The sequence below is a fragment of the Drosophila sulfurigaster genome, chromosome 2R (assembly GCF_023558435.1).
Source record: "Drosophila sulfurigaster albostrigata strain 15112-1811.04 chromosome 2R, ASM2355843v2, whole genome shotgun sequence".
Classification (NCBI taxonomy): domain Eukaryota; kingdom Metazoa; phylum Arthropoda; class Insecta; order Diptera; family Drosophilidae; genus Drosophila; species Drosophila sulfurigaster.
The window spans coordinates 3,871,341-3,989,231 of NC_084882.1; the positions used below are offsets into that span (position 1 = coordinate 3,871,341).

Genomic DNA, 117,891 nt, shown 5'->3' on the forward strand with positions numbered 1-117,891 from the left:
AATTAGCTTCTGGCAAGCTACTATGTAAGAATTTTTTGGCGTTAATATTGACTATGGAGGCTCAAATTATATTACATGCTACCCGAATAAATGTAAGAAAGTTATAAATGAGAATATCGTACGGACTTTTTAAAATATTGATTTTTGTGATTTTGGTGAATTTTTGTACCAAAAAGTCTAAATCCATATTCGCGACCTAAACATATCGACATTTCAAGAAAAAATATTGAATATTTGAGTTATGCTGCGTGCGAATATTAAAAACTGTGTTAATTTAAGACCGCCAGAAGATCAATTAACCATTTAATTATTTTTAAAACAATATATGTATATCTGACCCCACCTCGAATTCGGGTAGCAACAATTTTCGTTTTTGTGAGCAACCGATAAGTCATTCACAATCAGTTATTGCCTAAGCTGTCATATTATTGGTAGAAAAGAAAAACATGTAAGAATACTTAAAGGGATGGCATAATAATCTGTTAAATATAATTACTTAAATACTAAAAAAAAGTAGTTGAAATCACCGGAATGAATCCCCTTTTTTTGTAGGAAACAGCTGATTGCCGCTCCACTATTTATTGAAAATGTAAGTTACAAAGCATTATTTGCGAAATATTCAATCTAATCAATAATTCAATATTTATAAATTTGCTTATTTTCGGTTGAAATGCTACTAAAACCTTTGATATTATTGTCCTTCATATTTATTAACTTTTGTACCTGCAAACTGATGTTTAAATTATGAGATTTTTTTGAACACTAACACAATAGAATCGCATTATTCAAGTAGATGCGCTTGGTCTAATGAATGTGGAGATTCAATGAACCGATTATTGTGCTCAAAACGACATTTCAACATTTAAGTTTGAGATGAACCCCATTCTATCGATATATCTTAACAATCGGTTGTTAATGTATTTCTTGAGTTTTTTGTAACATCTCTATTTTTAGCTACATTTTCCAAGCTGAAATGAAAATTGAGGAAGTAGTGTGTTTCGTATAGTAAAAGAAATTTACAATGGTTTCTATGCAATTTGTTTTGCAACCACTTCCAGGAACTGATGAACAATTTATTGATAGGTAAGAATAGTAATAAATTACAAAAATAGTAATAGTATGTATGCAGGGAAATCCATATGTGCCTATGGCTTTTGCACATGTGAAACACATGCACAAGTATGTATGCATGTATGTACATACATACATGGACATGTAAATTTTGTGCAATATTTTAACAATGTACATATGTATGTATATGCCTATATGTCATGTGTTCCATTAATAATAATTTTGTATTTTCATACACGTAAAATACACTTTTTAAAACTTGTAATTATTTTATAAAGATTCCATTATTTAATTCGGTACATTAGTTTTTCATAAATTGTTTTTACATATGTTTGTACTCTGATATACGTATGTACATATGTACATATATACACACATGCCTAAATAAAAGAATGTGTAACGTACGCATATATATAAAAATTATTACGTACATATATGCATAATATTTTGTTTAGAGATTATTGAAATAATCGACGTGTGCCAAAACTTAATTACATCTTATGACAGGTTCATACCATACATGCATTTGCTTTTTGTGATATTCAAGTTGTAGTCAAAATTCTTTATTATTTTCAATACGACAATTCCAAACCAAATGACATTTGTCAACTAAATTTAAGACATTTGGACCATCTTAAATTGGCCTAATATTTGTAGTCCGGATTTTGCAATAAACGACTGATCTATGTACGATCAATTAACCTATGTGTGAACATATGTATAAGTGCATGTGCCCCATGATTTTATTTAGAATCGACTATGATTGTTAAGAAATACTACAAAAAAGCCGGGACTGTGGATTACAGTTGTAATTTGTGTTGGAATTTATCTTTGATTATAATAATAATGCCATATTTTTAGAGTGCGTAATTGAATAAAAAATGTTTTATTCATCAGTGTTACATTTTCTGAAAACAATTAAAAAAATATCTCATAGTTGACCTCTAATTTGATTTCGAAAACACCTAATGACCTGACGAAGCCGATCTTGCTAATATATAATGTCTACGCAGTTTGTTGTTAAAATAACATTGTCTGGTGCGAAAAGTCACTAAATTTTTATGAATTTGTTGGTAACGTTATTACCTCGAATAGTTATGCAATGCTGTTATGTGATGCCAGTAGTTATGTGTTCTTTTATGAAATTATACATATTTTTGAATGGATATTCTTTAAAAATTTTTATATAGAATACGAGAGGTATCTGATAAAGTCAACCGCTTCGGTTCTGGCACTCATCGGATTTTTGAGCAACTGAAAATACCAGTGAAAGAAGTGGTGATTGGTCCCAATCATATTGGAGTTCTTTTGGAAGATGGAAAGGCATTTCGCGTAGCGTTTTCAATAAACTCTGAAAAACTTGATTTGACTAAATCGGATAATAAATGGTGAGTTTCTACATTTAATTTTATCATAACTTTCCTATTCAAATATTTTATAATTAAAAGTGCCGCATCGGGTGGAGTCGCAGCGTCCAATGGACCAAAAGTGCCATCTTCATCACGTCCAATGCCTCGGTCCAGAGCTCGGCTTCTTCGAGCAACAGGAAGGACAGGCTCAAGTGGACAAGGATCAGGATCAAGAAGTACTGGTGTAATAATTGGTGGTAGTTCATCCAGTCGACCACTAGTGACTGTCCCAACCACATATGTGCCTGAAGAACTTATATCTCAAGCAGAAGTTGTCCTTCAAGGAAAAAGTCGAAATCTCATTATAAGAGAACTTCAGGTAACAAACGAACGTATATAAACTTGATATGCACGTCTAATGTTTACCTTTATAGCGCACAAATCTTGATGTGAATTTAGCTGTCAACAATTTACTTTCACGTGACGATGAAGAAGCTGAAGATACTGAAGAAGGAGGGGATAATTATGTTCCTGAAGACCTTATTTCCCTATTAGACAATGGATTTTCAGGCGACAATAGCAGTGTTATAATAGATCCCTCTGACGGTCTTTTCTCAGAAGAAATTTTCAGTAATTATTCCAGTATCAGAAAGTAAGTTATAACATATAAAATTCTAAAGATTTGAATGCATGCATTTATATAATTTCTGTTTCTCATTAATTATAAGAGAAAATTCACATTCCCTTAAGAGAAATTCTGATGGAAATTTTCAGCCACTGATCCTGGAATATTTTCATCTAAAATCAGATTACTCCTATTTCTTTCACTTGTACGTCTTCGTACAGCGTGCATCTCTCTCATAAACCGAAAGTCACAGTTCTTTTGTTGACAGTCTGCAAATAGTGATAACTTTTTGCGTGCTATAGTTCTTAGCAGTTTGACCAACTTTTTCGAGCTTAACTACTTAGGGGTATACCATACCATATTAAGGTATCTAAGTGTTCAATAGGAATTTTTTTTATCCAATATAGCAAAACAATAAATTGATTTGCAATTTTATTTAAAATAAATGCTATTATATAAAACAGAAGATAAATTGTTGATAAGAAAAACGGAAGAATGGTTATTGTGAACAAGTCACAAAAATATATTCAAATGTGTTCAATTGTGACACTCGCTATCAATTTTCAATAAATACACAACAGTGGTGCGGCATTATTAATTAAATATACCAAATACAAAAGCTCTATTTGGTATATCGATTTACTATTGCATTCAAAATCGACCATAAAGTACAAAATATTCAAGATTGTCAACCAAACCAAGCAAGACCTGACTGCACCAACCACATAGCAGGAAAATTGAAAGAAACACGGCGTACTATAGTAAAACACTTTTTTTTTTTGCAAATGTGTTTTCTTTGCTCAACATAGTTCCATTCAAGAGTGATACGCTGATTATAGCGATTATTACCTCCAACTTTTCGGTAGAATTTTTGTAGTACGATATGTTCTTTGCTTCAAAACGCGCATCATTTTTGCTGATCACCTCATTTTTCGACGAAAATTTCTTCCCAGCGAGCATTCTTTTGAGATTTGAAAACAATAAATAGTCGCTGGGGTGAGATCTAGTGAATACAGTGAATGCAGAAGGTAATTCGCAGTCCGAAATAGAGACGTGAGAACCTTGACAGCCGACTGTAGAGTTTTTCCGCGCCTTGGAGCGGGCTCATCGTGTGATGATGAACTGATAAACTAAATTTGATCTGCGTGCAATCACATAGGCTGTCTAAGATATAGGCGTTCTTACGAACAGACTAACAGATAAACATGGCAATGTCATCTTGGTTTTGGTGAACTCAAAAATTATATTTGATCTATGTGGCAGCATTGAAGCATTGGAATTGAAGTCGATTTAGAGCAGAGTCGTTTATCTGTGGCAACGCGCAATTCGAGGGTTGCTATTTATATTTCTGGCCTAGGTCACTGTTAGCCATATTAGGACCAATTGGCTGTTTCCCAAAACAAAGGTTGCAATTTTATTGATAAAAGCTCATGTGTAACCACGTTTGATATCGATAGACGATTAATCACAAAATTATGTCGACAGAAAAAAGAAATTAACTCGTGAACACTTCGAGCAATCATTTTTCGCAACTTTCGATGTGGATTATCACGACAAGAGTGCATCGATGAACTTAAATCTATGTGTGGCGATAAAGTGCTATCCTATAGCACTGTGAAAAACTGGTTTACTGACTTCTATCGTGGCCGATGCTTGCTCGAAGACGAAGGTCGTACAGATGCAGTCGTTATGCCAACGTTGATGCCGTATGTGAACTAATAATGCAAGATCGTCATGTGACATATCGTGAGATAGACGCATCCTTGGATATTTCTTCCACCAGAATACATTCGATGTGGCATGAACACGTGGTCATAAAAAAGGTCTGTTCTAGTTGGATCCCGCACAATTTGACAATTGCCCAAAAAAAGGCTTATGAGGATTCGTTCCAAGAAATTTTTAAATAATACATTCGCGGTGCTTCAAAAGACCATTTATAAACTAAGGTAAAATTGGTTATGTGGCGACTGTTCCGCTTTATCAATGTGGGAATGTGAATTCTGAGGGGTACACCACAATCGAAAAACGAACAAGAAAATTCGCATCATTCTGCACCGTTGTCATGGCTAACTCTCATACATCAGCTCAAACCCGCGCCTCTTTTACCGGCCAAAACGTGGAATTGATGGGTCACTCACCGTACAGCCCTGACTTGGCATCCAATGATTTATTTTTATTCCCGTACAACAAGAATGCGTGGTCAACGATTTTTGACGCCAGAAGATGCTGTTGAAAAAACATGCCAAAACCATGTTTTATAGGTGCCTCAATCGGAGTGGAAAAAGTGCTTCGACAATTGGTTTGAGCGCATGCAAAAGTGTATAAACCTTGCTGGAGAATTCTTTGAAAAACAATAAATCCATTTTTGATAAGTATTTCTGTGGCACTCCTTTATATAACAATTTACATTTTAAAAATGAAACTAACTGATGTAACTAGTATGAAGTATACATATATAGTATAAACAATGAGGCTCGATTTATTATTGTCATTATGTCATAAATTATTAATATGCGTTTTTTATTTCCCAATTCAAAATGAAATTCGTACTTTATGTGCATACCATTTTGATGTTGCTTTCGTTATTTTCAAAATGAGCAAACAGACAAAACTTATTTAGTTCGTTGCCCAATATTTAAAATTATTATTACATGGTATTTTGACCTAGTCTACTCTTCACTAGCGTATATTCTTTATTGGTTAATGGTGTTGTACATGCCTTAATAAATTAGTGACCAGTAATCATCATCAATATATATTATGCTGATGATAAATTTAATTAACATTATAACTTTCGGTGATAAAATGCTTCGTATTTTCAATTTCCTCCGCGCATAGTACTCACAAACGCATAATTTCAACCTGCATTGATGATTTATGCTTTCCCCTGAAAGCAATATATTTTCCTTACCTCTTTTCCCCAAATAAAGGTGCAAAGATGGGGTCAAAAATTAATGTTTAATCTTCTGATGAAATTAACGTCAATAAACCAATGAGTCAACTATTTTTGAGAATTGTCTAAATCGGTACTATTAATTAAATTCTAATTTTAATCTGTAAGAAAAGGCATACCTAATTGGATTTTCGACCATAATCAATGATTATTTACTTTCGTTTTTCCAGTTTGCTTTTCGATCGTATTAGAAGTGAACGGACTAACGCCAACTCATCTGGAGCAGATAACAATCAATCTAATCGCTCATCTTCATCAAGTGGTGTTATAACGGGAAGCGGAAACCTTTCTGGACAAATGTCTTCCGCTAATGCTGATCGAGAAGCGTTTAGCCGTTGGCGGGATCGACAGTATTATGGACCAAGGCGATGGATTAATAAAGATGATTACACATGGGATAAGGAGACAGGTTAATTTTCAATGTGCAAATTTGTTTTTAATTTTTAATTACGAAAACACTTTTGCAGATCAAAAAAAGAAAGAACCTTCAACGATGCCATCACCAATATGGATATCTGAAGAATGGCAGCCATGGCCTGATAAAAACTCAGTTCGTTTTAAAACAATTGGCGCTTTATATTCCGAGTTTATTGCACTTTCGGAAAATGGAGAATTACATCAATGGCGCTGGTCAGATGTGGAACCTTATAAATGTGATGTAAGTAACTGTGCACTAATTTCTGATATGTTGATTATTAACATATATTTTGATCAATGTATCATCATGGTCTCTTACATCAAATTCATATTGAAACAGATCTGATCTACATAAAATTGTTTCACAAATCAGATAAAATATCCAAAGTCATTGACGCCATATTAAGAAATTGAACAGCAATCGGTAGTAGAGAAAATGCCCTACATTCAAACCATTTTATTTATCGATACACGTGGCTTAAAAGAATTTTTAAATATATAAGTATGAATTAGTCATATGAGTAGCCTAAAGATACCCACATCTTACAAAGGGCTTAACAAAAAAAAAATGACCGGAAATTTCTGATCTATACAAAATCTCTTCGATGCTACAGATAGAAATTAAGTTAGGGTAAAAAGTAGCTCAATTCTTAATTTTTTCAGAGTTCCAATAAGTTTCTGAAGCTATTAGTAAATACTGCTGAATATCACTTGAGGTAAAAGTTCGAATTTCCAAGGGTATAGCAGCTAATCTTTTATGAATACGATAACTCATGTTGTTGTTCTCCATACCATGATGTTGGTTTATTTTCGGGTCATATTTGTTTCACCAAGTTTCAACAAAAAGCTTCCTTAAAATTAAACACTTTCCTTTTTAAAGGTCCTGATATTCATTCTCAAGTCACATCAAGTTTTGACGTAACTTTTCTCGCGCACCTTGAAGATTTTTGTTCCCTACAGAAATATGAAGTTTGCGGAATTTCATCTATGAAACCTTCATTTATTTGACTATAACTTTGACTTGCAAAAGTATTACGACATTTTTTATACTTTTGCATTTATTAAATACAAGTCACAAATTTACCAAACTTTCGTTGTGTTCAACGTATTTTTAAAGCATACATACATACAGTAGATTCCGGTTATAGCGACTTTCAAGGGACCGTCGTTATACCCGGAAGACGCACTAACTTGCCATGTTCGTAATAGGGTTTTAAGATAAAACAAATTAATTTTTAAACAAAACAAAAAAAATATATAAATTTCATTTAATATCATCGTTTTTCCATAATAAATCGTATACCTGCATGTTCCTTAGCATTAGCTAGGGCGTCAGCTAATATAAGAGAATATAAGAACCTTCGTGTCGCTCCTACGAACACAAGCAAGAGTGCCGATCACTGATAAATGCGTACATTTCTAACAGCGTTGTTTGATACTTAAATTTGTTGGCATTATTTCGCTGTTTTTTTTTCGTCGCAATATCCGGTTGAATTGTGAAAAATTTCGTCGGTATAAGCGGTTAGTCGCTAAAAGCGGAGACGTTCTAAGCGGAGGCCGTTTCATATAAGGTCGACTTTTCGTCGCAATAACCGGACGGACGCTATAAGCGGAGTCGTTATAACCGGATTCTACTGTATTTACATATGTACATATAAGTTATTCATAAAAATAGACAGCCCTTGTATGTGATTTTCTTGAACATCATGAGTATACATATTTAAAGGAAATGGCTTCTGATCGATGTGTCTTATACAACTTGCATTATAAAGTTATATATATGAACGGTAGAATGCTGAATATTTTACCAAAAATTTATAATGAGATGAGTAATAAAGTTTATATGTATTGATTTCTCAATGTAGGACTCTTATTTATTTGAGTGCAAAGTTGAACAAAATTATTCATTTCCATATGATATTTAGAAAATGCAACGTTAGTTGTTTAATAATTAATACTGATATTCACCTTTGTTTTTATCTTACCTTAGGCGGAAAACATATTTCATCCCAAGTCCATGTCACTTAACATTGTTGAAAAAGTTGAGCTTATATCTGCGAATTTCATAAGATGTTCGATTGTAACTGAAACAAATCGAGTCGCCACTTGGATGGATGAACAACTGGGTTATTTAGGAGCAAAATTAGAGCACACTGCAACAGCTTTTAATGAGTTCAACATCGATCCGATTTCAACAATCCACGTGTGTTCCTTATACACTGCGGTTCGAACCGATAATAACAACATTTATTGGTGGGGAGTACTACCATTTGATCAACGGCGATATTTGTGGGATAAGTTCCGAACAAAAACCAAAAAACCATTCAAAGTGGTTGCAGCTGATATAAACGTAGGCTCACAAGTTATAATGAAGAAGTGTCCCATTTACCAAACTGGATCAATTGGATTCACCTCCACAAATGGTGTTCCAAAAGTTGGGCAGTTATTAAATTCAGTGTGGGATTTCTCAGATGTTTGCCGAATGAAGATTCTAAACATCGGTACAAATTTGGCATCGGATAAAAGTCAGGCAGCAACGGTTATATCCAACACAGATAAGGATACATCAAAGGCAGCTCAGCCTGTGCAATCTACAACTTCCAGCAAGAGTGGACAATTATGTTCATCAAGCAAGGAAACAACAGATCGTATCGATATGCCGCCCCCGCCTTCACCAGCATCTAGTACTTGCAGCGATACAGGTAGTGTCTCATCACACAAGCGAACTAAGCGAATGACGGCTAAGGAGGATAGTACCAATTGTCAAGAAAGCAGAAAGGATGAGGAAATATGGCAACTAAAAGATGTTGTTTTCGTAGAGGACAAAGTGGGCCCGATTGGAAAAGTTCTTAAAGTGGATGGCGAGTATGTAGCAGTCAGATTTCCTCAACTAAATTCCTCCAATAACATGGTGATGGGAACTTCTACAAAGGAAGAAGGAAAAGAGGATGATTGGCAACTATGTCGACTACTACGACGTGAAGACGTGCAAGTGTTTAGGTCAGCAGCATCATCACGTGGTCCAGATTGGCTCCAAAAGCAACCGAAGAAAATTAATATTAGCGCTGATTTATCTAACTCGCAACTGCTCACAATAGCGGTCGATACGCGTGGCATTCATGTCATCAAAAAAGTATTTGGCAAAATTCATTACAGTCTATATAATCTGTATAATAGCAAACAAGAGCAAAACTGTCAATTTCCTACAGACTGCATGTCATTTTTGGGTACATCTGTTAGTAACATTGCAATGTCATGCAATAATGATTGCAATGGCAACAGTAGTACAATAGTGCTCCAAGATGGAAACGGTGCACTTTATCCACTAGCAAAGGACTGCATTGGTTCAATTAAAGATCCTCAATGGTTTGATTTGCCACCTGTTAAAGCTGTTACTATGGCAACTATTTCGTTACCCCCATCACCATCATGCAACAATTTAAAATCAAAAGTTTGCATGACGGCGCTACTTTTTGTAAGCCAAAAATTAATGCCGCATATATTGCGATGTGATGTGAAAAACTGCATAGCTGTGCTAAAACGCCTTGAGCAAGAAGACCGTAAAGAAGCATTATCTGTTGTAGAAGAACATTGCGATGGGAATAGGAACATATTTCATGCATGCGTCATAATGTGTTCACCAACATCCAATAAGGATTCTCAATATTCTTCACAAGATTTCGCCGCTACTAATTCCGAAAAAAAAAGCTTTGGTTCTGGGTCCGGAGCTTCGGTACCACGAACGGGATCATCGTTAGCCTACGGCAGTGCTTTTGCAGGAAATGGAAGTAACTTTAACGAGACTTCCAGTTTTGCGACAGTATCAGCTGGCGGTATTAGCTCACCGTCTACGTCTACGTCTAGGGAAAATCGAATCAGTCTGCGTGACATGATGCAACGTCTCATCAATACTGAACAGCAGTCGGACCAAAACAATCAACATCCGTCAACAAGTGCTGGGGAGGATCATGCCTATATCCCAATGCCCTGGACAGTTGACTCCGGCGGAACTGCCAGCAACCTCAGCACCACAGCAGCACCTCAGAGTATAACTGATATTGGTGATGATGATCTTTCGAAAATCTTACCTTCGTCATCGCAGAGTAAAATGTCAAGTCCAAATTATACATTTGATGTTATACAACGACGCGAATACGCCATCGTCATACTTCAGCATATGTGCTCGAGTGCTGCGATGCGCCCCTATCTCTATCAGATGTTAAGTGCGAAGGATGCTCAGGGTCAAACGGCGTTTATGTTAGCCGTTTCATCTCGCGCGTACGAAGCTGGTATAATTCTTTTGAATACAATTCTGAGTGTTGCGGATCAAGAATCGCAGTTGAAAGATGCCATGATTTTCCCAACTGGCTCTCCCCCAGATCAATCACCGTTACATGTGATATGTTACAACGATACATGTTCTTTCACTTGGACAGGAGCGGATCATATCAATCAAAATATTTTTGAATGTAAAACATGTGGACTAACTGGTTCTCTATGTTGCTGTACTGAATGCGCCCGCGTTTGCCACAAAGGTCATGATTGTAAACTTAAACGCACAGCGCCGACAGCATACTGTGATTGCTGGGAAAAATGCAAATGCAAGGCTCTAATAGCTGGTAATCTTACTAAGCGTTTTGCATTGCTTTGTAAACTGGTTTCTTGCACTGATTTGGTTACCAAATTTAATTCCAAAGGCGAATCGATATTATTATTCCTCATACAGACAGTAGGTCGTCAGATAATAGAGCAACGTCAATATCGTTTTAACGTTAGAGTGCGCAATAATGTTGTTGCTAATAATACTGGAAATGCAAATGCCACCAATACTGTCATAACAAACCGAAAATCTTCATCTCTAGACGTCGATAGTGATATGCCAGACCATGATCTTGAGCCTCCGAAATTCGCAAGAAAAGCGCTAGAGCGGCTATTAATCGATTGGCAAGCTGTGCGCTCTATGATAATGAGTGGAGCCGAAAGAAATGAACCTCCACCTAATTTACAAAATGACAGCACGAACTCCGATTCCTTTAACGTTTTTATGCAGTCTCAGCAAGGATCCACATTACTAGACAAGTTTACACATAACTTGATAGTAAAATGTACCAATGATCATCTAGATACGCTGTTGCTAACTTTAGTGCGCGAACTGCAAAACTATGTTATTGCCGATCGCTGTAAAGACGCCGAGGAAGTTGCACGACGTTTTGTACGATCAGTGGCCAGAGTTTTTGTTATTTTTAATTTAGAAAAACAGCCAAATCCAGAGAAACGCAAAAGTCACACGTCTTGCAATAAATATGTTCAAAGTTGCGTTAAGGTGTTTCAAACGCTCCACAAAATTTCTATTGAAGAATTGTGTGAAGTATCCGAGGCTCTAATTGCACCAGTGAGACTTGGTGTCGTTCGTCCTACTGCCCCATTTGCCATGTCCTCATCTAATCTTGATGTAAGTTATTGTATATTATAGCTATAAATGTTGATTTTTTATACCCGCTACCCATAAGAAAAATGGGTATTAAAACTTTGTACCGGCAGGAATTTTATGTAACGGGCATAACAAGGTATCTCCGACCCTAGAAAGTATTTATATTCTTGATCAGCGTCAACAGCCAACACGATCTAACCATATAGATTTTAGAGACTATAAGAGATAGAGCTATACTTTTTATATCCGCTACTCATAGGGTAGAAGGGTATTATAACTTTGTGTCATGTCCGTCTGTGTGTCTGTCCGTCCGTCCGTATGAAACACTGGATCACTGGAGATAGAGCTATAATTTTCGACAGCATTTGTTATGCTTGCACGCAGATCAAGTTTGTTTCAAATGTTTGCCACGCCCACTTCCGCCTTGGCAAATCAAAATAATCTAATAACAAGCGTAATTTTAAAGCTAGAGTTGCGAATTTGGTATATACAGTAATTACTATAGTAGTTATGATTCCTGAAAATTTGGTTGCGATCAGATAGAAATGGTCGAAGTTATTAAAGAAATACCTTTGTATGGGCAAAAACGCCTACTTACTAGGGGTCTGAGTTGCTTTGGCTGACAATCTGGTATATTGTGCCGTCTATGGTATATTTTGAATCCGGTACTATATCGATATAACGAATATACCATTTGGTATATTCTTAGTATTTTCAGTATTTTCGGTATATTTTGAGAAAAATACCGCAAAATATATTTTTTTTATTCAAAATGGGTAGCGGGTATCTCACAGTCGAGTACACTCGACTGTAGCTTTCTTATTTGTTTCGTCAGTGTTTATGTTTGCACGCAGATTAAGTTTGTTTCAAATTTTTGCCAACCCCACTCCTACCCCATAAATTGACAAAACTCGAATAACAAGCGTAATTTTAAAGCTACAGTCGCGAATATAATATATTTGGTATATATGATACCTATAGTCTTTGTGATTCCTGAAAAGTTGGTTGCGATCAGGTAAAAGTTGTAAAAGTTATTAAAGAACTACTTTTGTATAGGCAAAAATGCATACTTACTAGGGGTCTTAGTTGCTTTGGCTGATAATCTTATATATTTTGCACTCTACAGTATATCTCGAATGTAGTACCAAATGTACCACATGACATATTCTTATAGCATTTTTGCGGTGTATTATTTTGTTTTTATTCAAAATAAGTAGCGTGTATATTACAGTCGAGCACTCTCGACTGTAGCTTTCTTACTTCCTTTAATGTTGGATAGAAAACGACGTCCATATAATCGATTTTTGTTATTTTATTGATTCCTATTTTTATTTCAGTGACACATATCTTTATAAATTTTTATATTCCAACTCAAGTTAATTTTTATATTTTCAGAATTCTGATGATTTATTTACTGTTGAGCCATTAGCTCCCTCTAATATTGAAATTAATTCCGAACAAATTGTGCACGATGCAATCAATGCTCAGAATTCCAATTTTAGTGGGCAACAAAATTACGATATAGTTGCCATTGATAGTAAGTGGATAATTTTTTTTTCTATATATGTATAAATGAAGCTCGTTAATTTACAAAACTGCCTTTAGCCCTTAGAGACCCATCAGAATCGGAAGAAATTCCTAATCGAGAAAACAACTTAAGTAGCCACGACGAAGACTTAATAGAAAGTCAAAGAAATGAAGAAGCTATGCAGGATGATGAAAGCGACAACGATTTTACATTTAATGATGCAGAGACAGAGTCGGACTCCGATGACAACCAGAGCAATCAAGATGCACAAAGAAGTGGTCAAGCTGGTACCACTGTTGGATCAGAAACAGGTAAATTTTAAATTATGCACAGCACTTTACACTAACAATACTAAGTGAGACTTTTATTTTTATGTGTAAAAAAAATGTTTTCACAAAATGTGTTTTTATTTTATTTATTTATTTTTTTTTTTAAATATTTATTATAGATATTGGAGTTCTTTTCTTGGAAGACGAGTCTGGCGATTCCTCAGCTCAAGAAGAAGAAGGGTCAGAAGATGGCGAATCGGATGAACAGTCGGATGAATTTAGTTTCAATGATCAACAGCTCGAACGTCGCAACATAAACTCGAATGCACGCAATGATCTCACCCCACAAACAATGCAATGGGCAATTAGAAGTCGCGAAAATACTCGACCATCAGTTCGCGTTCCAACAGGATCCAATCTCGTATTCATTGATCCTATGGCATTACGACGGACAACGGTGCCAGCCAGTAGTACTACTGTTAATACACCGACAACCGAGTCTCATACAATGGCAACAACGGCAAGCAACTTGGGACGAGCTTTTGGTATTACAATTCGTCAAATTTCCGAACTCTTGGGTATTATGACATTCAATATGATGAATGATATAGAAACTTCACTCAAAATCCACATTGGGGAAGCCATAGCCGTTCAGGTAAGCTTACATGTTTAATAAGAAAGTGTAATGTCTAACTATTTTTGTTATAAAAGGCATTTGTTGAAAAGCGGTTGAAACCAACTTGGGACTGGATGTTTACAGTGATGGACGGTACAGAGGCACAGCTGAAATTCGGAGCCTATTTGGCAAACTACACAGATCCAAATCATCCATTACATCCTCTTAATCTAAGTGCACAAGCCACATCAAACCAATCACCTTCTACTCCAAATACCGCAAGCGTGGGAGTTAATGTAATTGGTGAGGCCATTTAAAACTATTTGTATTGATTGTCTTTACTAAATTATGAATGCTTGTTTTCCTTTCGTAGGATCAAGTTCCCGACGCGATTTCTTTACTTATTGTCTTTCATTAATGCGCGCTCACACTTCAGAGCATAGAGATGCACTTCCCGTTTTAGATATAACCGCATTGCGGCATATTGCTTACGTGCTTGATGCATTTGTCTTTTATATGCGTAACGACACTAGCTTTTATGATAAAAACGATTCTATTTCTGGACGCGTTAACAATTTGGCGAATTCAGTTGAAAATTATGATACTGATGAAGAACTAAGCAATCTAGACGATTCAAATGTTGATAACAGACAATGTCATTCAAATGTAAACACACGAAAGCATGCATTTTTTACCAGATCTGACTCAACTCTCAGCTTGGGTTGCTCGGCTCCTGATGGATTTGATTTACCTCTTGACATGGCAATGCCTCTTGCTGACAAGCCACACTTGTTACAACCAAATTCAAAACGACAAGAGCTGTTTGCTAATCTGCCATTACATGGTCCCGTTACTGGTTCAAAAAGCCATACTAAATGTAACATATCCCATCAGCGTTCCATTGATCAACCACCCACACGTCTGGGATTTTCGAATTTTATGAAAATAGATGCTCAAAATAGAAATAATGTAGAAATGACATCTACTATGTCAGATTTGAGTACAGAAATTACGGGACCAAAGGAGGATAGTTCCTCATCATACATGGATGGTGATACTGCAGATTCAAATATATACATACAGTTAAAGAAAAAACAATGCTTAGACGACTCTAAATCACATGAAGTTAAAGGTAAATCGTTTATATTGCAAATTGTTATGCACGACAATCATTTGTACTCTATTTTATAATGTTCAATATGATAACATATGGTTAATCATCGATTTCTCGTAAAATTAGGCAATAAGTACATTGGTGATTCAGATGGAGGAGATATTCAAATGAGCGATGATACCGCAGGACCCAGTAAATCGGATCTTTTGCTAACAACTCGTCCTGAGGTTATTGTCGCACCTACAAAAGGACAAATTCGTAGTGGAGTTCGAGAGGAAGTCGCACCATTACACAATTCTATGTCAGTATCTGCGGTTCGCAGCGTAATCGTCAGAGCTGGAGCTTCGATTTTAAAATCGGAAACTGATGAAAATAGTGAATCCGAACTTTGTGCATCATCTTCCGAAAATCAAATGGCTCAAAAACACAAATGTGATAATAGTCGTGAGAAGATACAAAAACAAACAGTAATGTTTCCATTTCGTGGATCATTATTTTACAAGAGCAATTCTTCAGAACTGCCATCATGGAACTTTCTGCTGAGCCGTTGGAAGCTAGCACTTGATCTTTTCGGCCGAGTGTTTATGGATGATGTTGGTATGGAACACGGTTCTGTTTTGCCCGAGTTGAGAGGCTTTCCAGTTAAGGAAATGCGATTCCGACGTCATATGGAAAAACTTCGTAATGGGCAACAGCGTGATTTGGTACTCTGTAAGCTCGAACGAAATCGTGAGAATTTAATAGTTCAAACTTTTAAGGAATTAAATGCTCAATTTGGTACACAAAACCGTCGGACTCAGCCACCCATAACATTCAACCGAGTTAAAGTCACATTCAAGGATGAACCAGGTGAAGGATCCGGTGTAGCCCGTAGTTTCTATACGTCTATTTCAGAAGCTTTATTAGCAAGCGCAAAATTGCCAAATTTGGATTCAGTGCAAGTCGGAAGTAGTACGCAAAGTAAATACGGTGTTCCATTTTCAAGTATTCTCCGAAGTCGAACTGTATCGGGGTCTAGCCGTGATCCTCCCTCTTTGCAGCGGCGTGGTACCGGCAGCAAAATATTATGGCGCACTGCACGTGAACGAAAATCTTTAAACATTGATGCTAGGCCATACGTGCCAGCAGGCAACACAGGTAAGTTTCTGATATTTGAAGATTAGTCCTGATTATTAACATTTTACATATTTTAAATCAGATAACACAACTGAAAGCCCAAATGATCATTTGTCCGTACATCTACAACAGTTAGGAGAACGTTTATTTCCCAAGGTAGATATTAAAATACTATTGCAGTTAACGTTTTACTAATATTTTTTTAATTAAAATGTGTATTAGATCCAATCGATAAACTTAACGCATGCATCGAAGGTAACCGGCATGCTTCTAGAAATACCAACTCCCCAACTGCTGTCGGTATTATCTTCAGATGAAACACTAAGGCAAAAAGTCAATGAGGCAGTTGAAATAATTTCGTTCAAGCAGAAGTCGGATATGCATATGCAAAATCAACAAAAAAAATCCCCATCTGCAGGACTTATTGATTCAATTGAAGATGACAATGAGCCACTGTTTTACTCGCCGGGTAAGCGTGGCTTTTATACTCCAAGGCAAGGACTGGCATCTTTTGAACGCATAAACGCATTTAGAAATATCGGCAGGTGAAAATAATAATAATATTATAAATAATCCATACATATTTAATATGTTTTTCCTTTTAGACTTATTGGACTTTGTTTATTGCAAAATGAATTGCTCCCATTGTTTCTTCAAAGACATGTTTTGAAATACGTGTTAGGACGGAAAATCAAATTTCATGACCTGGCATTTTTTGATCCCGCTTTGTATGAATCATTTAGACAAATCATCCAAAACGCATCAACAAGAGAAGGTGAAGAAAATATTAACCGAATGGAGCTTAGTTTTGTGTAAGTGTTCTAGTTTCCTATTTTTTTTTTTCAATTAATGTACTCATATAACTTTTGTATTTCAGAATTGATTTAATGAAGGAGGAAGGTTGTGGCAACCGTGAATTAATCCCAGGAGGTCGCGATGTACCCGTAAGCTCAAGTAATATATTTGACTATGTAAGGCGTTATACAGAGTATAGGCTTATTAAATCACAAGAAAAAGCACTCGAGGTAAAAGATAAAAACATTTTTTAACCCAAACGGTCATTAACCACTAAATTCACAGGCTTTAAAAGACGGTATATTCGATGTTTTGCCAGACAATTGCATGAACAGCTTAACAGCAGAAGATCTTCGATTGCTTTTGAATGGAGTCGGCGATATCAATGTATCAACATTGATTTCTTATACCACTTTTAATGATGAGTCCAGTGAAGGACCTGACAAACTTTTAAAATTTAAAAGATGGTTCTGGAGTATTGTGGAAAAAATGAATACATTGGAGCGTCAAGATTTGGTAAGTCTAAATTGGAAATATGTCTTTTGAAAATCCCTGGTATATAAAAAAACACAATCACCCCAGGTTGCACTGTGAAAAATTACAAAATTATTGCTATTTCTATCGAGGATTTCTTTAAATGTTGTTTTATTCGTTAATTTTTTTTTGAGTTCTTTGGAATCATGCGCAATTTACAAAATTTCACTATATTGACATTAAAGATAACCAGCTTGATGGACTTATGAGCTAATAAGAGGAAACTATTGCGATTTTATCCCAACGTGTTACTATAGAATTTATGAGAAAGGATATATACAAGCAAAACGCATGGTTTTTTTTTAGTTTTTAATATCTAAGAACCAAAAAAAAAAATAGATTTCAAAGTCATTATAAAATGGATTTATGGGCCTGGGCCGCCGTTAATGATTCGGCTATCATATTACAACTTTATTGTTAACATAGAATTTCAAGCAGATATCTATGATTTACTCGTTTCTCTTTTTATTTAATGGACCTATTTTTCTATTTTAGCAAAAAAAATTCAATAAAATTCTGAAAAATGTAATTTAAATCAGTCCGATATGTTGCGTACAAAATGGGTTTTTTTCTATATTTGTATATCCGTCCATAAGAAAATAAAATATATTTTACATATATTTAGACAAGAACTGAATATTTGAAGCTTTTGCAATAAATAATTGGTTGTATTCTTATTTTGTCGCGGTTGTCTATTTCTGGATTACGTTATATATTATATTTACATTAAAAAAATCCCCAGGACAGCCGATTATCTGAATAAAAAAATATTTTTTGTGGCGATATGTGTATGTATACACATGTTTATTTGTAATTAGACAGTAATTATTGTAATAAAAATAATAATGATTTTGTTAATTTAGTCAATTTCTCTGACATTGCAAGTTTTGATGCCATTAGAAAAGTATTTTTAAATAGTGAGACCTTAAAATGTTTTTATTTTTTATATAATTTTCCGTGTCAAATTCAGGAAATTTGTGGGTTTTTATATGAATGAATATCAGAAAATATAGGCTATCTGGAAACAGCGCGAGTCTGACAAATAATATGTAGTTCACAATTTTCATTACTGTAATATTATGTTTATATTAATATGAATATATGATTTTTAGGTATACTTCTGGACTGGGTCCCCGGCACTACCAGCATCTGAAGAAGGGTTCCAACCTTTACCGTCAGTTACTATACGACCCGCAGATGACTCACATCTTCCTACTGCAAATACTTGTATATCTCGACTTTATATACCATTATATTCCAGCAAATCAATATTACGTAGTAAATTGCTGATGGCCATTAAATCTAAAAACTTTGGATTCGTTTGAGCAAATTAACATTTCCCAATTTATGTTGATAATTTGAATATTATGAGTATTTGAAATATGACTATTCCGCATTTGTGACCAATAACTTATGTATGTTCTATATCCATTACCCAATTTTTTCACTTTTTATACAAATTTTATTATTTTTGTTTAAAGATCCCCGTCTATAATGAAAAAAAAATGATCATTCCTGGATACAGTTCGACTGGATACAAATTACTAGGAAAATGTTAAAAATAACAAAGATTAAACTTTAGATGCTAGGGCAAATTTGCTTCTAATTTTACGATCACTTTCATATAGAATGTAACACAATATATAAATATGTATATTAACCAGGGAATAAAACTTAAATGGTAACCATTACCCGAAATATAATACCATTTCTTGTTTATAAGATTTTATCTTTTAACAGGGCCCTGAAAACACTAATTGTTTCACTTCTTTTTAAAGAATGCTATGTAAACGATCTAGTTGGATAAGGTTAGTGTCTTTGAATGCCCCAACATGTATGAAAAATTAGCATCTTCGCTAAAAGTGTTCTAAGTAATTTATATGAATATATAACGTTTTTTTTGTTTTGTCATTATGTGCTATTAAAGTTTAATAATGAATCCTAACCCAAAATGGTAGCACTTAACATATAAGAAAATTCATTATGAGCTTTACAAAAAAAAATTTTAAAAATGTAATTAGTTTCATTTAGTTATAGGCTCATATCTCACACACGATTCATTTCATAAATACAATTTCACTCATATAATGTCTTTCATTTAAAAAGTATAACAGGTACAAAATAACTAAATTATTTTCTTGTGGATTTGAGTTCTGATATTCGCCTTGTTCGTGCTCTAATAATAATTAGCCAATTTACAGGAAAGTAGATAGTGCTTTCTTTCATTATTATTAATCACGACATACAGTACCAACGATTGCCCATACCAAACAATACCAGATACATGTTTGAAGCTATTTATGAAAAATACAAAATAAAATTAAACTAGAGAAATTAAATTTAGCGCAGGAACGGCATAAGCAAAAAATTCATTACCTGAAGCATTCGCATTATTTATTTGATTTTAAATTTTATATGCAGTCCTGCATATCCACAGTTTTAATTAATGATATTTTAAATGCACGAGTAAATGTTTAAATCTTTTTTAATTATTGTCTATTATTTCGTCTGTGAATTTGTTTATTTTGTGAAGGTACGAAAACTTATATGAAGTTAAGCCGAAATAAAGCGATTTAGTTTATCTGGGCATTGTAATAATTTATTGCGGACATTTTTATATGGAGTTCGGTAGAAATAGGGCAAGGTATGGTATTTGGAAGCGCTCAATTTCAACACAAATGTTGTAAGCGCAAGCCGAAAAAGTTTTCGCATAATACTAGTGCTCTTTGTTATTACAAATGCAGTTAAACATCTATCCAAATATATAAGTGCATCTTTGTGATTAACGCCTGCATTCGTATATGTACAAGGTATAGTTTGATTATTTCGTGAGTTTTAGTTTGACTTGCACTGGCAGGGTGCTTGCTGTGGCAAGCTCGTGACCTCTAACAAATGCCATGACGGTATATTGCATGCAACATAATGTGTCCTAGGCCTATGGACTTCTCAGATCGATTGGTTGATTAGATCCGTTTAGCACAAACGGTGTTATCCAGTGTTTCGTGAACAGGGCTGCAGGTCTCACGTAATCTTATCTATTACAACTTAAATATTTTGTTAGTGCTTTATGTATGATTGACTATGTTAATCGGTCGTGTGAGCCTTGCATTCTGTATTAAAAGAAGTTGGAAGAAATTGTGATTAGAACCTTTGCATATTAGAAATTTTAGTTTTATGTTGAGTTACTGTCTGCTGCGTATATTGGCCTTGCATTCTAATATTCTTCTGTTACTAATTTTATTTGTATTTGCAGCAGGCAACAACAATAATGAATGTATCTCCTCTGCTGTGAAATACCAGTTATCACCAACAGTACTAACAGTTCTCGCAATACCACCATGTATTTGCAGAGCCAGCAATCAAAACAACATCTCTATGGTATTTGCAATAGAGAGACCTAAAAGAATAGCTTATTTAATACATTTTACATTTTACATAAAAATTGAGTAAACTATAGAATTCTTTCCATGTAATAATATATTCTAGCATTTACATTTCTCGTATCAACTTAATAGTAGCAAGGACCAGTAAGCATTACTAAGAGGCATAAGGCCTCATGTAACTCCATCTGAAGATTCTGATACGCTAAGAAAGAATGAATTTAACGTTAAAAATGTAATCAATATATTATACAGTGATATAAAGCCGCAACCTTTGTTTAATGTGGAACTTCAATTCGGAACTAAGGCTCTGACTACACGATTCGTCCAGTGTTTCAGATTGCTTCAAGCTTTATTAAAGGTTTATTAAAAAGAGAATTTCCCAGTATGAAAACTGTGTACAGAACTACATACATAGGTTGGTCAGTTTAAAAGAAGATGAAAAGTTTTTTACACCAAATAGTGTGCACAATACAACACAAAATTCTTCTTAACAGCAGCCAGGACTTCGTTTAAGACGAATTTTACTAACAAACCTGTAAGCTATGCAAATGCCTTAAATTTTAATTTTAATTGCCTTAAAGCACTGTCACATGACTCTTTGTGTACACAGAGAGTCTTACGTTTCCCAAAAGCGCTTCACCAAATTTTACAACTCATTATTGCTGATTTTTATACCCGCTACCCATAGGGTAGAAGGGTATTATAACTTTGTGCCGGCAGGAAATGTATGTAACAGGTAGAACGAGGCATCTCCGACCCTATAAAGTATATATATTCTTGATCAGCGTCAACAGCCGAGACGATATAGCCATGTTAGTCTGTGTGTCTGTCCGTATGAACACCTAGATCTCAGAGACTATAAGAGATAGAGCTATAATTTTTATTCGACAGCATTTGTTATGTTTGCACGCAGATCAAGTTTGTTTCAAATTTTTGCCACGCCCACTTCCGCCCCCGCAAATAAAAAAAAATCGAATAACAAGGGTAGTTTTAAAGCTAGAGTTACGAGTTTTGGTACATACTATAATTGCTATAGTAGTTATGATTCCTGAAAATTTGTGGAAGTTATCAAAGAAATACTTTTGCATGGGCAAAAACGCCTACTTACTAGGGGTCTGAGTTGCTTTGGCCGACAATCTGGTACATTGTGCCGTCTATGGTATATTTTGAATGGTGTGCTGTATCGATATACCAAACATACAATTTGGTATATTTTTAGTATTTTTGGTATATTTTGAAAATAATTCCGCAATATTTTGCCCTTATTAAAAAATGGGTAGCGGGTATCTCACAGTCGAGCATACTCCACCGTAACTTTCTTACTTGTTTGCCTTCCTATTGTACCTATCGTAGAAAAACATTTCTGAACTCCATAGGTGTTATTTAATGCCATTTTCCCCCAACTTAAAAAAAAAAGTATTCTTTCTTCTGAATAACTTTTCAGGAATAAGAAAGACTATAAAGATAATAAGTATTATATGTACCAAACTCTAACAAGTAATGTATCTGTCTCTTAAAGTTTCTAAGTTTCATAGGAACGGACGGGCAGACGGACGCGGCTATATAGTCTTGGCTGTTGACGGTTATCAAGAATATATATATAATACTGTGGGCAAAAAGTAGTAAGACTTTGTTCATAATTTTAAAATTCTTTATTTATTCGGCCAAATCTATTTCGTCCCCCTCAAATTAATCCCCCCCCCGGCCACAATACATTTTCGCAAACGATTTTTCCAATCCTCGAAATAGTTTTTATAGTAGATTTCCGGAATAGCCTTCAATGCGCGTAGCGATTCTCGTTTAATGTCTTCAATTGACTCAAAACGGTTTCCCCGGTGCGATCGATTGAGTTTTCTGAACAGCCAGAAGTCACACGGAGCTAAATCAGGCGAATATCGTTATTGGTTGAATTTTTGGCAAAAAACTCACTAAGAATCAATGCAGTATGCGACGGTGCATTATCGTGATGCAAAAACCAACAGTTGTTGATCCATTATTATGGTCTTTTTAGACGAATTGCCTCACGCAAGCGACGCATTATGTTCAAATAATAGTCCTTATTAACAGTTTGGCCGGATGGAAGGAATGCATAGTTCGCAACACCACGAAAATCGAAAAAAACTGTCATCATGACCTTGATTTTTGATCGACTTTGACGAGCTCTTTCTTGACCCTCCTTGAAGTCTTTGTACCACTTAGAAACATTTTTTTGTGACATGGTAGAATCACCGAAGGCCTTTTGCAACGTTTTGAAACATTTCGGCACCCGAAATTTGATTCCGCACACAAAATTTAATGGAACTTCTTTATTGAAAAATTTCACTCATTGTAAAAATCGCCGAATGCACTTTTTGTACTTCAGAAAAACTGGCATATATTAAACACTAATGATTATTTTGATATGATATTTGGCATAGAAGTTACTGACAGTCTTGCCAACCTAGAAACAAAATATTTCGACGAATGGATTTCCGCACGAAATATAAATTAAAAAGTTTTACTACTTTTTGCCCACAGTAGTATGTATTTACTTTATAGGGTCGGAGATGCCTCCTTCTGCCTGTTACATACGAGTACATTGCTTCAATTTACTAAGTTATAATACCCTTCTACCCTATGGATAGCGCTTATAATTAGTCTAATTATTAGACTAATACAAGGAAAAAGAAGAACGTGTGATTCTCAGGCGTGCTGCGGTTTTCACTTTTCGTTTTGGGACCAAAACGTAACTTTCGTTTTTAGGTGCAACGGTTTTGGCAACCTTTTGGTCATCGTTATGCTATCAGAACGTTTCATTTCTTACTGATGAAACAGCTAACTTGTGTTTTGATCAGAAGTAAACATCGCGAGAAGTGCCTTTCGTATTTTCAATTGCCTCGCTCACCAAAACGAAAATTGTTGTTGCCGACCGCAAAATTTTATTGACTTTCATTTTTCCTTTTTGCAAATAAGATCTGATTTAATGTAGAAAAAGGCTCTGCATTACGGGAAGACAAGCTTGCTCGTTTTGTAAATCGAAAGCAACTTTTGAAAGTGAAATCGGGAGCAAACCGAAATGTGAATGTGAAAACCGGAATCCCGCTATTTATGAATTAATCCATTAAACCAGTAGATGATCTCAAACTCAAAGGATTCTAATCATGTCATGGTCGAAAAGGTTAAATTTCGTGTACTGCCAACCAGCAGTAACAGCTCATGTGAAACAAAAACAATTCCCATAGGTATGGGACTGTCCACATCTAAACCAGATGGTGTCTAAGCTTTTTAAGCATTAATAAATAATTCACCACCACCAGATAAAAGACAGAGAAAATATAGTGGTCAACTGAACGAAAACTTAAGATTTTCTTCAAGAAGCCTCGAAGTAGAAAATTCAAATCCGTATATCAAATTATAATTCCCATAACATTATTAAAGACCACAACTTTAATTTTAAACTAGCAGAAAAGTCATTGAATAAAAATAAAAGTTCAATTTATAATAACATAAATATACATACTGGTATATATCGTTATGGTGGGTGCTTTGAGTGAAAATATTAGTCGATTGCAAGATACTTACGATAATTTGTATGAGTTATCGATATATAATAAATTGAAATCGATTATGTGAGAGCTCTGCTCTAGTCCATCAAAAGATACATAAATTTCGGGTTAAATTAAAAAATGGAATCCATAAGTAAGATAGTGATAGATACTGAATTAATGCTAGTAACAGCTAATGTTGGAAGTTTGTTTGAAGATGTAAGTACGTAGAGAATATAGTAAAATTGCAGCTGTAAGGGTCGCTGCATATTATTCATACGCACTACATACGTATGTATGTATGTATATTCATATGTAAATAAATAAAAATTTGAATGTAAATATATTGTATGATTTTGCCTTTGCTGTGCAGCCAAAAAGACTTCTTTCAATATGGTTAGAAGAGTTTATTGCCAAGATTACGGAATTGAAGCCACAATTTTTAGCATTACATCTTCAAGAAGTTGGAGGAAAGACATATGAAAATTCGATGGATCACGTACAGGAGTTTATTAAATACTTAAATGAAACAATGGGATCAATGGATTATACTTACGTTCGCATTTATATGGATGAAGATTACAACTCCGTTGAGAATTTTACTGTGAGTATGTTAAGCGATGGTGTTCTGAGTACAAACGTAATACATTTTTTTTTGTTTTTTATTTACCATTTATTTACTTGAACGCTATATGCATATGTACCTATGCAAATTAATATAATATACGCCTTCGATTCTAAGGCTTCCAGACGTTACTTCATCAGATAGCGTATAAATAGAAGTCGATTTCATGCAATCGCTTTCTTGTCCAGTTTTTAATTTGAATTTACATATCCGTTAGCTTAGTGTTCATAATTCCAAAGGTGCTACTTTGATGAACAAAAAAAAACTATCTCCAGAGTATCACTTATGAACAAATAAAGTCCAATTCAGAAGCCACTAGATATTTTGTTCCAGATACTTTTAAATTGCAGTCAATTAATTTTGAAAAAAAATTGCGAAATAACAGAGGAAACAAAGATGCCGGAACCATTGTTAGACAGTGAATACTAGAATAGGCATGGAAAATTAGAACCAGTGTGAATCTTTCAGAAGTGTAAAATGAAACAGGGCCGTTAATTTCTCACTCCTATAAATTAAAGCTAGCCACTAAAGTTTCGTCTTAAAAAGGCTTTACTAATTGTTTATATACATAATTGTTTATACATATACATATATATAAAAACGATAATAATTAATGAAGAATAGTATTATAGGGAAAACTATACGTAGTTAGAAAAAGTATATTTTCATTAATAATGCAAAATACGTAGATTTTAAGAAAATAATAATATGAAGAAAAAAGCAGGGTTTTTGAATTTTTTGAGTGACCGCATGTTTACAAAATTTTTGGTTGCCATTAGTGAAAGAATTTATGTATGTACAAATTATGACTATAATTTGCATTTTCTATATCGTCTACCATTTTATTCTATTTATTCTAAAGGCTCTTGGCAACATTTACTTCGGACATAAAAATATATGTACCCTAAAGATTTGGAATTTTTTAAAACACGGCTGGGAAGACAAACTTAATGAGAATCAAATATACACTGGTAACATTGAAGCAGTTGCAACCAAGGAGAAGTCAAAGTTTCCTCAACATTTTTTTCCTGAAGCAAGTATAAGTATTTTTTGCCATTAATAAAGTATACGATTTCGAAATCAGCACAATTTGCGGTTATTGCCATATCGGTCTATTTTACCAACCAAACAAATAACTATAATTAAATAAATTCTGATATTTACGGTACGATTTAAGGTAATACTCTTCTGAAAATACGGTTTTGATCGAATACAATACTTTAAAGATCCTCCAAAATATGATTACGATTTCAAGTAAATAATTTGATAAATCTGTCTAAATTTAATTGAAGTAGCGAATTCTAAATTTCATATTTGCATTAAATGTGTTCCAATATTATTGTTAATTAAAGTATGCAACTAGAAATGTATGTTTTTATACCCGCTACCCATAGGGTAGATGGGTATTATAATTTTGTGCCGGCAGGAAATGTATGTAACAATATTATTGATCAGCGTCAACAGTCGATCTAGCCGTGTCCGTCTGTCCGTATGAACACCTACATCTATAAGATCTAGAGCTATAATTTTTGTGTCGTTAGTGTTTGGTAAGTTTGCACGCAGATCAAGATTTCTTCAAATTCATACCACGCCCACAACCGCCGCCACAAAATTGACAAAACTGAAAGAACAAGCGTAAATTTTAAGATAAAAACGCCTGATTACTAGGGGTGTCAGTTGCTTTGGCTGACAATCTAGCATATTTTTCACCAAATATACCATTTGGAATATTTTTAAAGTATTTTTGTGGTATATTATTCAAAATGGGTATCACAGTCGGGCACACGACGGTAGGTTTCTTGTTTAACATTTTATTAAACATAAATTCTTTAAGTTGACATTCTCATAGGCAATGTGACTTAATTAAAGGTGTCTTTTTTAAATTTTATTTTAGTGCAAATGGTCGCGAAAAGGGTTTATGCGAACACGTTGGGAAATTAACGGCACAGTCATTGAGATGGTGAACATACATCTTTTCCACGATGCATCTAATTTAGTAGCTTGTGCAGATTTTCCATCAGTCTACTGTAAAACAAGAAGACGAGCTCTGATACATACAATTGAGAGGTAAATATAAATGCGAACATTTTATTTTGTTAATCAAAAGTTCTATTTGCCAATGTCTATGAGAAATATGCTAATAGTGGTTGTTCATTTATTGTTCATGGTGCTTATTTGTTCATAGAGTACCCTAAGTACCAAACTATCTAAATGAAAACCAACTATACCATATTTCATATTTATACCCGCTACCCATAGGATAGAAGGGTATTATATCTTTGTACCGGCAGGAAATGTATGTAACAGGTAGAAGGAGGCATCTCCGACCCTATAAAGTATATATATTCCTGATCAGCATCAGTAGCCGAGATGATCTAGCAATGTCCGTCTGTTTGCCTTTTATATACTTTTGTATGGGCAAAACCGCCTACTTACTAGGGGTCTTAGTTGCTTTGGACGACAATCTGGTATATTGTGCCGTCTATGGTATATTTTGAACGCGGTACTATATCGATATACCAAATATACAATTTGCTATATTTTTGTAGTATCGGTATATTTTGAAAATAATACCGCAATATTTTGCTTTTACTCAAAATGGGTATCTCACAGTCGAGTACACTCGATTATAGTTTTCTTACTTGTTTTGTTATTATTTGGTGTATATTATCATTTAATTTTCTTGTATTAAAACAGGTTTCACTTGGATGACAAAAATGGATCCGTCCCCTTTTTTTGTTTTGGAGATTTTAATTTTCGATGTGATACTGCAGGCGTTGTAAAAGTAAGTAACTGTCATTAACTCATAATAATGTCAAGACTCTGTTATAATGTTTAATATTTCTGTATATAAATTTTATGATTCAGGAACTGACTGCAAATTTGGTTGCCCATCGCGTACAAAGTATTAAAACGGATAATACTAAAATCCACTATCGCAATTCCATTGGCAATAACATACTTACATTGGGAAAAAAAGAGTTTAGTCACGCTGATCATCAGCTTAAATTTAAAGAATATTGGGTAATGAATGTATATTGTGTTTTTTGTCAAAAATATTTATAGTTGTTGCTTTTGATTTTTAGTTAAAAAATTTTGATAAGGAATTGGAGCCACTCACGGAAATTTTGATTGAATATCCAATAAACTTTATTCCTTCATATCCCTTTGAAGAAGATCCCGAAATGCCCACCGATTATATGTCAACAAGATGCCCATCGTGGTGCGATCGTATTTTGATGACTCCGCAAGTTAACGACATTATTGCATGCAATGAATGGAAATATGATATAATTGGAGAATCTGTCTGCATGGGAGACCACAAGGTAATGTAATGCAAATGCAAATATATATTTTTGTTAGAATATATTAATGGTAATTCTCTGAGAGACATGGAAGGTTTTTAAGGTTTTTTAAATCAGACCAACCGAACCTTATGTATTTAATTTAAATATTCATTCCCAATGTCACAAAACACACAAACATAGCATAAATGACAAATGCTTTTATTTTTTGGGGTTATTTTATTTAAATTAACTCGTTTTTAGAATTCTTTTCTTTTTAGATGGATTTTATAAAAAATGTGGGTTTTTATACCCGCTACCCATAGGGTAGAATGGTATTATAACTTTGTACCGACAGGAAATGTATGTAACAGGTAGAAGTAGGCATCTCCGACCCTATAAAGTATATATATTCATGATCAGTGTCAACAGCCGAGACGATCTAGCCATGTCCGTCTGTCCATATGAAACACTGGATCTCAGAGACTATAAGAGATAGAGCTCTAATTTTTTTCGACAGCATTTGTTATGTTTGCACGCAGATCAAGTTTGTTTCAAATTTTTGACACGCCCACTTCCGCCTCCGCAAATCAAAAAAATCGAATAACAAGCGTAACGCTAGAGTTTCGAATTTTGGTATATACAATAATTACTATAGTTGTTATGATTCCTGAAAATTTGGTTGCGATCAGATAGAAATTGTCGAAGTTATTAAAGAAATACTTTTGTATGGACAAAACGCCTACTTACTAGGGGTTTTAGTTGCTTTGGCTGATAATCTGGTATATTGTACCGTCTATGGTATATTTTGAATCCGGTACTATATCGATATACCAAATATACTATTTGGTATATTTTTAGCATTTTTGCAGTATATTCGGTATTTTTTGAGATAAATACCGCAATGTACATTTCTTTTATTCAAAATGGGTAGCGGGCATCTCACAGTCGAGTACACTCGACTGTAGCTTTCTTACTTGTTAATTTTTCATTTCGTATATGAATATTCATGTAATTCACTCGGGTCAAGCTTATATAATTGGTTTCTTTTATATATAATAATTTAATTTATTATGAAACAATCAAAAGTAGTAATGCAAGATAAATTCGAGATATGTATACACAGCTGCTATCATTAGAGATCATTTGAAAATATTTAAAATCTATTTTAGTTTGATTTAATTTATATTTATTTTGGCAATTTTGAGATATAATATTATATTTCTTTTTCACCAAAAAAAACTAACTTACAATTATATATTAAAGCTTGTGAAGGGCAGTGTATTTTTAAGCCAAACTTCGGAAAATTTGTAATCACGCTCTAAGCGAGTTTGCTCGACTCTATGCTCTTTATTATGTCATCATAATACGATTGACGAACACACAGTGCATACTGTAAGCGTATATATTTCATTGAGTGACTTTCTGAGCACCATTTTTTCAACAAATGGGTTTTACTCTGCTTATCGATCGCTTTGCAATGTAAGAGCACGGATCAGTATATAGTAGACGAATCGGGGTATATATCTTTATTTACTCAATTTGTATGTATTTATTTTTATCAAAACACGATATGCAGATGCAACACTGATTAGTCTAATTCTATTTGTTTTATTTATATCATTAAACATATATAAATCTAATCTCAAATTTGAATGACTTTCAGCTGAATTATTCTTACCACTTCACTTTTTCATCTGAGGATTTGCATTTCTGCTTTCCATTAGTAAAACAGTGCCAACTCTGGTGAGGCATAATTGATGCCCAGCATCAATCGGTGACTTTATAATCTCTATAAAATTGGGGGAGAGAGAATATAAGAAATAGAACTACTATTTTGCCTTACACATTTTTGGATAAATAAACTCGCCGGTTGATTCTGGGCAATACAAAATATATATTTTATGCAAAAAAGCACAAGAAAAGGGAATTATGGTTATGTTAATATTTATAGCTAGGCTTCCTATGTTAGATTTCTACAGTATTAATGTGGATAGTAGTAATGATTTCTGAATACAATTTAATTCTTATATTTGAATGCAGCCAAATTCACAAAAAACGAATAATTACGTTTAGTATTTTTAAACCCTCTACCCATAGGGTAAAAGGCTATTCTAATTTTGTGCCGGCAGGAAATGTATGTAACAGGTAGAAAGAGGTATCTTCGACACTATAAAGTAAATATATTTTTCATCAGCGTTTGCTTTATCTAGTATTGTCTATAGAATAACTGAGATTGTTCCGTTTTTTTTTTGCGATGCTTCTATTTTCTCTTTTTTTCTTTTCACTTTTATAAACTTGTCAAATTTTGTGTCTATTAAAAAATTGTCAGCTTCGTAGTTGACTGACCGACATAAACCTTGCTGATTTTTTAAAATTTTTTATATTTGGTGAAATGTGATCCAGAAAAATTAAAGACAACATAAATTTGTAAGTATTAACATAATTAAAATATTTTAAATACACTCATCCAAAACCATTCAATTATGCTAATTTAGATCAAATGTTTGGATACATATTAGAGGTCTGCATGAATGCACTCAAAATTTTCGGTTATTTGAGTACAATAAGCTTAAGTCGGAAGTCGGCGTGCCAAACCGGTTTCAACAAAGTGAATTGCGCATTGGAAAGGGTTGTTTTCGTTAAATGCATAAATGAGTGAATGCAGAGTAAATGTTTCGAGTATTCGAATGAAATTTTGGCATTCTCGTGGTTCATGGCAGGCAGAGCAGGAGCAAAAATTTAGCGATAAGAATGCAGAGCTTGGACGAAAGCGTAAGAACTTAGTGTTTTGCGTATGTAGTACATAATATACGAATATACATAATATATGTGTAAATAGAATAACACAATAATTATATATATACAATTATAATACATTAATTATTAATATTATTATTATTAATTATATATACATATATATAAATTTATATATGTAAATATAAAAGAATATAAATTTAATTTCAGAAAAACGATGTATTATTGCTATCAATAATTCAGATACAATAAACAAAATTATGTTTCTGCATATAGTCATTGAAAAATAAAATAAATAAATTATACATATATAATAATTAATTCATGTCTTTCTATTTTTCTATGTATGTCTTGTATTGAAAAGCAATACAAAATCAACAAAAACAAACACGCAATAAATTTGACGTCTCCAATGCGGCGCACAACTAACCGAGTACTCGGTCGCGAAACTCATTCGTGTATTGTGTCGCCGTTTGGATAGAGTAAATTTTCTACTCATGCCTTTGCCACATTTGCCAAATCCGTTTTACTCAATGTACCAAAGTACCAAATGCTGCTTTGACTGTATTCATGCAGACTTCTAATACATATTAAGACCAGCGCTATTCCTAAGAGAAGCAATTTTGAAAAAAATTATCTGGCAACTGATTGCAAATGGAAATCAAGTTGAAACATAAAAAAATTGTATCCTAAAAAAATGATTGTAATAAATTTAATAAATTAAATTTTTACAACAAAAAAGTTTTTTTTGAATTATGACTCGAAATAGTACTCAAATATATGTAAGCCTGAATTGTTATTAAAACGAGTCATTCATAATCTCTATTCTGTTAGATAGTCGTATACATATTTACGCCAAAAATAATGGAATTTAGCAATGAAATGAGGGAAAGTTAAAATTAATTGATAAGATATCAAACTGTGAAAGTAAATCATGGGGCTTATATGGTACGCATAACATAATCTGAACTAAATTCAATAAAAGAAAATACTATCGCAGAAATGACATATCAGTACGATGAAATTGAGATTGTCTCAACAATCTTGTGCGTTCCCTCACAATGGTTAGTATGCGAACCATCTCTGACAGGTTGAATCTTCAGATCTTTATCGGTCCTACGACCGTATTGGTTTGATAGTACAGGTTTTGCAGTACGGATGAGAAACACTTATTATTGATTATACAATGGGTTGTTTGCTTTTAGTTTTAGTTGTGTTTATGTCCAAATAATTATATTGTTAGTTCTCTAGTTGTTGGTATGTAGTGGTAATGTTGGTCCTAACCTGCTGCCTCGTGAAACTTAGGTGACAATCGTATAATCATCGGAGTTGAATCTCACTGTAAATTTCATATCGTAGAGATAAGAAATAATATATAATATAATATAATATATATAATATTGTAAGTGTTACTTACCTTGTTTTGCCTCGTACAAAAACTTTTTAACCGAACTCTCTTGAGAGAGATCAAAAAATGTGGTTGTTTTTCGACAGCGTTTCCTATTGTTGATATTTCGCGACTTAATAGTTCTATGCTTTTTGCGAAACTAAAATTAATGTGATTAATTGTCGGGTATAATATTATGTATGTTAAAAGACATTTTTGAGACATTCAGTCTCAGGAAGGAGATTTTTGTTGTTTATAATTTTAGTAATATTATTTAGCATATTAATGGCGAATAAAAAGGTGGCGGAATTTAGCAATTTTTATTATTACTGAAATCTGATCGCGAACAATGTTTTTACAGCAGTACAACTAATATACTTACTACACTCCACATATTCTCCAGCCCTACGTATGTGTACTTTTTGCCGACAAATACTTAAAACAACAATAGGCAATTGTTTAATATAGCTCATTATATGTCTGTGTGATAATTATTATTTATTTTCTTATATTGCTAATATTTTTTCTTCTCTCTTTATCATGTAGCCTATTTACTTAACTGTTCGGCTAAAGCAAAATAAAGGTACTTATAGATCATGTGATTGCAGCTGTTCATACTCTCAAGCAAACAACATCAACAACAATTTGACATCGCCCACTCAGTGCAACTTTTGTCAGTATTCGAATAATCTTTATAAAAAAAATCATAAAAGAAGATCGTTATATAAACCACAATAACGTAACCCCAGACTCTACTTTCTTTTGTGGAAATAATTTAACTGACTACAATCAATCCGCTTACGAGCTACATAAAAAAGTTAAAAGTACATTTGAGTATGAAACCTCTACCTTTCCAAACATTAGCATAAATATAGTTGATACTGACGATCCATATGTGTGCCAATGCACTTCATCATCTATAAGTGAGTCTTTGAATACCCAGTATGCAACTCAAACTACACAAAATATCTGTCCTATCTGCAAAAATATAAAAAAAAAAAAAACATCAAATAATATAACAGAAACTATGCTAGTAAATCGAATAGATTTGCAGCACTTATCAACCATTAATGTGTGTAACGTACATGTCGATCCATACACCCCTGAAAGTTATGAGTCTCGTTCACCATATCCAGAACTGTGCTCTACCACTTCTACCTCAAGCAGTAGTTGTAATGTCGAGCTTATACAATGTGAATTTTGTTTGAACAACAAAATTTGTAATCATAATTCTAAGCAAGTGTGCATGAAGAATCTTTTGTGTTTAAGGACTGAAAAACAATCAAGAACAACTGTAACACCTATTCAATTGCAATCGCGACTAGAAGATTTACAACGAAAGCATAACGGAGATAGGGATAAAAATACAATAAGAGAGGACGATGTTCATCCTGTTGTAGCTGTTTGCTCATCTAAGAAAATTTTAAATAGACAAGATCGTAGCACAAGTAATTTTCATATGTGTTGTAGCATTCACTAATTTAAGTTAAATGTTGTAATTTTTATTGTAAATTTATAAGCTTAAGTTCCTTTGTTCTTAAATTAATATAAAAATGTTATTAAGTATTAATATTGCTTCGACAAATAAATTCCTGTATTTTATTAATGGTTGATATCTCTTTGTATGCATTTAAGCAACGTATGAATCTGTTCGATTGAAATACATACATTTTTATAGAAATTTGTAAACGTTTTCGTTTTAAAAAATCATGTGAGAACTTCATCTTTTAATTGAACTTTATGCTTTTACAATGTCAAAATTAATTTATTTAAATCTAATTGCTCCATTATTATCGATAATGATTAGACATTTTATGAACAGAACCGTGATGTCATTGGTGACGAATTTAATAATTTCTGATTAAAATACTGAAATTATAATTACATGAATGAAAACTTGTTTCCGCGCAGCAAATTTTGACAAACTGGCTTACAGTATTCAAATGATAATTTAGTGGTGTCTCTAAGATTTATTCTTCACGAACTCATTCCCTCACCCAATATTTGGAGATGTAAAATTTATTTTTAAATTATTTACCCATTTTAATTTTTTACTAAGATAATGATAAAAATGCTTAAAACTGTAAATAAATGTAAAATAAAAAATTTAGTTTATGATAATTGATTTTCTGGTCACCCCGAGTTATAAGTCTTTCATAACATATTATATCATTATTTGAATCAATGTTTATTAATGGCATGAATCTTCTGAATATTATCAAATTTGTTCTTTATAATTATATATCAATTTTTGTTATTTCTTTCATTTCTTTTTAATAAAAAACATACGTATTTGAACTAAAGATTTTGTTTTACTTTTATTTTGTGTTCACACCAAAATTTTTTAATATCGTGAATATATCTAATATTAAGTAACTAAGTATAAGTCTTGTAAAGGACCCTTTAAGAAAACTCAGGAAGATGTGGGAAACAATAAGTAAAATCAAAAACTACTTAATCTTCAAATAACTAAAAAGAATTATGATTTTTATTGTAGACAATAGTTACATCAAAAGTTATCTAATGATCGAATAACTCTGTAGTTATTCAAGAAAAAAAAACTTTGCAAATACCGTATTTTATATTTGAAAAGAAATATATCCCTGCAGTTTTTTGTAGATTTTTTGTGTCTTTTTAAATATGGGTTTCTGTCAATCACATATTTAGAGTTTTTATTTTTAATTTGCTAACATTTAATATTCTGTTTCAAAATTTATGAATTATTAATTAATTTATGATTATTTAATATATATATAGAATGTTATGCCTGAATATTGCGTTTCTACATATTTCAGATTACTCGTATAATGCTTTACTATAATAGTTTAGTATTTAATGTGAGATTGCCAATAATTTTACAATATTATTATAGGTTCCATGAGGCCTCGAAAGGCACCGAATTTATTGAAGACTTTAATGGAAAACACAATGGTAGACGATAGTCTTTGGATGGAACAGTCAAATGTGGAGGACGCCAGTACTTCAGCGAAATCGATTTTTAATTCTCAATACATAATGGTAAAGGCTATATCTCCCAACATCAGTAAAGTGGGAAAGGATGAAAGTATTTGCCCTGAAAAGCTAAATACAGATCATTCAGGAGTGCTATTAAAAGAGACAACGGTCTAAACAAGCAGTTCAAAATGTCGCCAATGCCAATACCAGATACAAATTGTTAACCGTGTTTAATACATCTCAATTATTATATAACGTTATAAAATAGCTATTGTGTGTTGATTAAATTAATAGTATACCTCGAAATATGATCACATTTCCACAAATTTTTAATATAACCCAAAGCAATGCAATAAACAAAAAATATTTATTTTAATTTATTGTAAATTGAGTTGGAAAGTTAATTATGAGGCTGATATTCATTTTGAAGCCCAACAGACACTTTTCGTACAGCAATTTAAATTATTCGATAAGTTTTTTGGCTTTAAAATATCTTCTTAGGTACAAAACCTGCCATGTCGCCAATCCAAGTAGACAGCACATACTAAAAATGCTAAAGAATAGCACCCTGCTATTAGTTTTTTCTGAAACATAAACAAGATTTACAATCTTTAGTATATGTTAACTATGAGTGGATGTCATTATGTTATCACCATTAGTATCTCGCATTTCCTCCTCTCGTTTACGCATTAGCGCAAAGTCTCGCACAATTGAATCGGAAAGGTCCTCAAGACGTTTAAGATCAACTTCTAAGGGCTTCAATTTGGAAGCCTCGCCAATCTGCAAAGAGGCAATTTACGTCAATTCATTCAAATCTACAAAACAAATTTAGTATTTATTTTAACCCCACATAAAATGAAGGGATAGAGTCAAAATATAATTATATATATGAATATTGATATGTGGTAGTAAGACTTACTCCTTCATAGCTCTTTGTTTCAACTCCTTTTTTTGTGACAAGAGAGACTTCCTGACCGATTCCACGTTGATCTTTAATAATCATTCAATATTAAATTGAAAATATGTAATATAAAATATGATTATTTATGGTTCACTTACGAGGTGGCACTTTGGAAATAAAGCAAATCTCGTACGTGTCATAAATTTCCGACATAAAACTAAATTTCCCTTTGGTGATGTGTTCTTTTTGGGACAATATATGTCCTTTCGTATCGCGAGCCTTTTTAAATTAGAAATGTTATACATGATGTATGTACGTATGTGTATTTTCTTACAATTTGTACTTACAACATAATCTATAACTTGGCCGGGAACGTCAGAGACTTCGTATTCACCCATTACCAATTGATTTGCCTGTATATCTTCTTTAAGACACTTTTGTGTGTTTGGTGTCAAATGAAACATGACACTCTCGAGTGACCAAAAACAACCCACGATTGTTAAAAAACCAAGCAATACTTTTATCATTTTCCTAATATATTAAATTCACAATGAATGAAAGAAAAATGAAAATTGTAACTGAGATGAGGTGGCTATTAGAGCCTTTACGATACATCAATGTATCGATATTTCAGAAAAACTAAAAAATATTCGATGTTTTCAGTAATATCAACATCAATGCATCGATGTTTTTGGCCAATATCGAAAACTATTCAAAAATGTGTCAAAATATTAATAGCCTATTTCCACTTCACTCAGTTTTTTTTTACGTTTTTTAAAGTCCCATTTCGGGGTTTCCATTGACACGAACCGGAAAATATGGGCAACGGTAAATTTTTCAATATGGCCCCTCTGAAATGTCAGGTGTTCAAATGTAAGCACGAATTGGCGAACAATTCAAAAAACAGCATTTCTAAAATGGAAAAATTTCTTAAATTGCAAGGTTTATATGAGAATTTTAACGAAGTGGAGGAAGTATAGGTCATTGCCAATAGTAAAGGCCCATCTGATTGGGCCTATGTAAGTAGAATTGCTGCCAGCAATGTAATATTTACATAAATACATTCACTTTTTAGCAAGGACATGGGTGTTTTTGGGAACGCGATATTCCTGGAAACAGTGAATTTTTTTTTTAAGATAATTTTCAAATTAATAGGGAGGAGCTTGGCATCCTTGTGGAGCGCCTTCGTGGATTGGCCAAAAAAGACACTACATTTCTCCTCCCATAACTCCAACAACAAAGACTCGTGGATGCCACTCCACGATATTGACGTCTTGCGATTTTTTTGTCTCATCTAAAATATAAAAAATTTGCTTTAAAAAGCAAAATAAAATTTTTATTTTCTATTTTCATACCTTGGCGCACTTAAATGTCAGCTGTTTGTTTAGTGCTGAGCTCTTTTTCGTTGTCATATCGATAAAAATATCGCGTAATAGCCCAAAAAGTGCGTTCGCTATTTCTACGTAGCTCGCGAACGTAGAACACCCGACTTTTTTTCTTATGGGTTTTTACATGGGGCGAACGTAACATTCGGCCTGAACTGAAAAAAACCATATTACTTATGTCCAAGTCCCGTATTCGCGCTTCCACCGCCACGAACCGAAAATAATGAGAAAATGTAAACAAGAGATGGCGAAAAATTTAGAAAACTGTTTGCGTATTTCTGAAATGAAAACCTCAATGTCGTTAAATTTTCCTCACAAAACTCAAACAACATTTCTTTACTTATAACTAAATAATCTAATAGCAAAAAGAAAAAATTAATTTATTTCGCCGCTTTCTATATTCTTCGCCCTGAACAATGCCTTGTAGTTTCTATTTTTATCATCCAACATAGCTCTTTCGTGGTCCTCAAAACTGTAAATATAAATACAAATACAAATATATTTTTAAATTTAAATCAGATTAGAATAGTAGTTTAAAAATATTAACAACTTGATGTTCGAGAAAAGTAGGCGTTAGGGGAAATTACGCGTTGCGCTAAGAGGGCGCGTACACCAGACTCATAGCAAGAAGCTTTCTACAAGAAAAGTCATCTAGCGATCTACTGGACTGTCTTGCAGTCACGGCCTTGGCATGGCATGAAACACAATTGGGGAGTAAGTGCACTTACTAACTATATACTTATATACATAGATACATCAAGTCCTGAAGAAGAAACGTTTTAAATAGTATTTGCAAAAAAAATGACCGGCTATACTTTCACATTTTAATGTAAGCCAAATTTTAAATCATCAAAAATCAAGGCGCAATTAGTTATTAAGTCTGTCACTAAGCTAAATCGCATTTTTAAGCTATGTAAATACATATTCTCGATCGCGAATCAAACTCGCACACCACAATATGTTGGGCTTACAAACAGCAGAAACAACGCAGTTCTTGTGTTCTGCAAAAATTTAAGACACGAGCAATTGCTGTCATCTTTCGAGACTTTCGTCTTGTCTGAACAAAATTGACGTTCGTTAGTTGCTTGTCTGCGCGGCAACTGGGCTTAGCAAAACTTCACATGCAACTACATACATACATTTTAATAAAGGCGAGCATGTAGATACATAAACGCATATATGCAAACGAAAACACAGCGCAACGAAATATGCTCACGCTCATCGTTCCGCAACCGATCTGCAACTGAACTGAGTGTGTGAAGTACTCTGAGCAGTGTTGCCAGGTATTGAGCTCGCAAATATGCTAGATTTTGGGTAAAAATAGGCTAGAATAGGCTAAAATTCAGAAAAATATGCTGAAAAATAAGCTAATAATATTAAAATCCAATAATATCTACCAAATTAAAGTAATTTTCATGTTTTTATTATATTAAACACGTTAACAAACTTTCAATATCGTCGTTCTCCCCGTCATTCAAATATTTGTCTTTTTTTTAATTTGGGCAAGATACTTTTGTGGCAACGAATAGGTATGACAGCATTCATTGTGTCTTCGTAACCCATATCTGTAACATTGAAATATATTATTATTAAAATAAAAATAAGTTTGACACAATTTAAAAACCTTATGCTCAATATTGCATTCAAGCTTTTTAATGCCATTTTATTGCGCAATTTTGACTTCACTATGTTCATTTGGCTGAACACTCGTTCCACCTCTGCATTGGACCATGGCAGGGAAAACAACTGGATGGCAAATAATGCAAGCGCCTTAAAGGGGTTGTTGTTTCCTGCGTCTCTATACGCTAGCACCTCTGCCCAAAATTGCATCGATTCTTCTGTTTTTTCCCATTTTATCAGGTGAATTTCGTCCAATTGTGATTTTAATTCATCGATATCAGTTATCGATCAGAAAGCACGATCATATGAATAAAGTTCACGTAACAATCGGCAAAAAAGAACCAGCAAAACATTGAACACCAAAAATACAATTTTTCGTTGGTCACAAATACATCAAAAAAATATGCTAAATTATTTTTAAAAATAGGCTAGATTTATGGCTAAAGGCTATTTACAAATTTTATTGGCTAGATCATTTCAAAATAGGCTAGATCTAGCCTGAAATAGGCTAAACTGGCAACACTGACTCTGAGCCATGATACAATCATAGAAGGTAGTCTTATGCATGATACAATTATAGAAGGTAGTCTCGTCGGCAAAAGCTTTCGTCAGTACGCATTCGTTTTTTGACGCAAGAGGTTGTCTGCGGACGAATTTTTTTCTGCAATTAACCCTTGTGCAAAATGACATTTTGCAAAAGTATGCCGTAGACACGGATAGAATTAAAACATTTAGAGAATTAGAGAATTCTCATATATATTATTAATATTGTTCATTACCAATTTATATTTTAAAAATATGTCAAGGAGACATTAATATCAGCTTCAAAATATGTAAATATTGATATCATCGTCTAAGGGTTAATGCGCATTTCATTGTCGTCTCGCTTACACTGCTGTGCTGAGACTCTTTCACTCGTACTCATTTGTATGATTATAGAGGTTGTGCTTTTTCCGACGAGACTACCTTGTATTATTGTATCATGGTCTTATGATACAATTATAATAGTCTCGTCGGCAAAAGCTACTAAGCTTTTTCCTAGCTTTCATTATTGTTTATAAAATTTAAGGTTTATTTTCGTGGTACATATGTTTGTATATGTAACCACATGTAATTTTGCCTGTGACTTGAACAATTATCAAGCCTCGACACCGACACGATTTCAATAAGAGTAAGAATACAAGTAAGAAAGCAATTAGTCGGTCGGAATGCCAGCGATCGCGAACAGTGTCAGAGAGCATGCAGTGCTGACGACAGAAGCGACGCTGCTGGCAGACGCTGTCACAGCATTACACTAACATTAGAGCTGTCTGCTTCACCCGACAGGTTGTATGCAAAATGAAAAAAATAAATTTAAACTAATTTAAATGTATATAAAATTTTTATTAATAAATTATTTTTTTTATTTTCCCAACTAGTCGACCATGCTCTATTCGAATCAAATATACATATATTTTGCTTTTTGTTTTATTAAAATACTTAGATCCGTTTTCAACATTTTGACTATTCTGCAAGTATTTAAAGTTCCGCCAAAACCCAAAGTGTGTTATTTAACACTATTGTACTCCGCTTTGAGTCGGCTCTACGGAGCTGGTTCCGCACTAGATCGAGTTACTCGATGCGAAATTAATAGCCTCTTTCCACCTCTCGGTTTTCTTTGGTTTTCTTTGGTTTTTTCACGTTCAGGCCGAATGTTACGTTCGCCCCATGTAAAATCCCATAAGAAAAAAACGTCGGTTTTTCTACGTTCGCGAGCTACGTAGAAATAGCGAACGCACTTTTTGGGTAATTATGCGATATTTTGATCGATATGACAACGAAAAAGAGCTCACCACTAGCTGACATTAAAGTGCGCCAAGGTATGAAAATAGTTTTGATTTTGCTTTTAAAGCAAATTTTTATATTTTAGATGAGCCAAAAAACTCGCAAGCCGTCAATATCGTGGAGTGGCATCCACAAGGCTATGTTGTTCGAGTTATGGGAGGAGAAATGTAGTGCCTTTTTTGGCCAATCCACAAAGGCGCTCCACAAGGATGCCAAATTCCTCCCTATTAATTCGAAAATTATCTTCAAAAAATGATTCGTTGTTTCCAGGAACATCGCGCTCCTAAAAACACCCATGCCGTTGCTAAAAAGTAAATGTATTTATGTAAATATTACATTGCTGCCAGCAATGGCCTATACTCTATACTTCGCTAATTTTCCCTCCACTTCGTTAAAATCCTCATAAAAATTCTGCAATTTAATAAAATTTTCCATTTTCAAATGCGCGTGCTGTTTTTTGAAATGTTCGCCAACTCGTGTTTACATTTGAACAGCTGATATTTCAGAGCGGCCATATTGAGAAATTTACCGTTGCCCATATTTTTCGGTTCGTGCAGATGGAAACCCCGAAACGGGACTTTAAAAAACGTAGAAAAACTGAGTGAGGTGGAAAGAGGCTATAACTTGTTAATTTTTAATTCACGAACACGGATTTAATAGAAGGAGAATCTTATTTTATTGATTCGCATTTAAACTAAATTTAAAGACTAAATATCTGTTAAAAAGGTAAAAATAAAAATGTTTTTGCATCCGATATTTGTGTATCGATAGGTGACGCAGAAGTTGCGGAGCTATCTTGACGCATATAAGTTGCGGAGCTATGTATGTTGAGCATATTTAAGAATTTTCTAAATTTATCGAAAATATTGATTTTACTTTCATCCCTACCACAATATAGACAGCTGAAGGTTTTGAAAAAGCAAACACATTTTTCTATTGAAATAGAAGAGTTCATAGTTAAAATGGCCGAAGTTTCTGAACCACTGACGTTGGCCAGAGGTAAATTTACATTGATCTTCCTTTGTACAGACTATCATTATCAAAATAATTTGCAGATGTAAAAAGATCCATTGAGTTGTTAGAAAAGCTTCAGGCCAGTGGAGATTTTCCGACTACAAAGTTAGCTGCACTGCAAAAGGTCCTCAACTCTGATTTCTTAAATTCTGTTCGTGAAGTCTATGAACACGTTTACGAAACAGTTGATATCCAAGGCTCTCATGATGTTCGTGCATCCGCGACAGCGAAAGCAACCGTAGCCGCTTTTGCTGCTAGTGAAGGACATGCTCATCCACGAGTCGTCGAATTGCCAAAAACTGAAGAAGGTATGTTGAATATAGCTTTTGGAAATCACCTAAAGCTAAAATATGTCCAAACAATGTAAATTTATCGTGGGACACATTTAATTATTGATACAGCAAGTGTGTTCAAGTATTAATTTGTATTTTAATTGCTATTAACAAGTAAAAAAGCTACCTACTAACCGTTTGTTATATATATAACAATATACTCTCAGATCTATATGTTCACAAAGATAGAAAAACCGACGGATATGGCTATACCATCATCTCTGCTTATCAAGAATTTATATATTTTATGGGGTCGGAGATGACTCCTACCTATTGACAAAGTTATAATATCCTTCTATCTGATGGGTAGCGGGTATGATAACTATGGCTTGATTGGTTATCTGGTAAACAAATTAAGTTAACCTGTTAAAAGTTATCAGATAAGGAAGAAGACGAAGTAGACGAGACAGTAGTGAGCAGTTGTCTAATAATGAAGAAGATACGCCGCTTGTTTATGAAATTGCGAATCTGCGGCAGAACTTCGACGGCCTACAATATATTTGACACTTTCCACAAGAACAACCAGGAAGTAATTACTCTAATTGAGATTTTTTTACTTTTGGTTTACAAGTCACTGAAAAAGAAGGCACGGCTAAAATTAATTCTAAAAAAAGTGTAAAATGTTATAAAAATTACATTATATATGTGTGTATATGTAAATGTCATGTTTCGTTGCAGGTCTAGGATTCAATGTTATGGGAGGTAAGGAGCAAAATTCTCCCATATATATATCACGAATTATACCTGGTGGAGTAGCAGATAGACATGGAGGATTAAAAAGGGGAGATCAGTTACTTTCAGTAAATGGCGTGGTATGTTATTTTGTAATTAAAAACAATTTTTTTTTTTAAATTTTCTAATATGTATTCACTAGATTGTTTTATTTTCTTGTTGTGTGTACTGGAATATTTATCTAAACATCGTTTTAAAATTCAAATTAATTTGGTGGAAATAGGTCAAACTGCGTCAAACATTAAAGCAAATAAGGCGGTTGATTTATATATATATATGAGTATATATCAAAATATTTTCAGATAGCAGTCGTTTTCATCCTTTTTTGTTTGGAATTTCCAACATGTACTTTCTTTTGACCATGCAATAATCGTTTTATTAAAAAAGAAATATAAAAACTTGATAAAAATGAAAGAAAGTCCAAAAAATCCTTTTCAACATTTGTCCAATGATGTATTTATTTTCTCTAAATGATTATAAGAATATTTTTCATTTTCCAGAATATATGTTTACACGTATTCACCCGAAATTTTAAGCGCCTTATAATAAGGAAAGGTGTTGTTTAAGGGCCAATTATAATTCTTGTTTTACAACTATTCTTTCAGTCCGTTGAAGGTGAAAATCATGAGAGAGCTGTTGAATTGCTTAAACAAGCAAGTGGATCCGTAAAGCTTGTAGTACGTTATACTCCGAAAGTTCTTGAAGAAATGGAAATGCGGTTTGATAAACAACGTAATACTCGCCGCCGTCAATAAAGTTAGAGCTTGAGTATGGTACTAATAAAATATCATAACTTATTTTGAAAATCAGGCACCAAAAGTACCACAACTAAATTGTTGCATATAAGTAAGGAGAAGGTATTTATAAATATATTTTCGAGTATGTTGAACGACTGCATGTCTACACTAAAACTAAAGTGTATCGCATTAAATAACATACAATTCAAACCTTCTGGTCAATTCAAACCATCACGTCACAGGTGTTTTGCAAAATGGAAGGTACGCGTAATAAGATGAATTGCACACTTATAAGAATATGTAGTAGTAATAAAAAGTGCAGTCAAGTAGACCTTTCATATTCATGAAATATATACTATAACATAAGATATATGCAGTTTATCGGGCTTAGCTTTTAAATTACTTGTTCTTTAACTGTAACTTCAATAAATCGAATATATTAAGCCTACCAGAAATATCCTGCCTGTATCTGTATAGCAGAAGCAAACACAATGTAATTTTTATATTATTTTGTTTGGTGAAAATTTTATTTTTAAGCACGCCCTTGACCTTGCGTATTGTTATATTTAAATGTTAATTTTTTCCAAAAATAATGTAATTTTTAAATGTTCACTGAGCTGTAAGTTTGTAAGAACTTTGATTAGAGGTAAGTCTGGGAAAAGAAGAGAATCAGAGGTAGCACTATCCATGGGGAAAACACACTCGACACTAAAGACCATATTGTTGTTACCCATCCTTCTCAAAAAATTCAGTTTCAACTATTGTTTCTTTCCTAAAACTTAATTCAATAAAAGAAAATCCAATGCCAACTTAATACATTCTGAATTGGGATAGTCAGCACTTTAAATCAAAAACGCCACAGAGGCCGATTTACCTAATCTATCGTGAAGGAAGAAATTACATATTAAGCTATTTTTTCAAATAACCCAAAAAAATAATAAATTTAAAATTGATTTTGTATTTTTAATTTTTTTTGTTATATTCAAATAAACAAGTATGAAAGCTACAGTCGAGTGTTTGACTGTGATGTACCCTCAACACAATTCAATAAAAGCATAATCTAAAAATTTACCAAATGTATTCCGAAAATGGACTGGAAGCTATATTTGGCATATCGTTCTACATTAATAATATAGGTAGGTAGAGCTAGCTGCCCCTGCTGTGGGGGCGCATAGACTTGTAGCTGTGCCGGTGAAAGGTACCTTCGTCGGAAGTCATTGTAGACCACGTGGCTGCATTTGCCCGCCTTTGACAGGAAAATGACTCAAATGACTTTATAAGTCCTTCAAAGAGTAAGAATATGACAATTCTCCGATAGCCATGGAACACTTTTTGGCTTGCGGCATTGCTGGCGATAGTCCATTGAGACCAGGCAACCTGACCTTCGCAAAAGAGTCGATAACTCAATTTATTTTGTTAGCCTAATTAGACCGGCTGGGGGTAACATGACTCTGTTCCAATGCATCCAGGGAAATGGGCTTTGAGCAGCGCCTCAAGAGTTTCAGCACTGCTCTCCGTCCACACTCGGTCGCCCGTCTTGAGCAGACGGCTGTCCTGCTTGGACAGCAGCTTCCTCAGTGTGGAGGTGTCGTTAATGTAGTCCAGATCTGAGCAGAAGGCTCTCCATGAGGTCCTTTTGGATGAGCGGATCATCTGCTTGTAGGGCTTTAGGAGAAACTTATACTCGTCCCAGACATAGACGTTGTCCGTCCTCTTAGCAAGTTGAATAAAACTAGTGACCTCACCACGAATCGATGAGAGATCTGGATGTCACTAGGGTGACTTCGATCTTCTCGCCGGTCTGGAGAGCCTGCAGGATTGGCGAAACGCAGGATGTAGCCTTTCTAAGAGGACTTTTACAGATATTGTCCTGTACCAAGTTGATGTACTCGGCGGACCTGGCGAGTCGGACTGCAGAATTTCAGCCAGTTCGTGATACGGGGGTTTCTGAACAGCTCAGCCGTTGAGACTGTTAAATGGAATATTAAACTGAATATACTTATGATCAAAGAAGGGTCTGTTCTGGACTTTCCACTCTCCTACATGGGTGCAATCAGTCTCAAAACTAAGATCTAGCTCGTTGCGAGAAGTGCAACCTACAAATGTAGATCTCTGTTTGTTAAACACAGTCTCTCCCCTTGGCGTTGGCGTTCGTACCAATAGTTATTTGCTTGTTGGAGGAGCAGACCATATCCACCAATCTCCGCATCTCTTCCCGTGAAGCGGCTCCGTCGTAGGATGCTAGCAGCATACATCCTTCACAGCTCTCCAGTACCCCCACTGTTAGATCGTCAGCGCATTCAACCAAAGCACCATTGGGTCGTACTTGCATATCAGGATCTTGACACCGTTTATCCAGCCCGCACCTTCAAAGATGGGTATTTGGCTGTCTGGCGCATTATCCATCCTGACAACAGTGCGTCGACCAGCCTACTGTGGATCAACCGTCACCGCTCTGCAGATTTTCCCTGGGGACTTTCCATTGAAAATTTAAGTCTTAAATTTTAAGACATAGTACAAAGTATTTGAGGCACTAAGACCCAATTGCATTCGTTTTGTGCCAGTATTTCCTATTCGATTTTTGTGGATTTGCGGGGTGAAAGTGTGTGTGCCAAAAAAATTGATCTGCGGGCAGATAACAAGTGCTGTCGAAAATATATTTCTCTTATGGTTTTTGAGATATAACATAGGTGTTCATAAGGAAAGACAGCTATGTCGTCATCAAGAATATATATATATATATATATATATATATATATATATATATATATATATATATATATATATATATATATATATATATTATATTATTTTATATAAGTATTTCCTGCTGGCATAATGTTATAATATCCTTCTACCCTATGGGTAGTGGGTTAAACGATGACGCAATCTGAAAAAACAAATATTTTTGGAACTAGATAAAATTTTAAGACTAAGGCTGGGCAAACGATGAATATGTATAAGCAAACAGAAATAGTCAAAAAAGATTAACTTTTTTTTGGAAATCTAAAAAAGTAAAAATATTTTTTGTAGTTTGACAAAATTTTGAAACTTTAAGAGGTGGGCAAACGGAAAACACAGTTAATACAGTTTTAAAATTTTTGAAATTTGGCAAAATTTTGAAATTCCAAAGGGTGGCCAAACGATAAAAATGTATGAGCAATCAAAAAAAGTTGAAAATCTTTAGATTTTCCAAAATTTTGAAATTCTGAAATGATTTGCAAAAATTAAAAAAAATTGTTTTTCTTTCAAAGATCTCACCCTGCCTTCTTCTTTGCCTACATCAGTCCAAGGTAATTTTTATTTCCAATGAATTCGGTCAAAAAAACAAGTATTGAAATATTGTGAATAAAAAAATTAGGAAATTCAAAAACAAGTTTATCATTTGAGCTCTGTTATGAAAAAATTAAATGGATACTGAATTAGGTATTTAACTCCATAGGGAATATTGTTTTTAAGTAGTTCGAAGCCCTTAGAATCTATGAAACTAATACCCTAGTTTTTAGCCTATTGTTAGTCACGGTACTTTTCGAATGTGGGCCTCTGAAAAAAGTCAGCGTCACCATTTAATTACGTTCGTAGAAGATTTAAATGTACTTTAATATATTTGGGAAACAATATAATCGGAGTCAATGTTGTCAAACGTAAAACACACTTGACGCCTATCTTTCTTGGATTACAAAAGAATTTGTTTGATGGCATGTCCCTTATTGATGGCGAAGTTCTGAAGTCTGGTACAACTAAACAAACTGATTCCGTCGTGATGACTGATTCTGCTCGAAATAATCTCATGATCACTCTGGTACATTATACCATATGTTAACCAATCGGAAAGCGTTCCCTCTGACCGCACAAAATGAGAGCATTTATGTTTTCAGCTAGGTTTTCAACAAAACCCACAAAAATGTAAATTATTTATGATAATCAATGATCTTTGAGTAAAATTGAGATACTATGTACTTATGTAAAACGATGCATATCAAAGTTAAGAGGACTTGCTGAGGCTAATGTCTGATTCTACCACTAGTCATCATGCAATATATTTTATTGAATAATAGCAGCTACCTATTCATTTGTCTCAAAGAATTTTAGGCATGCGGAATTTAGTTTAATTATGCAGTATTTACATCACTCGGGGTCAGTTCATATAAAATCGCTTCAGATACATTCACATTGTCGCGACATTTATATTGTTCTTAAAAAAAACTAAAATAAAACACGATTTTTTTATATGCCCTCTGATTTTAATAGTTTTAAAACATTTAGAATCATTTGATATCACAATTCAATTTAAGAGGCTATAACTTAAAATTAAAGAACCGGTGCTAAGTCAAAAACTAAAAAAAAAACATTTTACGATGGCTTTAGCGTGTCACAACTAATCTTTTCCAAATCAGATGAAATACATATGCATACTATATGTGTATGTAAAGTGTTTATCCTAGACGTACATAGATGCCATACTTGTGTACATTATTTAAATTAATTTATCAATTATACGTACATATGATTATTATGTTTGATTAGGTTAACAAATTAAATGTACTTGGGTTTTAAGTCGTTGGATATAGCTCTTGAGGTCCAAGTTCTGCAGCACTGGATGCAATGGTAGTAACACTGGATAAACCCTGATCATAACTTGTACTTGCGCTAACTAAACTACTACTGTTTGTAGTTCTATTTCTATTTGAAGTTGTGGACTTAGTTGTAGAGCTCGATTTACTAGCTGCTGAGTTGGAAGAATCGTTATTTCCCGTGGATGAGGGTTCCTCGTCATCAGAACATTCGACGCTAGATATTGAAAAATTATCCTGAAAATAAAATGTGAATATATTTAAATATACAATCAAGCAAACAGCAAATATTTAAATCTTACTGTTTCCCTTTGCGGTTTGTAGCCCAACAACTTTAGCTTGCGTTCTTCTCTCATGCGTGTAAGTCTCATTAAAAGTGTATAATGCTGTTCAACCCGATATAAGCAAGTTTTACAGATTGTTTTTGGTAATGGATCAGTTGGTGATATCTATTAAATTAAAAGTAACACTTGCAATCTGTTTCGTATATATGCATGAATTTATAATTTTATTTACAGTGATTGGCAAGTATCCATTGATTTTCTCAACAAGACATAACCGCTGACCATGATCTCCATAAATGTGAATGACGGTTCTGTGCATTTCTGAGCATAGGCGGCAAAGAAATCCGGAAATGCAAGCCTTCTCAATACTTCCCATAGTAAAATTATTTCACCAATATTTTCGTTAAACTAGAATAAAGATTTTATATTATCTTAACTACTTAATCGTTAATACTTGTAAAGTCAAACGTTTTTAAATCAATAAATAAAGCTACCTAAACAGTACTAATGAAACCGTCTACAATTATGATTAAATATTGTTATTTGCTTTGATATTTTCCTACACACAGATGCTCTGAGCTTGTATTTTCGATCATCTTAAAACATATCGATATACATATACATTTGTTATGTTGGTTAACATTATAACTGTATACACGAAGTGCATCTGCTTGAATAATACAATTCTATGATGCAAATTTTTACACCCAACATTAGAACAGCTGAAAATCAATAGAACAGAAAAGCTTATATAAATAAATTAACCACACATATAAAATATAATTCTTATATCCATTTCCATTTAGTAGTTTATTCTATTGTTTTTTTAAGCGTTGTTCCCAAATAACAAAATTTTTACAGTGTCCGTTGTGACAGCCTCTATGACATTAAATTTGGTAAAAAACAAGAAGTTTTAGATACACCACACAAGCATTTGTCTATTAAAAAATGCAATTAGAAATACACAATTTTTTTTTTTCAATTGCAGTTTTGCGACTTCGCAAATTTAATTAATGCTACGTCTCAGCATGAGAAAATGCCTCACATGCTTCCTCTTCAATTTTTGTTGGAATTATTAATCTCTTGGTTTTGTCGATATGACTGCGGATTAATAGGTCTATATTTTTTTCTGTGGAACAGCTGACTTGACATCCAGTAACGGAGTATCGATACACTTATTTTTTTTGTGCTGCGAACAACGGAACAAAATTACGTCGCGTTTTATTTTCATAGCCATATCAATTTTATATTCAAAAAAATAAAATAAAATTCTATCTTTTTAACAAGATAAATTGGAGTTACCAGTTATTGTGAAAAAAAAAAAACATTTCAAGACTGTGGACGCACATTGCTGGAAAAGGCTTAGCAACAGCAACTTCTAAAACATTGTCGATAGTTTCATTTAATATACATATCTGGTGTTTTGATCTTCTCAATTGTTGTCATTGATGTTGTTTACATTATCGTTGCGAATTTCAGTTAAGATGTCCATCCGCCATTTCAGTAAATCAACATACAGAGTTTATTAAAATTGTAATTGCAATTGTGTGTTCTTTCTAATGCATACAAGAGTTTCTGTTTATTCTAAAAATATCGTTTTACAACAATGTCCTTATATCTATGCATGTGTGTACATATGTACATACATTTGTGTATTTATGCATGTATGGCTGCATTTTCTGCGGCTGAACATCTTGTTTGTACAATATGATGGAATTTTATACTTTAGCATTTGAGCATGTGTAATTGGAAGCTTAATTTGCAAATATATGTATACAAAATGGTAATATAAATCGGTTTTATTAATTAAAGAATTTAATATGCTGTTTCTATTTTAGCGGCACTTACATATGTGCTTCTTATGTATGACAGCACTATTAACGCTCTTTTACATATTCAACGAGGGACCTCGTTGGGATTATTTAGAGCCTTTAAAGCAGACTAATAAAATGTAAGTTCTTGAATTAAAGTTGTGAATGTTAGAAGGAGTGCAGCGACTGTAGTTTACTGCTAATCAAAATTGTTTAACGGTAGTCGCCTAATATCGTTTACTCATTTTTATCTTAAAAATAAATTGTAAACAAAATTTTAAATATTTTAAAAATAATTTATTGCCAACACCACACAAAAACCTACAGTTTTAAACTGTCTTTTATCTATCTGTGGGATCTAGGTGTTCATACTTGCAGACGGATAGACAAAATCGGCACGATTATATGAACGAACCAATATATATCTGTTGCCTGAATATAATGTGATATTAGGCGATACGTTATCATTTTTATTTTTATAACCTCTACCCATAAGGTAGAAGGGTATTATAACTTTCTGCCGGCAGGAAATGTATGTAACGGGTAGAAGGAGGCATGTCCGACCCTATAAAGTATCTATATTCTTGATCAGCATTAACAGCCGAGTCGATCTAGCCATGTCTGTCTGTCCGTATGAAACACTGGCTCTCAGAGACTATAAGAGATAAAGCTATAATTTTTTTTCGGCAGCATTTGTTATGTTTTCACGCAGATCAAGTTTGTTTCAAATTTTTGCCGCGCCTACTTCCGCCCCCGCAGATCAACACAAATCGAATAACAACCGTAGTTTTGAAGCTAGCGTCACGAAATTGTTGATGTTATTAAAGAAATACTTTTGTATGGGCAAAAACGCTGTAGCTTTCTTACTTTTTTTTCACAACAGTTTTACTTAAATTATTTGTTTTAATCAAAGCATTAAAATTAACGTAAAAACATTTCGGAAATTGAATTACATACATACGTAATTAGAATAAATAGTTATTTGATGCAAATCCAGCACCGGCAGCGTCTATCAATGTAATTCATTTGCTTGGTGTGTATGTTAAAATATAAACGAATATATTGATTTTAGTCAGTCCATAAGTAAGTTTAGTCAGGTCAATAAAATATATATTATTAAAAAAAATAATGTTATTATCTTTGTGTGTATTAATAACAAAAATGTCCCTTATCTTTTTTAGAAATAATGAAAAGGGAATAATTCATATTGTGGTTGTTACCTGCGGTCAGCGATCTCAAGAAACTCTAATTATGATAAAGTCAGCTATACTTTTCAATTATTATCAGGAATATCTTAGGTTCATAATTTTCACCGAGGATCCGTTAACTGATACCCTTAAGGAAAAATTGTCAGACTGGAGTGAGATTGTACCACAAACGTTTGACTTCCAGCTTTTACCCTTAAAGTTTCCAAACCAAAGCGAGTCGGAATGGAAAACGCTTTTCAAACCATGTGCTGCTCAACGACTATTTTTGCCGGTAAGCTTAACTTATACAACCAGTAAACTGTTCATTAAAAAGAGCGAAACACTTAAGTGTATATGTACTTTTATCGCAGTCGCAGTCCAGTATCCCAAACAATTAGTTACGTTGTTATTTTTTAATAGTATCTATTGGTTGCGAATATTAAAACGCGAAATTAGAAACCATTCTAAAATTGAAGGAATATATTATATCTTGTCTAAATTTCTATCGAAAGTAGATTAAACTTAGAAAAAAATAATGACAAGCAAACGATCACACATCAATGCGCGAGCTTCACTTCACAACAAAATTTATTAACATGCAGGTATAATGGAACTTGATAGAATTTTGCAAGTTTGGTCAATTTTAGTAACCGACAATTGTCGATGTCTAAAAAACTTTGGGCTGCTTTCGCTATCTTTAGTTGACAATTTTCTTCCTCTAAACAATTGGTTTGAAGTTGACGAAATTGAGACAGAAGTCAGCTGGCAGAAGTTTATTTTTTTCTCCAAGTCACTGTAGCGTTTCTTTTTTATGATTATTATAAATATTTTTGACGATTTCCAAAACGTCAACGAAGATAAATTCTTTATTTGAAAAAATTTTGATCATCGAATTAGTTTTTTACTATCGCTTTAGCTAGACATTGATAAATAGGTTCTTAAATGTGTTATTAATCTTATGGACTTTAAATACTGAAAGCTCGATTTATAACGTTAAATACCATTATCATAAATACATAAATATTAATACCAGTAGTGCGATAGGTAAAGCTGCCCCACACTATTCAATGCATATTAATAAATGTATTAAAAAATATTTATATAAAAGTTTCCGATCAACATTTAGCATGTTAAACATAATATATGATCATTATTTTTGGCCACCACGAATAGCTGTTTGTGTTTTGGATCCCGTGAATTATATATATTTGGTAAATTCAATAAAAACTATTTGATTAAAATTAATTTTATTGTGTTGATGATGCTGTGTTTTTACAATTTAAGGATACGAAATGTGACAATGAACAATATTAATAATATATAATAATACTGATTTTTAAAATAAACCACGGGTATAGAGTTTTTTTATAGAGTTGTCATACTTTCGGAAACGTTATGAAAAGTTTCATTTATGTGCATAATAATAGCTAAAAAAATTTAAAGTTTTAATAAGTATTACCTTCGCCAAATAATGCCTGATGTTTTTGTTGAGGAACGTGCATTTTACCCATGAAATATTTGTCATTATACATAAGTCGTGGTTAAAAAAACTATTCACTAGCTTAATTTATTGAATTATTTTTTCCATAGTTGTTACTGACAGAGGTTGACTCCCTACTATATGTTGATACCGATATTTTATTCTTATCGCCGGTTACTGATATATGGAAATTTTTTGGAAAGTTTAATGAGAGTCAAATTGCTGCACTTGCCCCAGAGCATGAAAATGAAAACATTGGATGGTACAATCGTTTTGCCCGACATCCATTTTATGGTCGACTTGGAGTGAACTCTGGAGTTATGTTAATGAACCTCACAAGAATGCGAAATTTCAATTGGGAACAACATGTCCTGCCTATATATAAAGAGTACAAACTACGTATTACCTGGGGCGACCAAGATATTATTAATATCCTATTTTATTATCATCCTGATAAGCTACATATAATGCCATGTGAATATAACTATCGCCCAGATCACTGTATGTATATGAGTATTTGTAATACTTCTCACTCTGGAATCAAACTATTACATGGTAATAGAGGATATTTTCATTTGAATAAGCAACCATTATTTAAAATAATTTACAGTGCTATTGAAAGTTATCAATTAGGTACTAACGTATACACAAATTTTCTTATGCCTCTACGTGCATCACTGAGCGGCCAAGCTGTTAATGAATCCACTTGTGGGAAAATTGCAAGAGATTCACTTTTGGTGGCCAATTTTATTTTTGAAAATTAATTTTAAATATTTTAATCGTGATTAAATTTATAACAAGTAATAATCTATACACATATAGGAAATTGTTGTCTTGATTTATAATTGGCTTATAATGTACATTTGCTCCCTTTTACCTTGCGTTTGTTGTAGCCAGTGTTTCCTTTTTGCAGACTGCAAACTCAGATGTATAAAAAACTCAATTAGTATATGTAAGTCATATTTATCCGAAGTGCAGTGTGCCGTCCATATTGGTAGATGATAATGCTCTTATTTGTTTTAGGCGCTGCGTAAACAAACTGCTTATTTTCTCATGTTAATCTTAAGATTTTTTTAACTGTAATTAATAAGCAATCAAAATAAAAATGATTTACCTACACCAAAAATAAAACGTGCAAAGCTGTTTTGAATACTTAACGAAAACTTTACATTGTATTTAAATTTCGCTTTAAATTTAAAAATTTTGTGATTTTTCTTATTTTTCTTTCTTTTTTGAGATTTTATGCAAATGCTTAGTTTTCGCCAATTCGACGCAACCACTGCTCGGTGAAATAGTGCGAATAACTAAAATTATCGACTACCATTAGGTAGGTAGGTAGGATAGGCTTCCCCTGTTAGGGGCGAAGCATAGACCAGCGGAGGTCCGTAGCTGTGCCGCTGAAAGGTATCTTCGTCTTAGAATACCGTAGATGAAGATACGGCGAACAAGCAATCAAGAATATGGCGGAAAGAGTTGTTTAAAAAATAGAACAATGTAGCTCGCTTCTCACTTTGCCATCTTCTCGCTTCTCGCGCGCACTCTGACATCAGCCTTCGGCAGGAAAATGACTTTAGAAGAGCCCCTTCAAAGAGTAGGGATATGATACCATGCGAGACACGCCGAATAAATCTACGATAGTCATGGAATAATCGCAGTTTTGGCGACTTGCAGCATGGCTGGCGATAGTCCATCGAGACCGGGCAACCTGACCTTCACAAACGAGGCAATGATCGACTTTATTGTATCAGTTGTAACTTGGAAAGAGCTGCTAATCGCTATTCACTGTTCCACAAAACAGATTTGAGCAGCGGTAACATGACTAGAAGACTATAAAAGAGCTGCCAATTACTATTCTCTGTTTCAATACATCCTGGGAAATGGGCTTTGAGTGGCGCCTCAAGAGTTTTAGCACTGCCCTCCGTCCACACTGGGTCGTCTGCCTTAAGCAGACAGGGGCTAGCAGCCTGCTTGGACAACTGCTTCCTCAGTCTGGAGGTGTCTTTAATGTTGTCCAGATCTGAGCAGAAGGCTCTCCATGAGGTGCTTTTGGATGAGCGGATCATCTTATTGTAGGCCTTTAGAAGAAACTTATATTCGTCCCAGACATAGACGTTGTCCGTCCGTTGAAACATACTAGTGAACTCACCACGAATCGATGAGAGATCTGGATTTCACTAGGGTGACTTCGATCTTCTCGTCGGTCTGGAGAGCCTGCAGGATTGGCGAAATGCAGGATGTAGCCTTTATAAGAGGACTTTTACAGATATTGTCCTGTACTGTATTGTACTCGGCGGATCTGGAGAGTCAGTGACGTGACTGGAGAATTTCAGCCAGTTCGTGTTACAGGGGTTTCTGAACAGCTCAGCCGTTGAGACTCTGTTAAATGGAATATTAAACTGAATGTATGTACTTATGGTCAGAGAAGGAGGGTCTGCTCTCCTACATGGGTGCAATCAGTCTCAAAACTAACATCTAGCACGTTGCGAGAAGTGCGACCTACAAATGTAGAACTCTGTTTGTTAATCACAGTCTCTCCTCTTTCACTAATGTCAGGACTTCCCCAAATGCTATGGTGGGCGTTGACGTTCGTATCAATAATTATTTGCTTGTTGGAAGAGCAGAACATATCCACCAAACTCCGTAGCTCTTTCAGAGAAGAGGGTCCGTCGTGGGCCATGTAGCAGGGTGCTAGCAGCATACATCCTTCATATCTCTCCATTACCACCACGATTAGATTATCAGCGCTAAAATTAGGTAGTAGATGAGCTTGTAACTCCTTCCTCACAAGGATGGCAGTTCTCCATCTACTTACCGTTGTCAGGACGTAAAGATTGATTGGACCAAAGCCGCGTAGGCGGACCCTTCTTCTAGAGTCAGGAGCTCCGCCGAAGCCGTTTTCGATTTATAGAGGTTAAGCTGCAGAGCATTAGAGGCTTACAAACTCGCGGGGTGCCGTCTGCATGGGCAGTTCCTGCCGCACTTCCTCCGTCACGTTCGTCAGGTTGAGGGGCAGGGTGTCGTCGGTCATGCTCTCTAGACTGAGATCTGCCTCTACCTCCCCTGACCTTAATGTGTGAGTTCGGCCGGATGGCTTTTTTTGAGGCGAAGGGGTCTTTTACATTGACAATCGAGGGCTCAGCACAATACCCAAGACGATCGAAGGCGTAAACGCCCGCCACGTAAACGTAGTTCAGGATTAAGATACGACTCGTAGCACGTGTTGGGAAAACGTGTTTCCTTTATACCTTAAAAAAAAAAAAAATTCTAACAATTAATCATATTATGTTATCAAAACGTTGTAGGAAACTCGACAAACGGTGCGCAACGCCGTAAACGTAAACGTCTACCACGAAAACAAGTTACGAAAAAGGATGGGAACGAGACGCAATACGGTTGATAGCCCAATGCTACATTCAAGGTAATCGAAGAAGCCTCCCATTGTTTTTCCAATTATTCATATTTCCAAAATTCATTTGCAAACCGAAATGTGAATATTTGGAAAAGCTTATCAATCCAATTGGAAGAAGAAGGACGAAAACGTATGAGGTTCAAGATGGATCTAAAATGCGAATATTCGCTCATCTCAATAATCAATTTGAATAAACCCGAAATCGTTTAAATATGTTTGAATGCTATAAACAAGACGTGACGAACGTGCAGAAAAGGGCGGTGATGCAGTGCAATGAGGAGGGGAGCACAACGTAACACCAAGGTGAAGAACACCCACCGACAATCGTTCAATGATCAATTTTGCTCGGTTTACATCCGGAAACCTAAAGCCCTTCAAATCACTTCTAGTTTGTGACATACTAAACATTGTTAAACAATATTTAATATTTATAACCAAGGAGCTGATATTAGGATTCCTGGTGTAACGAATCACTATTGTAATATTCGTTTGGTGCTGGTGTTGGGTTTATTAGCGTACGCGCTGGCTTCACCGGGCTTTGCTCAGATAGCATGGGGTTCAAGGAAAGGGCCAACTAATAGGACGCACCACTTATAACAATAATATATTTAAAATTCGCGTACATAAGGGAAGACAGAGAAGAAAGAGAGTAATGGGAAGGTTACATTAAACAATAGTGAAATGGAAGAGACAGGGAAGGAGAGGAAGGTAGGTTAACAAAGAAGACGGAGCCACTCTCTAACGCAACACAGCTGTTATTGTGTGCAGACGCCCACCCTACCATGATCCTGCATTCAAATGCCAAAAACTTAAAGTTGGCAGGATCCCTAAAAGAAGTGGTTCGGCTAACCTACTCCTGCTTGGTTATGCATGGTTCCAAATAAAAAAAAGTAAACAATTTAGCGGACATACTTAATTTATTAACAGATAACAAAAATACTTTGAATATTAACAACATTATGAATTGACAAGAAAAATAAATAAATAAATAGATTAACGGACTAACATAGTAAGTGTTTATGAGGCGGAAATTAATTAAATAAGGCAAAAAGAAAAAGAATAAATAAAGAAAACTAAAAATAATTAACTTATAAATATAAAATATGATCTAGCATAAATATAATATAACTAATTATTTTTGGGTTTAAAAATTACTAATACTTTAAGAATTTTGAAATTTGAAATTTTGAATCATTTTGAATGATGAAAAGCACAATAAATATAAGCAAACATAATCTATCTTTTAAACAGAAAAGCTCTGCACAAGAAATTGTATGAGGATCAGCTGATGGCTGTCACTCAATGCAGGCATGTATATGGCCAGCCCTTCAAGGTCATTGACCGCTGGGACTGCAGTAGCAGCTGTAACAGCGCTATGGTGAGATGCACCAAAAGCTCTAACTCATGTATATATTATCATTTAGTAAGAGTGAAACAGACTTACATACATTCGGCGACTCCCATGCAGAAAGATCTTTCCTTGTGTTAGTGACTGTCTGTGGTGAAGCTGTGGATAAACAATAACAATAAAGCTTTTGCGCATGCGTAAAAGCTGGCTGCTATGAGGTGCTAGTGCAATTCTTTGCAGGCAATACAGAACAAGAAATTTTACAACTAAATACAATTTTTAAAAGATATTTTGCCTATATATGGTGCCTTATATGCATTCTTAAACGATTGCAGTTGTTACTTTATACAGCAATACCGTGGTACTTGCATTATGAGTGCCCAAGAAAAGTTGTTGTTTCAATTTTCTCGCCACATCATAATACACTTACAACAATTATAAACATTCACTTAAAAATGCACATTTTAACTAAACAATTTAAACTAACAATAATCAACAAACAAAAAAAACATAAGCTGCTATCCAGCTGTTCGCCTTCCTCCTTGGGTGACGCCGATACTCGGCCTCGAAGCCACCACCAGTGTAGAGCAAACAATCAATAGAGATCGTAAGGCTGTCGGACGCAAGTGTTTTCGTCAGCAGAAACACCGCCCGCAATTCTCCTGATGCTCAATATGCGTCTGCAGCTAACAACAGCTCATCTGTTTGTTTTATACAGACAGCTGATCTGGCCAGCACAGCTGCGACGTGGAGCTTTGGGTGGTTGGCCGTTAATCAAGCAGTGGAGTATGTTGAATTTTCATTTTAAATTAATTCAAAACTCTACCACTGGGTTTTTATAATTTACCCACTAGGTTTTATATAAATTAGGACTGGGTTATTATAATTTATGTCTGAGTTTTATGTAACTTATAACTGGGTTATTATATAAATTAGGATTGAGTTATTATAATTTATGACGGAGTGCCGAATCTAAAAATAAATAGACAAAACTAAACTTAGAACAACAAAAAAACTAAATATACGTATAACAAATATTTACCCTAATCTGGAAAACGGCACTTGGTTTATTTACGCCAGTTGGCAAATTCCTCTAGTGGACAAACAGCTACAAGTGGACGGCAAGGTGCACTTTTGTAAAGAAAGAAAATGACCAGATTAACGACTCAGTATAACAATTATACAATGAAGTATCTTTGTATACTCACAAGTACGTTTTAAGCATCTGACTACACCAACCACTTCACTGATGTACTTTTCCCTTTTCTTTTATTGTTGTTAAAGCACATGCACTTCTCCACTATTTTTTTTGTTTTAATTAGGTTCTGCACATAACCTGCTAACCATTTTTCTTCCAGCCAAAACCAACAACAAAGACCTTTTTTTTCGAAAATTTGACAATTAATCCTACTCAAAAAGGTAATCGCTTGTCTATTTTGATCTGGACTTAACACGATCAGCTCATCAAGCAATTCATGCTTGCATGTATCGTGGTCCACCAATAGATGGCGCTATTTTGGGAGCTTTCAGTCTCATTTGTAAATAAAGCTCCGCTTCTCAGACAAAACATGACAAGACATTGAGTACCATTTTCTCAGACTACAAATAATTTTATACAACTAAACAAATTAAATAATACAAATTAAATATGACAAGACACATAATAATAAATAATATAATAAAGAATAGATAGAAATAACAGGTCGGCTGATAAGTCCCCGGTCTAACAAAGAAAAACACATTTTTTTGTCAAAATTCGTTTTTATTATTCAACATAGTTCCCTTCAAGAGCGATACAACGATTATAACGACCTTCTAATTTTTTGATACCATTTTGGTAGTACTCCTTCGGTTTTGCCTCAAAATAGGCCTCATTTCGGCGATCACCTCTTCATTGCAGACAAATTTTTTCCCTACGAGCATCCTTTTGAGGTCTGAGAACAAGAAAAAGTCGCTGGGGGCCAGATCTGGAGAATACGGTGGGTGGGAAAGCAATTCGAAGCCCAATTCATGAATTTTTGCCATCGTTCTCAATGACTTGTGGCACGGTGGTTTTTGGTCAAATGTGAGCTCGCGCGGCACCCATTTTGCACAGAGCTTCCGCATATCCAAATGTTGATGAATGATATGACCAACACGTTCCTTTGATATCTTTAAGGTCTCTGCTATCTCGATCAACTTTATTTTACGGTCATTCAAAATCATTTTGTGGATTTTTTTTGATGTTTTTGACGGTAACCACCTCTTTCGCGCGTCCACTGCGTTCACCGTCCTCCGTGCTCATTTCACCACGCTTGAATTTTGCATACCAATCAATTATTGTTGATTTCTCTAAGGGAGACTACGGAAACTTATTATCAAGCCAAGTTTTCGCTTCCACTATATTTTTTCCCTTCAGAAAACAGTATTTTATCAAAACACGAAATTCCTTTTTTTTCCATTTTTTTTCACAATAACAAAAGTTGCTTCACAAAAGACGCTCTATCTCACAAACTAATTGACTGACAGACGTCAAATTTTGACACGAATCATTTGAAAGTTAGTACTATATAAAAATAATATGAATTCAATACTAACGTCGCCATCTATGTGTCAGACCGGGGACTTATCAGCCAACCTGTTATGTAGGTGTTCAGAAAAAGAAGAAAAAAAATGTTGCATACTTTTAGGCTTAGTCAATTTCAAATACGACAAGCGGCCTATTACACATCCCCCCTGGCAAAATCACACTTAGTCGTTGTAACGACAAAGTGGGATACCCGCTTGGAGGTAGCTTAATTGCAATGATGCGAGGATAAGCGATTATTGCTTAAGGTCCTTCGCATGAAGTTTGCCAGTTCTGTTTGTTGCTCCGATGTCAACTCGAGTTGCTGCGAATTATCAAAGGCAATTGAGGCAATGCTGTCAGTGTCAGCCGGGTGCATCAAACATATTGGCAATAGCTTGAAATCTCTCCAAAACTCAATACCCAAATATACGTCTTGCGACAAAGTCGGAACGATATAAAATCGTTGTGGTTGTATCTTGCCCTTAAATTGGACAGGAACACTTAACTTCCCACAAATTCGCTGCCTATTTCCATCAGCAGTTTTCACAGATGACAATAGTTGCGTATATTCGGTGTTGTTTGCTAGTATTTCCTCAGCTAACTTCCCACCAATGCAGTTAATAGTAGCGCCAGTGTCCATTAACCCAGTTATCGTTTTGCCTAGCATCTCGACTTGGGCATAAGGACGAGGATCACCAGTGATGTCCACTATTGACGCTAATACAGATCTCTTTTCCTCCTTATTGCTTATTATGCAATTCCCCTTCCGCTGTTTATTTCGAATACCTGAATTGCAAACATTCTCTACATCAAAACTAAGAGATCTGGCCGGGTTTATTTGAATTTCCGAAACTATGTTGGATAAACTATTATCTTCATTTACTCGGGGTTGGTACCCTTTGAGACTTGTTTGCGTGCACTTGTTAACGGTGCACGCACCTACAGGTTTGGTTGAAATTGCACAATTCGTGCAACTGGGTCGATAAGTGTCACGCTTACCACAACCGTAACAGAATACTTTACGTACGGCTACACAATCTTGGTATCTATGACCACTCTTCCCACAGTTCCAACATGAAAGTGTTAGAGCATCCACCTCCAGATTCTCTGGCTCTTCAACATCATCCTCTTCACCCATTGTGGCTTGTACCGTGACTTCACTTACATGCCGTCTCGGTAAACCTCTTGGAACGGCTGATGGCATTGAAATGATTTTCAAAAAACCTCTCTCGCGTACGAACAGTGTGACGCAACTGCTCAACGCTGAATATTGGCACATACAATAATTCGTGCTGAATATCCGAGAGCAAATTGGCTCGCAAGACTTCCAGCATGGACTGCTCACTCATTGGGCTGTTCAAACGTTCTACTAATGCCACAATGGCTTCGTAGAACTGATCGAACGATTCGTTGGCTTTCTGCTTTCGTTGCGAAATAGCTGCTCGAATCTCCAAATCGGTTCTACCATCCGTAAACTGATTTTTCAATGCCTTGCATAAATCTGCCCAACGAACTTCTGTCACACTTTTGTGGTACCTCCAGAAGAACTCACTCCCTCTACCCTCAAACAAGTTACTCGCATATCTGGCTAGCAACTCAAAGTCTCCGTCCAGAGTTTGTCGAGTCAATGACTCTACTCGATATAGAAAGTCTTCTATCGACATAGACGAATGTCCAGAGTACCTCAGCTTCCAATTAGCAATAATCTGGCTAATTCTGTCGGGTCGCAGACTATTACTCAGCTGAGAACCCATTGGCGAAGAGTTGGCACCAACTTGCGGCGCTCTCGGATTTACCAACGGATTCGTATCGAGCCGATTTGGTAATCCAAACAACTCCTGAAAGCTTTGATGCTGTGGACTTGTTGGAGAAGGTCTAGGAACAGATTGAATTGGTTCAGTATTGGCAGCTAGCTGTTGCTGAACTAATCTCTGAAACCCATTTTCCATCACCTGCGATAGCATCTGCGTCTGCTGAACTAATGCTGCTGACATCGCAGCCGCAATTGCCTGCTGTATCTCTTGAGCCATAGTATTTGCCACTGGCTGAGCTATTGGAGTCTGGACTACAACCGGTTGAGGAGCTTGTGGACTTAGCGTCGGCTGCCTTGGCTGCGAGCTAGATCTTCTACCAATATCAGTAGAATTTTCTACATTGGAATTTGCCGATGCGACCGTCGCCGCGGCTTTCGCTTGCCCTCTAGTTCTCATATTTGCACTTGAACTGGCTGCTTCCAATTCTTCAGCAAGATTCATGGAAGATGTTACTAACACAGTTCGGCACACTGGACACAAATTCCTATTGTCAGTGCGAGTATTAAAGCAGGCGTGGTGAAAGTAATGATTGCACCTTGTAGCTAACAATTGAGCAGGATGTTCGACCTCCTGAGTGCAAGCACAACAAATGGTTTCCCCTTGAATTATTGGACCTGGCATAATATGTAAGACCTACGCGTCAGAATTTACTGAGAAATTCTGCTACGCCAAGCAAATGTATAAATAAATAATGGAAAAATAAATAATATATAAATAAATAAAGAGTTAAATAAATAAGAAAAAAAATGAAATAAATAAATAAGTAAATAAATAGATAAATACCAACAATAACACACAAAAATAACTGAACAAATAAATAGATAAATAAATAATAAAACAAATGCAAATTTCAACAAAACTGATAATTAAACACGATTCATAAGATATTTGGAAACCATGCAAAACTTCACAGAGTGTAAGTTAGCCTCCAGATTTTCCTATTAACCCACCTGAATCGATAGGACTAGTTGCTAGATAAGCATACCTTCAATTAGTATGACGAGAAAGCAGCTCTGAGCCACGATCCGTTTCAAACACTAATTGAAATGTGAATGCCTTAACAGCCACTAAAAAGGAAGGAAAAGAAATTGGGGAAAATATCAGCATTCATAAAGCTCCTTCATGTTAATAATACCAACTTTTGGAGCAATTATTTCAAAACCAAGTATAGCGTAATAGCGCATGCAAACCATACTCGGTCGATAATAGATCGCCTAATTAGTAATATTACATTGTAAACTTTTATGATTGATGAAGACGGACAATAAACAATACTAAACACATTAAGCTGACTTGCGCCACCACGGGACTATGCAACTCCAGTCAATGAATTTAGTTGTCCATTGCTGATTTAATTTTGTAGTACTAATTTATTTCCATCGTTTTCATAAGGTGTTTTGCTTACCGCAAGAGGCAGATCTCTGGTGCCAACTAATATAAATGACAGTAGACAGTTTGACCGTTTGAGTATAAAGCCATTTTGAAGCTATTATTTTCGAAAACGTCAACCACTACCGTCTTGGTTAAGTTCTTTTGTCTTGATTTTACGAGGTATTACTTTCTCGCTAATAAAATAGACACAAAGAGACTAACCTAGTACACAAATGTGTATAAAGACAAACAAAAAGACTTGAATCACTAGCTGTTATTGATTCTAGCGCATATATAATATTTTTAAAGGCCATGTTTAGATTCTATACAAAAACAGGCCACACGATTGGGCGCCAAAATATATTATTAAATTATAATTATATCTGTAACGAATCACTATTGTAATATTCGTTTGGTGCTGGTGTTGGGTTTATTAGCGTGGCGTACGCGCTGGCTTCACCGGGCTTTGCTCAGATAGCATGGGGTTCAAGGAAAGGGCCAACTAATAGGACGCACCACTTATAACAATAATATATTTAAAATTCGCGTACATAAGGGAAGACAGAGAAGAAGGAGAGTAATGGGAAGGTTACATTAAACAATAGTGAAAGGGAAGAGACAGGGAAGGAGAGGAAGGTATGTTAACAAAGAAGACGGAGCCACTCTCTAACGCAACACAGCTGTTATTGTGTGCAGACGCCCACCCTACCATGATCCTGCATTCAAATGCCAAAAACTTAAAGTTGGCAGGATCCCTAAAAGAAGTGGTTCGGCTAACCTACTCCTGCTTGGTTATGCATGGTTCCAAATAAAAAAAAGTAAACAATTAAGCGGACATACTTAATTTATTAACAGATAACAAAAATACTTTGAATATTAACAACATTATGAATTGACAAGAAAAAAAAAATGACAAGAAAAATAAATAAATTAATAGATTAACGGACTAACATAGTAAGTGTTTATGAGGCGGAAATTAATTAAATAAGGCAAAAAGAAAAAGAATAAATAAAGAAAACTAAAAATAATTAACTTATAAATATAAAATATGATCTAGCATAAATATAATATAACTAATTATTTTTGGGTTTGAAAATTACTAATACTTTAAGAATTTTGAAATTTGAAATTTTGAATCATTTTGAATGATGAAAAGCACAATAAATATAAGCAAACATAATCTATCTTTTAAACAGAAAAGCTCTGCACAAGAAATTGTATGAGGATCAGCTGATGGCTGTCACTCAATGCAGGCATGTATATGGCCAGCCCTTCAAGGTCATTGACCGCTGGGACTGCAGTAGCAGCTGTAACAGCGCTATGGTGAGATGCACCAAAAGAAAAGTAGGAGTGAAACAGACTTACATACATTCGGCGACTCCCACGCAGAAAGATCTTTCCTTGTGTTAGTGACTGTCTGTGGTGAAGCTGTGGATAAACACAACAATAAAGCTTTTGCGCATGCGTAAAAGCTGGCTGCTATGAGGTGCTAGTGCAATTCTTTGCAGGCAATACAGAACAAGAAATTTTACAACTAAATACAATTTTTAAAAGATATTTTGCCTATATATGGTGCCTTATATGCATTCTTAAACGATTGCAGTTGTTACTTTATACAGCAATACCGTGGTACTTGCATTATGAGTGCCCAAGAAAAGTTGTTGTTTCAATTTTCTCGCCACATCATAATACACTTACAACAATTATAAACATTCACTTAAAATGCACATTTTAACTAAACAATTTAAACTAACAATAATCAACAAACAAAAAACATAAGCTGCTATCCAGCTGTTCGCCTTCCTCCTGGGTGACGCCGATACTCGGCCTCGAAGCCACCACCAGTGTGGAGCAAACAATCAATAGAGATCGTAAGGCTGTCGGACGCAAGTGTTTTCGTCAGCAGAAACACCGCCCGCAATTCTCCTGATGCTCAATATGCGTCTGCAGCTAACAACAGCTCATCTGTTTGTTTTATACAGACAGCTGATCTGGCCAGCACAGCTGCGACGTGGAGCTTTGGGTGGTTGGCCGTTAATCAAGCAGTGGAGTATGTTGAATTTTCATTTTAAATTAATTCAAAACTCTACCACTGGGTTTTATAATTTACCCACTAGGTTTTATATAAATTAGGACTGGGTTATTATAATTTATGTTTGAGTTTTATGTAACTTATAACTGGGTTATTATATAAATTAGGATTGAGTTATTATAATTTATGACGGAGTGCCGAATCTAAAAATAAATAGACAAAACTAAACTTAGAACAACAAAAAAACTAAATATACGTATAACAAATATTTACCCTAATCTGGAAAACGGCACTTGGTTTATTTACGCCAGTTGGCAAATTCCTCTAGTGGACAAACAGCTACAAGTGGACGGCAAGGTGCACTTTTGTAAAGAAAGAAAATGACCAGATTAACGACTCAGTATAACAATTATACAATGAAGTATCTTTGTATACTCACAAGTACGTTTTAAGCATCTGACTACACCAACCACTTCACTGATGTACTTTTCCCTTTTCTTTTATTGTTGTTAAAGCACATGCACTTCTCCACTATTTTTTTACTTAGGTTCTGCACATAACCTGCTAACCATTTTTCTTCCAGCCAAAACCAACAACAAAGACCTTTTTTTTCGAAAATTTGACAATTAATCCTACTCAAAAAGGTAATCGCTTGTCTATTTTGATCTGGACTTAACACGATCAGCTCATCAAGCAATTCATGCTTGCATGTATCGTGGTCCACCAATAGATGGCGCTATTTTGGGAGCTTTCAGTCTCATTTGTAAATAAAGCTCCGCTTCTCAGACAAAACATGACAAGACATTGAGTACCATTTTCTCAGACTACAAATAAATTTATACAACTAAACAAATTAAATAATACAAATTAAATATGACAAGACACATAATAATAAATAATATAATAAATAATAGATAGAAATATGTAGGTGTGCAGAAAAAGAAGAAAAAAAATGTTGCATACTTTTAGGCTTAGTCAATTTCAAATACGACAAGCGGCCTATTACACTGGTGAATTCCTAAATGATGGCTGGCTTAGCACTGATTCCTCATTTGGAAAGGGTTATGATTTCTCACCTCTCATCAAAATGCAACTTTAAGTTGTTTGCTGAGTATAGCTAGTAAACCAGCATGATACTCAACTAAAAGTAAAATCGTACCAGAGCACAAAGTGTCTAGCTACGATTGGATCCAACTACCTCAACCTTTTCGAATCACATAAAAATGTAATGTGTGGGAGCTCTATGTTTATAAATGTGATCCGATGAAATGCTCTAAGCATTTTGACCTTCCTCTTAAATTAAAAAATAGAATGGCGGTTGTAATGATGTGTTTTGTTTTAAGCGGCAATTATATTGGCCCTCAAACTAATTAATAGATCATACCATTTCAATAGCTTTTATGTTGACAACACATTATCTACAACAACCAAGGTTGACTTTGGAGAATTAACATTTCCGATGGAAATCCGGAAAACCCTCACATCATCTTAAAATCGATAAAGTAATTGTACCGCTTTACTCCGATGGAGTGGAAAAGAGTATCCACATTCATTTACTATATATCGACGGACTATCTGCGCGTATGTCGTCGTAAGTACATTCATTCTATAAACTAGAAAGTATTACATTAATTATTAACATTTTTAATTACAGTCTACTTGCATGACAATTGGGTAAATAGCGAATTAAACAGATGCAGTCGGGTGGTTGCAGAGGAACCTAAGAAAGATGAGATGATTTTCTTTAAAAAACATAACCGCCAGCTGGAGGTTCCTTTCGACGTGTGTGCAGACTTTGAATGCATATTGAAACCAGTAACCTTAGTTGTAAGTGAAAACACAAAAATTATTTATAAGCATGTTTCAGAGGCATTTGCACTACATAAAGTGTGCATTTGACTCAGGCTTAGATAAGTTCGTTTCAATGACAGGAGGTGATGTCGCTGGCACTTTTTCAAAATTTTAAGTAAGTTCATCGACTTATAATCTTGAACCCTCTTATTATTACACAAGTCCAGGATTGTCATGGGATGCTATGCTGAAAACTACAGAGATCCACCTCCAGATACTCAGTGACATTGATTTGATTAGACATATTCAGTGTGGAATTCAGGGTGGGTTGGTACAATGCAGTCATAAATATACAAACCACACATATATAAAAGATTTTGATCCTACTAAGGAATCAGAATATTTAATGCATGTATGTAGTGCGTTCATATGGCTAGACCCGAATCAGGTTAAATGATTTACTCTCGAAAATATTCCAGAAAATAGTAAGTACGGAAATATTCTAGAGGTTGATCTGGAATATACATACTCACTCCACGACGATCACAATGATCTGCCATTCTGTCCAGCTAACAAGCTGCCATCAACCACTTCAAAAACTTCTAAGTTGATAGCCGATAAGAGAATAATATCATATACTACAATTCATTAAAACAGAGTATGAGACATGGCTTAAAATTAAAAAAAATTCACATTCTTCAATTTCGTCAGAAAGCCAAAAATAATGTTGAAAAAAAGATTTTTTCAAATTATTGAATAATTTTGTGTATGGTAAAACCATGGAAAACAGCGAAAAGAGGGTGGATGTGCGTATAATAACGGAGTGGGACTTTCCAATTGAAAATAGGAATGCAGGAGATTTAATATCAAAATCGAATTTTCATAGTGCATCAAAGTTCAGAGAAACTATGTATGCACTTCAAATAAAGAGGTTACGCAACGTTTGTGAGAAACCAATTTATTTAGGATTTGTAGTGTTGGAGTTATCCAAATACAAACCTGGTGCTACTACTACTACTGCTCGGTGTTGGTCGTCGGTGCGATTGGGTATTCTTGGTGGTGATGTAACTGTTTCTGTTTCTGCTGGTGTTGGTGTGTACTGATGACTGAATGATATTTTCCTTCGAGTGGCTGGCTAATTTTATACTTCTCACTTTCCTCTTCCACTGGTGTTTTGTAAGGTATTCATTATGTAAGAATATTTTCTTCGATTGGGTGGTTGACTTTCTACCTGCTGCTTTCATCGTTGGTACTTTAAGTAATGCTTCTCAAGTGCTCAGTTATAACAGAAAATGTTCTCCCACAAATTGAATTAAATCGAAATTATGAGTGTGCTCTCATTAACTTTCACACATACAATTCTATACCAAACGTTGATAGAGGGAGCAATCTATTTCATATTGGAAATAAAGTTGAAGAAAAACCTGTTGGATCAAATGAACTCGGAAGATATTGCAACATATATTATTGATGTTCCTATGATTCGTTAAAAATTGAACAACAATACACTGAAAGATCAAGTTACCAATAGAAAATAAACAGTATTTTTTAATCGCGAACGAAGTATTGGAAAGCTATTTGGATTTGATAAACATATTCTAAAACCGTACAATAATGAAATGTATGTGGGTAATAGACCAAATCACGTGCTTCATGAATTTGGAATCAATGTCCAGAATATAAAATGGGCATTACACCATGAAATTTGATTTATTTACCTATCAACACTAGAGAAATAAGCACGCCCAAAATACGGATAACTGATCAGGAGGGAGAATTAATCAATTTTCGAGGGGAATCTATAACAATTCAGAATGATGATTTATAATAAAAAGCCGGCACATCACCTCACAACTCCCATTATTAAATGTAAAACTGCCGTGAAAAAAATCATCATTATCATCTCAAGGAGCATCATATCCACAACCTGCACTATCATTAACAAATAACGTCATTCCAAATGAATGAAATTTTTTTTCTGTCTGAGAGTTTTCTCCACTTTGAAGGGACACTTAATAAAATAACTAACCAAAATACGGTTACAACTAACGCAAATGATGTTACCGGCTTGCTTAAAAATAATTGCGTGGCCTAATTTTTGGATGAAATAAGATATGAATTGATCGAATGCGAACTGGATATGATACAATTTACCGGTAGGAGTCAACAGGAGGCTCTACTTCATCGTAATGCCGGGCGGAGTGGAGGAGAGGCTATGACTTCCGGAGGACATTTCAGCTTTTCTATACTACTGAAAATGCTAATGGGATTCGCTGAAGATCATAAAAAAGTTATATTAACTTGTAAACATGAACTCATTCTCTTGCTAGCTAACAATACGGACGATATGTTCATAAAAACAGTCGGAGGTGATACAAATAAAATTGATATACAGAGCATTAGTTGGAAAGTACCCTTTCAAGCGACACTACTAAAATTAAATGTTCAAAAGTTCAAAATGTAGTCACAAGTGGTTCTAAACTTCTACTTTAATTTCGCAGCTCGATGGTACAGGGACTCATCATGTATGGAAAGTTATGCTAGCTGAAAATAGAGAACGTCCACGGCTTGCAGACATTAGGTATAGGTATAGGTAGGACCGGCTGCCCCTGTACGGGACAAAGCATAGACAAGTGGAGGTCCGTAGCTGTACCAGTGGAGCGTATCTTCGTCTTAGAAGTCGCACAGTATGGATGCATTTTTGACAAAAGCCAGCAGCATCCTAGGTGGTAGCCGTGAAACGTCACGAAGATCGTTGTGGCACGGCGAATTGAGGTATTTAAGCGGGAGTCGGGATAACGCTGGGCATCTACAGAGAAGATGGACAGCCGACAGACAGTGACCAGTTAAAATGCCTAGCATTAGCCTACAGTCTTTCTTTGAAAGCTGCATGACGAATTTGGTTAGGTTGTTGTTTATTGAAGCACACATCAGCCATTCAGTTTTGCACGAGTTGGCATTGCGCCAGCTCGCGTCCCACTGAAGTCTAGAGCGCACTTCACTTTCCCTGCCTAGAGTTCGCAGGGATATCGGAACATTGCACATGTTACCGACATCGAGCCCCACGTCCTCTTTGGCGAGAGTGTCTGCGATCTTTTTGCCATCGATGCCCTGGTGGCTTAGGATCCAATATATACGCACGACCGCAGATGCGTTCAGCGACTCTATAGCTCTTCTGCTATCCAGGATAATTTTGGACTTGACCACATCAGAGTGCATTGATCTTATTGCAGCCTGGCTGTCAACAAAAATATTAATTGAGTTGTGATTGTGTTGTAAACCCCGAGCCAATTCTGCAGCCTTGCCAATGGCAAAAACTTCCGCCTGGAAGATGCTGCAATGGTCAGGGAGTTTATAGGAGTGTTTGGAGACCGGGTCTGGGCAGTATACGGCCGCACCGACTCCTTCATCCATCTTCGCCCCGTCGGTGAAGAAGTTGAGGGCTTCGGGAATGCATAACTCTTTCCGCCAGCAGTCCAGTTCCAGGAATATCGTGTTTATGTGGTCAGTACTGGTAAGGGGGATAGTACAGTCCAAGTCTGTGCTTGTCTCCCTACCAATGGCGCTGTGACCGTAGCCTAGTAGACTCAGATTGCCTGTTGCAGCAATCCTAAGGGACTATTTTGCGGCTATGGATTGCGCGTATAGGTTCAACGGTTCAACGCCAGCTATTACCTCGAGGGCTTTAGTTGGCGTCGATCTGATAGCGCCTGTGATACACAGTAGCGCTTGACGCTGTGTCCTTTCCATGATGGATAGGTACGTCCTTTTTTCCGTGGCCTGGCACTACACTAGAATACCATAGGTGAGAGCGAATAACTGAGATGTATATCCACCACATAAGATTAGGAGACAGGCCCCAAGTGCAGCTAAGCATCTTTTTCGCCATGTACAAGGCTCCAGTGGCCTTCTTCACCCTTTCTAGCAAGTTGAGCTTCCATGTCCGTTTGCTATCTAGGACCACACCTAGGTATTTTACTGCAACCTATTTTGGGCTTGCAGTCATTTCTATTACATTAAATGGAAATCTAATTACAAGAAAATTGGAAAAATGCAAAGGTGTATTTAAATTCTGAAATCTATCCATATGAAGATTTAAATGTAAAATTCGATGAATATTGGTTTGCTGTCTTGTATAATATGTACATGAGATTCCAAGAAAGTTACTGCAATCGGGAACCTCGTGAACTTTTATCACTACTAAACTTCAAGTCAAATGCTCCTATTGTTTTTGTTGATCTCTCATATCAAAAGGAGTCAGTCAAATCAGGACCAATTAATGTTAAAATTTTATTATACCAAGTGAGTTGAATGCAAAGGTATATTTTCTTCTCATTAACGATCGTCTAGTGGAATATACCCGACTGACTGGATTAGTTCAACTTATCGTTTAATGATTTCTCAAAATATTTTTTCATTCACCTTTTGGAAATCATTACAAGTAGACATCTACGAAACGAAAGAAATTTTAAAATGTTCTTGTCTGATAACAAAACCAACTCCACAACTCATATTGCAATAAAACAACTTATAACCGGAATAAATAATTTTATGGAAATATTTAAGGATACAATTTTTCCTGAACACATGGAATATCTAACAGAATCATTAAAATATTTTAATAATAGGATTCTAATGTCCATGAACTACATTTCACATCCTGCTGTTGGGCTCATAATGATGTGGAGAATGTACTCAATACATGTTCCTGTCATTTCTACACTGTTCGCTCACAAAAATAAAAAAAAAAATTTAAAAATGTTAATTTAGAGAATTGATTCAAAGCAATGTATTTAAACATAATATTATAAATTTATTACAACAAAAAGAAGAATAATATATCTGTCGGGAGCAGCAGACAGCGTATGTTAATGCAATGCTGTGACAGCGTCGAGTTTCCAAACACATTGCATTACTTTCCTTTGTTTTTTTACTGTTTGTTTTATATTTTGAATCTTCTCTTACGAGACTAACAAAATGTGTTTAAATCTTAAAAATACTACAGTATTCTAACAGTTTCTTAAACCGTATTTATGGTAGGCGGTCCTAATATTTGTCGCTGTATGGGACGGTCGTTACGACGAAGGCGGAAACGGCTGCATACTAATGTTAGTGCTCTAGTGAGGTGATTTGGATGGTTCGACAGCTTGATGTAGTAATTTTCCATGTGTTGTGCTATTTCATCTCGGACGGGAAGTATATTCAAGTCTCTCTGAATGTTTTCACTCCGAACGTACCACGGTGCCCCGGTGATAGTTCTCAGGATCTTTGCTTGAGCTCTCTGTACGATCTCTACGTTGCTGTTGCTAGCGCTCCCCACAACTGAGAGCCATAAGTCCAGATTGGTTTCAAAACGGAGTTGTAGAGTACCCCTGCAGTTCTGGAGGTGTCGATTGCCCTGGGTAAGTGCTTACCTCGCCGATCACTACATGGGTACTTACTAAAGTGACCTATAGTAATCGAACGTCGAACCACCTAGTCGACTCGAATTTGCGATTGGCCCTGATAAGTGCTTACCTCGTCGATCACTACCTGGGTACTTACTAGATTAACCCTATAGTAATCGAACGTCGAACCACCTAGTTAATAAATATATGCGCATTAAAGCATAAGTACAAAATAACGGCAAGCATCGCTTTTGTTTTGTTATTTTGTGGAAAAGTATACACAAGTTTAAAGAGAAACTTCGATTATGCTTTACATCGCTGTTTGTTTACGCGTCTTTGTTTTATTTTGTGTTACTCTTTTACTCAAACGCAGCTGTGTTTCCTAGATGATGAAATTATTGCAAGCATTTGAGTTGAGAAGTGCAAAGCGGATCCGCGATCAATTATTAGGTGAGTTACTTAAAAAATAATTTATGTATGCATTATATGTTTAATGTGTAAAATATTAAATAAACAGATAATAAAAGAATATCAAGCAGTTAGTATAATGCATAGTTCTACAGTGGAAAGCGACAATGTGCCTAAAGAAGAGGAAGTGGAAATTATGACAGAAAATCTACGTTATAGAAATAATGACAGGGAATGCGGCCTAAAAAGAAGACAATTTCTTTGGTGTTATGATCGGTGAGTATTTTAAAAGATAATTATTTAAAATCATTATCCACTTTAATCTATTAAGACTTTTAATCCTTTATTTCCAGATTCAATAACTGAGGACCAGTTGAAAAGGCCTTGCAGCTCCAAAAAAACGATATTTTAAAACTCAAGTTGCCTTAAAGTAATAAAAGTATCCGTCTTATTAAAATAAAGAAAAATTAAAATTAAATAAAAACTGTAATTGTAATTGTAAATTTTTTTTTAATTTATAATGGCCGACCCTACATGGGGTCCGATGTAAGCACTTATTTTACTGACCCTTCAATGGGGTCCCATGTAAGCACTTATTTTACCGGCCGTTCCATGGGGTCCCATGTAAGCACTTATTTTACCGGCCGTTCCATGGGGTCTAATGTAAGCACTTATTTTACTGACCCTAATATGTTGCACTATTTCACTAGTTCGTGGTAATCGAGGCGGTGGCGATTGACCCTATTTGCGGACATTTCATACAAAACGGAAATTAAGAAACGCATGGCTAGACGCCACTTTGTAAGTAGTGACTGGCTCCTGGTAAGCGCTTATTTCACCAGCAACGAACTAGCGCTCAGAACTGCAGGGTAGGACCTTGTAATCCAAACTAAGGGGGGAGCGGGAGTTTATAAGCCAATGCAGACTGTTGCCTTCAGCCTTAGGTGAGTTCGTTTAGCTTCAATGTGCGTGCGCCAGGTGAGCCGTCTGTCGAGATGTACGCCAAGATATGTTACTTCATCTGATTGAGGCAGCACGGTGTTGTTAAGTGTAAGGTTGGGGCAATTTCGTCTATTTAAGGTAAAGGTTACGTGTTTACATTTTTGCTCATTTACTTTTATACGCCAGTCTGAGAGCCATTTCTCTACAGCGTCTAGATGGGTCGCAAGTTGCGCTGAAGCTTGTTGTGGAAATTTAGATCGGCTAAGGATCGCGGTATCGTCGGCAAACGTAGACATAGTCAGATGTCTACTCGTAGGGATATCAGAAGTGTAGAGTAGATATAAAGTCGGCCCGAGAACGCATTTTGTGCATTAGGCCGTCAAGCCAAATTTCCGAATTTCTGATGTTATGCGGTTCACCTGTTCGATAGTTCCATGTTTTTCGCGAAAACCGAATTGATGTGCTGGGATACTATTGTGTCTTCTTAAGTATGGTATGATACGGGCTAGAAGGCATTTCTCAAAGAGTTTTGATAGACACGAAAGTAGGCTTATTGGTCTGTATGAGGAGTGTGTGGTCTTTTCCTGGCTTTGGAATCATTATGATGATTGACTTTTTCCACCTCTTCGGGAAGCAGCCGATTCTTGCCATCGCGTTGAAGAGTTGGCATATAGTATCAACAGCACATAGTGGGAGTTCAATAAGCATTTTCGGAGTTATTAAATCGCAGCCCGGAGACTTTCGCGGTTGTAGCTGCTCTTTTATAATTTTTATGACTTCAGATACTCGAAATACAATTGGTTCGGCAATAGGAAAGCCTACTTCTGTTTGCAAACGTATATTAGGCAGGTTTGTTACTGGATTTAGCTGGAAAACATTTTGAAGGTGGGCAGCGAATGTGTCGGCTCGGTCTTTGCCGCTTCGGGCCCAGCAACCTGCAGGGGTCCTTATTGGTGTAACCGTTACTGTTGGTGAGCTCAGTGTTGAGTGAGCTTTCCAAAGTGGGAATTTTGAGCTGGTTGGAGATAGGTGCTATTGGGATCTGGCTTCTTCTTGTCGTAGAGCCTGGGTGAGTCGACTTGAAGCTTCTTTTAACTGTTGCTTTGCAGATGGCGATCGAGATAATTGCCATTCGCGCCGGGAGCGACGCTTTGCCAGAACTAGCTGCTCTATTTCTGCATTCGTGTGCTTTGTGCTATATGTTATATTTTGCCTACGTGGTGTTGCGATACGAGCCGCTGAAGCCAAAACTGTCTCGAGATTGTTTACGGTTCTGTTGATGTCATCTTCGTCGGTTAGCCGTGGTGTAAGTTCAATGTGTGAACTTATGTATTTTTTGAATTTGAGCCAGTTTGTGCTGTTAGAGATTAACATAACAGGGTTGTCATTACTAACTGGCTGTTGGTTTAAGCTAAAGAGTACAGGCGAGTAGTCTGAGGATAGATCCGGGAGAGAACAGACGCTAATCAGATTACGTGGGATGTTTTTTGTAACTGCGATGTCAATCAAGTCTGGCAATTTTCTTGTATCACTAGGCCAGGAGTAGGTGAAGCAGGGGAAACGCAGTCAAGCTTGTTGGTAGGTTTTATAATTGCTTGATGCAGCTGTCTTCCTTTCGGGGACACGAGGCGAGATCCCCAGTGCGAGTGCTTAGCGTTATAGTCTCCCGCTGCTATAAAGTAGTTGCCTAGCGAGTTGAAGTAGTCAATAAATTGGGCTTCGGATATCATAAAGCGAGGAGGACAGTATACCGCGGCTAGTGTTATATTGTGTCAATCCAACTGTATAATGATAGATGGGGCTTGCAGACAGCTAGTTGCAAACGCATTGAGGAAGCGGTGTTTAATGCGGTTTTTATACCCGCTACCCATAGGGTAGAAGGGCTTATCTGCAGACAGCTTTGAGATTATGGCCAAAATTGAGCGATTAACGCGTTCGACTTGGCCGTTTCCTCTTGGGACTCCAGTGGTGCTCCAAATGTGTTCGATTCCATTCTCCTTAACATACGACTCAAATGCAGCTGAAGTAAATGCCGATCCACGATCGCTAATGATTCGGCAAGGATTTCCGAAAACGTCGGACCAATTCCTCAGCTTCTGCAGAACTTCCTCACTGCTCGTGGTTTTAGTTGGATACAACCAGACAAATTTTGTGAAGCCATCCACAATTGCAAAAATGTGTTTATACTGCTTGGTCGTTACATCCATCTTTTTGACAACAACTAGGCGGCTAGCAAAATTAGATGTGGACTGCCGAATTACGCCTGTATCCAGCCACTCATTGATTTGATGTTTTACTGCTTCAGCCTCGCTAACAGCAATTCGACTGGGTGCATGCCGAAAAAGCATAATGTTGGCATCCGGCACGATCTTGAGTTGAATTGGGTACTCAGCTGTTTTCTTCATCGCATTGAAATTGCCAATCATTGTTTCCATTAACTGATTTGATTCTACAGTTTCCTTTTCGCGTGCCTCACGCTCGGCGGTGTCGCGCTCCTGGGCGATCTGCTCTGATATGGCTTTCTCCTCGGCGAGAATCTTGTCGAAGTTCTTCTGCTTCTTTTCTAGTTCGAGCACCTTGGTGCGCTGTGCTTCCATCTCAATGGTCGCATCCTCCAGCTCGGATTGGATCTTCTTTTTGCTCTTGTCCAGGCGATCGTTTTGCGCCATCAGCTCCTTGACCTGTCGCTCCAGCGCCTCAATATCCTTGTTGAGTCACTCCTTGCCCTCTTCGAGTTCCTTGGCCAGTTCGCGTCGCAGTTTCTCGGCCTTGCTGCGCGCCACCTTCTCTGCCTCGAGATCCTCTTGAATCTCGGCCAGCTGCGACTCCAGCTCACGCTGTGCCTTCTGTGCGGTGGCTTTCGTGGCCGACTCCTCGTAGACAACATTCATGTTAGGTGCAGCCTTGCAGTTTCTTGACATGTGCCCGTTTTCGTTGCACTGAAAACACTTAACCTCACTCTGGCAATCTTTTCGAAGGTGATCGTTTGCGCCACAATTAAAACAATGCTGCTTCTTTTCGATTTTCGGCTGTGCGCTGTATATGTTTTTGCTTGGCTGATTTTGTCGCTTCTCTTCTTTCTCATTCGTTTGGTTACTTTCATAGACCTCATACTTTTCTCTCAATTCTTTAAATGTCGAACATCCGTACAAAGTGAATTTAAAGTCGCTTTTGAGATTCAAACCATCTACAACGTACTTTATCACTGACTGTATGTCTATAACTCCACGCTCAGCAATACATTTCATTTGCAGCAGGTAATCATGAAAACTTTCGTCTTTGTGTTTCACACGCTCAGCTAATTTTCTATTAATTTCGGCGCTTGACACATTTCCCTTAGCAAATTCTTCAATCAACTTTGTTCGCAATGTATTATATTCGAACACTGCAGTTGACTCCAGAAATAGTGCCGCTGTACGAGTCATCTTGGCGCGCGCTTGGACATATTTCTGCTTATCACTGAGTCCGTATGCGTCTGCGTTCAACTCAAAGTTTTGGAACCATGCCACCACTTGCATACTATTTCCATCAAACTCGGGTATAATTTTTGCAAAATTTTCCACTACCAGCTTTCCTTCATCTTTTTGTGTTTCGTCAGCTCGGATTTTCAAGGTTAACAACTGTACTAGCTGCTGCAGCATTTCATTATTTTCGGTAATTATACTCATTTCTGCATGTGTGGTTTTGCTCTCTTTCTTCTCAGCTTTATTCTCCATCGTCTTTACGCTTTTTCCAGCTTCTTTTTCTTCTGCTATCCTCTGGCGCGATTGCAACGAGTATTGCTGTCTCGCTTGCACTACTGACGGCTGTTTGGTTTGCTTTTGCTCTGTTTTTTTCGAATTTGTTCCACTCATATACATACATACAGCTCTAACGGTGCTTTTTTCAAGAATTTCACAACCGCTTGCAATTCACTATGTTGTTTTTTTTTGACGAGCCTTCTAATTCTGCTGCTGCTGCTTTGGACGATTCTGTTGTTGTTGTTTTTTGGACGAGCCTGTTAATTCTGTTGTTGTTTTTGGACGAGCCTTTTAATTCTGCTGCTGTTGTTTTTTGGACGAGCCTTTTAATTCTGCTGCTGTTGTTTTTTTGACGAGCCCCCAAATATAAGGCTAGTTGCCTTAGTTTTATTGTAATATAGTAAGTTATAAGTATAATATAAGTTTAAGCTAATTGATTATTGATAATTTTAACACTGCTGAACACTACGACACGCACGGCTGTTCTGCTTTTCTGCTGATCACGGTTCTGCTCGTACTCGTACTGCTCTCGTACTCCTGCTGTTCTGGTACTACTGCTCTACTCGTACTGCCGCCTGTTTTCCTACTGCTGCTTGTTCCTTCTGTCGACTCCGATTTCTACTCACGCCGGCTACTCGATACTTTTACGTCGACCAATCGATATCTGCTCACACCGATTCATCGCCCTTTCCATCTTACATATATATTCTTGACCAGCGTGAACAGCCGAGACGATCTAGCCATGACCGTCTGTCCGTCTGTGTGTCTGTCCGTCTGTCCGTATGAACACCTAGATCTCAGAGACTATAAGAGGTAGAGCTATAATTTTTTATAATTTTTCGATAGCATTTGTTATGTTTGCACGCAGATCAAGTTCGTTTCAAATTTTTGCCACGCCCACTTCCGCCCCCGCAAATCAAAAAAATCGAATAACAAGCGAAATTTTAAAGCTAGAGTTGCGAATTTTGGTATATACAATAATAACAATAGTAGTTATGATTCCTGAAAATTAGTTGCGATCAGATAAAAATTGTCGAAGTTATTAAAGAAATAGTTTTGCATGGGCAAAAACGCCTACTTACTAGGGGTCTTAGTTGCTTTGGCTGACAATCTGGTATATTGTGCCGACTAAGGTATATTTTGAATGCATTACTACATCGATATATCACATATACCATTTGGTATATTCTTAGGATTTTCAGTATTTTCGGTATGTTTGGAGAATAATACCTCAAAATATATTGTTTTTATTTAAAATGAGTAGCGGGTATCTCACAGTCGAGTAATCACTCGTTAATCAGTATTCCTTACTTGTTAATCAGTATTCCAGTGCCTCCATGGGCCTTTCCATCACGATGATTTGTACTGTAGAAAAAATACCCTCGGATTTGGAAATTGTATTTGTTGGTAAGATGGGTTTCTGCAAGTAGCATTACGTCGATTTCATTGTCATTCATGAATTGTGCTAACTCAATTTTATGCCGTGGAACGCCGTTGGCATTCCACAGTGCAATGCGTAGGGGAGCCATTGATTATTTTGATAGTGTGTTTTGGAGCATCTGAATCAAAATATTTTGATTTGTCATCAGACTTTGCATGGTTGTTCGCATAAAAGCAATGAATTTTTCCATGCTTTGTTGCAGTCTTAGTATCATCGTTTCCATTTTATATTCTTTGTGCTCTACGGGTGGGTAAGGGACTGTAGATGGTGATTGGTCATTGCAAGCAGGGCTCGCCTGATTCGATTTTATAACGCTTGCAAAGCTTTCGTTTTTAGTTACGTAGGAACTACCGAGTGATGGCAGCTGACGAAAAGAAAACTTCAGACGTGAGTTTGGAGGGTACTAATGGTGCGTTGTGGGATAGCGTTGTTAAGACTCTATGGTTGATCCGACTTTTTAACTCCTTGCATACTGAACAGCCTCTGTAGTTTACGGTGTGGTTTCCTCCGCAGTTACTACATTTTTTAGTGGTTGGGTCCTTTTGTGCTTTATATTCAGCAGATGTATGCAGTCCACCGCAAGCTACGCATACAGAGCGGAGTGTGCAGTATGATTTAGTGTCTCCGTATTTTTGGCAATTTGCGCACTGGACCGGGCCATTACGTTTGTGCGGCTCTTCGACTGTAATTTTGCGCTGCAGTAAGAACTGCAGTTTGTAGATGGGATGCACTTCGTTTTTCTTGAGGGCCTTGGAGTCAGAGACGAGTTCCAGTTTGAAGAGAGGTTGCGGTTGCTTGTTTCTATTGCGGATATTTATAACGGTTTTTACGTTGAAACCTTTATCTTTTAGTGCCTGCTCTACTTCAGTAGTGTTAACATCTGGTTGGTTTGATTGATATCGGGGTTGTTTTTTTTTTTTTAATTGGTTGTCTTCCGGAGCACAAAGTGAAATAAATACACGTCTGTACTCGTTGACGTTCAAATTGGCATTTTGATCCATGATAGGATAGGTGTGTAAGTTAACAAGCGTCACTCGCTAGTAAACATCTAACTACCTTCGCACGCTCGCACGACGAAGTTACATAGCTACCCACGCGAGTTCAACGATCGTATGTCACAATGCTGACCGCTCGTGTTTGGGACATATTTTGCTGAGAGAGCATCGACAGTTTTGTAGCAAGAACCGCTGCCAGTACTTTTCCACTGAATTGCTTAGCTTTAGTTGTAGTTCTTAGTTCTTTACGTTGTTAATTTTATATTGGATTCGCGCAAAGTCTTAAATCTATAATTTCTCCGGCCATCTGCCGCACAAAGCTGGTGAGACACTGGAGGATAGCATCTCCCAACTCATCCCAGCAACCTGGAACTGACGAGACACTGGAGGATACATTTTAACAACTGGCCCCCAACATATTTCAAATAAAAACCAAGCGATCCAAAAAAGAGAAACATGTAAGTGAGCTCTTAGTGTTTTTTGACATTTAATAAAGTTAATAACAAATAAGAAAGTTACAGTCGAGTGTGCTCGCTGTATTTTCAAAATATGCAAAAATACTAAAATTCTAAAAATATACTGTTGTGGTGGCGCAGATAGTTTCCAGAATTCCCTTTCCCGAAATTGAATAAAAACACTCGCGTTTATATTTACTCATATATATATTTTGAACTTGTCGGGTTGTTAGTTATAAAAAGTACAAAGAATGGGTTATTGGGGGTGACCGCTTGTCAACAAAAGTAGATTGAAACTGGAGAGGCAAAATGCCGACGGCATTTTGAAGATCTAGCGCCGAACCCTTGCAAATCTCGGCTCTGCGGTGGAGAGTTGTGGGATAGAGAGAAGTTGAGCGCACTGGATCTTGAGTGCTTTCTTACGCGTGAGCGCATTGCGGGTGAGCGAAAATCATCGAGTGCCGAACGGATAGTGTGCCACTCACCTACAATGCGCTCGCATCAACATATACCAAATGGTATATTTGTTATATCGATATAATACCAGATTCAAAATATACGATAATAATAATAATAATATACCAGATTGTCGGCCAAAGCAAATAAAAACCCCTAGTAAGTAGACGTTTTTGCCCACGCAAAAGTATTTCTTTAATAACTTTCACAATTTTTATCTGAACCTAATTTTCAGAAACCACAATTACTGTAGTTATTATTGTATATACCAAAATTCGCAGCTCTAGCTCTAAAGTTACGCTTATTCGATTTTTTGATGTGCGGGGGCGGAAGTGGGCGTGGCAAAAATTTGAAACAAACTTGATCTGCGTGCAAACATAACAAATGCTGTCGAAAAAAAATTATAGCTCTATCTCTTATAGTCTCTGAGATCTAGGTGTTCATACGGACAGACGGACATGGCTATATCGTCTCGGCTGTTGACGCTGATCAAGAATATATATACTTTATAGGGTCGGAGATGCCTCCTTCTACCTGTTACATACATTTCCTGCCGGCACAAAGTTATAATACCCTTCTACCCTATGGGTAGCGGGTATAAAAAAATATTTATATATGTATTGGACTACATAGGCATAACAAATGTTGCCATAATTATGTACTTCCCTACGAGTACTTAGTTAAAATTTCAGGAAACGTAAAGTACACGGATAGTAAGGAAACAGAAGAATTGGACGAAATTCTAAGTATTTTGTAATGTTAACAAAAGAAGATATGAAATCCTGTTTATTTAAATTTTTTAATTTTTAATTTCAATATGTTATTCTCAAATTATTTAAAAATGTCCATACTATTTGAAAAAGAACATTTAAAAGACTTAGCAATTTTTTTGGCAATTTATTTATAATTTTTAGCAATTTTTAGCAACTTTTTTTCTTAAATCTAGCAACTTTTACTCCAGAGAATCTGGCAACACTGGTGCGGGGGCGGAAGTGGGCGTCGCAGAAATTTGAAATAAACTTGGTCTGCGTGAAAACATAACAAATACTGTCGAAAAAATATCGTTCTATCTCTTATAGTCTCTGAGATCCAGTGTTTCATACGGACGGACGGACAGATACACAGACAGACGGACATGGCTAGATCGTCTCGGCTATTGATGCTGATCAAGAATACATATATATTTTATTTCTACCTGATACATACATTTCCTGCCGACACAAATTTATAATACCCTTCTACCCTATGGGTAACGGGTATAAAAAGCGACTCGTTATTGACTTTATACCAATGCCAAGTATACCAATGATTTTAGCGAATCTGGGAAAGGCCAAATTTTTAAAAACTCTTGACCTTAAGTCCGGGTATCAACAGATATACCTGGCAGAGATGGATCGAGAGAAGACATCATTCTCAGTCGGCGGGAAATACGAATTCTGGGTTAAAGAATGCCGGAAACATTTTCCAATGAGATCTTGACGACGTGCTTAGAGAGCAAATCGGAAAATGTTGCTATGTATACATAGACGATGTAATAATTTTCTCAGAAAATGAACATGACAACGTCCAACATATCGACATTGTAATACAAACATGCGAAACTTATTATGCTGCCAACGAAAGGGAACTCTTGGCCATTGTGTGGGCCCTCGGTAAACTGCAGAATTATCTGTATGGAAGCAGCGAATTACGCATTTACACTGACCACCAACCACTCACTTTTGCAGTGTCTGAAAAGAACACTAACGCAAAAATCAAAAGGTGTAAAGCATTCATAGAAGAGTACAATGCCAAAATCTTCTACAACCCAGGGAAAAATAATCATGTGGCAGACGTCTTCTCACGCCAAAACATCAATGCCTTACAAAACGAGACCGCATTTGATGTAGCCACCATCCATAGTGAGCAGTCATTAACCTTAACGGTAGAAACTGTTGACCAACCCACAAGTGGCTTCAGCAACCAAATGGTTCTAGAAGAAGAAGAATCGTTGTGTTTGCGCCACATAATACATTTTAATTGGAACACTAAAAAATGCTGTCAATTCAGAGGTGGTTAATGCAATCTATTGTGATTTGCCCACGTTAGCCGCTGTGCAACATGAATTAGTGACACTGTTTCCAGCGACGAAATTTCGACACTGCAAGAGCAAAAAAACGTAAAGCAGGTCAGAAAGTATTATTATTTTCCGAAACCAAAATGACCAACATAGCTCATGAAACATTGCTAAACTGTAGGGTATGCACGAAAGGGAAATAGGCACCCAAAGAAGCAGGATCAAACCGGTGAAAGACTTCACATCGATATTTTTCTACTGATAAGAAGCTTTTCTTAACATGTGTCAATAAATTTTTGAAATTTTCAAGTGTACAGCTAATAGTATCAGATGTAATCATCCCCATATTGCAAGTAGTTAACGTTTTTCCAAATACGAAAACTAAATGATGCCTCATGAATTTAGTTCAGAACTAGTATAGTGAGTTTGCTACTAAAGGGCCAATACAACATTGACTTAGTCGACGTTCCTCCGCTCCATAGCTGTTCTAACGGGCAAGTAGAACAATTCCACAGTAATCTAACGGAGATTGCTAGATGTCTTATTATCGATAAAAAGATCAGTGACACAACACAAGCAATTCTCAGAACCGCCATAGAATATAATAGGACACTGCATTCAGTAACCGAACAGGGACCATTGGACGTTTTAGAAGCACCTACGGACGAATTACGCCAAGCTATCACAGACAAGATAGCGGAGGCACAACAAGATCAGTTGCGCAGGTACAACCCAGATGGACAGAACAGGGAGTTTAAAGCAGGCGAAACAGTATTCGTTAAGATCAACAGAGGGTTAGGAAACAAACTGTCTCCCTTATGTTCCGAAAGGAAGGTACAAGCCGTCGTGGGAACGGCGGTGATTATTGAGGGGAGGGTGGTCCACAAGGGTAACCTTAAGTAATTCCAATATCCAACCAAGGCAGAACTTTATTCCCACAGGTTCGTCATAATTTTCACTCTATTACTCGTAACTACAACGAAATAACAGAGACACAATTAATAGATTCAAATAACAAACAAGTATTAATTAATACAGAAACTCAGAAACAAATTAGCATACTCACGGACACAGTAAACAAGATAATCCAAACCAAAAAGGTCGAATTCTCAGATACTTCAAATTTATTCGAGACTCTTATGACTCGTAATAGAACGATTATTGCTGAAATTCAAAACATAATACTTACAGTCACACTTGCAAAAGTCGATATTATGAACCCCACAATTTTGAATACAAATGATTTGAAGTCAATTTTCGCTGATCAGCTCAATTGTTCCCAATAGTTAATCTTAGAGTTACATATGTTAATTAAATATCCTAAAATTAAGAAATTATGTAAGATAATGATAATCCTCCCGGTCTCCCACAACCATACTATACTACAAATCTCAGATAGCATAGTCGCCGAATGCGTCGATGGAATCATTGCTGTCAACAATTGCGAGCACACCAACTACGCCACTTTTTGAAAGATGGACGAGGAAATAATCAGCATTAACGAACAAACAACATGCTAACGTCAACATCGACGATGGCCCTGTTGTATCTTTGGAAAGAACACACCTCGTCACGTTTAAACGCGAAGCAGTAATCAACAACACCAAGTACGTGAACCGCAATGCCTTTGCCACTCCTCAACATTACTGGACACGACCAAGTCCTGAGCCTCTCGTCGTTCCACCGGATGAGGAGGATCACCAACAAATACTATAAGTCTGATCATTGCTTCTGCCATAAGCAAGCGCATTGGGAGAGTAAAAAACGGCTCAGCATAGTCTTTGTAGACACCAAAAACTCACCCCGGCAACCTGGAACGGACGAGACACTGGAGGATAGTATCTACCAACTCATCCTAACAACCTGGAACTGGCGAGACACTGAAGGATGCATTTTAATAACTTGTATATCTTTCTTGTTGATCACATGCCCTAGGTAGTTGATTTTCCGTATTCCAGCAACTGGTCGACCACTTTGTCGATAATCCATCGCATTGCTGGGTTCTTTGGGAAATTGCTTTGTTTGATCGCGCAGCATTATAATATGCCCCGCGATAGAAGTTACTCCTGTCATTCATTCGAACTTGGGGAGTCTCTCCAAGGCACTGCGCTCAGTCTACTGGTTCGGAACCAACGCGCGGCATGATCCACCAAACCTTCAGCCATACTCCTTGGCTAGCGTCGTCAGATATCCCATAAGCTTGAGTCCCTTCTTCGTACGCATCGACAAAAGACAACGGATCACCCTGACCGTTGAATTGGATTACTCACTTCCAAATTCGGTTCAGATTGGTACCGTATAGCCCAAGGCTGGGATTGACGGAGGTGGAGTTTAGACGAGGATCATTGATGGGTTCCAGGAGGTTTCGCCAAAGGGATCCCTTACATAGATTAATCTCAAATCTTGAAAAACTGCCGGTCAAGACCAGATGTTAAAGTTCCCATGTTAGGCTGCTGTGTGACCTGGCGGATAGTTTCGCTTTTAGTTTCGCCAATCGAGTTCAAACGGTCTAATAAAGCGAACCCTCAACTTGAACTTACTCTGCTCGGAATCCACTTGAAATGAACCTTTACGACACGAAGGTAACTAGCGCTGTCCAGGGCTACACCGCAGCCTAACAGGCGAACCCTAACATAAAGTCTTGACTGGCAGTTTTACAAGATTTGAGACTAATCTACGTAACGGATCGCTTTGGTGGGTTAGCTAAGCTATTGACAGGAGATGACAGTTGAATGAATTGCAGTTGTTTTGGGTTATTTCTTGTATTTATTGTTTCATTAGTGTTTTCTTCAGAGCACCTAAAGTTTACATTTATGCTCAAGGACGTACATTTTTCTTCTACTGTTGCTTGGGACGAGTGGCAAAAAATATGGAGGGCGTAACAAAAACGGTGTGTAATCATACTGACACACTATTTCGGCGCCGCCTTTAGTAGTTTATAGTCTTACTAATAGAAAATAAAAGAAATTGTTCTTTTGTGTGTAGTCACACTAGCACATTTTCACTGTACACACTATTCTAGCGTCCACTGTAGTAGTTTTTAGTCACATTATATTTTTAGCACTCACTCACTAAACTACTTTACACGTGGTTGTATTAGTGTGTAGTCACACTTCAACGGGACTACGAAGCACACTATTTTCCCGTTATTTTGCTAGTGATCGCTTCTCTGTGTGATCGTATAGCTTTAAATGATACGTAGGGGCAGTAGTGAAATTTAATATCTTTCTAAAAAAAATCAGAGCTAAGCGCACATTCTGAGTAAAACGCGCTCGTGATACGTGGTGGTTTTTTGTTTTTTTGTTTCTGTCTATGGTACAATCGCGAAAATAATTTAACTGTACACTACTAGTTCATATAAGGTCCCATCGAGCGTAATATGTGAACGACTGAAGCCGTATACCAGCACACTGGTAAACCCACCATAGACCAGATCTTCACATTGCGCCAAATCCTGGAGAAAACCCACGAAAATGGAATTGACACACATCATCTCTTTGTCGATTACACAGCTGCATTCGATAGCCCGACAAGGGAACGCCTATATGCCACCATGTCTGAGTTCGGTATTCCTGCAAAGCTGATGCGACATTGATCAGCTCTGTCAAGGTAGGAACGAACCTCTCCGAACCTTCTTAATACCGTTCGAGGTTTCAGACAAGGCGACCCCCTGTCGTGCAACCCCTTCAACTTCGTGATGGAAGGGGTCTTGCGGAAGGCCGGTGTACATCGAGCTGGCACTATTTTTTATAAAAGTGTCCAGCTCTTTGTTTACGCTGATGATATTGACATCATTGGCCGCAGCAAGCAAAAGTGGGTTTGGCGGTAAACGAGGGCAAGACGAAGTATATGCTGTCGACAAGCAGGGAGGCGCGGCGCCTAGACTCCCATGTGGTAGCAGACGTTCGAAGTGGTCAAGGAGTTCACCTTGGCACTGCCATTAACACCAAAAATGACGTCAGTCTGGAGATCAAGCGAAGAATCACACTTGCCAATAGGTGCTACTTTGGTCTGAGTAGGCAAATGTGCAATAGAGATCTCTCTCTCGCCGAACAAAATTAGCACTCTACAAGACACTCATCCGTGCTCTTATATGGCGCAGAAGCATGGGTAGTGTCAATGACGGATGCAGCAGCGCTTGGAGTGTTCGAAAGAAAAATTCTTCGCAAGATCTTCGGTTCCGCTCGGATTGGGGACGACTTTCGCATTCGGATGAACCACGAGCTGTACGAGTTGTACGACGACGTGGACCGGCGCATCACGATACAACGTCTGCGCTGGCTCAGCCACGTTGTGCGTATGGATGAAGAATCTCCAGCTCAGAAGGTATTCGAAGCGAGAGTCGACTACGGGCGACGACGAAGGGGACGACCAAATCTCCGATGGAAGGACCAAGTAGATCAGGACCTCAATCTACTGGGTATTTCCAATTGGAGGAGGCGCGCGAAGAGCAGAGGCGCGTGCTTCGGTATTCACTTTTCGTTTTCGTTGGTGCTCCAGTTTTCACTTTCACAAGATTCTTTCAAATTGCAAAACGAGAAAATATGTCTTGCCGAAATGAAAAGTAAATTAAATCGGATCTTATTTGCAAAAGGAAAAAAAAGTAGTTGACTCATTGCACATTGGGATTAAATGCCTTTATTTTGGCCACAACCGTAATTTTATAGCTAGAAAGTTGAAACTTGGAGAATTTGCTGCTTATATTATTTGCGAATCTCGCATTTTCTTATTTATTTTTTTTTTTTTAGTTTTTATTTTTTATATATTTTTTTTTTTAATCACCTTTAAATCGTTTTCCAGAAAATCATTTGGAATTACCCAGTCAAAAGAGGCGTTGACATTGCGATTTGTATCCAGCCAAATTTTTAGTAAGTAACCTCGACGAATAGAAACCTTTCTTGCATCTATTGAAATATTTAACCCTCCCGCAAATTCCCGCAAATTATTTAAATGCTATCTGAATATAAACATAATAACTCAAACTACCACATAAGTTGTTATTTGAATCCTGTTGTATATTGCTAGATATGCTCCACGAAACACAAATATGTTAAGGTTAGAACCAACAAAACTACTGCTTACGTATTTCATTAAAAACATGACAACACATAAGCACATATAATTAAACACTTACACAAATATTTTCTACATACATATTTTCTACATAAATACGAGAACGCCAAAATTGATAAACTTGACTAGTCAGCAAGCTTGCACGCACCACGTGGCAAGAACAGATGACTTTCAACGGCTGGTGCAAGTCGAGGGCTGCACAATAAAATACCAATTAAATATTTTCGATGTCTAGGGACTTTTCTAAGCTTGAAATAACTGTAACATTATTGATATATTAATATGAACTTTTTAGGTTTTGGCCAAAATAAAGGCATTTCATCCCAATGTGCATTGGTTTATTGTCGTTCCTTTAAGACTGCCAGAAGATCAATTAGGCTTGTAATTATTTTTTAAAACGACTAATTTCTGACCCCACCTCAAATTTGGAAATAAAATTTTGCCGTCGGCAACAACAATTTTCGTTTTGGTGAGCGACCAATAAGTCCGACACAATGAGTTATCGCCTAAGCTGCCAGACTTTTGGTGGAATGAAAAAGCAAGTTAAAACACTTGTATAAATAAACGGATGGTATTAAATTTGTTGAAGTTGGGTAAAATATGTTTTTTTTTTAATTAATTTATTTAATTTAATTACTGAAATGCTGAAATTTTATAAAAAGAATTGTTGAAATGACCGGAAGAAAATCCATTAAAAATTTGGCATCCACTTTTTTTGTGGGAAACAGCTGATTGCCGTTCCACTCATTTATTTTGGTCCCAAAAAGAAAACGAAAAGTGAATTCCGGAACATGCCTGTATGGCCTGAATACCCAGCCCTGCTAGTTCGTTTGATTCTTCCATCGTTTAATCAAGCAAGAAAGTTACAGTCGAGTGTGCTATCTCTTATAGTCTCTGAGATCCAGTGTTTCATATGGACAGACACACAGACGGACAGACGGACATGGCTAGATCGTCTCGTCTGTTGACGCTGATCAAGAATATATATACTTTATAATGTCGGAGATGCCTTCTAACTGTTACATACATTTCCTGTCGGCACAAAGTTATAATACCCTTCTACCCTATGGTAGAATCAAGGATCATAATTACTATTATTATTATCGTATGCACCAAAATTCGCAGCTGTAGCTTTAAAATCACGCCTGTTATTCGATTTTATTGATTTGCGTGGGCGGAAGTGGGCATGGCAAAAGTTGAAACAAACTCTATCTGCGGGCAAACATAACATAGCCACTTTCTTCGCTCATGCAGCAATGACAAGTAGTTGACACTCCATCAATATCGGAACGTTTGGTGTATTGGGAAAACACGATGCCACCGACTTAAATTTTGTATGATATGAATACAACAAAAGTGACAGGATGACATTTAGGCAGAAAAAGTGGATGCTTAGCCTAATAATCCAAACTTGAATTTTGCAGCGTTCCTCCAAATCGAATTAATCCTGATGAATCCAAAAACGGAAGCTGAGATCGCAGTTTGTTTTTTGACGGAAGCTGCTTACTGGCACGCAATGTTTTGTATGCTTTTAATAGCCAGTTGAGTCAGTAGCCCTGTGCGACGGCCACATTCGAATCAGACCTACAATGATAACTTGCAATGAGCTCTGACAATAGTAATGCTGCGCAGAGTTCCAGTATTGGGAAGTATTGCTCTCAATATCACATAAGGAGAAAATCCAAACTACAACCGAAAGGTATTGAGAGGATTGCTATCCAATTATTCATTCCATAATGCCTGCGTGAATATTTTCATTTTTTGGAATATCAAGCGATTTTAAGCCGAGGGGATCGTGAAACTTGGCAATCGCTAATGAATTGCTTCTTCGTGTGCTTTGAAAATCCATTTGAGACGTTGAACAGCATGAGATATGGTATTCCAAGATAATTCCAGCGTATTAGTGATGTCCGATCCATCATGAAATTTCATTAATTTCGCTTAATCTGATTCTGGCTCCCCAATTAGACCACCACTATTGAATGGGGAATCTTCTTCACAGCATCTCATTGATTTCACAGCAAATTCGTGTAATTTTTTGCAGTGGAATCCCCGCCATATTAAGTCTTCTCGAATGATTTTTGCAGCCACCGAAAACTCTTTCTCCTCCTCAACGGGAGAGTTGATGCATTGCGTGAATAGCCAGAAATGCAGCAGGCATCGTTCCATACGTCACTGTATCAAATTTGCATATCCTCATTTCATCCTTGGTGTTGTCTCGGAATAGTATGCGTTGAAGAAATTCATAGATGTAGGTAACATGTACACATCTATACACTTTGTATATTTTACCGCATAATACAGCCTTAAAAACACGAAATTTAATGTGTTCTGATGATCTTACGCTGTATTGACTAGCAAGCAGTAAAACTTTGAATGATGCTCGAAAAGTTGTTTTTGGTGAACCGTTGATCATCAACAGCAAGCGATCGTGATATCGATCGCATTGCAGCCATCGAGAAGAGATTGATCGAAAGATTTGAACAGTCACCTGAACAGTCAGTCTTCTGAAAAGATGGCAGGTTCAAAGGCAATCGAATTCGGACAACACAAAATAAGTCAAAGCAACTTCTCAATTTGAATTTCAAAAATGAAGGGTCGGCCTGTCGTAGATTTTTCGGTATGTTCTATTTTTCTATGTTCATGCTGAATAATGATTGGTAACCGGTTATCGTTTGTGAGACAACCTCAGAAAATTAAGCCTTGTATGTTATGCGACTGAGCTCCAACATCAACCGTTTGGTCAAAGGATAGACAAAACTCTCGTTTTAATCTGGAATTGCTTAGCTAGTCGAGCTGTGATAAAATTAAGCTGAGATGCAGAGTCCAACAATGTGCGGCATGGCACGAAAACTCCAGAGCGGCTTTTTGCATATACAATGGCCGTTGAAAGCAACATAGGTAGAGATATAGCAGAAGCGGAAATGAGCGCAGATGAATTTGACGGCTGCGGAACTGGCTGTACTAGCGCATTGGCAAAATTATTGGGTTGTGTTCATTTGCAACAATGAAAGATTATTGTATTGGCAGTGCATTACTGTAAGCCATGATCTCGCAGAAAATTTAAGCATAGGTCCAGCCGTTTCGTTTTTTTATGACGCAATTGAGGTGTCAGGCCTAAGCGTCATGAGCACTTCGACAAGAAATGGACTTCATTAGCCGATCCTTTCTCAACACTTGATAGCCTGTATGTGTCCCTGAAAATGAATCAGCTTATTATCTTTTGGTGAGCAAGTCTAACGCTTTCCCATAGTTCACATTAAAATGTTTCAACGATTTTATGATGCTCTATGCTGCACCTTCCAGACTAGCACGGAGAAGCCGAAATTCCACAAGCTTTCTCAGATCCTCCTAGTATCCGACTAAAGTTTTGAAAATAGCGATTAATTCCGGCCAATCTTCATAGCAATCACTGAACTCTGACAGCTGCAGCTCTGGCAGACGCGACCTACGCAAATAATGTTGATCCAATGGCACTGTCGTAGAATTTACTCATTCAGATCGAGAATTATTGAAAATGTCCAACCTTCTTGAAAGCTTTGACTATGCCACCCAGTAAATTTGCTCAAAATCCGATCTTCCATTTCCATCTAGCTCGAGCAATTCCAGTTTTTCGAAACTGGATTGAGTGGATTCAAACTCAGCGCTCATCTGCTCTACCGTTTACATTGGCACCTGCAAATCACCTTCATGGAACGTGCTGAGGTGTTTATTCAAAAATGCGTTTAGTTCAGCCAATTGGCGATTCACTCCGGTCACTTTAGCTTTAAAGAAGTCAAACTCAGTTGGAAGCAAGGGAGCTCACCGGCCATCATTTACTTCAAGCACTGTTTCGTTCGCCATTGGAAGCGATCACGAAAAAAACGAAAAAGAGCAGAATTGCAGAAAATATAAATAATATACATATGATATAGTGGCATATCCATCATCACACTCATTTCTCTTACGTGGCACATTCTCGTAATTATTCCCCTATCTTCCAAAAGATCCTATTGCATTCACATAAAGATCATATTGTAAACATAATCTCGTCGCACGAACAAAAAGATCCACTTCACGCCACTTTCGAAGTCTAAAGAGCAATTAAAATTTTCCATTGCAATTTGAGAACTCAGCATTAAAGCACGAACGCATACACAAAACATTACACATATGTTAGCTCTAAGTCGCAATAAGAACTTTCTTCTTCAAACTCAATATATTGTAAAGTCAGTTTTTAAAGATACTTTTCTCAGACAAGATATCCCAATAAAATTCGTCTATAAGTAAATTAAAATAAAATCGTTTGTTTGGCTGGCGCGAGGTTGTGCCGGGAGGCACGGAAACCCAGCGCGGAGTGACCGGTGGCATCGGTGCAGGGGAAGAATTCGTCTCCGTCCGGGATCGTTCGACGGTTAGTCGAGCTGAAAGAGAGGGGCCTAACAAAGGATCGAGCTTAGAGGTGCGCTCGACGGACAGTCGAGCCGAAAAGGGTTTCGAGTGGGGTCCCGTCACAGGACCGATCTTAGAGCTTCGGTCGACGGAGAGTCGAGCCGAAGGGGTCGAAAACGATTTTGAATTGGGACCTAACAAAGGCTTGCGTTTAGAGGATCGTTCGACAGACAGTCGAGCCGAAAGAACTGAAATAGATTTGGAGGGGGGTCCTGTCACAGGACCAATCGTAGGAGTTCGATCGAAGGACAGTCGAGTCGAAAAGGACGAGATGGACTTAGAAATGGATCCCGACACTGGGCCGGTCAGGATTCAACCGAAAATGGTCTCTTGACCAATGAGGGTCCCACAAACGTTCGGACGAGAGCCGCCGAGAAGAACGGATGGGAGGATATCCGCGCCTAAAAGCACGTCTATCTGCGAACTCTCATAGAACTTGGGGTCGGCCAGCGGGATGCTTGGCAGATTGTCGAAGATGGTTTGTGCGACAGCATATGAGGGCAGTTTTCCTGCTAATTGAGGAAGGACGAAAGCCAACGCCTCAATCTGCAGATCTGGTCGCAACGGGGAGCCAATTAGGAATTGGCAATGCTTTCGGGGCTGGGCTGCTACAGCTTGAGTCAGTCCAGAGACGTGGGCTTGAACGGATGTGTATGGCATCCTCAAGCGCTTGAATAATCGTTCAAAAATGAAGGTGGCCTCTGATCCAGAATCGATCAGAGCCCGAGCTGTGTGCCGAACGCCGTGATGGCAGATCTGTACAACAGCTGTACTCAGCAGAACACCTTGTGTGTTAACTGCCAGGAAAGATTGCACATTAGCTGACTGGGAAGGAGTGGACTGTATATTAGGAGTGGGTTTGGTGACTGTCGGCGTCGGGTTGACTCGATGCAAAATGTTCAATGTTAATTATGAATGAGCTTATTTGTCGTTTTTCTTGATTATACATTTTTTTTTAATCTTTATTAAGAGTGTCAATAAAATTATTTAAATTACTTGTCTGAATGGTGTTATGTGCAATAATTTGATGTTCAAGTTCTTTTTTGATGTTCAAGTTCTCCTTTTAATAGGCTGTTTTTTTGGATTTTACTAATAGGGATTGTGTAATTCTCGTGTTTGTCTCAAAATCACATTCAATTTTATTAATTTGACTTATTTTATTTTCTTGTGTATTATATTCGGGAATTCTTGCATATATGAAAATATCTAGTGGGGTTTAATAGGTAATCTTATGATTATAATTATACAAAATGGTTTCAAATTTAGTTAGTTTATACTTTGTATCATTATTACTTAGCTTCCATTTATTCGTAATTTTTCGTTTATCGTCTTATGAAATCTTTCTGTATTCCTGTTTTGCTTGTGTTGATATTAATTTTCACATTTACCTTTTCTAAGGCAATGCTAATAAATACTAAATCTTTATCAGCTTTTCTTGTCTTCTAACCAATCTCTACTTTGAACCTCAATCAATTATATAAAAATCTTTTACGTATATTTCACTGACTTCTGGTGTAACTTCAAATCCAATTAATCCAATTTAATCCAATCCAATTAATCCAATTAATTTTTTTCCGATACCAAGATGTAGCAGTTGTTATACCCGCTACCCATAGGGTAGAAGGGTATTCAACATTGTGCCGGCAGAAATGTATGTAACAGGTAGAAGGAGGCATCTCCGACCCTATAAAGTATATATATTCTTAATCAGCGTTAACAGCCGAGACGATCTAGCCATGTCCGTCTGTGTGTCTGTATGTCTGTGTGTCTGTCCGTCCGTCCGTATGAAACCCTGGATCTCAGAGACTAAAAGAGATAGAACTCCAATTTTTCGACAGCATTTGTTATGTTTGCACGCAGATCAAGTTTGTTTCAAATTTTTGCCACGCCCACTTCCGCCCCCGAAAATCAAAAAAATCAAATAACAAGCGTAATTTTCAAGCTACAGCTTCGAATTTTGGTATATATAATAATATCTATAGTATTTATTTGATTGCGATCAGATAAAAATTGTTGAATTTATTAAAAAAAATGGTTTTGTATGGGCAAAAACGCCCACTTACTAGGGGTCTGAGTTGCTTTCGCTGACAACCTGGTATATTGTGCCGTCTATGGCATATGTTGAACGCAGTATTATATCGATATACCAAATATGCAATTTGGTATATTTTTAGAATTTTTCTAGTATTTTAGATATGCAATGTTTTGCTTTTATTCGGAAGAAGTTTAGGTTATCACGTTATCGGTTACACTATATTTTAAGCATACAAAAAATCGATTTCGTGAAAATTCTGCTGTAGTGTTACTCCTTCACAGTCCTGTAAACTCAAAAAACAATAACGAGCCGAAGTTTAATTAAAGTTTATTCCTTACTTTTTCCCAGAGTAATATTGTCAATTTTTTACAAGGCATTTTATATAACTTTTATTTATTATAAAGGTTTTTAATTTGTTTTAATAATAAAAATATGTTTATATAATAAGAATATTTTAAAAGTTTGAGGTTACTAGATTCAATTTGGCAATTAAGCATTCTTGATATTTAACCAAATTTACTATTTACATTTAACATCCAAATGATTGTTTTTATTGTTGTTAATTTTTATTAAATTAAATTTTAAGAGAGAACACCATGCTTAAAAATTGTTCATAGTGAATAGTGATGACTCCATCCATGTCCGTATCGTGCTGTCTAAACGCTGTTGTAAGAGTCTACAAAAGAACAAAAATTGTATGTAAATAAATGTAAACTACAAATTGGGATAACGTCTGTTAGCAAAAGCAGCAAAAACTTATACTCTATGTAGACTAAGTGCTGTGATTCTATTATGCAAGAGTTCACACCAAAGTTGCATTCCACAAACAGCGGTTTAGGGGTGAACTCGCTGTGTTCGAACTTCCAATTCCGATATGAGCCGAAGAGGCTCTGCGGTTCTAATCGCAACTCTCGGCTTTTCTGGGTTCGCAATAAAGCTATTGCAAATGTATTATATGGTTAGTGCTAATATCTAAAATTTGAAATCTGATTCGTCGTTTATAATGCACTTGTGCACAGACAACATGCTTTTAAATATTATATGTATAACGATAAATAAAATATTTATATAGTGTTAAACTCAATTATTGGTCAGCAAGCATGTTCCACTTTAGACCGATTTTATGTTACTAATAAAATTTTTTTGAAAATGTTACCAGAAAATATATTCTTTTTATTTCAAGTTTATCTCTTTTTCTAATAATTTTCCGAAATGTCAAATGTAAAAAATATGAAAACAGAAGAAACGGATTCCATGAAAATAAAGCGATCTTGTAACTTTTTTCCAAGAATCATTTTTAAATGTGTTAAGAATAGTATAATGAACAATTACCTTTTAGAAACATTACAAACAATTTTTATATAAACAAACCAATCAAAATGCTACGTGTGCTCGATTGAGACATTACAAAATGTGAAATTTAAAAATTGGTCGCTGGTGGACTGTTTCTGGGATTTGCCCATATTTGTTATATCGATATAACAAATACTTTTTTGAGGACTTTGCTTTTATTTATTGAATCTTCTAGATTTTGAGACTAACAATAAGTTTACGAATCTTAACATTAAAATTTAGCTAACAGTGTGTTAAAACTGCATTCTGGTTGCGCGTCCCTCAGGTCGGTCGCTGGGTAGGTAAGTCATTACGACGAAGACGTGATTGGTTGCTCAACCTTGTTAGACCTCTCGCCAGGTGGTTAGGGTGCAACAGTAGCTTGGTAAAGTACTTTTCCTTCTGTTCTGCGATCACTTCTTTGACTGGTAGGATGTTTAAGTCGCGTTGTATGTTTTCGTTGCGAACGTACCACGGTGCCCCGGTGATGGTTCTCAAGATCTTCGACTGAGCTCGCTGGACTATGTCAATATTACTATTGCTGGCACTCCCCCATAATTGGGAGCCGTACATCCATATAGGTTTTAGTACCGAGTTATACAGCAGGACTTTATATTCAAGGCTAAGGGGAGACCGAGCGTTGATAAGCCAATGAAGGCTGCTGGCTTTTAGCTTTAGGTGTGTTCTTTTGGCTTCAATGTGCCGGCGCCATGTGAGTCTTCTGTCGAGGTGTACTCCTAGATATGTCACTTCGTTTGCTTGCGGGAGTGGAGTGTTGTTTAACGTTAGCGGCGGGCAGTTTTGTCTGTTCAGGGTGAATGTAACGTGCTTGCATTTTGTTCGTTCACTCTAATTCGCCAATCTGATAGCCATTTTTCAACATCGACCATATGAAGAGCTAGCTGCGCAGTTGCTTGCCTCGGGCATTTTGAGCGGCTAAGAATAGCTGTATCATCAGCAAACGTAGATGTTGTTATTCGTGTGCTTGTCGGGATGTCTGCTGTGTAGAGGACGTATAGTGTTGGCCCTAGCACACTACCTTGAGGAACTCCAGCTCCAACAGTGAAAACATCAGATATAGCAGAGTTGCATCTCACAACAAATTTTCTGTCGTAAAGGTAAGACTCTAAAAGCTTATGGGTGTTGCTGGGGAGCATTGTCTTGATCTTGTACATTAGACCTTCTAGCCAGACTCTGTCAAATGCTTGAGAGACATCTAAAAATATGGCAGTACAGTACTCTCGTTTTCGAACGCGTTCCGAATTTCTGATGTTATCCGGTTGACCTGCTCAATTGTTCCGTGCTTTTCACGAAACCCAAATTGATGTGACGGGATTCCTTCCTGGAGTCTTAGGTACGTGTTTATCCGAATCAAAACGCATTTTTCAAAGAGTTTAGATAAGCATGAAAGTAGGCTTATAGGTCTATACGACGTGGAGACTGTGTGGTCTTTTCCCGGCTTTGCTATCATTATTATAATTGACTTCTTCCATCTCATTGGATAGTAGCCAAGTTTTGCGATGGTGTTGAAAAGCTGGGTGATAGTGCAAACGGCGCAATATGGGAGCTCGATGATCATTTTGGGAGTTATGAGGTCGCATCCGGGGATTTTTCGGATTCAGTTGATTTTTGATGATGCTAACGATTTCATTTGGGCGAAATTCGATTGGCTCACGTTGAAGCTGAGGCTCATTTGATAAAGTCGGCAGAGTAAACGCACTCGTGGCAGGATTTGGTTGGAATACATTTTTAAGGTGGTTGGCAAACGTGCTGGCTCTGTCTGCATCGCTACGCGCCCAGCCTCCTGTGGGATTTCTTATAGGCATCACGGCTTCTTTCGGTGAGCTCAGAGTAGGGTGAGCTCTCCATAGTGAGTTTTTCGTACTAGAAGTACACAATTGCTCTATGTAGTGGCGTTGGACATATGCTTCTTCTTGCTGTAGAGCTTTAGTAAGTTCACGTGAGGCATGTCTTAAACGTTGCTTAGAAGATGGCGATCTGTGGAATTGCCACTCTCGACGTAAGCGTCGCTTTTCGAGGACGAGCTGCTCGATTTGTAGATTTGTCTTCTTTCGATTGCTTTGTGTATTTATGGTTTGAGGTGTTGAAGCTTGGGCTGCAGAGACAAGTACAGACTCCAGTGAATTAACAAAGCTGTCTACGTCGGCTTCATTATTGAGATGGGGACTTAGCTCAATGTGTGAGCTTATATACTTTCTGTACTTAATCCAATTAGTTTTCTGTGAGGTCAATTTTAGTGATTGTTCCAATGTTCCTGGATGCCGGAGTAGAATAAACAGTATAGGCGAGTGGTCAGATGAAAGATCCGAAAGGCATTCGGCGCTTATCAGATTTTTGGAATGTTTTTGGTAATCGCAAAGTCTATTAAATCGGGCAGTTTCTTTGGGTCTGCCGGCCAGTATGTTGGTGTGCCAGGAGAAACATAGTCGAGCTTGTTCTTGGCGTTGATAATGGCATTGTAGAGCTGCTTTCCTTTGGAGTCACGAGACGAGATCCCCAGTGTGTGTGCTTGGCATTGTAGTCTCCTGCTGCTATGAAGTGGTCTCCTAGTGAGTTGAAAAACTGCATAAACTCATCTTCAGCTATAGTGAAGCGAGGGGGCAGTATACGGCGGCTAGTGTAAGTTCGTTGCCGGTATTTAGTTTTATATTTATAGATGTGGCCTGTAGGTAGTTTTAGCAAATTTGTTATGATAGTAGTGCTTAATACGGCTTCTGATTACAATTCCAGTCCCACCATGTGCTTTACCGTCTGGATGATTTGTTCCGTAGAAAGTATATCCTCGAAGATGAAAATTGTATTTGTTTGTAAGGTGTGTTTCTGAAAGCAGCATTACGTCGATTTGATTGTCGAGTAGGAATTGAGCTAACTCAAGTTTATGCTGTGAAACGCCGTTAGCGTTCCACGTAGAGATCCGTAGGGGAGTCATTATTTGGATTGTTGTGAAACCAGCATTTCAATCAATAGATTTTGGTTTCGCATTAAATCTTGCATAGTTGTGCGCATAAATGACATAAATTCTGTAAGGCTTTGTTGTAAGCTGCATATCATAGCTTCGAAGTTGCTTTTGACTGCTCCGGCGATTGATGTTGCTGAGCCATGTTCGGTTCTTGGTATGCTGATTGCAGAAATGAACTTTTGAGGCAGGGATAGCCGGTCCTGATTTTAAAGCGCTTGCGTATGTCACACTTTTGTCAGAGTTAATAGGTCCTAGTGAGGATCTGGCTGCAGTCGAGAAGAAGACTTCAGGGTTTGATCTGGAGACTTTCAACGTTTTATTTTGGGTGCGGGCGGTAATTCCTTTTTGATGAATGCGGCTTTTCAGATCCTTATAAACTGGGCAACCTCTATAGTTAGCAGTGTGATTGCCACCGCAGTTGCCGCACTTTTCGAGTTGCAGTCATCTTTGCTCGCTGGGCAGTGTGCGGAGTCATGAAGCTCTCCACAAACTACACACACCGGGCGCAGTTTACAGTATGACCTTGTATGACCATATTCTTGGCAGTTCGCACATTGTACCGGACCATTGCGTTTGTGCGGTTCCTCAACTGTAATTCGGCGATGCAGCAGGAACTGAAGATTGTATATAGGGTGCACTTCGTATTTCTTCAGGGGCTTATTGTCTGGCTCGAGCTCAACCTTAAAGAGTGGCTGCGGCTTTCTATCCCTGTTAAGGATATTGAAGACTGTCTTTGCGCTAAATCCCTTCTCTTGTAGTGCCTTTGTTATCTCTGCAGGCGTTACTTCAGATTCTATACCCTTGAGTACGACTTGCAAACCCTTGCTGCTTTTAAGCTGATACGTGTAAAAGTTCTTTTATTATCGGTAAGATATTTCGATAATACTCTGTAATTATCTTCAGACTTCATTTGAACTTTTGTTTCGTGAATGTTGCCCTTTACAAGGGGTATTATGTGGAAGTTATCCTTGCCAATAAGCTCAATAATTTTGTTGACGAGAACATTGGAACTTTTTTCTCGTATATAAATAGGCGGAGGCTTTGGCTTCCTTTTCTCGACTTCAGTAGATTCGGCCGCCTCAACCTCATAGGCGTCTGCCAAGATTTTGAATCGGTTCGAGTTCATGTCCGTTTCTATTGCAGCTAGGCTAGCATTGCCACGGGTTATTTTGCGTTGAGAATTTAGAGGGCTCATCTTTCTTTTAATTTGAATGTAGCGATCCATACCAGTCTGCACAGCCGGCTTAATATATATATAATATAGATATAACAAATACTGTCGTTATTAAAATTAGAGCTCTATCTTTTATAGTCTCTGAGATCCAGTGTTTCATACGGCCGGACGGACAGACACACAGACATACAGACACACAGACGGGCATGGCTAGATCGTCTCGGCTGTTAACGCTGATTAAGAATATATATACTTTATAGGGTCGAAGATGCCTCCTTCTACCTGTTACATACATTTCCTGTCGGCACAAAGTTATAATACCCATTCTATCCTATGGGTAGCGGGTATAAAAATGTTATAAATATATGAGTGGCAGTAAATAATTCGTCATTAAGTTTTGCACAGTGCATACATATATATGTACATACATGTCCAAGATATACATACATATACTTACATAGAGGACAATGCAACATTGAATAAAATCGTCAAAAAGAATAGTCCCACGACCAAATCGATCGAATTTACGTAAAAGAACTTCAACAAGGTGGTCGGAAAGGCGATAACCAAATGATGTAAGCGCAGTCTTTAGTTCATGTTTATCAATATTTCCGGAATTGTCTCTGTCAAAGGATCGAAAACAATTTTGCCAATCGGTTACATATTTCCAAAGTGCTCCAAAATCTTGAAATGAAACTGTTCCTCGGTTTTCGCGATCAAACATTCCAATCATCAAGCGGACTGTTTCGGGATTGAATGCAGACCAGGTGCCATTGGAAAGGGCTACTTGAAGTTCATCGGCAGAAATATGTCCGCTTCGGTCTTTATCAACTCTACGATAACAATAAAATAATTTTAGTATAAATTCAAATATGTTCTCAGATTCCATTTTATGCTCATACATTCATATACACATGTGCATATGCATGAATTACAGTAAATAAATAAATTTACCTTTGAAACACATCCCAAAGAAATGATTGATCTGGCATTATTCCTTGTTGATACGACATATTGAATTTATAAAAATCTCAATTATTCAATATTGACAAAAAAAAACTGTTAAATTGAGGAATTCACAAAAAAACAATATTTTCGTAATTAATCTAGTTATTGTGACTCAGCCCGTATTGGTGGCAGTGTTGCCAACTTGGGTATTTTCTAGCCAGATTTGGCTATTTTGCATGACCTAAAACTAGAAACCACTCAATTTTGCAGGAGCCTGTTATGTTGGCTATTTCACAAATTTAAGGACTGTATTGCAAAAGATTTAATTAACAAATCAAAAGCATTTTGCAAATATTGAAAATGCACATTAAATGCAAAGATGTGGGACTTGAAATCGCACGTTGAAACTAAAAAACAAGGCAAACCTTGAAGTACGGCGAGGTAACCAAACAATAGAGTTCCCCAAAACATCTACAGAGACATCCTCAAAGGAAGCTGCTCTCTGCTTGTTTGTGGCTCAACACTGTTCAATCAGTTCGGTTGACCACCTTAATAATTTGTGCGCGGAAATCTTTAAAGAAAGCCAGTTAAAAATCCATCGAACAAAGTTCCGATTTCAGAGGAGGTGGAAATTGGGCAAGTTCTAAACAATTTGCTTATCGAAGAAGAATCATTAAATAATCAACACTGAATGTACAAAAATATAAGATTTTGTTATTGAAAACTAACGGCTATTTTAATTTACTATTTTTGAATAAATCTAGCTATTTTTGGCTAATTTTTTTATGCCTTCACTGTTGGCAACACTGATTGGTGGTTGTCTCTAGACCTGTAAACGATACGATATTATAACAAAATAATCGAATCGTTTGATTTGGAGAAAAGATCGATTTTATCATTCAAGAATCAACAATCGGTAATAAAACTATAGAAATAGACCCACACAAATTTATGGCCACTGAAAAAACGGTAGGTAATGACAAATAACATATATAGACCAAGTGCATCTACTTCAATCATTCATCATGCGAAAGCTGTTTACTGTGAAACAGTAAACAAATTCAGGAATAAGAAGAATACCATAAACAATGTAAGCAAATCAACAGAACATGAGCAATATAATCAATTATGTGACACTGGTATTAAAAAAAAAATTAAATAAATTGTACATATTCATTTCCTTTCATTTTTTTGTCTTTGGTTTTATTAAGTATTGCAAAACAAATTGAAATAATTTTAAAGCTCCAAAATTTGAAAGTGGAATAAACAGCTGATTTCCATCGATATCACACTTTTTCCGATAAGAATTCCAAATTACTATCCAAAATACACCCACATTTTCAGGATAATTACCGCATGATCAATAATGCGGCTTCATAAGCCGTTACTCTGACACATAGCAGTTGCAGTCCAGTCTAATCAGCTATTCTTAACATTAATTAAATTTTTCAAAAATTATAATAATTGGTCTTAGAAGTTAGCAATAATAATTGTTTTTGAGTACAGCGTTGTCCGCAAATAGACTAAATCGCTTTGTTTGAGCTAAACTTAATATAAAAAAGGTCGCAATTAATTATTGAGGCGTCGCTTCCTTTATGCAGTCCCCTTTAAAAAGACATATTTAAACCAAATAACATTTCTTTCGCAGACACTGTGTTCTAAATTTCTTTCTTAAAAAAGCAGTTACCAAGTAAGATCACACCTACGGTTTCAAAATAATTATTTGTTAACTGCAATCGGCTTAATCGAGCGTCGTCTTTTCTATACAAGTTGTCCTATTGCAAGATGTCATAGAAACACACATATAAAACTTAAAGAAGGTAAGAAGAGATGTTGGGCAAAAACATTTACAAATAATGTTGAAATTGTTGTTGTTATGTTCATTTTTGTTTTTGTTGCACTCTTGTTAGCGTAATATTCTTGAAAAAATCTGTAGCCAATTACATATATTGCCAAGCGTAATTAAGACAAAGTTAATTGACAAACTCCAATAGATGCCTTACACGCAAACAAGCATATAAACGCAAACGAGTTTTATCCACTTTAGAAATTTACGAAAAAACAGAGTGATAGTTTTTTCTTACAGCATACAGTAAAGTGGCTCGCACAAAACATTTAATGTCTGATTTTTTTCAAAACCACATTAGACCGTGCCACATTATGACACACAAAAGTCGGTAAACACGGTTACACCCACAGTTAGGGATTTTTAAATAATAGCATCGCAAAAAATATTTATTTAGGTTTTGCAATAAGCCAACCTTTAAGTTCCTAGGAGAACCTATGGGGTGAGCCACATAAAATAATAGAGATGTGGACTCGAAACTTGAGTTACAAATGTGCCACTGAAAAGTTTAGTTACCGGAGAACTTTGCGCAATTCCTATAATCAGAGCTTTTTGTTGGAATAATACAAAAAAACATGAACCGAAAAATCGTTTCTGACCTTTTTTAATGTGAAATGCTGATGATGCGTTTTATTTTTAATTCGATTCTATTAATTATATTCTATACAGTAAATTAAAATTGATTGATTGCCGATTGCCTGCCAAAGTTTGTTTACATTAGAGCAGAACTCAAATATAAAACTAAACAAAAACCGATGTCGCCCCTTGATATAGCTAATTTTATTATCTTTTAGTGTTTCGTCTTTTTTTTAAGTTTTTCATACCACCGCACCAAAAAACTCGGACCTTTCCGTTCAGTTCGAATGTTACGTTCGCCCCCTGTTAAAACCCATAACCAAATAATCACGAGATATTTTATAGATGTGACAACGAAAAATTGCTCACCACTCATCAAACAGCTGACAATTATGGGCGCCAAAGTATGAAAATAGAAATAAAAAAATATATTTAGCCTTTTAGAACAAATCTCCAGTAATCTCCTGGATGATATGTTGTTTGAGTTGTGGCATTTTGGAGCGGCCATATTAGAAAATTTTGCACATACTTTTCGGTTCGAGGCGGTAGAAACGCCAAAACGGAACTTGGACGAACGTAAAAGAACTGAGTTGCAGTGGAAACGGGGCAAAACACACATCTTTCACTCACATTTAGAATCCCTTTAGTAATATCTTTTAGTTTTCGGATAAGTTCAAGAAATATGACACCCTGCGGCATGGAACGATGTTTCACACTTATAAAGGAAATAGAAATTAACAGCCGCGCTCCTTCGCTTTTCGTTATCGTTTTGGGACCAAAACCGAAATTTTCGTTTTTAGGTGCTCCAGTTTTCAAAAGTTTTTAGACATCGTTTTGTTATCGGAACGTTTCATTTCTTACTGCTGAAACAGCTGATTTGTGTTTTGGTCAGAAATAAACAAAGCGAATAAATGCCTTTCATATTTTCAATTTTCTGCGTGGACAGAACTCACATAAGAATAATTTTATCACGCATAGATAAATTACTCTTTCCCCGGCAGTTAGCTGTTACCAACAAAAAAAAGGGGATGCCACCTTATTAATCGATTTCATTCCGGTGGTTTCAATTACTTTTTTATGCAATTTTATTATGTATGTAATTTAATTAAACAGATTAATTAAAAAAGAAAAACATATTTTACCCAACTTCATCAAATTTAATGCATTATATATCTATTTTTAACTTGCTTTTTCATTCCACCAAAAGCTTAAGCGATAACTCATAGTTTCGGATTTATCGGTCGCTCACCGAAACCAAAATTGATGATTACATGCCTAATTTATCTTCTGGCGGTCATAAAAGAACGATAATAAACCAATGAGTCAACTAATTTTGTTTTCCTTTTGCAAATAAGATTCGATTTAATTTTCCTTTTCATTTCGGCAAGACACACTTGGTCGTTTTTTAATTCAAAAGAATCTTGTGAGAGTGAAAACGGGAGCAACAAATTTTTTATTTTCATTTTGCCACTTTCATGCATGTCATTGGCAGTGTAAGTATTTTAACCTTATACATAAAAAAAAGGTTACGCTAAAGTAATTTTCTTCTTTTCAGAATATACTGAGAGCTGCGGTTGCGCAGTCAATAGAAAATATTTTGTTTGTCTAGAGAAAACAAAATTAACAAATTACCAAGCTAGTCCAATACTCTGTGCAATGCAATGGAGACTTTAAAACCGTCTCCACTTCGGCTCTGTGGCATCAAAAATCGCCCAAGATTTATTTTCGGTTGGAATTCGAAGGTTTCGATTTTTGTGGCGCCCCGTATATAATTGTTTTTATTCTAATCAAAATTAATGAGTTTACTAAATTGGCAAGAACTAAAATCTTTACTTTATAACATATTAATACAAGTAAATCAAATATTATTTTATTTCTATTATCGTTTCCAGCTCTGTTCTATTACTACCAACAGCTAAGAGCTAACGATCAGAAATCATTCTGCTAAAACAAATTTGAATTTATCTGTAATCTATAAAGGTAAATTAATAATGTAACTTAGAGCTTGTTTCTTTATAAAAACATTTATCAACACGTTTTGAAACGATCAGCTTTTGAACAAAGACACGAATTTGAAAAGCTCCGCTATTTCCCCATGCATAAATCTAGCAGTCATTGTCGCATCATTGATGATGCGGCTTCATCATACGTTGTGGCCGCGTCAGAAATAGAAAAACGTGTCCGGAATCACCCTTGATATCCAAAATGTCATCAAAATCACAAAGTGGAAACTAGTTACAGGAATCTAGCTTTGTGAACCGTTTCATGAACCAGATCACAATGGATTTTTTTTTCCACATTGTTTCACTAAATTACGTTTTTCCGTCTGCAGAGAATGAAAAAAGTATATTGTCGGCTTTCATATTAAATAAAAAAACCTCCGTTTTAAGCAGGCATTGTTTGAAAATTCAAATTTATTAATCTGTTAGAGGTGGATGCTAGCATATAATACTTCAGAAATTAATTTAAAATGTCTGAACTTCAATCATCATTGCTATTAAAGAAACAATTAGCAGGTATGTTTCACATGTTTTATTCTTAATATGTATGTATAAGTACATATATCTATGTATATATCAGAACCTGTGAACTTAATAGTGAGCACTTACATATTATAAAAAGTATGTCCATTTTTCGAACATGCTTGTTTAAGAATAGATCTTATATGTTTATACGTATTTATAAGTCGACATGTAAGTACTTATGTACGTATGTATAGAATATATATGCATAAGTCAAGGAACGGACAACTGGAAGTATCAATGATGTATGCGTGGAAGACAATATACATATGTATTGTTGTTCATTCAATTCAATTATGCTCTAATATTTTTTTAGTTACATATCTTGTTTGATTTGCATATGTAAAAATAAAAACAAATGCATATGCACTTGTGTGTTAATCACACTTCGTTGTGTGCCGGTCCTTATTTAGTATATTTTTTGATTATTGATTATTCATCCAATAGTAGAAAATCATTGCCTTGTAAGAATCAGAATGTTTGTAATACATATGAATGTATGTATTTTTTTAAATGGATGTAAATATTCTTGGATATTTGTGTGGATAACGAAAAAAACATTTAAAACAGACAACAAACATCAGAAGAAAAAATTGTTTAGTCATTATAGCTGAAGCATTTTTGAGTAATATTTTTGTATATGGATGGCTTACAAATCGCGCTAGTTGCCACGCCCTTGCGAACGTAAATATATATGAATACCGTCGTAAATAATGTTTAATTATAGATTCATTTGTAGACCCTTTTGTCGAAAAATGACAATAGTTCTCAAGCTCTACGAAAACGTATCTCAGTCAATTGGTAACACCATATATCCATATCTATTCATTACTCTGTCAGGTGTCAGGTTCTCGACTTCGGTTAACAGTTTCCGATCTCAAGATTTTATACCTTTTTAATATTTACAAATCTGTAACCCTGATTGAAAAACGGAAGACAATAGACAACAATCGTGTGAAGAAAGAATGAGAAAAGGCGTTTGTGTTTGTACACGCTGCGTGCATCAGCAATCGTATGCCTTAATATTTTATAGCTACATTTTAATTCAAAAGCCGCTCTATTTGGCCCTTATAAACTAAACATAACATAAACAAAATATTACCATAAATATGCTAAACATAACATAAACAAAATATTACCTTAAATATGCCAAATTTGTGACTACTCTACATTCCAAGTAACGTCAGACCAGGCAAAGGGAGTTTCTTCGAAGTTTTGACTAATTATAATGATCAAACCAAATTAAGTGTTAGCTGTAATTTACAATTTTAAATACAATTCTGATATTTTAATCGACCGATAGAAATTGAGTCTCTAATATAATGATAATCTCAAAAATCGTATTGTAACGTTTTCTGAAGGCGCATGATAGAAGAAAACTGTAATTAGTTATTATACATAAAATATATACAAAATTATAACAATACAATTTTTTTTTCAGAACTAAATAAGAACCCAGTTGAAGGTTTCTCGGCTGGATTAATTGATGAAAATGATATATTTCGTTGGGAAGTTCTGATAATTGGACCACCAGACACACTTTAGTAGGTTTATTGCAAAAAATATATTATTATTATAGTTATTATTTTACGGATACCCAAAGCAGTTAAATATATAAATGTTATTATAAATTACTAGTTCTAACTAATGCTTTTAACAAAATTTCGGATTTGAAATTATAATTTAAACTTTGTTTTTTTCATTCGTTCTAAATACGAAGAATTAAAATAATTGTACTTTTCAAAATTATTGGAAATACAAATAATCAAATTGACCTCAAACTGGAAGGCTACTGTATTTTTGATTGCGTCCTAGTATTCGCCGTGTTTCCGCTAAAATTATTTAAAAAAGGTTTTAACTCCCAGTTGTTCAATAATACATTTTATTTAATGTCTGCGTTTTTACCACCCGAATTTGGCAATATTTCTTTATAACTCTGAATTATTTAGTGTTATCGAAATCACACGCTAAATTCATTGTAAACATTTTCTTCGAATTAGGAAAAAAAAAAATTTCCCAATAAAAATAAATGATTTAGGAGATTTTATTTGCAGTTATTCACGGTAGTTAATTATATAATTTTACCTTTTATTTATAATTTATAGTTTTAGAAGGTAGGTAGCATAGAACTGCAAAACTCACTAGCTTGTACGTCGTTTTTGTTTGCATGAGTAATATTAGACAAGTTGAGCGTTGTTCTTGTTCAAAATAATGATTGTTGAACCAAATGAGCAAGCGCCCGAAATCATTACTTTGAACACGAGCCGAACAAACTCTGAGTTAAACGGAAAATCGCATGCACCTGAGTAGATTTATAATCGACAATGAAACTGAGATTATTATTATTCGATAGTTAAGTACGTACCAATGTTTTTCATTCGCCCGAAGCCGTTCTCTGGGGAGGTAGGGTACTATTGTTCCTATTAGATGTACACAGGATTTTGCTTACAGAAATTTTAGAATTCATTACACCATTTCATTTGATAATTTCGAAAATATGTAAATAAAAAAAAATAAAAATTTCTAGAAACTTCACAAAATTTATAACTTCAAGTGAACAGTACATTTGTACAGTTTTGGTCGCGAAATTGTTGAAAACTATAAATAATACTTTAAAATATATTAAAATTTTCTATTTATAAAAATTATTTTGTCTTTTTCCTACAGCGAAGGAGGTTTTTTTAAAGCGCATTTGTATTTTCCGAAAGAGTATCCATTGCGTCCACCACGTATGAAATTTGTCACAGAAATATGGCATCCAAATATTGAGAAAAATGGAGATGTTTGCATATCAATTTTGCATGAGCCTGGAGATGACAAATGGGGTTATGAAAAAGCATCAGAACGTTGGTTGCCGGTTCACACAGTGGAAACTATCTTGATATCCGTGATATCAATGCTTGCAGATCCTAACGATGAGTCTCCAGCAAATGTTGATGCAGCCAAGGAGTGGAGAGAATCTTACACTGATTTCAAACGGAAAGTGGCCCGCTGTGTTCGGAAAAGCCAGGAGGAGTGTTCGTAGAAGCTGGATTTGCTCTATATTTGTATATTTATATAAAAAATTTGATACATTAAAAGGAATAATTGAATTAATAGACACATAAATTAGCATCTTTTAAACCAGTTATTTGAATTATTGCCTTATAGAGTAATACATTGATTATAGCGAAAGTTTGCTAGGGGCCAGATCTTGAGAATATGGATGCAGAAGTCATTCAAAGCCCAACTCAAGAGTATTTGCTATCCTTTTTTACGGACGTGACCGTTTTTCTGAGATGTCGGTCATTAAAAGCTCTAATACCGTTATTTCATAGTCAAAATACAGACGACAGAACTGCAGACCAACGTTTACCTGACTTTTTAACTGAAAGCCAGCAAAAGTCCTGTTGTTTCGCAATCATGTTACAACGGTTCTTGTGCTGTGAGTTTTCGTTCCAAAACTAGAATTTATGTTTATATCAAATAAGCTTTCACATGCAAAAAAATAGACAACCTATTATTCTGTACTCATAGCGGCAAAGTGAAGAGAAGTATCAAGATAGGTTTAAAAAAAATTAAAAAGAAAGATTAGAAGTTATTTTCTTGGGAAGAGAATAATTATTAATATGGTTCGCAAGACTATACATGAAATTTAAAATCAAAAATATACAAGTTGCAATAATATGTGCTTGGGATATTGCCATAGAAATAGGCAATAAATGTGATTTCATCTGTTTTTTTTTTTTTTAACAATTTCATTTTTTAATAGGAAAATGTTTGAGCGGTGTGCCCATAAAATGTTTTTTTTTTTTTTATAATTTCCGTGCCAAATTTAGGGTCCTAAAAGTTTCTAAAAACGGTCACTCTAAAATTTGTGGAGCTTGCGAAATATATTGCTTTTTCGATATATTCCCGACAACACAAAAACATCTGAATCGGAATACTTCAATTTCTAAACCTGTTCACCTAAAAGTTACAGACATCTGCGACTGATAGTCTTTTATTTCATCACTATAGAATATAAATTCACAGAACTTTTTGTATATTGCCCACTCATAATACTGAAACATTACTACATTAGCGTATAATAAGTTTTTGAGTTTTAAAATTTTTTCTATTTTATTCTTATTATACCCGTTACCCATAGGGCATAACTTTGTGCTTGTAGGAAATGTATGTAAGAGGCAGAAGAAGTCGTCTTCGACCCATAAAGTATATAGATTCTTGAAACTCGTAATTTTACAGCTAGAGCCGTTTTGTATATGGGCAATTCTCAAAAATGGTAAACCATGACCGAAAAAGAAATCTTCACATTCATCGTATTTTTTGTATAATGTCATAAAGAAATATCAAATTTTCATAATACAATGGATCCGTAGCATATCTCCGTTGTTTTTATAAAAAATTTGCCTGCAAACTGAAAAATGTAATTTTTTCACTTTTAGCTCCTTTTGTATGCATTTTATGTTTTATTATTTCACAAAGAAAACATATGATATGTTTGCTCTTTTCTACCAAATCTCTTAATAGCAATCCAATAATAAGATAAAAATGCAAAGTGAGCGGAAAAATGTTCAATTAACTGTTTATTTTATTTTGCTTCTTATCTATGTTCAAATCGTACGTTCGCGACCAAAAACATCATTTTATTGTAATTGCTCCGCAATAAGTGCAAGCAGGTGAATGAAACTTCGCGTGTTAAGTGATTTTGGTATATATATTTTAAATATTTTATATTTATATCGTTGGGGTTACTCTAACCAATCTTTTTTTATTGATTGTCAAAGTAGCGTACGTTCGCGACCTTACTTATAAGCATATGTCGATTTTTACTAGCGTCGCATGGATTAAAAAAAAAAATTTTTGTTTTTGTTTTTGAAAACTATGTCGTTTGCAGTTACTTATTACTTGTTAGTTATTACTTATTATTTATTACATATTTTTCTTGCTATTAATAAATTTCAGTACATATTTCATATTTAATAAAAATTTATTTTTTTGCTTTTAAATGTTATTAGACACATTAAATTGAGTTAAATCCGTTTGTTTTATGAAATATGAAGTTATTAATAAAAAAGTTGTGGTAAAATAAAAATTTAATAAATAATACAACATGGAAAAATCGTACGTTCGCGACCGTACGTTCGCGACCGGAACTGTTAAAATAAATAAATGGAGATATTTTCTTGGGAGTAGACTTAATAGAAAGCTACATGATTCTATTTTAAAAGTAAAGTTATTTCTTTAAAATATTCCGTCTCAATTCGCAGAGTTTTTCATTTTACTGTATTAAGCCAAAGTCGACTTCCATTTTGCGTACGTTCGCGACCGCATGTTTTCTGACAATATTATGAAAATTAAAAATCGAGAAGCCCCATAATTTACACTAACCAAAGAGCTAAACAAATGCTATCGAAGAGTAAAAAAAAAGTTTCAGGAAACGTTTGTTTTCGATTTTATTTTTTTAATTTATCTCGTACGAACGTACGTTCGCGACTTTGAGAAATGCCCATATACAATAATTACTATAGTTCTGAAAGTTATGATTCCTGACAATTTGGTTGCGATCAAATAAAAATTGTCGAATGAAATACTTTGGATAAACGCCTACTTAACATACTATGGGTCTTAGTTGCTTTGGCTAACAATCTGGTGTTTTGAAAGTAGTACTATATCGACATACCGAATATGCCTTTTGGTACATTTTAGTATTTTGCTGTCGGTATATTGTTTTTTCCCCATCTGACTGAATAACACTAAGAAAATTAAAATAAGTAGGAAAGTTATAGTCGAGAGTGCTCGACTGTGAGATGATCACTATTATTGAAATACACCGAAAATATACTAAAAAAAAATACAGAGTATTTATAGATATTGTACAACTTTCAAAATATACCAGATTGTCAACCAAAAATTATAATACCCTATGGTAGCCTATGGGCATGAAGATACATATATTTTGACAAAAATAACACTTAAACAAGTGAGAAAGTTACAGTCGAGTGTGCTCGACTGTGAGATACCCGCTACCCATTTTGAATAAAAGCAAAATATTGCGGTATCTTTTCAAAATACACCAAAATACAAATATGTATACTAAAAATATACCAAGCGGTACATTTGTTATATCGATGTAGTACCACATTCTAAACTTACCATAGACAGCACAATATAGCAGAAACAAACTTGATCTGCGTGCAAACATAACAAATGCTGTCGAAAAAAAAATTATAGCTCTATCTCTTGTAGTCTCTGAGATCTAGGACAGAGAGACAGACGGACATGGCTAGATCGTCTCGGCTGTTGATGCTGATCAAGAATATATATACTTTATAGGGTCGGAGATGCCTCCTTCTACCTGTTACATACATTTCCTGCCGGCACAAAGTTATAATACCCTTCTACCCTATGGGTAGCGGGTATAAAAATAAACAAAGTAACGTGACTGTCAACAACTTAAGTGATCAAAAAAAAGAAGAGAAGCATGCAATGGCTGTATCGCCTAGAAGCATCGGGTTGGTGCGTCTGTACCACATCTCTCGAGGCACAAGCGTAGATAGATATGCGAGGACCCATGAGTGTTATACGCCACTGCTTACTCGTCGTGCATTTATCGAGCTTCTATCCCTCGACGACTCGCGTATCTGGTGCATTCGATGAGCCCATCAGCAAATCGTTTAGTGTTAGAGGCGCCTCCTGATCCACCACTAGCGGCAAGTAGGTAAGCGGACGAGAGTTGATAAATGCCTCTAATTAACGTGTGTCGCAGAACTCTCTTGATGCAGAGAACCATACGTTCCCATACTCCTCCTTCAGATGGATTGGATGGGCAATTGAAAATCCACTCAAGCCCACTGGAAGGGAATTCGTACTGAATCATCTCCGGCTCGAAGACTTAATCAAATTTGTTGGCCTTCCGGCGACCGGCTGCCACAAGTAGCGGTCCAAAATAGTCAAATTCAATATATTTAAAGATGATCTCCCTGAACATCGCATCGTCGTACCCAAGCAGTGGTCCTGATCAGACGTGATACCTCTCGAGAATCGCTGAAAAGATATAAAAAAGGCATTTCCTCTTCATCGTTGCACATAAGTGCTTCTACTTGTGGCCAACGCCCGCGTTGTGCAGAACAGCTGCTTTCAACTCCAGACGAGTTATGGTTATGCCTTCTCCTCATCTTCACGTCATTGTACGCTTTTAGCTGCTCCATATATAATTAAAGCTTGCGAACAGGCTACGCCAAAAGTCATCACGGTCATCTCAAATACATCCGGATCTCATTGGTCATCTTCATCACGCCATAGAAATCGTTGTGCACATCTATCCTGTGGTCGTATAACGATTTGGTGAAAAATCTCCTTGGTATCACCGCAGACTCCGAAAGCTCATTTGCTGTGCTGTGGACACTTGTCTAGCACCGAATTTAACGATACATCGCCAACTTTCGCCGATGCGTCGAAGAGCAGTGTCAGCTTTCCTGCCTTTTTTGGAATTCATACCACCCAAAATGTGGCGTATCTTTTCTAAACGTAATCGTTCATAATTATCCTATAGGCTAGGCCAAATTGTGAATCAGGTTTCATTTTCGTTTCAATACTCACCAGTCTCGCCAAAAATTCTCCTTTGTCTCGCGTCAGTTATAGTGCACATCATTTGCATATTCAGTGATCCATCTATTGCAATGCGTGATAAATTTGCAGAGTGCTAGCATGCCTTGCCTACTCGAATCTCCTTCCTGGTGGCAGCTTTGCGATCCGTTTCTTTATTAGCGTCGGGTTCCTGAAATGGAATTTTCCATTTGGTAGTGATTGCAAAAAAGCTGCCAGGTTAATCACGAGACAAGAAAATGACACGTTTTTTGCCAAGTGCTGTTCATGAATAGCCTGCAGATCTCGCACGCTTTACAACTGGATTCGTATGAGTTGTTCAGGTCGTCTATACCTGAACCGTAGCTGATCCATCAATGCGCTTATGTGTTCGAGTGAATTAGCAAAGACTTGGCAGTGTTAGCGCATGATGTTTCAGTTCCAGTGACAGGCGCAAGTTGTTCTCCAGGTTTGTGCTGTAGTTTCCCTAAACGAGTCAACAATATCTTCTGGCTTGCCTCCAAACTCGGGCAGACCCGGCAGTTTAGGAATATTTGCTACTGTAGATCCGAAAACCATAGTAGATGGTGTCGGTGCAGAAGTGTCTCTTGTACTGTTATATGGTTCTTGACGGTCATGAAACAAGATGGCTGATGCCGTCAGCCCACTCACACTTGCCAATGACGCGAATGAATTAGGCGGGAACATTTCACTCAAAGGCACTGGTCGGGCTTGCACTCATAAGCACAGTTTAATTAGCACTAGTAAATGGCGGCAGATTTCCACTCAAATGTGTCGATCCGCTGATCCGCCATTGTTGATCGCGCCTAACTCATACTTAACGGTACATTTCGACTCACCAACGGATCTTTTAACTGCACTTGAGTCTGCGCCATTATGAGTTGAGCTTCCAGATTGTCGATCTTCTTAAAAAAAACTCGCAACCAAAGTGTCACTAAGCTGTGCTTTGCTAGCGCTATCTTAGTTTCGCGAATGCAGTGAATCCATGTAAAGTGCTACCAATGGCAATTTGTACACTCGTGCCACCAGCGTTGCTAAAGTAGAATAATGCTTCACCCGGCACTGAGTCTACTTAAATTACCAGCTCAAATTGCCTTTCTCTTCGAGACTGCAAATCAACGCAAATAACCGATTTTGTTGTATGCGAATACCAGAAAATGGTTATCGCCGATAGTATTAATAGATTAAAATAATAAGTACAAAATAACGGCAAGCATCGCTTTTGTTTTTGTTATTTTGTGGAAAGGGCATACACAAGATCTAAGACAAAACTTTGATTACGTTTTACATCGCCGTTTGCTTACGCGTCTTCGTGGCACCACTTACAAAAACAATTGCCCCGAAAGAACCGTTTGTTTTATTTTGTGCTAATCTTTTGCTTAAACGCAGCTGTGTTTGCTGGCTGACGAAATTTTTGCAAGCATTTGAGTTGAGAAGTGCAAAGCGGATCAATCGATCAATTATTAGGTGAGTGACTTAACACATAATATATGTATGTAACAGATAATAAAAGTCCGACAAGCAGTTAGCATAATATATAGTGAACGTCATATAAGAAGTTAACAGGAAGTGGAAATTATGACAGAAAATCTACGTTATGGCAATAATGACAGGAGAATGCGGCCCTAAAAAAAAAAAGAGAATTTCTTTGGTGTTATGATCGGTGAGTATTTTGAAAGATAATTATTTAATAATCATTATCTACTTCATTATCTACTAAAACTTTTTTAATCCTTTTTATTACCACATTCAATAACTGAGGACAAGTTGAGAAAGAATTACAGCTCCAAAAAAACGACATTTTAAAAACGCAAGTTGCCTTAAAGTAATAAAAGTATCCGACTTATTAAAATAAAGAAAAATTAAAATTAAATAAAAACTGTAATTGTAATTGTAAATTTTTTTTTTAATTTATAATGGCCGACCCTTCCATGGGGTCCGATGTAAGCACTTATTTTACCGGCCGTTCCATGGGGTCCCTATGTAAGTACTTAGTTTACCGGCCGTTCCATGGGGTCTAATGTAAGTACTTTCTTTAAACACCCTAATATGTTGCACTATTTCACTAGTTCGTGGGTAATCGAGGTGGTTGCGATTGACCCTAAAACAAAAACGGAAATTAAAGAACTCATTGCTAGGTGCCATTTTGTAATTAGTGTAGTCTGCTGGTAAGTGCTTATTTCACCAGCAACGAACTAGCGCTCAGAACTGCAGGGTTATCTCTATTGCCATAAACGATTTACGAAAATTGCTAGAGCATTAACTTTTAAAGTCGATATTTTTTAGTCGACTCTAAATAAATAAAAATAATTAAATATATTAAATACTACTATTTAAAATAGCTATAAAAAAAATATTAATTTTGGTGAAATATCAGGCTTCTGCTAAATTGAGTGACCAATCTGGCTATAAAATATCTAAGTTGATAACACGGGGAGGGATGCATCCTGCTTTTACATACATACTTTTCCTGCCGGCACAAAGTTAGAAAACACCTCTACCCAATGATTAGAGAGATAAACGAACGTGTACGAGGGTTGCTATTTATATTTCTGACCTTTTAATGAAAATGCGAATATTTATCATAAAAAATGGATTTATTGCTTTTCACAGTAGCAAGATTTATATACTTTTGAAACCAATTGTCGAAGCACTTTTTCCACTCTGATTGAGGCACCTCCAAAACATGGTTTTTGAACGCTTTAACAGCATCTTCTGGCATCGAAAATTGTTGACCGCGCATTTTTTGGGTGACAAGCCAGGGCTGTACGGCGGGTGACCCATCTATTCCACGTTTTGAAGTGTCAAAAAGGCGCGGGTTTAAGCTGATGTGTGAGAGTTCGCGTTGTCATGGTGCAGAATGATCCATCTTTTTGTTCGTTTTTCGAATTTCTACAAGGACTTCAGGCAAACAAATTGTGGTGTACCACTCAGAATTGACCGTCAAGCGAAACAGTCGCCACATGACCAGTTTTACCGAAGAAACAGGCGACCATTTGCTTCGAACTGCTTCTTCCACGAACAACTTTCGTTGGACTTGGCTCGTCTTCAAAGACCCACACGGATTGTTTTTTTTTTCGGGCTTATAAGCATAGATCCATGGTCATCACATGTGACGATCTTATAAATGTCTTTTGATGCACCGCGAATGTATTTTTTCAAAATGTCTTTGAACCAATCCACACAAGTCTTTTTTTTTGAGCAATTGTCAAATTGCGCAGGATCCAAGAGAACAAATCCGATCTTGCATTATCAGTACACGCACGGCTTTCATGTTTTCTAGCACAACGTCTGTTTTAGAACGACCTTCGTCTTCGAACGAGCATCGTCCACCATAGAATCCATTAAACCAGTTTTTCACGGGGCTATAGGATGGCGCTTTATCGCCTTACAAAGATTTAAGTTCATCGATGCCCTCTTGTCGTAATAATCCAAGTCGAAGGTTGTGAAAAATTTTTGCTCGAAAGTGTTCACGAGTTAATTTCGATTTTCTGTCTAGGTAAGTTTTTGATTAATTATTTATCGATATCAAACATGGTCACACATGAAAAAGGTGTATGAAGCTTTTATCGATAAA

The 117,891-nt window shown here is 36.1% G+C and overlaps 8 protein-coding genes and 4 long non-coding RNA genes across 17 annotated transcripts; 6 read left to right on the top strand and 6 right to left on the bottom strand.

The window, feature by feature from the left end:
* Positions 1-925: 925 nt before the first annotated feature.
* Positions 926-19,521, top strand: LOC133839667 (E3 ubiquitin-protein ligase hyd). Its single transcript, XM_062271308.1, has 19 exons — positions 926-1,083; positions 2,262-2,459; positions 2,520-2,799; positions 2,855-3,072; positions 6,169-6,407; positions 6,466-6,656; positions 8,406-11,867; positions 13,242-13,383; positions 13,452-13,685; positions 13,823-14,298; positions 14,355-14,562; positions 14,633-15,391; positions 15,500-16,510; positions 16,572-16,645; positions 16,712-17,034; positions 17,095-17,301; positions 17,367-17,514; positions 17,570-17,800; positions 18,931-19,521. Exons 1-19 carry the CDS (start codon positions 1,022-1,024, stop codon positions 19,141-19,143), a joined length of 8,676 nt encoding a protein of 2,891 aa, XP_062127292.1. The 5' UTR covers positions 926-1,021; the 3' UTR covers positions 19,144-19,521.
* Positions 19,522-24,785: 5,264 nt separating this feature from the next.
* Positions 24,786-35,911, top strand: LOC133836249 (inositol polyphosphate-5-phosphatase A). 4 transcript variants are annotated; one of them, XM_062266624.1, is made up of 9 exons: positions 24,786-24,944; positions 25,099-25,329; positions 26,213-26,383; positions 27,245-27,417; positions 28,048-28,135; positions 28,219-28,374; positions 28,437-28,676; positions 33,325-33,361; positions 35,651-35,911. In XM_062266624.1, the coding sequence occupies exons 1-9, from the start codon at positions 24,867-24,869 to the stop codon at positions 35,905-35,907; spliced, it is 1,431 nt and encodes a 476-aa protein (XP_062122608.1). In that variant the 5' UTR covers positions 24,786-24,866; the 3' UTR covers positions 35,908-35,911. The 4 variants fall into 4 exon arrangements, with proteins under 4 accessions (XP_062122608.1, XP_062122609.1, XP_062122611.1 ...); XM_062266625.1 differs by lacking the exon at positions 33,325-33,361 and having other exon boundaries at positions 24,787-24,944; positions 35,651-35,843; XM_062266626.1 differs by lacking the exons at positions 24,786-24,944; positions 25,099-25,329; positions 26,213-26,383 and adding an exon at positions 26,410-26,527.
* Positions 32,347-33,655, bottom strand: LOC133836251 (uncharacterized). Its single transcript, XR_009893692.1, has 2 exons — positions 32,809-33,655; positions 32,347-32,730 (listed from the first exon to the last, which is right to left on the bottom strand). It is a non-coding gene; the product is annotated as an uncharacterized LOC133836251 (long non-coding RNA).
* Positions 35,912-36,081: 170 nt separating the features above from the next.
* On the bottom strand, positions 36,082-37,250 carry LOC133836250 (transmembrane emp24 domain-containing protein bai). Its single transcript, XM_062266628.1, has 5 exons — positions 36,982-37,250; positions 36,793-36,913; positions 36,653-36,723; positions 36,387-36,513; positions 36,082-36,317 (listed from the first exon to the last, which is right to left on the bottom strand). The coding sequence occupies exons 1-5, from the start codon at positions 37,159-37,161 to the stop codon at positions 36,196-36,198; spliced, it is 621 nt and encodes a 206-aa protein (XP_062122612.1). The 5' UTR covers positions 37,162-37,250; the 3' UTR covers positions 36,082-36,195.
* Positions 37,251-42,318: 5,068 nt separating this feature from the next.
* Positions 42,319-45,286, top strand: LOC133837496 (protein lin-7 homolog C). 2 transcript variants are annotated; one of them, XM_062268277.1, is made up of 4 exons: positions 42,323-42,462; positions 42,519-42,785; positions 43,488-43,621; positions 44,147-45,286. In XM_062268277.1, exons 1-4 carry the CDS (start codon positions 42,426-42,428, stop codon positions 44,294-44,296), a joined length of 588 nt encoding a protein of 195 aa, XP_062124261.1. In that variant the 5' UTR covers positions 42,323-42,425; the 3' UTR covers positions 44,297-45,286. The 2 variants fall into 2 exon arrangements, with proteins under 2 accessions (XP_062124262.1, XP_062124261.1); XM_062268278.1 differs by lacking the exon at positions 43,488-43,621 and having other exon boundaries at positions 42,319-42,462; positions 44,147-44,254.
* Positions 45,287-48,500: 3,214 nt separating this feature from the next.
* LOC133837120 (uncharacterized) lies at positions 48,501-49,766 on the bottom strand. Its single transcript, XM_062267782.1, has 4 exons — positions 49,631-49,766; positions 49,369-49,544; positions 49,155-49,301; positions 48,501-49,089 (listed from the first exon to the last, which is right to left on the bottom strand). The coding sequence occupies exons 2-4, from the start codon at positions 49,510-49,512 to the stop codon at positions 48,832-48,834; spliced, it is 549 nt and encodes a 182-aa protein (XP_062123766.1). The 5' UTR covers positions 49,513-49,544; positions 49,631-49,766; the 3' UTR covers positions 48,501-48,831.
* Positions 49,767-50,382: 616 nt separating this feature from the next.
* Positions 50,383-54,664, top strand: LOC133837119 (glucoside xylosyltransferase 2). Its single transcript, XM_062267781.1, has 4 exons — positions 50,383-50,919; positions 50,975-51,087; positions 52,129-52,426; positions 53,725-54,664. Exons 1-4 carry the CDS (start codon positions 50,875-50,877, stop codon positions 54,376-54,378), a joined length of 1,110 nt encoding a protein of 369 aa, XP_062123765.1. The 5' UTR covers positions 50,383-50,874; the 3' UTR covers positions 54,379-54,664.
* A 4,589-nt stretch (positions 54,665-59,253) lies between these two features.
* Positions 59,254-59,886, bottom strand: LOC133838373 (uncharacterized). Its single transcript, XR_009893942.1, has 3 exons — positions 59,580-59,886; positions 59,414-59,502; positions 59,254-59,343 (listed from the first exon to the last, which is right to left on the bottom strand). It is a non-coding gene; the product is annotated as an uncharacterized LOC133838373 (long non-coding RNA).
* A 6,359-nt stretch (positions 59,887-66,245) lies between these two features.
* On the bottom strand, positions 66,246-66,864 carry LOC133838826 (uncharacterized). The gene is made up of 3 exons (XR_009894002.1): positions 66,576-66,864; positions 66,410-66,498; positions 66,246-66,339 (listed from the first exon to the last, which is right to left on the bottom strand). It is a non-coding gene; the product is annotated as an uncharacterized LOC133838826 (long non-coding RNA).
* Positions 66,865-73,292: 6,428 nt separating this feature from the next.
* LOC133836333 (uncharacterized) lies at positions 73,293-73,950 on the top strand. Of its 2 annotated transcripts, none has more exons than XR_009893705.1 (3): positions 73,293-73,329; positions 73,701-73,764; positions 73,832-73,950. It is a non-coding gene; the product is annotated as an uncharacterized LOC133836333 (long non-coding RNA). The 2 variants fall into 2 exon arrangements; XR_009893704.1 differs by having other exon boundaries at positions 73,300-73,329; positions 73,688-73,764.
* Positions 73,951-95,890: 21,940 nt separating this feature from the next.
* LOC133837967 (programmed cell death protein 6) lies at positions 95,891-101,967 on the bottom strand. The gene is made up of 3 exons (XM_062268881.1): positions 101,787-101,967; positions 101,290-101,665; positions 95,891-96,022 (listed from the first exon to the last, which is right to left on the bottom strand). Exons 1-3 carry the CDS (start codon positions 101,843-101,845, stop codon positions 95,921-95,923), a joined length of 537 nt encoding a protein of 178 aa, XP_062124865.1. The 5' UTR covers positions 101,846-101,967; the 3' UTR covers positions 95,891-95,920.
* A 4,511-nt stretch (positions 101,968-106,478) lies between these two features.
* Positions 106,479-109,832, top strand: LOC133837372 (ubiquitin-conjugating enzyme E2 G1). The gene is made up of 3 exons (XM_062268110.1): positions 106,479-106,718; positions 108,166-108,268; positions 109,392-109,832. The coding sequence occupies exons 1-3, from the start codon at positions 106,673-106,675 to the stop codon at positions 109,747-109,749; spliced, it is 507 nt and encodes a 168-aa protein (XP_062124094.1). The 5' UTR covers positions 106,479-106,672; the 3' UTR covers positions 109,750-109,832.
* Positions 109,833-117,891: the final 8,059 nt, after the last annotated feature.

Coding starts and splice junctions, on each gene's coding strand:
- LOC133837967 (XM_062268881.1), bottom strand. CDS start 101,845: ATGTCGTATCAACAAGGAATAATGCCAGATCAATCATTTCTTTGGGAT. Junction 101,666..101,786: donor CTTTGGGATGTGTTTCAAAG/GTAAATTTATTT, acceptor TTGTTATCGTAG/AGTTGATAAAGACCGAAGCG. Junction 96,023..101,289: donor AATGTTGCATTGTCCTCTAT/GTAAGTATATGT, acceptor GTTCTTTTGTAG/ACTCTTACAACAGCGTTTAG.
- LOC133837372 (XM_062268110.1), top strand. CDS start 106,673: ATGTCTGAACTTCAATCATCATTGCTATTAAAGAAACAATTAGCAG. Junction 106,719..108,165: donor ATTAAAGAAACAATTAGCAG/GTATGTTTCACA, acceptor TTTTTTTTTCAG/AACTAAATAAGAACCCAGTT. Junction 108,269..109,391: donor GGACCACCAGACACACTTTA/GTAGGTTTATTG, acceptor TTTTTCCTACAG/CGAAGGAGGTTTTTTTAAAG.
- LOC133839667 (XM_062271308.1), top strand. CDS start 1,022: ATGGTTTCTATGCAATTTGTTTTGCAACCACTTCCAGGAACTGATGAA. Junction 6,408..6,465: donor CACATGGGATAAGGAGACAG/GTTAATTTTCAA, acceptor ACACTTTTGCAG/ATCAAAAAAAGAAAGAACCT. Junction 13,686..13,822: donor CACTGTTGGATCAGAAACAG/GTAAATTTTAAA, acceptor TATTTATTATAG/ATATTGGAGTTCTTTTCTTG.
- LOC133837496 (XM_062268277.1), top strand. CDS start 42,426: ATGGCCGAAGTTTCTGAACCACTGACGTTGGCCAGAG. Junction 42,463..42,518: donor ACCACTGACGTTGGCCAGAG/GTAAATTTACAT, acceptor AATAATTTGCAG/ATGTAAAAAGATCCATTGAG. Junction 43,622..44,146: donor TACTTTCAGTAAATGGCGTG/GTATGTTATTTT, acceptor CTATTCTTTCAG/TCCGTTGAAGGTGAAAATCA.
- LOC133837119 (XM_062267781.1), top strand. CDS start 50,875: ATGTGTAATTGGAAGCTTAATTTGCAAATATATGTATACAAAATG. Junction 50,920..50,974: donor AAATATATGTATACAAAATG/GTAATATAAATC, acceptor TTTCTATTTTAG/CGGCACTTACATATGTGCTT. Junction 52,427..53,724: donor CTCAACGACTATTTTTGCCG/GTAAGCTTAACT, acceptor TTTTTTCCATAG/TTGTTACTGACAGAGGTTGA.
- LOC133836249 (XM_062266624.1), top strand. CDS start 24,867: ATGGAATCCATAAGTAAGATAGTGATAGATACTGAATTAATGCTAGTA. Junction 27,418..28,047: donor CTGATACATACAATTGAGAG/GTAAATATAAAT, acceptor GTATTAAAACAG/GTTTCACTTGGATGACAAAA. Junction 28,136..28,218: donor ATACTGCAGGCGTTGTAAAA/GTAAGTAACTGT, acceptor TTTATGATTCAG/GAACTGACTGCAAATTTGGT.
- LOC133837120 (XM_062267782.1), bottom strand. CDS start 49,512: ATGGGAAGTATTGAGAAGGCTTGCATTTCCGGATTTCTTTGCCGCCTA. Junction 49,302..49,368: donor ATGGATACTTGCCAATCACT/GTAAATAAAATT, acceptor TTAATTTAATAG/ATATCACCAACTGATCCATT. Junction 49,090..49,154: donor ACAAACCGCAAAGGGAAACA/GTAAGATTTAAA, acceptor TTTTATTTTCAG/GATAATTTTTCAATATCTAG.
- LOC133836250 (XM_062266628.1), bottom strand. CDS start 37,161: ATGATAAAAGTATTGCTTGGTTTTTTAACAATCGTGGGTTGTTTTTGG. Junction 36,914..36,981: donor GCCAAGTTATAGATTATGTT/GTAAGTACAAAT, acceptor TAATTTAAAAAG/GCTCGCGATACGAAAGGACA. Junction 36,724..36,792: donor TATTTCCAAAGTGCCACCTC/GTAAGTGAACCA, acceptor TGATTATTAAAG/ATCAACGTGGAATCGGTCAG.